The 141,710-nt window shown below is 36.4% G+C and overlaps 14 protein-coding genes and 1 long non-coding RNA gene across 24 annotated transcripts; 6 read left to right on the top strand and 9 right to left on the bottom strand.

Annotated features, from left to right (window-relative positions):
• Positions 1 to 13,496: 13,496 nt before the first annotated feature.
• LOC119067448 lies at positions 13,497 to 30,958 on the bottom strand. Of its 2 annotated transcripts, none has more exons than XR_005085942.1 (3): positions 30,948 to 30,958; positions 19,013 to 19,020; positions 13,497 to 13,568 (listed from the first exon to the last, which is right to left on the bottom strand). It is a non-coding gene; the product is annotated as an uncharacterized LOC119067448 (long non-coding RNA). The 2 variants fall into 2 exon arrangements; XR_005085943.1 differs by lacking the exons at positions 19,013 to 19,020; positions 30,948 to 30,958 and adding exons at positions 23,921 to 23,923; positions 27,719 to 27,730 and having other exon boundaries at positions 13,503 to 13,568.
• A 36,956-nt stretch (positions 30,959 to 67,914) lies between these two features.
• On the bottom strand, positions 67,915 to 70,558 carry LOC119067447 (zinc finger protein-like 1 homolog). The gene is made up of 6 exons (XM_037170428.1): positions 70,339 to 70,558; positions 70,139 to 70,250; positions 69,825 to 70,018; positions 69,589 to 69,751; positions 69,350 to 69,461; positions 67,915 to 68,138 (listed from the first exon to the last, which is right to left on the bottom strand). Exons 1-6 carry the CDS (start codon positions 70,438 to 70,440, stop codon positions 67,982 to 67,984), a joined length of 840 nt encoding a protein of 279 aa, XP_037026323.1. The 5' UTR covers positions 70,441 to 70,558; the 3' UTR covers positions 67,915 to 67,981.
• A 3,599-nt stretch (positions 70,559 to 74,157) lies between these two features.
• On the bottom strand, positions 74,158 to 76,153 carry LOC119067445 (probable DNA-directed RNA polymerase III subunit RPC6). Its single transcript, XM_037170426.1, has 4 exons — positions 75,997 to 76,153; positions 74,792 to 75,206; positions 74,478 to 74,729; positions 74,158 to 74,416 (listed from the first exon to the last, which is right to left on the bottom strand). Exons 2-4 carry the CDS (start codon positions 75,200 to 75,202, stop codon positions 74,177 to 74,179), a joined length of 903 nt encoding a protein of 300 aa, XP_037026321.1. The 5' UTR covers positions 75,203 to 75,206; positions 75,997 to 76,153; the 3' UTR covers positions 74,158 to 74,176.
• LOC119067446 lies at positions 75,876 to 77,843 on the top strand. Its single transcript, XM_037170427.1, has 2 exons — positions 75,876 to 76,060; positions 77,535 to 77,843. Exons 1-2 carry the CDS (start codon positions 75,980 to 75,982, stop codon positions 77,829 to 77,831), a joined length of 378 nt encoding a protein of 125 aa, XP_037026322.1. The 5' UTR covers positions 75,876 to 75,979; the 3' UTR covers positions 77,832 to 77,843.
• LOC119067444 (26S proteasome regulatory subunit 4) lies at positions 77,827 to 79,611 on the bottom strand. The gene is made up of 3 exons (XM_037170424.1): positions 79,467 to 79,611; positions 78,311 to 79,279; positions 77,827 to 78,244 (listed from the first exon to the last, which is right to left on the bottom strand). Exons 1-3 carry the CDS (start codon positions 79,467 to 79,469, stop codon positions 77,900 to 77,902), a joined length of 1,317 nt encoding a protein of 438 aa, XP_037026319.1. The 5' UTR covers positions 79,470 to 79,611; the 3' UTR covers positions 77,827 to 77,899.
• Positions 79,612 to 82,434: 2,823 nt separating this feature from the next.
• LOC119067443 (mitochondrial GTPase 1) lies at positions 82,435 to 83,671 on the top strand. Its single transcript, XM_037170423.1, has one exon. The coding sequence runs from the start codon at positions 82,521 to 82,523 to the stop codon at positions 83,478 to 83,480; it is 960 nt and encodes a 319-aa protein (XP_037026318.1). The 5' UTR covers positions 82,435 to 82,520; the 3' UTR covers positions 83,481 to 83,671.
• On the bottom strand, positions 83,655 to 86,741 carry LOC119067442. Of its 2 annotated transcripts, none has more exons than XM_037170421.1 (4): positions 86,593 to 86,741; positions 86,288 to 86,533; positions 84,281 to 84,433; positions 83,655 to 84,220 (listed from the first exon to the last, which is right to left on the bottom strand). In XM_037170421.1, the coding sequence occupies exons 1-4, from the start codon at positions 86,700 to 86,702 to the stop codon at positions 83,752 to 83,754; spliced, it is 978 nt and encodes a 325-aa protein (XP_037026316.1). In that variant the 5' UTR covers positions 86,703 to 86,741; the 3' UTR covers positions 83,655 to 83,751. The 2 variants fall into 2 exon arrangements, with proteins under 2 accessions (XP_037026316.1, XP_037026317.1); XM_037170422.1 differs by lacking the exons at positions 86,288 to 86,533; positions 86,593 to 86,741 and adding exons at positions 84,553 to 84,638; positions 84,673 to 84,733.
• A 2,172-nt stretch (positions 86,742 to 88,913) lies between these two features.
• LOC119067441 (armadillo segment polarity protein) lies at positions 88,914 to 104,395 on the bottom strand. 6 transcript variants are annotated; one of them, XR_005085940.1, is made up of 8 exons: positions 104,266 to 104,395; positions 101,997 to 102,031; positions 96,575 to 98,211; positions 96,303 to 96,503; positions 95,941 to 96,210; positions 94,500 to 94,590; positions 92,465 to 92,647; positions 90,282 to 90,418 (listed from the first exon to the last, which is right to left on the bottom strand). XR_005085940.1 is itself a non-coding variant. In XM_037170416.1 (7 exons), exons 2-7 carry the CDS (start codon positions 102,016 to 102,018, stop codon positions 90,237 to 90,239), a joined length of 2,403 nt encoding a protein of 800 aa, XP_037026311.1. In that variant the 5' UTR covers positions 102,019 to 102,031; positions 104,266 to 104,395; the 3' UTR covers positions 88,914 to 90,236. The 6 variants fall into 6 exon arrangements, 4 of the variants coding, with proteins under 4 accessions (XP_037026311.1, XP_037026314.1, XP_037026313.1 ...); XM_037170416.1 differs by lacking the exon at positions 92,465 to 92,647 and having other exon boundaries at positions 88,914 to 90,418; XM_037170419.1 differs by lacking the exons at positions 92,465 to 92,647; positions 104,266 to 104,395 and adding an exon at positions 103,819 to 103,837 and having other exon boundaries at positions 88,914 to 90,418.
• Positions 104,396 to 108,034: 3,639 nt separating this feature from the next.
• Positions 108,035 to 109,978, bottom strand: LOC119067440. Its single transcript, XM_037170415.1, has 4 exons — positions 109,745 to 109,978; positions 109,539 to 109,685; positions 109,216 to 109,474; positions 108,035 to 108,630 (listed from the first exon to the last, which is right to left on the bottom strand). The coding sequence occupies exons 1-4, from the start codon at positions 109,794 to 109,796 to the stop codon at positions 108,279 to 108,281; spliced, it is 810 nt and encodes a 269-aa protein (XP_037026310.1). The 5' UTR covers positions 109,797 to 109,978; the 3' UTR covers positions 108,035 to 108,278.
• Positions 109,979 to 110,505: 527 nt separating this feature from the next.
• LOC119067439 lies at positions 110,506 to 113,061 on the top strand. Its single transcript, XM_037170414.1, has 4 exons — positions 110,506 to 110,830; positions 110,912 to 111,029; positions 111,477 to 111,605; positions 111,759 to 113,061. Exons 1-4 carry the CDS (start codon positions 110,687 to 110,689, stop codon positions 112,238 to 112,240), a joined length of 873 nt encoding a protein of 290 aa, XP_037026309.1. The 5' UTR covers positions 110,506 to 110,686; the 3' UTR covers positions 112,241 to 113,061.
• A 4,835-nt stretch (positions 113,062 to 117,896) lies between these two features.
• On the top strand, positions 117,897 to 118,831 carry LOC119067436 (exosome complex component CSL4). The gene is made up of 3 exons (XM_037170410.1): positions 117,897 to 118,188; positions 118,252 to 118,500; positions 118,573 to 118,831. Exons 1-3 carry the CDS (start codon positions 118,018 to 118,020, stop codon positions 118,792 to 118,794), a joined length of 642 nt encoding a protein of 213 aa, XP_037026305.1. The 5' UTR covers positions 117,897 to 118,017; the 3' UTR covers positions 118,795 to 118,831.
• Positions 118,816 to 123,858, bottom strand: LOC119067434 (nuclear pore complex protein Nup160 homolog). 2 transcript variants are annotated; one of them, XM_037170407.1, is made up of 13 exons: positions 123,657 to 123,845; positions 123,473 to 123,575; positions 123,107 to 123,408; positions 122,852 to 123,041; positions 122,601 to 122,785; positions 122,436 to 122,527; positions 122,130 to 122,378; positions 121,568 to 122,071; positions 121,089 to 121,489; positions 120,686 to 121,017; positions 120,053 to 120,622; positions 119,781 to 119,977; positions 118,816 to 119,719 (listed from the first exon to the last, which is right to left on the bottom strand). In XM_037170407.1, exons 1-13 carry the CDS (start codon positions 123,739 to 123,741, stop codon positions 118,904 to 118,906), a joined length of 4,026 nt encoding a protein of 1,341 aa, XP_037026302.1. In that variant the 5' UTR covers positions 123,742 to 123,845; the 3' UTR covers positions 118,816 to 118,903. The 2 variants fall into 2 exon arrangements, with proteins under 2 accessions (XP_037026302.1, XP_037026301.1); XM_037170406.1 differs by having other exon boundaries at positions 122,130 to 122,527; positions 123,657 to 123,858.
• Positions 123,859 to 123,950: 92 nt separating this feature from the next.
• LOC119067438 (E3 ubiquitin-protein ligase znrf3-like) lies at positions 123,951 to 125,785 on the top strand. The gene is made up of 3 exons (XM_037170413.1): positions 123,951 to 124,155; positions 124,231 to 124,387; positions 125,137 to 125,785. Exons 1-3 carry the CDS (start codon positions 124,122 to 124,124, stop codon positions 125,276 to 125,278), a joined length of 333 nt encoding a protein of 110 aa, XP_037026308.1. The 5' UTR covers positions 123,951 to 124,121; the 3' UTR covers positions 125,279 to 125,785.
• A 3,419-nt stretch (positions 125,786 to 129,204) lies between these two features.
• LOC119067437 (histidine triad nucleotide-binding protein 1) lies at positions 129,205 to 130,075 on the bottom strand. Of its 2 annotated transcripts, none has more exons than XM_037170411.1 (5): positions 129,998 to 130,075; positions 129,745 to 129,930; positions 129,643 to 129,667; positions 129,497 to 129,583; positions 129,205 to 129,430 (listed from the first exon to the last, which is right to left on the bottom strand). In XM_037170411.1, exons 2-5 carry the CDS (start codon positions 129,853 to 129,855, stop codon positions 129,273 to 129,275), a joined length of 381 nt encoding a protein of 126 aa, XP_037026306.1. In that variant the 5' UTR covers positions 129,856 to 129,930; positions 129,998 to 130,075; the 3' UTR covers positions 129,205 to 129,272. The 2 variants fall into 2 exon arrangements, with proteins under 2 accessions (XP_037026306.1, XP_037026307.1); XM_037170412.1 differs by having other exon boundaries at positions 129,745 to 129,928; positions 129,994 to 130,072.
• Positions 130,076 to 133,768: 3,693 nt separating this feature from the next.
• LOC119067435 (vesicle-associated membrane protein/synaptobrevin-binding protein) lies at positions 133,769 to 139,555 on the top strand. The gene is made up of 7 exons (XM_037170408.1): positions 133,769 to 134,017; positions 137,205 to 137,357; positions 137,439 to 137,542; positions 137,609 to 137,699; positions 137,761 to 137,816; positions 137,896 to 137,991; positions 139,059 to 139,555. Exons 1-7 carry the CDS (start codon positions 133,960 to 133,962, stop codon positions 139,230 to 139,232), a joined length of 732 nt encoding a protein of 243 aa, XP_037026303.1. The 5' UTR covers positions 133,769 to 133,959; the 3' UTR covers positions 139,233 to 139,555.
• The last annotated feature ends 2,155 nt before the right edge of the window (positions 139,556 to 141,710 follow it).

Below are 141,710 nucleotides of genomic sequence, written 5' to 3'. Positions count from 1 at the left end.
AAATATTCGAGTAAAAATTCGTACTGTTTTGAACATGTAAAAAATCCCATTTTCACGTCTAAGCAATACCCTCTCTAGCAACCTAAATGCATTCATTAGGATAGTAAAAATGCAACGTAGCCTTTGCATTTTACATGTAAAATTAGAAAGTGGTCAACAGTGCATGCTTCTACAAACAAAGAAATAAGGTGGAATTTTGACAGCATCAAAACGAATTTGCTGGAAAGAGTATTGGTTTAAGCCGTTTTTATTGGTTTCTTTGATTTCATTAGAAATTTGAGATAGCCGTCAAAATTAGAGAAATAATAGTGTTTAAAGAGAGTAGAAATTTTGACGTATCACCTAATGAGCTCAGTTAAATTACGTCTCACCCATCGAGCTCAGTTTAATTAACTGGGTTTTCTCCTGTTTACATACAAATTTTGACGAATCGATCTTAGTTGGATTAATTGGTTTTTTTCCCTGTTTTTTTCGCTCTTTTAGCACTCTTTTATAGAAAAACGGAGAGGAACAGCACAGCCGTGTTAACCCAAAGCATCGTTTCGGTTTTGTGTCTTTGCTTTTAAAGAGCTTTCGATTGCTTTAAGCCTCTTTTGTATTTTACTTTTTCATCTTAAAGCAACGTATGGCATTGGTTTGACATTGACACGGCAGAGCAGTAACAGCTCAGATACGAATATGGTTTTTTTACGTTGGCAAAGCAGTACGTAAATCTTCATTAAATTTCTAAGAACCTAGAAATGGGTTGCTTGAGATAATGTCGGTTCATTGCTATTGGATCCAGAATAATTCTGATAAAACGCTCAGCATTTCCTCTGTGTGTACTAGCACCCGAGTTCTATATATGGCGGTGAGTTGATATGTAACTTGTTTTCTCGAAATTGAATTTAATTGAACGATGAAGATTCTCGAATATAAAGCCAAACTTGAAATAAATTTTTGGAAAATAAAACATCTCTTTGGATGGTTCGTTTGTGAGACGTTTTTCAGTAAATATTCAAAGAAATTTTGGGGTGCATATGTAATCCCAAAATTTTTATTTTTATTATTTTGTCTGTTGAACTTATGCCCTTGTGTACACATAAAATACATGTAGAATTATGTCGAATATTGGGATGAGAGATGACTAAAAGTTTATCTATCTTTTCACAAATTTTAGCAAACTTTTTGCTACGACAAATATAAATACTCCCCAGTGTTTCTTGTGGCAAACATCGCCATATATATCAACAAAGCCAATGATACATATACGCTTAATTTGTGTGTTTGCAGTAATGTTTCCTTTTGCTTAAGCTCGTTATGTGCCAGTCAGAGAAGACACAGTAGAGTTATGTATAGACTTTGCTTTACACTCAAAAACATGTGATTTTCTAGCTCATAAAAGGAATTGAAAATACAAAATTTATTTATGAATTCAAAGCATGTTTTACTGTGCATGTTAATGCAAAGTTTTCCAAAATATTATTTCGCTACTCTCTTCTCTGCCGTCTATTCTAGGAAGGACCGACTTTACACACAACAAATTAATAATAACGAGAAAAAAAACCGAAAGTTTCGTGTGTTTGCGAAGTTTATTTCGAAGAGAATACGTTACAAAATTACGTTCATTTAATATAATCTTTCATGAGATATAATTATATGGGAATGACTTTTTAGTCTGCGAATGTGTTCCTTTTTTCGGGTGAATTTTTTTCCTCATTTTTCCTTGCTCGTATTCTTCTCTTCTATGAGAAAATGTTATTCGAAAAGGAGATGAGCTATTTGGTTACATGATCTGAATGGCAATGAGAAAAAGTTTCATGTGTGTGTGTCTTTTTTTCTCGGTTTAGCTGCAGTTGATTATATTTGCCAGACAGATATTAGACATTTAAAATTTACAACTTTCTAATTCTGGTATTTCTGTAACGTAGAAGTTAGACAAATTGAATTATGTGATAGGGTCTCGACAGTGTGAGTTGTTCCTATAAGATTGAGGGACAGACATTCAAAATGCAAAGCGAAATGCCGTCTGGCAATCACCGTTGTTCCAGTCAAAGGAAACGTAAGTACCACTGTCGTACTCTTTTCACTTTATGCAGAGCCGGACTGACCATACTGTGTATTCGGGCGATTTGGATTTTGTATAAATATTTTTAACTTAAGAATTAAGAACCTTTTCAGATTAAGTTACATATAGCCACCGAAGGGCTTTTCCGAGCCAGTCCGGCACTGACTTTATGTATTTTAAAAATAATTTGTGTAAGATACTTGTCGCATATTTTGCATTTTTATTGGATTTGCCGTAGCTAAATTTTGTCTCATTCTGTCATTTACAGTCGGTGACTTTAAAATAAGTGACGCATTTTGTTCCATCTGTTTTTCAGCTGAACCACTCATACAAACAACAGTACTTATACTTGTGAACTGATAATATGTGTTTACGGGTGAAATAGTTACACGCACTCGCGTGGAGTGCTAAAACCGTTGAAGAACCCAAATATACTTCTGTCTGTCAGCTGGAAATCAGCTAAAACGAATGACCTATTTCAAAAACGTCGACTGTAAAAAAAACTGATTGATATCGTAGAGCGTTAGACTCATATACGCCACCCATGTATGACTTTTTATGATCACTAAGTTATTACGTATTCGCTATTAGACATTTAACAGTTGTCAAATTACTGATGGTAATTTACCGTTATAAAAGATGGAAATCCTTTGCTATAGAGTCTTGACGAATTTAAGTGATCTGAGTAAGTCCAGTTTAAATTTGTATTCAATTGCTCTAATTTTGGAATGTGACCTAGATTAGTCTTCGTGAACACTTAACCCAGGTGTAATACCTCAGTGTAATGGCAAATTTTTTTGAATGAAATTAAATGCTAATTCAAAGCTCGGATTGACAATCAAATTAAAATCAAAATAACTTAAATTTCATAACAAGTACTCGGTATGCAGCGGTGAAGGCCCGAATGCAGTTTACTTGGAGGATGAAAACCTCGACGATCCCAAAGAAACAATCCGCAAAATTCACGAGAAACAAAAAACGTGCCAAAAAGGCGATCGTAGTTGAAGGTGGCGCTCGAGTCAAACAAGCCAAAACAGACCTTCGCACGTCTGGAGTAGTTTGTCGTGGAACTGTAGTACCGTCGGTCAAGGCCCAAATGAATTTACTTGGAGGATAAAAACCTCGACCATCCCAAAGAAACAATCCGCAAAACAGCTGGAAGTATAGCTGGTCCAGGAAACAAAAAACGTGAATGTAGTTGAAGGTGAAGCTCGAGGCAAACTAACAAAAACAGCTCATCGCACGACTCGATCGACCGTAACGCCGCAAACATTGGATGCATTCAGTGGTAGAATGATTAAATCGACTTTATCCCACAAATCACGGGTAAGTGCGCTGAGCTTTTCGCGATTTTAAACAAAAATTCCTGAACACTCACAATTTACAGACGATTTCACTGCGAAACCGCAATCAAAAAAATTATGATAACGATGCAACGGCAGAACCAGTCACATCAACATAACATACGGTACATACTGAATCGAACACAAGAAAACGAAGCTCAACGTACTGCTAAGCGTTGTAAACGTTTATAATGAATGTTACACTTTCGCTCTTTTATGCATTGAAGTACCTACCCAAAAAAAAAAGGTTTGCCTCGAACTGTAAATTTCTAAAACCGGTTCGACACAGAATTTTTGTCACATTTAAATAAAAGAAATGAAATTTATATTTAATGCGCTTCGCCTATTTCTGAAACCAAAAATAGTAATTGATCTCGCAACAGAAAAAAGAATTTTTCATTATGAGCTTTTGCCTTGAGTGTTCCTTTGGAAATACTTCTCCAATTTCATGGATTTTATATTTCAAATTCAAAAATGGACATTAAGATTATTTTCATATGACGCTTGTCAATGCATCACAAAAGTCACTATAGTCCAGTAGCCATGGAAGTGCCCGTGTCCATGTCTTGGGTGAATTGGATAGCTCTTGGTACCCTAAAAAAGAAAAGTTCGGGTGCCAAGCTGAAATCCTGTCAGTTTTCGGGAAAAGGAGGGGGGAAGTCTGGAGTGCACTTTTTCAGTTTTCGACCATTTTCGAACACTCAGAACAAAATATTTCGTATTTTTATGGATGATATCGATAGATAATTAAATTTCCTAAACCATACAATTTTTTGTACAACATAGGGTGGTCCAAAAATGTGGTCAATGTAAATAAATATTTTGTAACACCTATTTTTCCCCGTTTTTGTCATATTTCAGATGGAACCAATGATTGTATGTTTAGCTAATGTTCTACAATATTGTTGCCCGGGCACTTCTATGGCTACTGCCCTACTAGTGAATCGGAGCCACTGTTCCATATATGATCTACGGATACATCTACTAGATTTCAAGTCAAAAATATGCGTCATCTCATTTCATTAGAATTATGAGTATGTGCAACAAAACCATTTGGAGGTCAAGATGCCAGAGGCCGAGCATATGTGCTTTTGTTTTAAGAAGGCTGTCGAGAGCTTTAAGCTTTTTTTTTCAGCGAAATAACTCACTTTTCCAATTGAATCCAAAAGAAGCTCAAAGCTTTGGAAAGTTCTCCAAAGCACACAAACAATGCGATGCGTTGGCTTTGCACAGCAGTCAACTACAGTTAATAGCTCTCAATCAGACAAGGAAATTGAATTAGAGTGTAAATAGACGAAATATGTGTGGCACAAAATGTTGAATGTAGCCCATACAATTTAGTGTATATTTGTCAGTATTTGTCTAGTTTCGATATACTTTTTACCTATACTTGCAAATTCGGAACAATTCAGAGTACAGGGTTCATGTGCCTGTATGCATATTACAAACTAAAATCTAGTTTCGAATTTGTTAGATATATTAATTCAAAGCTGTCTGTTCCAATTGAGACTGCATTTAACGGAGTATATATTATACAAGAAAACATTGATTCTAATTACTCTACACAAAGCCACTTCCAGACAGTTTTACACCAGGTAACATTTGGAGATAAAAGGCACAAAGCGGGGAAGAATATATTACATTCAACGGGCCAATTACATAGCAGCAAACTAACAGAATTATCTGACCTCTCCATTATTTAATTGAATGTAAAAAGCAGGACACCTGTGCACATATGTGTATATGGATGTTATGGCCGTGTGTGTACCAACTACACCGTCTGTATAAACATACACTTTATACACTTGAACCCCGAATGATATGAGAGTCAAGTTTTAAGTTTCTTACAAATAGAAGAAGAAGAAAAAAGGAGAAACATATTTTTCATTTTAAACTTTCATTTAGATTGCAAATAAATACAATTTATCTAGATTTGAGAAAGAGATTTGCTAAACAGTTTGTTCTTCTTACCTTTTCAGAAAGATTTTCATTTTATTTCAGTTTTTTTTTATCTTTTCCTTTTAACAACATTTCTCGTTTGCTTTTTTATTGTCGTTTATTTGTAAAGTTTCCTTTTTATAAAAGGTCAGATAAAATTGAAGTACTTTTTGGGGGTAAAGAAAATGTGTATGTTATGTTAGAGGAGAAGCAGCAGCACAAGAATAATAATATAAAAAAAAACATGACGATAGTTGTATGAAAAGCCCCCGTTTTGTAATGAAAAGATGCAATAACTCACTTTAAAATAGATAATTTGGAAAATGTTTTTCAGGGAACTCCTCGCTTTTCATATCACCCAGCTACAGCAACAGCAACAACAACATCCAGCCAAAAACCATCACTAACTATACATGCTTTGCCGAGTCGTCGACGACGACAACAACGTATCGAAAGATTTCAAGTTTTCTGAAAAAGTTTTGTTCAATACATTTTCGATGGGAAAACATACAGATCGTTCAGCTATGGTTACCAGTGTCGATATGATAAGAAAAACGACTTTTTCATTTTAGTAACAAAAATGAAAATTTCGTTCAACTTTCTGCTCGACTTGAGTATACAACATCATCATTGGGTATTTATTCACATTCTTCGGGTTGTTGTTTTTTTTTTTTGCATTGTACTGCACTGTCATTTGTTCAACGGGAAAGATTTCAGTCTATGATGCTAGTAAAACACCGTAAAATCGACGATTATTAAACTTAAAAACTTTATGATTATTTTTCACATTTTATTTTGTTGCTGTTTTGTATCTTTCCCTTATTTTTTGTGTTCTGACTGTTTAATGAACGGTAGAGCGTTCATTGGGTGCTGCATGAATAAATAAAATATCGAACTTTCCACTCTTGTCAGTATGATTAATTCTTGGACTAAGTGAGATACCAAATAGTAATTTATGCAACGAGTTGCGAAAAGTGAATGTTTCTGTGACTTTGATATGAACACATGATTTGACAAAAGCAACCACTTTCGCTACGGTGTTGAGGAATTTCGCGCCACGTCATTCACAATAACCCACAAAGTGACAATTTCTTTATACGAAATGTGTCATTTTGTCAATTATTGAGAATGACGTGGCGCGAGATTCCTAGCAGCCTTCGCTACGTGTTGCATACTTCACTTTTTCTATATCTTCTTTCTCACTTTATTTTTCCTTACAACACAATCGATGCAAACATTTTAATCGCAATCCCATGCGGAAAGTTGACAATACATGTACATGTGACCTCCATGGAAAGTGGTCATTTCCTCACGGAAATGTATATGCATTAACAGCTTTCCGCATAGGACAACAATTTAAATAGACTACGTTGGATGCTGGAAGTAATTCATTTAAAAAAAAGATCAGTAAAGTAATGAATGACTTCCGCTGCATCCAACGACTTGCCTGACTTTCCTTTCTTTAACATACATTTTAAAAAAATGGGTCGATTGCTCTTCAGATTAGCTAGAGGAATTTATTTTAAAAAACAGCCTACCGAAATCGGACCGATTTTTTAGTGAAATCAAATCATCTGTACGTGCCTAGACAGGAATTGAACCCTAGAATCTAAAAACCCTTTCAAAAATTTTTCTTCTGGCCACTATGTCGTAGTGGGACGTGACCGAAATCTTATTTTAGCAAAGCTACAGCACCCTCCAATCCAAAGTTCACCTATTTCAGTATAAAATATTCATTTTTTTAAAGTAATGTTGCTTACTGTAGATTGCCTTGAAAACCCACACAACGACACAACCCATGTTGGCCCATAACAACATGACTTCAGCTATCCAATGATACCGTGGTCGGTCATGCGTCTCGTCACCTGTAAGAGAAAAATAGGGAAGAAAATTGAAATTTTCAGATTTCGGTCACCTCCCACACAGTGGCCGGAAAAAATGTTCGAAAGTGTTTTTGGATTCTAGGGTTCAATTCCTGTCTATTCCTGCACATAAAAATGATTTCACTAAAAAATCGGTCCGATTTCGGTAGGCTGTTTATCAATAGAAACCCTCCAACTATATCCAAGTTCATCTTTCATTCTACCAGTTCGTCTTAAGACGAATAACCAACGAGTTTTACGGGCAAAATGAAAACATCTAAATCGATCCACAATTACACGTTAGCGTCGCTCACGGTGCAGAATGAATATGTAATAGCATGTAGGCTGTTTGCTTTGCAATACACAAAAAAATCATTCTAAACCCGAAAACCACAACAATTTACTGCTTCTCCACCAAGCAAATTTTGTCAATAAATCCTGGTGAAAGGTCACGTACATACACAAAGCTAATGCAATACCATAGACCAAAAATGATAGCGAAATTTCTCCACTATCGACCAAGCACAGAAACCGCTAACATCATTACTTTTCGTACGTTATACATATACATTTTATTCTCAGTTTGGAACCCGCGCGCCTCTCTGCATCTGTATGGTATGTAATACTTTGTAATACGGTCACAATCTATCCGCTGGAGAATAATCGGGAAAATAGCCTACCGTTGCAACTTTTGCACATTAATTTTCAATACAAATTAATTCTGTAAATTCGGTATTATATAACAAGCAAACAGAAACAATTGAATTGGAAAATAAACGGAGAGAAATTAAAAAAAAGGAAGAAAACAAAAACACAAAAAAATGCTTCCCCCAAACGATCTATTTAGACAGCAAATTTGGTTGTTGTTTTTTTTTTCTCGTTAGTATTAACTACCAGAGGAAATTCAATATTCCAAATGATTATTTGCGTGGAACGATTCGAATTTTCACGAATAATTTTGGGAAAAAAAACATTTCAGTTGAAACATTAATGCACAACGGAAAATGAGTCTCTTCTTCCTAATAATCTTCGAAGCAAATGTATAATTTTGGCAGAGGAAAAAACAAAAACTGCCAAAATTATACATTTGATTCCGCAGAAATGGCTGATTTGAAGAGGAACATTAAACTCATAATTATACTTAATTTTTCGAAATTGAGAGCAAATATTTTCAAAAAGACGATTTATTTCAATAGCAATACTAGTAAAAGCTCGGAAGGCACCAACTTTGAAAATCGAATTTAAGTCGGTGACGGGTATTTTCGCCCAGGGAATTATCGACCAGACCGAAAAATTTAAAATTTGGACCAGGAACCATTACCAAGACAAAATGAGGATTATCACCCAGGGAATTATAGCCCAGGGAATTATCGCCCAGGGAATTATCGCCCAGCTATCTGAGAATTATTCACCGGCAGTTCGTAGCTGAGGAATTATGGCCCAGTGAATAATATCAATGCAATTGGGAATTATCACCCAGTGAATTACTGGGCACGGAATAACAATCACATTAGACAATTGTGCATCATCTTGTAAGTATGTACAATTAGTCTAGCCAATTGTGCATCATCTTAAATGGATGCACATTTAGTCTAACTAATTGTGCATCAACTTAGAGGCATACTCAGATAGCTGGGCGATAATTCCTGGGCGATAATTCCCTGGGTGATAATTCCTGGGCGATAATTCCCCGGGTGATAATTCCAATCGAAGTGGGTGATAATTCCTTGGTGATAGTTCTCCGGGCGATAATTCCAATGTAAATTTTAAATTTTTCGGTCTGTGCGAAAATTCCCTGGGCGAAAAAACTGGTCGCCATTTAAGTCACCTTGAAATTGGGTTCATTCTGTATCTGTATCTGGAAGGCCGTTTTAAATGCCATCCACGTTAAAAATAATGTAATTTGAACGGAATATTTTGAACCGCTTTTAAATTGATTTTAAATTTAGTAATCAAGTGGCAGTTCTTTTTTGACATATCAGTTTGTGTTAAATAAAACACGAGGCTCATCTGAGGCTACGTTTGAAATTACCATAACTTGAAGATGATATGTAGCACCCAACGTAGTCAAAATCTTGTCAATTTATTTATCAAAATAATATTATATTCTTAGTTTGAAGTAGGAAGCTGTGTTGTTGCAGAAGTATGTACAATAGGCCTGTTCATTTTAGAGAAATAGTCTTAAAATCATCTAGCATGGTGTTTATCTGGTCCGGAAGGCTAAAATATTGGACCCGCACTTTTTTTAAGATTTTAAAAAATAGTTTAGATCTGGGGAGCGAAGCATTTGTTCATATGTAGGAATGCGTTGGTTAGAAGAGTAAAAAAGATATACACCATCATTCTCCTCTCTTCTAACCAACGCTTTCGTACATTTGAACAAATGCTTCGCTCCCCAGATCTAAACTATTTTTGATGCTAGATGATTTTGAGACTATTTCTCTAAAATGAACAGGCCTAATGTACAAATGCTATGAATTAATCCAAACCACCGTATCGCTTGTGTCTTTGCTTTCACAAAAACTTTCGATAGCTTTAAGTTTCTTTTCAGATGGTATCCAAAAGAAGCTCAAAGCTTCTGGAAGCTTTCCAAAGTACATAAACAATGTGACACGGTGTTTTAGCTTAATGAATGATAGAATGTATAATTCCACAGTGTATGCTGCATCTGCAGTATCATCGGCAGGCTCACGTGTTCAGAATCTGATCGATTTTTTTGATTTGAAACAAAATAAAAAGTTTCGTGGCGAGCATTCGAACATTTGTTTAAATTAACATTCGTTTGGCGCCGCGAATTTTGGTGTTTAATACGCGTAAAAGCTCAAATGTTAGGTTGTTTAAAAGCTCCATTATGAATATTATCATAGCACTTATCTAGCACGAACACCCATTTCCCAAACGTCAAAAAGCCTCGAAATTTTCAAAAATGTAACTATGTGTCTTCGATTGCATGCGTTGCGTTTTTATTCAGACCAAGAAATTTAATTTTCATTCTTATTTGAATGTGTATTTTAGTATTTGTTGAAGTAGCCTCTTAGAATTGCTATTTAGCATACTGGAGCCAAGTTGCATTGATTTGAAGTTTTATGTAAAAATTACAATGAATTACTCCTATCGAGAATCATGACTCCTATCTGACAATTTTGACTGCATAAGCCTCCGAATATTTCTTTTGATCATGCCAGAAGCAGAGCTGTAATGTTATACCATATTGATTCAAATACTCGCTAGAAAAGTTGACATCTATGTTAAAATCAATAATCAAGACCTGCATCAACGCACTTCAAGCAAAAGTGCTTCGAGTGACAACATCCAAATAGCGTACTATTTTGTATGGAAAAAGTTTCCAGATGTTTTTACAGTGTCAAAATTTGTTTGATACAGTCCACTTTCAGTACTCTATTTAGAGTACCACTCATGCTTGAAGTGCGTTGCCTACATTGAAATGAAAATCGATCAAATGCGTCATTATAATGCGACGGTATTAGTGCAATCATTTCTTTTGCTAATTTAATTACTTCCTTCCTAATGTTATTAATGCGTGATTGTGTAGAAGCCGCATGTATCTCACACATTTGGTAAAATAATAATTGTGAAGACAGGCAAGATTTATCAGTCGTCATTCTGTGCAATTGAAATGTAGTAATTTTCTCTCAAACACACAGAACTATATTAGGATGATGCCGTACTTAATCCATATAATTACATTTCCACATCTGAAAGTTTTTCATCCAAGTTCCGATGCGATACAACTCTGCGGCACAGCCATTCTCCTTATATTTATGATAACCGTAATAAAGTTTTCCATAATTTTTTCTATGCATAGCCCTGTTCTCTACTATTATTTAGGTATGTCTTTATAACATTGAAAATAAATGTGTACAACTGCCCATGGATTTAACAACTTTCTAAAAAAAAAACTTTTTTTTATCCGATGGCCACAAATTTTAACGATTATGTTCTTCCATTTTGCTTCATTAGATACCAAGCATAAGCAAAAAGTTTTTTATTTGCTCATTATTAAATTATCCAACATTATGTTTGCTTTTTAACCATTTTTTCCCCTCGTTCGCTTAATTAAATGTGAGCTTTGATTTTTGTTTGAACGAACTCCATAACGTTGTGTATTTGCCATGTTGTTACACCAAAGTGTTGAAACGAATTGACTCAAAACAAAGTAAAAACATTTCAGTGGACATTTCCGACAATTACAGTACATTGCTAATTGACGCACACACAGACAAAAAGACACAGCATTAAGACAGACTCGAATCTGGAACTAAAACTTAGAAACTGTGAGTGAACGAAAGAGACAATTCTGTCATATTTTTGATTAGTGAGTTGTTGAACCTACCAGGGTATTATAAAAAAAATATAGTGGTACCAACGCACTTCAAGCATGAGTGATCATAGTGATCAGCTCCAGAATACACTGAATATATGATACACTGTCCAGTTTCAGTACTCTATTATAGTACCACTCATGCTTGAAGTGCGTTGGTAGTACTTTAATATAAGTATGCGAATATTTCCATACCTTTTTTTATCTTAATGTCATTGCAAAGTTACCATTAAGTAAGGATCGGAACAGGTCAGGTCAACCTGGATCAGGTTCAAGTCAGGTCACGACAGGGCCGTAGCTAAAGGAAAATTTCAGGGTGGGCAATGCCCAATGAAAATTTAGCATTAGACTTAAAAATACATTATATGGGACACAAGTCAGGGGATCTTTCGTGAAATTACGATCACCTTAGGCTGTAATGCTTGTAAAATGTCAATGTCTAAAATGCCGCGCAGCGAATTTTTTTAAAATTTATAACACGTGAATGCTGAGACAACCATAAAAGTGTATAAGCGTCAGAAAATTTACCAAAAGTTCATAAACAATTGTAGCAACAGCTTTATTTTTACGGAAATTCAGCTACGAGCAACTACAGTAGTAGGGTCGATCGGTTTTTTAAAAATTTCAAGTCGTGCTTTTGGACCAAGCTGATCCAACTCAGCTTAGTCCCAAGATAATTCTAAGACCAAACTAATTTTTTTTTAAATGTCCTATGCTGCCCAAGACGATTTTTACGAAAATTTTTGAGTTTCAGAAAGTGTCGGTACTCCTGGTCAACAGATTGCGCGATTTTTTTTTTCTTTTAATAGTTACGTTAAGGTTAAAGGAATACAAGAAAAAAAAAAAACAAAAATTCGATCAAAACCAAGTTTTCCGGAGTAAAAGAAGACCGTAGAAGTTATTTTTTTTACCCTTTTTAAACTTTGATACTATTAAATTTTTGAGAAATTTGGCTCATTTTCAAGGGAAATAAATAGTGATTCTAGAACACAAAAGTTTTTCACTCTCGGTTACTTAATGTCGGTGGGACTGGTGCAAGTCTAATACACTAACATTGTGATTGAAAATAATGTTTGTCTAAAACAATAAGTAAAAGATGACTACCACATCAAAAGGCCATGCACAGTCTACAACAGTCTACATATATTGTGTTCACACATGAGTATGACCTTTCCAAAGTTTTGATGTTCTTTCTTTGTCCGAACAAACCATTCCCTTTTTTTCCTTTTGATGTGGTTGTCATCTTTTACTTATTGTTTTAGACAAACATTTTTTTCAATTCCTTTAATCTTAACTTAACTATTAAAAGAAAAAAATCACGGAATCTGTTGACTAGGAGTAACAACAGAGTACCGACATTCTGAGAGACTCAATTTTTTTTTAAATCGTCTTGGGCAAAGAATAGGACATTTAAAAAAAATTGGCTGATCTTAAAATTATATTGGGACTAAGTTGAGTTGGATCAGCTGGATCCAGAAGCACGATTTGAAATTTTTCAAAAATCGATCGACCCTACTACAGTAGTCTACTGTATTAACCTGTTGCAGACGGTAAGTATATGACCAATATTATCATCGGGTCTATTACTTCCATCGATCAAAGTATTTTTAATCTGTTGATTTCAAATCTTGTACTTCAATTTTTGTAACATGCATTTTACAAAATGAAAAACCATAAAGAAGTTTCTAGTTGATGAAATGAAGAGTTTAAATTTTTAGGTACGTACTGTCTACCTTCCTAATTCTAAATCTAAATAATTTAATTGATAAATTTTCTTCAAAAACTACGCCGTTGACAAAATCTGAAGTATAGAAAAACCTAGGTAAAAGTCAATATGTATTGGAATCGAATAGCGGCGCCAGGCGAAATTTTGTTATTTCTTTTTTTTATAGCATCTAGTAACTGGTCTGGTCACTTTTTCTATTTACTTATAAATAACCAGATATGAAAATTTGTTGATCCAGCTTTTCTCAGGGTGGTCAATCAAGATTCCAGGGTGGGCAATGCCCACCTTTGCCCGTTAGTAGCTACGGGCCCTCGTCACGACCTGATATTGACCTGAACCTGCTTGTGAGATTCAGGTCACGACCTGATATTGACCTGAACCTGACTATGAGATTCAGGTCAAGACCTGAATTGACCTGAAACCTGAAAAATGGAATCAGGTTGACCCGAAACCTGAACTGAAACCCACAGGTTTGTCAATTGTGTAGAATTTATTTTAACATGCACAACTCTTGCTAATGAAGAATTCCATTAAGAAAATAAGATTTTGATTTCAATCAATGGAGAAGTCGCTGACAAGTTATTGAAATGTTAGCGATCCTTTGAAGTCAGAGTACTTTTTCATTTCATACAGTGTCGTTATGAGTTGAGGTTTTTGATTGTTTGTAATAATATTTATCATCTTTTGATTCATAGAAAATTTTATTTAGTATACATAGAAGCGATGAAATTTTTGATTCTATGTCTTTCCAAAGCCTTTTCGCTTACATCACAAAAACTGATGCTACTGCTCATTACTTTTGAAGTATTGGGCCATAACGGCATTTCCTGAATCGTTGATTCAACTAGAATATGAACAATGGAATTTTGCTTTTTCTTTGTAGCCAAAAATTACATGTGAACCAAAATGTACACGAATTCACTTTATGCTAGTAGAAATTGTGCTCTTGATATTTACATCTTGTTTAATGGAGAAAGAACGAAAAACTCGGAAATGAAAAAACACATTGACCAAGCACTATCGACACAGGGAACTGACGTACTGGACTTTTGGAAACCTGCCCATACAATCTAGTTCTGTGGTCATTGAACAAGATTTTTCGTTTACTTGAAAAAAACTATACTGACAAAAATGTGCCTCAAATAGTGGTGTAAAACGTAATTTCACTGACAGGCCGTGTCGAAATATTGTTATTTTATTTTGTAATTACTAATGAAGAAAAGATATGGCTAATTCCACATTACTTCTCAGAATTTTACAAAATTCAATGGAGTTTTACAAAACAATAAAGAACTAAGATGAAATTCTTGTGACTTTTATTAAATTCCCAGGAGTAATGTGGATAATAATACTCTAAATTGTGCATTTCAAATGTTTCAGGTCAATCAGGTCAGGCTCGATTTTTTCAGGTCAGGTTCAGGTCGGTTCGGATTCGACCCGATTTTTTCAGGTCAGGTTCAGGTCAGCGAAAAACCAACCTGAACCTGAACTGAAAAAATCAGGTCAATGAGTTTCAGGTTCAGGTTCGACCCAAAACGACCCATTCCGAACCTTACCATTAAGGCTGCTATAGTATTATTGGTATAAAAATACTACTTTGTTTGACGTGGTAAAACATCTATTACCCTGCTATCTGCTTTGCCTATATTCTTGGCATAGTGTGTTGAATAATAATGATAAACTACTGAATTAGGGACTTGTGTCCCATTTAACGTTCGTTTATTGAATGCGAATAACTAACAATTTATCGTTCTGTATTTATAGGCCGTTTCAAAGGATTCTAGGTTATATTTTAATCAATTGGCAGTCTTGATGCAATCCTAATACATTTGATTTACAAGTGATTCCTTAACACATCTGATTTACGAGTGATTTTAGACTTCAGGAGTGATTTCTACAACATACTCCCACCTTGAATTAACAATTAATTTTAAGACATTTTCAATTCAATAAATATTGTAATCGATCTGGTACTTTCACGCGACGTCCACTTCTGGTTAACCCTGGTTCTGTCTCAACTTCATTGTTTCGTTCATCATGATTTGCATGTATTTCTTCTTCTGGAACCTGCTTTTCTTGTAAGACCTTTTGCATGCCTTGATTTGAGGCTTCCATAAAATAGGTACTGGTACGTTTAGTTGGACGAGCTGTAACTGTGACATTTTTTCCTTTGACGACTTTCAATTGTACACTTCGAATTATTCCATCGATGCCTGGAAGATCACCAGAACCAAAATTTTGTAATAAGAGAGTATTTAGCGATAAAATTAATCAACTTTCTCAATATGTATATTGACTTTCACTTTATATATTCCTACTTTCGGCCCGCTCCCACACATAACTTGCATTTTTTTACTTTCGCCCCGAAATTCTAGGGCGGAAGTGTCAACTTTCGATGTTGGAAGGGGACGGGCACCAGTATTCGGCCATGAACCAGTAATCGGTCATATATTGTTCTTTCATTCATAAAAAAAGTTTATCAATGAAAGAACAAGAGGTGGCCGATCAAAAAAAAATAATTCTTTGGGAATAAACGTAGATTTTTTTTTTGTAATTTAGACCCTCAGCACGAAAAGTTGTATACGCATCTGTTGTGGACGGTTTATTTTAGGTACTTTCCCTGGTCGCCCCCATTTCGTTCGGGCTGCAATCTGCGAAATTGTCTAAAATATACCTTCCACAACAGATACGTAAATAACTATTGATCCCGAAAACACAACAGATGTAACATTCGTAACGTTACAACAGTGTTCACTATTGGGTTAGTGACTTGTTGATATTGAATCGTTTTTCGCAGAACATGAAGACGCATAATTTGTGCAATAATTTCGTTGATTTCTTATTTTGACTATAAATTTTGCAATGACATGAAGAAAATCGTGTGTAAGCAAAAGTATCTATTGTTGTAAGAAATAAGATAAAAATTACCAAAGTTTGTGAGTAGTAATACACCAAATCTCCTACCACGTTCACGTAATGGATCATTTTCGCGGGGGGCAAATTCATATGTAATGATCAACTTTCGCATGTGGCAGGCAATAAACAACTATTACCTTCTAGAGTGAGTTAAGTGAGCTACACCGTACTTTGCTTCCAGTTTGCGGTTGGGACAAAGAAACAGAAAGTGACTAAAAATTACTCAATGTAACAGCACATTTCAAAATCGCCATTGTTTCCAGCAGCGAAAACTCTGGGAAAATCAAAGAATGGAAAACATTTTTAGTTAATTAATTTACCAAAAAATTGAATTTCCTTGTGTTAACACAAAGATGATACAGTCATCGTGGGAGCAACACAAAAAAAAACTCATCATCCCGAATTCAAACAGATTTACAAAACTCAACAGAACTCAAACAATTCCAATGTCAATATAATTTGTAATTGCCTCAAGAAAATAAAATTATCTTTCTCTCAACTAAGCACATCGAAAGTAGCACACTTTTAGGCACAGCCATACTATACTGTATTGTAGGATACACAATACACATTCATATCTCTATATACGACCATCGTGTCATCATCAACTCCTTTCGCTTTGAAACTGAACCAACAAAACTTCTGCGAATAATTTTTTTTTTATTTGGTGAAAAAAGAAAACTTTTTTCATGTGCTCCGTTCAAAAACTGAATAATTAATCCGTCGGATTAATTCAATATGAAAATTTATCTTTTTCGTAGCAGCAGAAGCATCTGAAAATAATAATACAAAGGCTCGAATCTCATAAAATCACATAAAACACACACAAAGCTCATAAAATATCTAGCAGAGTTTTGCAACTTATTCAAAAAAAAATATTTTTTTTTGCTCTCGAGTGAAATGTGTATATATGGGAAACATCCACGAAAATTGACTTTTTGTTAGTTTTTTAGGAAAATGGGAAAAGTTTTCCGTATTAAAATGATAATAGTGATGACCCCTACCAGATAATTTCTCTTTATTTTACTATTTGAAAAGTTTCAATTTCAAAAGCGTTTAATATTTACCCTTTTGTGTGTGTGTGTGTGCTTTTTTCCGGTATGGTAAATGGTCGTCTGAATTGCTCTTAATTAGAAAATGAAAATCAAACGGAGGACAGAAGGGTGGGCTGTCCGCTTTTGTGGGTGAAATTTAAAGAATTATGCAACCGAACGCTACATAAAATGTGACAACCAATCTTGCCGATTTTGCCGCTAAATCAAGCATATTTTAAGCTCCGACAGAGGCCAAAGGAATGGGAATAGGTACATTGTGCATATTTATATATATGCTGTGTGTATAGATGTGTGGGAGTGACTGTTCCACTTTATTTTAAACTCCCAAATATGTTTCCTAACAATATATCAAATTGGATTAAAACTATTGAAAATGGTATGGTTCAGCGCACAATTTATGACTAATATCAATATATTGAGCTATTGAAGCGGTGCAACATTAAAGATTTAATTATTTGTAAAATATGGCAATTTGCATAATAATTAATGTTTGGTCAGAATTTTGTTGTATGTGCATTTGTTGGCCGGTTAAATTCAATTCGATGCGCTATGCAATATTATACGCAACACATAATAGTGTATAACAATATGAATATGGATGTAAAAGCCTGCGATATATTATAATATCAAACAGGCAATCATTGTCACTTGTTACATTGAAACGTTTGCTTGTTATTAAATTGCATATACATAACCTGCCAATCTAATTAGCAAATATATTTCGCATAATTGATTGATAAACACTAACATCAAGCACTTTTTTTTGTATGTCATGTTCAACACAAATTAACACGCACGCAAAACCGCATAAAAATGGGCTATTTTGTGTGCATAAAACAAATTGGCAAACAGGGAAATATAACAATACAGCCATTACGGTGGCGATTAAATTGATTCAAAACGAGGATATCTGTTCAAAATGTGTCTAACGGACTTCCATAATCGTCACGAGGAGAGTTCTAATTTGATTATAATAAACCTTGAAATAAAAAAATTAATTTTGGAAATACAAAAAGAGAGCTGTGAGAAGTTCACAAAAAGGCAGATAGGAAAGAAGGTAACTAATTTGAAAGTGGAGATAATTAATTCCAAATTGGAGATATCTATTTTTCAAAACCGTAGAAAAGCGGAGACAATTAATTTAAAAATGGAGATAGTTAACAGTTAACTTGGGTATGTGCATACCTCGCCTTCGGCTCGGATATGCAAACTCTACCCTTGTTAAAATAACAGTTTTCAAACCTTGGCGCTTAAACACACACTTGTGAGTTCCGTTCGTATCACAAATTGATCCCTCATGTAATGAACTACATCCGCGGCGCCCAATGTAGCATACTATTAGTTGTCTCCAGAATTTTATGTTTTTACCTCCAAAACTCGGTGTTTTTATCTGTATTTTTTAAGACACAAAACTGAAGATACTAGTTTGGGTATTATAGTGGTCCTTAATGCCCGAAAAATTTTCTGATAATAAAATGAAAGCAAAATAAAATGATCGACTTTGGTTTTTGACTCCATTTTATTTTGCGTTTACCTTAATTTTTGCAAAGTTCTGAAAGTACAGGTACCACGAAGGCGGTTGACACCAAATTTTATAAACAGATAGTGGGAGAAATCAACTTAAGGAAAATATTTTTCTCGAAAATTCAGAATTTTGTTAAGTTCCATTTTACATATAAACTTCGCAGCCGTTGACGCTATTATGTGTCACCGCCTTCGTGATCAACTCAGGGTTGTCTTAACCTGTTCTTTCAGAACCTTGAATTTTTGGACCAAAATGCACTGAAAATTCTCTGATATTATTTTGGACCAAAATACACTGAAAATTAGTCGGGAAACAGCAACATTTTTGTAATTTATTTTGATTCGTTGACTTATTTTAAGATAAAAATTGTACGACGACATATGAAAAAAATGCAGTTTTTTATAATTTTTTTAATTGAAATCAAAACTCACAACATTATCTTCTTTAAAAAAACGCAAAAAACAATGTCGACTTTTTCTTCATACGGCTTTGGTTTCTCTCTATAATTATGACATTTCCCTTTGTATTTGCTTACATGCATTTGTGTTAGCAACTCACTGCCTTCCGACTGCCTCTTTGACAGCATTGACGAAAATGTCGTTTCTGACAACGCAAGTATTTCTTATTTATGGAATCAAAATAAATTATAAAAAAATCATCTGTTTCCTGACCAATATTCTGATAATAAAATGAAAGCAAAATAAAATGATTGAGTTTGGTTTTTGACAACTGAAATTCAATTGTCAAAAACCTTTTACCTTAATTTTGAACCAAAATACACTGAAAATTTTCAATGAAAAATATGGGGTCACACAGCGCCACCTGTTATCATTTCTCTGTAACCAACACATCAGTCAGATATTTTTTAAGAAACGCAGATAAAAAGCTGCAGACTTTTTTTCACTTGTCAATTTAAAAAAGAAAAACAAAAGATAAAAAAGGAGTTAAAATCAAATAAAAATGGAGTTCAAAAATTGACAAAAAAGCAGATGCGACAGGTGATTCTTAATTTAAAATTGGACATAGTCATTTTCCAAAAGGGAGATAATTAAAAGTACAAATGGAGATTAATAAATCAAAAACGGAGACGCCTATCTCCAAAATTTTATGTTTTATCTCCAACGATATGCGTTTTTATCACATCCCCCCTGAACAAAAATAAAGTTTTACCGAAAATGCACCCAAAAATTGATCGCTGTTCTGAATAGAGGGACCCTAGAGGAGTTCAAAACGATGGTCCGTTAAGCTGGACCAGATGCTTCCCCACACCCATACAACTAAGGAAAAAATTGTATGGGCTGGGGAAGCATCTGGTCCAGCTTAACGGACCATCGTTTTGAACTCCTCTAGGGTCCCTCTATTCAGAACAGCGATCAATTTTTGGGTGCATTTTCGGTAAAACTTTATTTTTGTTCAGGGCGGGTGTGTTATCTGCCTTTTTTACTTTTTTATATTCAAAATAATGCGTTTTTATCTGCGGTTTTTAATTTTATATCCGTTTTTAATCTTTTTTTCAAATTGTCACAATCATTAATAACTAATTGTACTGTTTGTTTAACTACAGTACTGAACGTAGCTCGGAGCATGTCAGGTCAAAAGTTAATTGATCTGAAATCTGATTTGACTTGAAATAAAATACCTCACAAAGCCTGACAGGTTGTCAGGTTAAATGATTTTGAAAAAAAAAATCAATTTTATCTCAGATCAGGTCATGTTCCGACACGACAGAGTTAAATAAACAGGACATTGGATGTTTTTATCGTTGCGGATTGGCAACGGACCATTAGAATATCAGATGAGTGAGTGTTATATAGAAACAAAAGAAGAAAAAATCATCTTGCCTATATTTAATAGTTCGGTATTTTTATCGTTGCGGATTGGCAACGGGCTATTCGAACATTCTCGACGTTCGAAACGGCACATTTACGAATTAATCAACACAATCGGTCAGAAACGAAGGCCTAATAGAGAGTCGACCAAACACGGACCTTAGCATGGTACACTAAAGTCAAAGAACAAATTTTATTAAAACCAAAGCAAAGTCCTCGTTTTCAATCTTTAAAAACAAAAATAAGATACTTGTCATGGTATTGTCGAATGGTGGGCAAATGCTGGCGCGTTGGGTGTGTCAGACATGTGTATGATGCTTTGCTTCGCGAAAGAACTTGTTTGTGACCTCAGTCGCCCAATCTAACCCAATTACCTCCAAATCACTACGGCACGAATAAAATAAAGAATAAAAAATAAAATTGCATCACGCTCCAAACTCCTCATGAATAAAGTTAGACTGTAGTGCACTGATGCTTTTTTTTGTCGAGTTGAATTTTTAATGGCAAAAACTTTGTCTTCATTTAAACGAACAACTTAATATGATGATGGAATATATCCATTTTATTGGTTTGTGTTTCCGTACATTTTGTCAAGTTAAATCGACAGTGCTACGGTGAGCAGCTTCAAAGCAATTAGATCCTTGACTGAAATCAAGGGTTCAACTGCTACAAGTAAGAATCCGTAACGTTTTTCAAAAAAATAAAATTAAAATGAAATGAGTGTCTGTAACTTAAATAAAATGGAATTAGGAATTACAGTAATCAAAGTTATCTAGGTCAGGACAGCAGGAACAAGTTGCTGTTAGGTTGTACGAAATTTTGTTATTGATAACAGGGTGCCGATTCTCGAACCATTCGTAACTTTAATTATATGAGAATAGTATAGTCGCCCAGATAGCGTTACTTTTGCCTGCCGCGAGCAATGTCACCTGTTATCATCTATCTGATCCAAATTGTCAAATCTAGTACTTCGAAATTTATTTGTGTGTCGAATTGTAGAAACGATTCTCTTTGATGTGCTGTTGTGTCTTCTTTGTTTGACGACTGAATTTCTGCATCAAAGCCACTAAACCACAGAGCAATGATTTATCGGTTCTAATTATCATTGAAATAATGTCTGAATTTTGCAATCGATATGGATGCTAAATAGAGTAGATAAAGATGACACGCAAAAATGAAGTCATGATTACACAGCAGCATAACATTCCTGAGCATTGCGCTAATGAGCTGTGTATAAATAGTGCTTTTCATATTATGTTTTGTTTTACGTTTTCAATAAAACATCGGGTATGTTTGCCACAAGCACACCAATGATTATTTTAATAAATACGATCAGACATTACATAAATGGTTGTTGTAAACGTTGCATGAACGTCGAGCGAGAGAGAACATTGGCGCAATTATTATTGAATTGCCCTAATATACATTCCACCCGACAATGTAGTGAAACCTAACAGGTTATAGATGATGCTGGTATTTTGAAAACAATATTGTTATCTCAGCCGATAACTCTCAATACTATGGATATTGTGTGTACATGTTACGTCATTAAATGGTTATGTAGAACATCGCCTTGACATTATCAACCTCTATTCTCAGAATTCTATAACAATAAGCATTAAATATGTACACAAAACACTGAACCCATAGCAAAATTATATAACACACAAAATATGTATCCGAATTGGGAAACCCTCCTCGCCCAGAATAAACTTTCCTCCCATTTAAGTTCACTAACTACCTTTACCGAAACTGAACGGGCCAGCATTATTTACTAACATTATCCGACATATATTAGAAGGTTTACCAGAAAACCAATATGTAAATATCGACTATTTGAATTGATTTACATATTCAACTTACCGTAGGGGGTGGGGGACCATATAAACTTGTGTCTTACAACAGAAAGAGCTTATTTGACATAATACCTCTACCGTGTATACAAAACAATATGTGTGTAATGTTTAGTATGTTTGGCTCTCTTGGTGCGGTGTCCTTCGATAATGTTTTATGTAAGATGAGCATACAACCGGAAGACATAAAACGTTGTTTGCTTTAGCACTATAAAATACCATTTTGGGTGATAACTTTCAACCATTATATTAGGCATTCTGTTATATATGTCCTTTTGTTTTAAGGACACACATGCACAGTGTGATGAATCAACGGTTTATTGAAATATTTTTCTTTTCTTTTATTTATGGTCCAACAATACATTTTAAGTAAAAGGGAATTTTACAGCCGAACCAAGAGTGGACTTAAATGGCGACGAGGGTTCGGTACGTAAGTAGCCCCTATCGTATTGTGTTGACGAAAATTAAAACACTTTTCATTCGCCCGACTAAAGCAACTGGTCATCATCCAATAACGGACTGTCTAACATCTTAAAATTCATGAAAATTCTCGACTTACAGTTATAAACTCTCTACATGACCGTTTTATTCTAAATTTCTTATTTCTCTTACTTCTCTCATTTCTCTATATTTTCGTTATGGAGAAATGAGAGAAGTTGGAGATCTAAGAGATTAAGGGTGGAATCGCACTTCACTGTTTTCCGTCTCCGTTTAGATATTGCGCATGCGCACAGAGAGAATTCTCTCTCTGCGCATGCGCATTGTCTAAACGGAGACCCAAAACGGTGAACTGCGATTGCAGCGATTAAGAAAAAGACGGTCATTTAGAGAGTTTGTCGCTGTAAGAATTTTCAAGAATTTAAATTCTTAAAATGCGTGAAAGTCATCAAAAAAATAATTCTTTAAGCGCCCATTTCACTCAACAAAAAGTACTCCGTGAGAGAGCCGTGAGAGAGCAAGCTGTCAAATAAACAAAGGAAAAACTGAAAAAATTCAATTTTGTCTCTCACACGGAGTACTTTTTTGGTAAAAGGAAACTAGGCATTAAATTTGCGAGTTTCTTAAAAACTCAAAAATTCGCGAAAGTAGGCTCTGTCAGATTGTCCACACAAGAATTCTTCGATTTCCAAATCAATGGAGATAATAACGAAACCGTGAAAGCAACACTGATAATTTCGAGAAGGCTCGTGTCATACGATTTCGTCGAGAGGATATCAAGCAAAACTTCACTTTCGTCCAACAGTTTAAAACTATTTAGTGAAATTACTGGAAAAACCAGAATTTTAATTTGCACTTAAGTGGTATAAAATACAGTGAAATTAGACATGCATTTGCTTCAGTTGTTCCACTCATACAAACAAAAATTGCTTACAGTTACACTCACGCGGTTGGTTATGGTTAGACCGTATGAAAACGTGTACGCTTGTTTGTATGCTTGGACCAGCTGAAAAACAGCTAAAGCAAACATTATGTCTAAATTTCACTGACTTTCACTGTTCGAATTGGTTCTTAATTTTAGACCGTAAATGATCAGTGATGATAACAACAACAGTGACTGGGCTGAGACAACTGTATATAATAAAAAAAAATCGGATAACTTAAGCTTCGTGTTCGATTCTCTGTGTGAGTAAATGACGGAAATTCCTTTCATAACAGAAAAGCGAACGAAACGATTACACATAAATTTCTGTTCGGAACAAATAAGCAGTCATGATTGTCAAACAACTGTATTTCTTTATTACAAACATCTGTGACTCTTTACGGCTTGAATATTCAAAATTGACATTAAAAGACAGAAACATGGTATATGAAGAAAGAAAAAAAATTGGAAATTTATTTCGTTCAGAGAAAAACAGTCATTACAACCGAGAAAAATTGGGCAAGAGAATAAATATAAAAAAAAAGTTTCTGCGAAAACCGAGCGAATAGAATATGAGAGTCTATAAATTATTTGGAAAAGTGAAATGTGAAATATATGCTTGATGTGACTTTAATTTAGGAAAAAATTTATTTTGCCATTTGACAATTTGAACATTTCTTTCCGAAGTGGAGAATTTCATTTTAAGGAATTACACTTCCTCCTCTGTATTATGTTCCACGTACAAACTGGATCACAGGGTACTACATTCACTGGTAGGTCTATCTGGTAAGTTAATTAATTCGTTTGAAAGTTTTATTAAGGGACTTGTTCTCTGTCGTTAGGTTTTTTTAGTGAAACGTTGATATTGAATTCGAAAGTCTGCAGCAGAGAATTCCTGGGGTAGCAGTACTTTTCCTGTACAATAAAAAAAAAATAGGCAAACGTTCTTTGCTCGGCACGACGCGATAATAAATCCACATCACTGGACACATTGTCGAAATCTTCGTTCCACATTTATGTTATTAGAAATAACACCTAAATGTCGATTTATGCATTTACACAACTCTTTATTGCATTTGTGTCTGTCCATTTAAAAAGCTTTCGGTAGCTTTAAGCTTCTCTTGTGTTCAACTGAAATATTCTACTTTTCCAAGAAAATCCAAAAGCTTTCGAAAGCTCTCGAAAGCTCTCCAAAGCTCTCCGTTTTGTCTTCGTTATCTCAAACAATATGCTCTATTGTATGAAATGCCAACTGTCATGTACACGGAGGCATAACGGAATGAAACGGATAACTGTGAATTCAGAAGTATGGTTTCCACTCAACAAAAAGTACTCCGCGAGAGAGCAAGCTGTCAAGTAAACAAAGCAAAAATTAAAAAAATTAAATCTTGACTCTCACACGGAGTACTTTTTTGATAAGTGGATATCAAGCCTAACTGCCAAGAACTACCAAGAAATGTCTGACTTATTGGCGGGAAAACCCTTAGTGAAAGCTTGTAAGTTTGATTTAATTTACAATTTACTAGTAAGTGACATCTGCACGTTTTTTACATCAACCTTCACTAAATGAAGAAAAAATCCGGTGCCTCAAATCTCAATCCTTAATTTTCATCGAACGTAGCATATATTCGTCGCAACCCAACAGAAGAAAAAAATAATCGTTAAGTAGCTCAATGGCTAGAACTACACCAAACGACCAACAGTGCATTCCAATAAATTTAGTTAGATCGTCTTAACGAAATGAACGGAGAACCTTTGTTGTGAGAACTTTTTCATGTGTCCGCATCAATTATACGTAATCATACTTTCCTCTTTTTTTATATAACACCCCCGGCCACCGCATCACTACCACCATTTAGATTATGCACCGAATTTCGTTTGATAACATTTACTGGGGAATTATCATAGGTTTGTTTTTTTTTTCTCGAGCTTCTTTTTCTGGTTCACTTATGTATGGATATACACTCTCTTTGTGTAATGAACATGTTATTATGGCCGCAACCGTTTCGCTATATAAGAAATGTTAATATCATACCCACAAAATTTCCTCATTTAATACGGCAATTTGTTTTATGTGTCTGAGATAACTCGTATATAATTAATCAAACTGACCAACACCAAGTGAAAATCTGCTAAGACCGTTTACAATGTTTATAAAACATTAATTTGTTTCGGGAATGATAAGATGACTAATGTTACTCGGTACATCATGTGCTAAGATCGTGAATACACTTAAATGCGGAATGGTCTAATGTGTAAATCTTAGTGTTGGCCGAGGTTTTTTTAGCAGCAGTGATTGTCGCAAAATCGATTAAAATTCCAATGTTTTTGCTACACAATAGAATTGATTCATCCGAATATGATATTGGATTGGATTTAATTGAACGGCAGATGTGTTTTTCGTCGGCCCTCTAAGCGTCGGCTGGTGTTAGCATATCTATTTTGCACTCATCCAAGAAAAGGAGGAAAGTGCCACTGAACTGAAATGAACCATTACTCACATTTTAGGTCGTACATATGAAAAAACGATTTTCAATAGGGCTCGATGGAAAATCATAAATCACAGAACTAAATTACCACCTGAATTAAAATCGCGCAATCTATCTATTTCAGTGTTCATCCTATTTTCTGGATCTAATCGAGTAACATGAAATATGATGAAAGTTGATGGAATTTAGAAGGTATGAGGAAATTTCCTAAAATGTAGACAATTCATTTTATCCAAAATGTTCCTGAAGCTCGTTGGATAGGTCTTCACGAGTTCTAGGAGATAGGAAAATTTAATTTTCTTGGTTGCAGCACTACATGAAGCGTTACAAAAAAAGGTAAATTTATCGAAACGTGATCCTATTTCAACAAATTTAGGTTCTTTAAAAGATCACATCAGTTATGGGTACATTGGAAATGTATTATGAAGATCTATTAACCTGTTGAAACAAAAAAAAAAGGAAATCAAAAAGAAATTTACCGTACAAAAACCATTTTTGACGCATTTCGGATTGAATCCGCCAAGCTATGGAATCAAATTCAAATGAAACTTCAATAATGTTGCTGGAAAATCTTTTTTTTTAATCAATAGTTTCCCGCCGCTTCCCTGTGTTAATAATAGATTACATTGGGTGCTGTGGAAATGATTCATTACAATTGAGCTATGCATTATTTCCAACGCACCCACGGTATGCTATTTCAATGCCTGTCACATACGGAAAATTGTTGTTACGAGTACACATTTGCCCCACGAGGAATTTACAGATCCAGAGGAAAGGGTTTAAAACACGAGTAAATTCGCGAAGTCTGCAAAAATTGTAAATAGCCGATTGAAGTCATTGCTAAAATAAAAATTGCCGACACATTTGATTGGTGGTTTTCAATAATTGTTTGTATCTGCCTAGAACGATAATCTCGATGTTATCCCTCTAGAGGAAATTTGTTTATCTCGATATATCTGTTCTCGGGAGATAAAATAGCGCATGCACCAATGTCCTAAATGTTTGTTTTGACGATTTGGACTATTTACTTCGCCTTCGATTCTGTACATAACTTCCAAATCGTCAAAATAAACTTGAAAATTCATGCATGAGTGGCTTGCGAAATGCACATTGTCAATTTGATGTAAAATAAATTCTTAGAATTGTTGTGTTTTGATTTGGACTCATCAAGATTTTTCGTATTTTTTGATGAAAAGTGTCAAAATAAACATTTTAGACAAAGGTGCACAATCTACTATTTGAAAATTTCATGCATTTGCTTACGTTACTAACATTCAATTCGAGTCACAAGCGTTGCAAAAATAGACGTCAACATGCAGATAACAAAAACAGTTTTCGGTTTAGTCTTACAGATTATAAACCAAAATTATTCAAATGATTGCCTGACAGGTAATGGTCAATACTTATGAGTACTGTCGAATAAATATCCCTACATGTAATGAAGAGTTTCCAATGGGGTACATCTGTACATGTAGCAACAATTTTCCGTATGGGACAGGAATTAAAATACAATTAAAATCTTTCTTTTTTTGTTTAAATTGTCTCCATGTCCTTCTCTTAATATTCAATTCAATTGTAAAATTTCCAAACGAGCTATAATGCAACGCTAGACTTAATAAAACAACACGTAAACGATTGTTATTGTTGTCTGCCAACAACAACAACGAAAACAACGCGTGTGCATAACTCTATAACCGAGTTTATTCAAATTTTTATTTCATTTTATAGATAGCACTAACATTATTTTACATAAAACTTTCTTACAAAATATGAGCATAAACAAAATCTCAAAAGGAAACATTTGTTAAAGGATCTCTTCTGCAAAGCGAGAATGTGCTGTACGTATACAAGTTCACATATTTTTCTTACTTCTGTGCGATGTTATACGGTATTATATGTGTGTATATCATTCTACTGTACAATTTAAAAACACATAAAACAATACAACAGCACAATTGTGCATTATGCATTATTATATTATTTGTGAACCAGTACGGTGGGTGTTTAAAAAAAAAAAAGTGGAACTTTGGGATCACCCAGAATTACTGGGGAAACAAACACTTTAGCCATACGAACGTATATGTAGGGATAAGACTCTAGTTGTAGCAAGTTTTGGCAAAGAAAAAAAAAACATGGATAGAAGTGGATAGAAGTGCAAAAAAATGCAACAAGAATAACGCTACAACGCTGTCTTTATTTTTCTTTTCTGAACTTCTTTTCCAAACATGAATCCGAAAGAATTCCATTTTTTCCGTTGCACATTTTTTTATTGCTTTAAAATTTACCGAATGGATATTCTGAATGCTGATTGCTTCTTACAGAAAACAATTATGCGACTTCTCTCTAATGCAATTTTTTTTAAACTAATTTATTACAGACCCGGGAAATCGGTTCGTATTATATACGGTAAATCAGGTTGCCTGTAGAGGCGCCACAATTTTGCTTAGTACTTTCATTCTTTTTTGGTGAAGTACTTTCACTCTGGTTATATCCTTAGGAGTGAAGTTGGTCCACAAAAAAATAGAGCGCGAAATGATGAAATGTACCAGAAATCTATTTACATTTGAGCTTTAGTTTCCAAACAGCATTTCCTATAGATCTTGTTCAAGGACATTTGCAATCCCAACAAAAATCTCTTCGAGAAAAGTGTGACGCAGTCTTTGAAATACAATTTCTAAAATGAATGATATCGCTAGAGTTGACGCTTTCAGCTTCGTTACGCAAAACTTAAATTTTACACCCAATTAGTTCAAACAAGCTGGCTTAGGTTTTCTCATCATCTGCCAAATAATTTTTACAAAAAAAATTTAGACTTGTAACAACTAAAATTTTACCAAAAAAATCAGCGTCGCAAAGTGGCAGATAAATTTTCTTGCTGGTCTGTTCCTGAACATCTGCCACTTTGCGACGCAGATTTTTTTGGTAAAATTTTGGTTGTTTCCAGTCTAAATTTTTTTTGTTAAAATTATTTGGCAGATGATGAGAAAACCTAAGCCAGCTTGTTTGAACTAATTGGGTGTAAAATTTAAGTTTTGCGTAACGAAGCTGAAAGCGTCAACTCTAGCGATATCATTCATTTTAGAAATTGTATTTCAAAGACTGCGTCACACTTTTCTCGAAGAGATTTTTGTTGGGATGAACTATAACCCTGATCTCACTTTTCTAGGCTCATTATTATTAGATCAACTCCAGAGCAGGGAATCCAAGCAATAAAATTCAAAAAATCAAATGGTTTTTAACTACCTCGAGCCCGACCAACATTTTATTTTTAACATTTTACCAAAATATGAAATTTAGGCATTTCTTAGAGTTTTTCAAGAATTGTAACTAATTCTAAGAATTCTTTAAAATAGGCGCTAGTCAACTCTTGATACATTAAATTGAAAGAATTCTTATTTGCGTTCAGTTCACCAAGAGCTTCACCAAGAAATATAAACAAGAACTGACCCACTAACCGCCTGTTGATTTCTCTTTTTCTTTTATCCAATCTACCAACTACAAAAGTTTTGAGATGTGCACGTAAACTGAATACTTTCATCAGTCGATGGACATCTGTCGAACAGTAAGCATGTCTGCCAACTTTGGTACAGTACAATTTTTTTATAGAGATTAAAAACTTGAAGTTTGTGAGAAAGATTTTTTCGTTGTTATGTTGGATTTTCATACAAGCCTGTGTGTCAAAGTTATCTCTACAAACATTTTTTGTATGCTTTCTACTGGGGGCTAAAGTGACAGAAATGTAAGCCCACTCCGCGAAAGCTTCGCTTCACTAATAGTTATTTACATGCTATATGCGTCGTACTTTTCATGTTTCAAATAATTCTTTCGAAGCCTCAGCATTTTAAATCCATTACATAACTTGGGATAAAAATGAAACGTCTCGTTTCCGTGTGTTTATTGACCTCGGCTTTTTATCCCTACTTAATCGTTCCGTAACTATGACTGTAGTAGACACAAATAGACAATTCTCGTGCACCTTTTTCTTTTCTTTTTTATTACCATATTCGAATGGGCGCAGTTACGGAATATTACTTTTTGTTAAGAGTGATGAACAGTTTGTCCTAACGAGGTGGAGTCTTTTATCACGAGTCACAAACGACGATTTTTGCGCTTGAAAACTGAAATAAGACGAAACCACAACCACACAAGCAAAGAAATCACTATACAGCCACTTCAACAACAAAGCAAAAAAAAATATATTAAAATCCATTTTCGGCCGGAGAGAGCGGCTGAGCAAGTTCTCTGGGAAGTAGAGAAAAATTGAACTTTTCTATCATAGTTTGCATGTCGAAATCCTTCGAATTTCAGTCTTTAAAAGGCTCGTCATTGGGAAATGACAGGACAGTTTCCCGAAAATGTTTGGAAAATTTTATCACAAAAATTCACCGAAAAAATTCAAAGAAACTCACCTCTTATGCTTTCCATTGTATTCGGGCATAGTCTCTTTAGGTCGCCAAGGCATATTTGAACACTAAACACTTTTTACTCGATGTAAAAACAAAAAGTTTTTTTTTGTTTTGTCGCGACAAAAACACAGAAAATATTTCGACACAACTGTGACACTCCGCTATTATAAGTACTAGAATGAATGTTTGCTGTGATCACTTCGGCGATAAAATACTTTCATTCAAAAAGGTGTCCGACACTTCAACGATGGTAGACATTTATTAAAATTGTAACCTTTCCCACTTCTTTAGTAAGCTAACAAGACTTCGCTAAGTGTAATTATGTCACCTCTTTGAATAAAAATATCGGCTGGGGTCGAATAATTCTCCGCTGAGCTTTAACAAACATCCGCTGAGCTCTAATAATTCTCCGCTGAGCTTTGACAAACCTCTAATGAGCTCTAATAATTCTCCGCTAGGCTTCAGTAAGAGTCCGTCAGACCGTAGCGCGTTGTAGTAAGACAATTAAGCTAAGCCAAGACTCAATAAGCATCAGCTGATACCTAATAATTGTTGCTGTGATTTAATACAGATCTCCGCTGAGTGTCCGATTCGCTCCATTAAGCCTTCCTGCAACTTGCTTAGGCCTAACGGACACTTCCTGAAGCCTAGCGGAGAACTATTAGAGCTCAGTGGAGGTTTGTTAAAGCTCAGCGAACAATTATTACAGCTCAGCGGAGAATTATTAGAACTCAGCCGATATTTTTATTCAAAGAGGTGGCATAATTAGACTTCGCGAAGTCTTTTTAGCTTACTAAAGAGGAACGAAAATTTTTTTACCCTCAGCGCAGTCTTACGAGAGGCTAAATTTTTAATAAATGCTCTCCCATCGTTGAAATAATGTCCGCTGAGCTCTCGTAAAGCTTTAAAGAAATGGTCGATGAGCATTATTAAATGTTTCATGATTTTTATAATATGTCCGACACTTTTTTGAATGAAAATATTTTACCGCCGAAGTGAACACAGCAAACATTCATTCTAGTACTTATAGTAGCGGAGTGTCATAGTTGAAATAATTTCTGTGTTTTTGTCGCGACAAAACAAAAAAAAAAAAAACTTTTTGTTTTTGCATCGAGTAAAAAGTGTTTAGTGTTCCAATATGCCTTGGCGACCTTAAGAGACTGCCCGAATACAATTGAAAGCATAAGAGGTGAGTTTCTTTGAATTTTTTCGGTGAATTTTTGTGATAAAATTTTCCAAACATTTTCGGGAAACTGTCCTGTCATTTCCCAATGACGGGCCTTAAGCGCAAAAATTTCATTTTTCCATAATCCGCTACACTCTACAAATGAATGGAATGTTGACTTAGTTGGCCAACTGTTGGTTCAATTTAATTCGAAATATTTCAGATTCTAAATCTGCTGTAAAGATGGTCCATAATTCATTGCAATAATAAATACGAACACATTTTCTAATCAGTGGCTACGATATGGCTTAAAGATAATGCGATATGTTGGCATGGGGAATTTGTACTAGCAAAAATGTTAGTTCGTCTATGTCTAGATATACACGTTTATACATCGAAATTTATCCATCATTGCAGCTGTATAATATAAATTCCGTTGAGTTAAACTGATTGAAGACGTCAGAGCATTTATGGCTACATCTTCATAGCTATACACATTTGTACACACAAAAAACCATGTACATTTTTCCTCGCTTTCAACCGTTTTTCCGACCTAACTAAATTATTGCTTTCCGTGACTATTCATCAATATGTTTTGCTGGATTTATATTTTATGATCACGTGAATGTATATAAATGTACCTACTGTGTGTTAGTCTCCCCGAGAAATGTTGTGTTTTGTTTTCTCATGATTTATGCAGAAGGAAACCAACGTCCGCTCTAATTCCGTTGCAGACTCGCGTATACGTATGTTTCAATTTCAATGCACAATTTCGCGAAAGATTAAATTAATTGAGTGAGAAACCAATCCAGTTTCGGACACTTTATAGAAATATGGAATGTTGTTGAAATAAATGCTATAACTGATGTATACCAGTATGTACACACTACATACATACAGTATATAAGCCAGAGGTTTAAACTGCCAACAGCGTCTTTAAGCGTACTTCAACAGCGAAAAAAAATGTGTTTTACCATTCATGAAATATCGTTCTCGTTGTGATTGTAAATCGAATTGGACGGCGAAACTGGGACAAGTATATATACTGAAGAAAAGCTAGCATTGTGTAGTGTAACACGGTGCTGAAACCCCAATGATAATTCTATAAATTGTTATCATGTACTTTAATGGCAGTTAGCGACTTTGGGTACAGTAGAGAGTTTCAGAGCAGTAGATCATGCCCGCACGTTAGTAAGCGGGCGTGACGCAAGTCCACTACCAATTGATAGATAGATCGGGGTACTTTATTTGTTTTGAAAAAATATTTACAATCATGTCTGGTTATTTATACAACGTTTAAATAAAGAGATTTAGACATTCAGTCTTTACAGCTTAATTCGGCACTGATTAAACACATCGAGGAGTTGTTTAATTTCTTTCAACGTTCTACGTTAACGACTTAAGAATCAATCAGTGGAAAACTTTATAAAAACCACTTGCTCTTAACTAAAAGAAAAAGAACTTGGCGAATGATGTGTGGTGATTTACGATGGCGTGTGAACTGGTGATGATGACTAGGAACTAATCGCTGTTCCATCGCAATGCATTTGATCCCTTCAGCCTGGTCGACCCAGCGAAGCTTGAGGACCTCTTTCAGTCAGTCAGTTCATTTATTAATGGGTTTGAGGAGTTTTGGCAGCTCTTCATGAATTTCGTGGATTGTTTGTCCCAAACGCCCGCCAGCGGTACCACCTTTGTGGTTTGGTGGAGTTTCCTGGTTGAATGATAGAACGGGAGGTCCATCATCATTTTCAGGATCTTGTTTTGTTGCGTTTGCAGTTTGTTCTTGTGAATGGCGGCGCAACCATGCCATACTGGTGAAGCATATCGCATTATCGATTGGAAGACGACCTTGAACAGAATAATTTTTGTTTCTTTGAACAGTTTCGACTTTCTGCATATGAACGGGTAGAAGATTTTTATGTATTTTTGCACTTTCTGTACGACACTATGGATGTGGTTGGCAAAAATCAGTTTTTTATCGAAGTAAATGCCGAGCTACTTAACTTTCGATTCCCAATCAATTTCAACATTTCCAACGCTGAGCTTTCGGTTGGGCAGGAAGGTCGATTTCCTCCGTTTAGTGAAAAAAAATCGCTTGACATTTTTCTGAGTTTATCTTCAGCCTCCAACGTGTGAAGTAGGAGTGGATTTGGTTGATAGATTTCTGTAATCGTGACTGGATTTGATTTGCCAGGATGGCAAGATCGTCTGCGAAAAATACAATTATAATATCATTGAGCTGCGGAAAGTCGGTTAAAAACAAATTATAGAGCGTTGGAGAAACTCGTGAGCCTTGCGGGACCCCAGCAGGGACACTTTTTGAGCTCGATAGCGACTGATTCACTTTAACTTTGAATTTCCTATTCAAGATAAACGACCGTATCAATTTGACCAAGTACACTGGAAAATTGAGTTTCACTAACTTATGGATCAGGCCTTCATGCCAGATCGTGTCGAACGCCTTTTCGCCATCGAAGAGAACCATACCTGTTGACATTTTCTTACCGAAACCGATTTTAATGTGACGTGCTATTCGAAAAGTTTGTTGTGTTGTCGAGTGAAAGTGCCTGAATCCGAATTGGACGTTTGGAATGATTCCGTTCACGTTGACGAATTCGTTGATCCGATTCACCATGATCTTTTCAAAGATCTTACTCAGCGAATCAAGTAATGATATAGGTCTGTACGAGATAGGCTTTGACAGGTCTTTTTCCGGCTTGGGTATGGCTGCCACCACCGCTTCTTTCCAGCATTCTGGAGAATAAGAAAGGTATAGACAAGCATTGAACACGTAAGTGATGAAAACGATTGCTTTCATCGGCAGTCTTTTCAGTAGCACATTCGGTATCCGGTCACGTCCAGGTGCCTTGTTATTTTTTAACCTTCTGATTGAAGATCTTATCTCCGTGGGGTTGGTTAAGATCGTGGGATCCATTTCGTTCGGTGGGCTGTTGTTCAGGTAATTTATGCTGTTCCGCACGTCTATTTTACGGTTTCTGAAGTTCAGCGTGATTTCGTGCGACTTTAGAAATTGGTTGGCAAGCGCTTCAGCTTTTTCGTCATCTGTAAGCAAAAATTTATCGTCGGATTTTAGCGGTGGAGTGCATTTTATTTGATTTTTTATGATTTTCGCCGTTTTCCATAACTTATTCGACCCGTTACGCATGTTGATATTCTCCAGCATCATGCCAAATCTATGATTCTTGAGCCATTTGATGTCTGAAGCGATACTCTTGTTCAAAAAGTTTAGAACTTTTCTTGTGGATGGTTGATGGCGACGATTCCAGATTCTACCAAATGTTTTTCTCAATTGAATTTTGGCCTTGAGTTCATCTGGACAGATAATCTTAGAATAATGGGGCTTGATTAATGGTACAGATAGCTTTTCCGCTTCTTTAATAACTGTCGTGAGTCTTTCAATCATATCATCGATTTGGCGAGTCGTTGTCACATCTACCAGCGAGAAACCAGAAGTTTCGATTTGTTCATTTATATATCTTTGATACAATTCCCAGTTTGCTTTTCTGTAGCACGGAATGTAGTGACTAGGCGTGTGTCTAATACTATCGCAATCCAAGAAGAATTCGATCGGCTCGTGATCGGAAGCTAGGCCAGGTGCGGAGATCGCTGGTTGGGAGATGTTATGCCTGCCGTTGGTGAGTATTATGTCAATTGTGGATGGTTGATGGCCACGCTGGTGTGGGTAATGTGTTGGTTCAGGAGGATGAGAGATGGTGAACTGGCCATTACCTAACAGTTCGTAAATAATAGCACCAGCTCGATTGTCTCGTTTGCAGTTCCAAAATCTGTGCTTCGCATTAAGGTCACCACAGATGAAATAACTGTTGTTGTATCGTGTCAGCGTCTGTATGTCACGCTTCAATTCTGTCATTGCTTGCCGGCTGGGGTCAGTGCCAGGAAAATAGACCGATATAAGACTGATGGTTCCGTTTTTTGTTTCAATATTCACACCAATGGATTCAATGATTTTCGTACCAAGACTAGGCATTAAGAAATGTCGAATAGATTTGTGAACCGCTATAGCAACACCACCACAGGTAGTGTTCAATCTATCCAGTCTGTAACACTTGTAACTGTCATGATAAAAAGAATGTTTCGGTTTAAAGTAAGTGTCCTGAATCAATGCTACATCAATGCCATTGTATACTAAGTAATCAAACGTTTCAAGAATCTGCTTTTGAACACTTTGAGCGTTCCAATATAATACTTTGATTTTCGAGGAGCTACGGGCGGCCATTTCTATTCAGATAGCTCAATACTAAATCACCAACTACTTCAATTTGTTCGAATTTCGATCGGCATCTTTGAATGCCCTGAACTAGGTCTTTGAAGAACGACATCAGTTCTTTCGCTGTGAACATATCATTAGCATTCGAATTTAAATTATTACCTCCGGTGGTCGAGTCCCTGACTTGGTCTGCCCAGGAGGGAGGATTTCTTTGCGTTTTAAGCGACGGGAAATTGTTATCGTCATTGCAGGGCGGACGTACGTCTTTCTTTTTAGCATCTTTACCTGCGTTTGGCATCTGGTTAGTAGAAATACTTCTCTTTAACTTCATGTAGTCGATTCTGCTAGGGCAATTCGAATAATTCGCCGTATGGTTTCCACCGCAATTTGCACACTTGAGTAGTTCCTTATTGTTCGCGTCGACATCGACATCACAGTCTTTCGTAAGGTGGTTGCCACTACATTTAACACATTTCGCTGACAGCCAACAGTTTCTGGAACCGTGTCCGAACAACTGACATTTCATGCACTGTGTCGTACCTGACGGCTGTCTATAAAACTCCCAACTAACAACTACACTGTTAACGTACCGAACCTTCTTGAGCTCACTCATTTTCATTGAACCCTTTTCCAGATAAACCAAGTAATTACATTGTCCGTTAAACCGCTTATACTTAAGAGTCATCGCTTTCACATCAATGCACTTTACATTAACCTCAGACAAATGCTTCTTCAACTCACTCACATCCATTTGAAATAATCCTTTCAGAACCACTTTAATCGGCTTCGTTGCCGGCAAATCGTGAGTGTAAAAGTACACTTTATTTTGTTCTAGAACTTTCATCACCTCAGCAAACTCTTTGGCGGTAGTTAGGTTCAACCTAATACCTATCGACATGAACTTTAAAGAGTATTGAACAATATTGAGTTCTTTAATAAGCTTCAACACTACATCATGGAACTTCGCACCGAACACGATCGGCGGAATCTTTTCTTTTTTCTGAACGTCTTTGTTCTCAACATCATCTATTTCTATATCACTCAATGGACCGAACCTGTTATTAATCAACAGGCGATTCAGCTCATTGTTCTCACTCTTATCACGTTTCGAAGTCTTTTTTGTTTTGCCAGCTTTCTCATTGGTCGCTTTAGGTGGCATGATTTGTTCAGCCCCGTTAGCTTTCACTCGACGTTTCTTTTTCTTAGTTTTTCCAATAAACTCCGGAATTTTCACAACAACATCACTATCAGAATAATCATCAGAAGTGTCGCTAGATTGACGATTTCTTTTACCAGAATTTTCTCCTCCTCTACTTTCCGTATTTACTATTCGATCGTATACAAGGCGTCAGAATCAGTTGACTGTACTTGACAACGTTCGTACGCAGACTGACCACTACCAATTATTATCTTCTAGAATGTAATGATGTTCTGTTGAAAAGTTGACGGTGAGAAGCAACACATTTTTTCCTCCTTGCAAGGCCTTTTCGATGGTCGATGCCGTTTTCGAAAGAATTCCTCTCGATCAAATTTTTGTTTGTTTATTTCTACATCGATGACTCAATTCCAGAAACTGAAATATGAAAATTTTCCATATTTTCTTGAAAAAATATATTTGGGAAAAATCTAGGAAAATGTTTGTCCAAAAATAGTCCCTGAATTCTCATTATGAACTGACTTAGATGGTAACTTGTTGAATTTGCAATACGGAAAAAAAACAGATGAATTGGTGACGAGCTTTGCATTTAACTTGTGTCGAGGGGTAACCGACTCGGGAAATTGACTACACACCCTCAAAGGAATTGCCGGAGTATCCGGTAAATAATTGGAATTGATGGAACTGACCGGAATTGATCTGAATTGGCAGGAATTGATCGGAATTGATAGGAATTTACTGGAAATATGTGGAATTGAAAGTAAATGAGAGTAAATGCTGATAAGTGTGATTATCTGAAAGAAGGACCAGCGAATGCAAAACCACTTTATTTCCTTTTTGTTTTAATTTTAAAAGCTCCCGCACAATAAATAACAAAATAACAGTGTTGATCAGTTCCATTTTAGAACAGGTCCAACGTCCTTTTATGTTCAAAATATGCACACTGAAGGATTCTTCTTCAGAGGATTCTTGTGAGTCAGATACGGAAGAGTTTGAGCCGCAACAAACAAGTGAATATTCGTCGGTGGAATGTTAGGCTGGGGCATTGCCGATGCGAAATGCTCCAGTTTCAAACCAAATTTACAAAAAAATGCATCACCGACAATATCATCTATTCCATCAACTTTTCAAAAGCCTAATGCTCAAAATAAACGAGACATTGAAAACGTGTTTTGGTCCTATTTTTCATGACGAAATTTTCGAAACTGTCAAATGAAGTATGTTTCATTTTCATATTGCAACCGGCTTATATAGACTTTTCTCACACACAAAACGTTCCTCAGCGCAAAAGTCCATCTGCTTCATACACAAAAAAAAACAATTCGCTCCTCCGCACAAAAGTCCATCGACTTTATACACAAAACGTTCCTCCGCACAAAAGTCCATGCTTCAAGCTTCATACATACAAAAAAGTAACATTCTCCGCACAAAAGTCCATGCTTCATACACAAAATGTTGCAAAAGCCCATCGACCATAATATATACACGGAAGAACACAACGCACAATAATTGCGTGTTCTTCCGTGTATATATTATGGTCGATGGAAATTTCAAGAGAAATGTAACATTTTATGGACGATGGGCTTTTGCAACATTTTGTGTATGAAGCATGGACTTTTGTGCGGAGAATGTTACTTTTTTGTATGTATGAAGCTTGAAGCATGGACTTTTGTGCGGAGGAACGTTTTGTGTATAAAGTCGATGGACTTTTGCGCGGAGGATCGATTAAAGAAATAAAAGGAATTAAGAGCAATTAAAAGGAATTGACAGGAAGTACCTTTAGAAATTGAAAGGGTATCGAAAGGAAATTGAAAGGGAATTGAATGGGAATTGAATGGAATTGAACGGAATTGAAAGGAAATAGAGCGAATCCGGCAATTAGACGAGTTGGTTTGGTAATTGAGGTAATTAAACGGAATTGAAAGGAATTAGAAATTGATTTGCCACCATTTTGGCCAGTCGGTTACCCCTCGACTTGTGTAGATCTCTCTTGCTGCACAATTAAAATAATTGGCGCTAATTCAGCAGATTATAATGACCTCATCATCAGCAACATAACAACCGTAGCTTAATATTGCATTAACATACTGAACGATTAAAGCCGATTAATAAATGTTATTGCTTGTGCCATACGGAAAATGGATGTTACACATACATTTTACCCCACAGAAGTCATTCATTTCGTGAAGGCTTATTTATTTGACAGTATCGTGAAGGTATTGTATTTTACATGACTAGGGAGGGATAAAAAGTAGAGGTTTCGTGTGAATAGTAAAACGAGACTTTTTTTTATCAAGACTTATGTAATAGATATTACATGTTCCATTACCTACCAAGGGAGGGAATGTTCATTATATACCAGTAGTCATCTGAAATATTGTTTTCGACAACGCAGGCGAGAAAATGGTCATTTTCTTCCCTATACAACGTAACTTTGACAGCATATGTTGTGAAAAACGTTGGGAAAAAATTGGAAAATACGTTTTCTCGAGTGTGGCCAGAGCGTAACAACACCCTCAAAATGCAATTTCCGACCTTTTCTCCCAGTGAACGAATAACTATTAAATTCTTCCACATAGAAACGTAAAACAATTTTTGTTAGTGTTGGTTGATGACCAGTCCATCTTCAATGAGACTAATCGGACCATGCATGAATTATGACGGTAAAGAAAAAGGGCGCTGAATATGCTAGGTGCTTAGTGAATGCAACCGGTAATCAAAAGCCGGTAAAAAAACGGTAATGGCTATTACCGTTTACCGGTAAATAAAATTTTGATAACCTGTTTTACCTCATGACATAATTCTTAGTTTTCTCTTACCAAAAAAGTACTCCGTTTGAGAGACAAAATATAATTTTTTAAATTTTTTCTTTGTTTATTTGACAGCTCGCTCTCTCACGGAGTACTTTTTGCTGAGTGGAATGGAAACTTAACAATAGTATCGAAAATAAGCGAATTTAAATTGCAAAATTATTCAAGATTATATTTTACTCAAATGATATAATAATGCGTGATATCGATAGTCAACATTATCGTCTTTAACTTTTATTGCAAAATATTGAGAACTAACAAAGTCTAAGAAATGGATATCTAGCCTGCTCAGGTTCACCAATGAAATGGAACACGAGAAGGCAAATTGCAACATAGAATCAAACTCAATATCAACCGTTTAAATATCGAACTGTGATTTGTCACTTGTATTTCGTATGACATTTTTGATGTGACATTACGAGTTTGTGAAGAAACTCGGAAATTGAGTCGCTCAAGTTTTCATCGTAAGAACGCATCTTAACGAGATAGACGAAGCTCAACATATAGAAATCCTTCACGGTGCTCTCTTACGGCAAACATGTTTAAATGGAAACTACTTTTAACTTCTAGATTTAAGAAAAATCTGCACCGTAAAATATAAGTAAAAAAGCTTGAGGTACATTTTAAGAACTGATGAACATTTTCAAGTAAAATTTTATGACAAAATAATTTTTTAGGTTCAAATTGAAGGTACGTTTGTCATGAAGCTGATTACACTTTAAACACAGCTAATATTTTGAGTTTTTTCATTATTGAACTTAATTCACGCTGTAGGTGCGGTCGAAATTCAAAATGCAATGTGCGGATGTCTTTCCAACGTAGCGTCATTTTCATAATAATGAAGCGTTGAAATGTAAACGTGGTTTTGTTTGAAAATTTCGGTAATACTGTTTACCGGTATTTAAAAAAGAGACAATAATTGCATTCACTACAGGTGCTGTACTTGATAACCATAAATTTTACTACGATTCTGACTTCAATTGAGTTTATACTGACGTGAGCAACTGCATTACATTTTTCATGCAGTTGCATAACTTCGGCTCGGGTATGCAAACTCTACACTTGTCAAAACAACAGTCTGCCAACCAATGTTTATTACAACACACTTGTGAGTTCGGCTGGTATCATAAATTGATCCATCATTTAATAAATTACTGAACCGCATCCAATATAATCTATATTTGTTTCGTTAAAAAAAGATCAGAAAATCATTCATTGAACTAAATTCGACGCTTTTAAAATTTATGGATTTCTTATCGAAATTGACTCTCCAGATAAATATATTTTTTAAATTGCTGCTGTTGATGTATCTAAGCCAATATAAAAGTTTCCCGAAGTTCTCCGTTTCATTTTACTATTTTTTTTGTCGTTAAAATTGAGAAAACATGGAAAAATAGTTCAATTTTCGTAAATTTTGACAAATTTTTACCATTTTTTACTCCTGCGTCCCACATAGAAAAATGTATGCATTGTTTTGGATGTATTTACGGTAGCACTACAATTTTCTTTCGTTTTCAAATTAAAATGTCTCGAAAATCGAAAGGAATCGGTTTAATCAGGTGCAAGGAAAATCCGATTGTGTATTGTCCAATATCTCGGACAAAAAACAATCATTTTCGGAACTTTTTTGGCTGTGGTTGAGATCTGTACCTGTCGAATGAGCCTACTTACACGAAATCCGGACGTAAGTCACCGGCCAAAATTGGGTTCAAAATTACGGGTTTTTGTGTAGTGTCTCCGGAAAATGGCCATATTTCCGCCATTTTGTTTTTCCAAAAAAAAGCTTCCATAAAACTTAATAATAAGTACCTTTTTAACAAAAAAAGAAATCCGAACAGAGTCACTTCTATCTTGAGTTATATATCGATTCTTAGTTTTACACTAAAACGGTAATCTTACCGGTAATACCGGTTCATCTACATCAAGAAAACAAATTTAGTTCCACAACTTTTGATTCTCTATCTGCTGTTTGATATTTTTTAACTATGAATGGCAGGCGCTTCTTCATATAGACCAATTGGACCATGGTCCAGGACGCTGGGAAAATGGTGGACTGGAATATGCGAACAGAAATTTCGTACTATATACTTTGCGTGAAGTAACATGGGATGTTGCTTCAAAGGAAAAAAAAAAATCGCTGCGCGGTCTTCCTATAATAACACTGACACCATTCATATACTGTATATGAGGAAATTACGCAGACAGCTCGAGTCTTTATTGTCAGCCCGTCGTTGATAGTTTACTTTATTGTTACAAAAGAGGAAAAGTGATGTAGAACACGGTTAGAAAAAATACACCACAGCAGAAACACTATAATGATAATAAGAATCGTCAATTCTCAAGACACTTCACTTGGTGATCTAATGATACTTTTCAGATCATATCTCTGGGCGAGGGGGGAAACTACTCGGGAAATTGATTACACACCCTCGAAGGAATTGCCGGTAATTAATAGGAATTGAAGGAAATTGAACATAAATGAAAGGAAATACAGATAAATATGATGAACGAAAGAACTAAGCAAATGCAAAAAAAAAATGATCTTCTCACAAGCTGCAGGTTTCCGGTCTTGACTATTCGGTTTGCAAAATACAGTTTCTAGTAGTTCTAGTAGTTCAATTCTTAATAATTACCGGATACCACGGCAGCTATGAAACTGCAGTAATTTGGACGGCTTTCGTTCGTTTTTTTTTAAATTTGAAGGAAATATTAGAAAATTATCGGATTAAAAAAAATTTAGATTTTTTTGTCTTAAAAGTAGACAATGAATTGGATAATAAGACAAAATATCGTCAAATTACTAGAAATTAATAGGAATTAAAGTGCAAGTACGCCAAAACGGAATAAATCCGGTAACCAAGCTTAAACTTAACCGCAGACAAATGTAAAAAGGCTAAAGGTGTCCCTTTGGATCAAAATTAGAACCATTCCATCTGCCAAAGTGACATTTTAAACGTCAAACATTAGAAACTCTGTAAAACGGTCGGTAATTTCGTTAATTCTTCCTTATTCCTTCCAGTAAATCAACGAAATTACTGACTACATAAAAGATTTGTTATGTTTGACGTTTAAAAACTCCACTTTGACAGATGGAATAGAGCTACTTTTGATCCCAACGGACTCAAGGACAGTCAGTTCTAATAGCTGCAATTCAGCGAATTAGTGAAACAAAGATGAAAATCGACGATTTGGAAAACCAGTCTTTGAACCTTAATTGGAATTCCTGTTTTTTTATATATCTCAAAAAAATGTCCGACCACGATTGTGTTAGCTTTCAAAGAAAATAGATTTGGTTGCAGCAGTTTGACTAGCTCTGAGAAAACTGAGCAGTTTATGGAAATTTCGTTAAATTGATCTGCTCACTTTTCGCTGAGCTGGTATTCAAACGAATACAACCAAAATATAAGCTAACACATTCTTGGTCGTTATTGCGGTCGTACATTTTCCAAAATAGATTCTGATGAAAAGATATTGACAAAAATTACACACGCAAATTTTGGTTACAATTTTAGCTAAGCATCAATGCCTCTTTAAGAAAGAAAACCTTTCTCGGGGTATTTGTTCAATGCTGTGCTGTTCAATCAGATATGATCAAGGGTAATGTTTGGTAAGAGCTTGCTTGGAAGTCGAAGACGCATGTCTCAATTTTTTACTCTATCTTACAAATAAATTTTCATCTATAAACATATTTAAAAAATTAAAACAATCAAAAATGAGGCGCTAGATTGAAGTGGTCCAGGGCGCTCAGTATGCTAGAGGCGCCTCTGTAATGGCAAATAATTTACACTAATATTTTTCGACTGAATGTAACAAAGTTCGTCCGACCCGATGCAATAACAATAATGTTAGCGTATGTACTATATGAGCAATGTACCGAAAAAAATAAATTATTTTTTCTATTTTTTTGTTCGTAAGTGGAAATGATTTTGGAGAATGGAAATTTAATTCAAACCGAACGATTTCACTCATAACTATCAATTTGAATTTCAATTAACAATAAATTACCTAAATTTAATATCGTATCTAGTGACGCTAATAACATCATTGAATTTAAACAATTTTCAGATTCAAACAAAAATGTGTATACGGTTTCGGATGCGGCTGGGAGGTTTTGGGGGTTTTATAGAGAGTTTTGCGTTATGTGTGACCATATGTAGATGATCAAAAGTATTACACATATATGCTGGATCTATAGATACCTTAGTACCATGTTCTATATATATATATATGTATGCATGCATATGCACCCAGGAATATAAATTGAAAGTAGTGAAAATTTATTTAAGGTTTCCAATTCAAAAGCATGCAGCGAACACAGAGAGGAGAACATGCATACATGTGTATGTATAATATAATCTGTCGGACGGGGTTTTACTAAATTTTCCCAAACCAAAGCCATATTCCGAAAATCTATTTCAATAAAATGTGGTTTGCATACAGATGCATTTAAGCTGCTACTATCTCTCAACTCAATTGGGATATCTTCTCGGCAGCTATTATACACCCCAGCCGTGCCATATCCTTCTTGTGCCACATATATATACGTATGTTTATATCGATATATATCTGCCTGAAACGGCAACATTCTCAGCTGTATATCTATAGATTTGTTCACGTTGAGAGAAAGTATACCCAAAAATTTAATTTGAAATAATACCAGTTAACCGACCAGTTTAAGATTGGAAACATGATGTAAATTTTGAAAATATTCCAACCACAAAATGTTGAATAATTGGACAGAATAGTAATAAGCTTCTTATGTCAAAAGCTGATTTGAATTTTACTCATTTTAAAATTTGCTTTCTTTTTTTTTGTTTTTTTGCACAGACGAAGAAAAGGGGTTGCTAAGGACTTTGTGTGTGTATATGGGAAAAATGACGGAAAAGTCTAGCAAGTTGGGAGATGTTAAGTTGTTAAGCTTAGTCCTATGAATATAATGGAATGGAATGAATGAGTGAACATTTTAATTGATGCTTGGAAATTTTGTTGAATTTATTATTCATTAATAAAATTCCTGGAGTGTTTGTTCAAGTTGGAGTGTTCTGGTGAAGTGAAAATTGTGCCCTGCGGGATTTTCGCTGTGAGAAAAATGAAGACAGACGAAGAAGAATATTTTATCTCTCTATTTTTTTGACATTTTAAAGGTATATTTGTTTCGTGTCTTCACCTCGCTCCTGTCGCTGTACATATACATATTTATATTGCTTTATATAGTATGGCTATGCAGCATTCTACAGTTAAGAAGAGCAGATGCAAAGTGACTTCCGGGAGACTTGCAGAATATATGTATTTTATGGTAAAAGCGAAAAAGAGAAAAGTTTTTGGACAGGTTTTTGAAACTATATTTAAACTACAAGAGCTTGGCTAAGTTAATTATTTATCAAAGTTGACGCAGCCATAAAACTATCAAGAAATTTCATACTTTCATTCAGGTTTTGGTTCGGTTAGGAATAGAAAATGGAGCAATTTAGCTTTTTTATTTTTAGCAGGGAGTCGCGGGAAATATGAATATTGTGTGAAAAAGTAAACTGTATGTAATGTTAGTATTTAAAAGTGACGATAGTGGGAAAACCACACAAGACCTTATTTGGCCCAAAAGCACATAAAATTACCTTTCTAATGACACCTTACACATGTGCGTTACGTATACATCGAGAAATTTTTGTAAGAACAGTGTAAGTCTTCGGTTGAAAGCTTAACCTGCACATATTTCAGTGTGGATGAATTTTAAAACCAATAGGTTCATTTTCGGCTCAATAGTACATGTGATTACCTTTCTAATGACACGCTACACGATCCTGTACCGCTCGTGTAACTGGAGAAATTTTTGTAAGAAAAGTGCAAGTTTTCGGTTTTTGATAACCTTTCACCAGCCACACAAACTTCGTTTTTTTTTGAAAGTGGTTTTAGCTTTTTGGGTTGAAGTCCTCTGTATGTACCTATGAAAAAGTTCACTGGAAAATGCGTAGTGCGTCCGATTTCGGTAGGCTGTTTGCCAAAGAATCCCTCCTTATAATACCGAAATTACAGATAATACAAGTAAAATCTATTTAAGCAACGCGTTGAGAAATGGGGTTGTTTCTGTCACTAAATGTGATGCCATGAACCACATCATGTAACAAAAACACTCACTTTCTCTATCTATGTGTTGCTTACAACGGTTTCTCTGTTCGCTTGTTCGCTTCACATCTAGTGTCAAAGCAGCCCGTGAATCAATTGTGAAATGTATTACAAGTTTTTGCTTTCTAATTTGTTAGGGTTTTTAAGGTAAGGTTAATGGTTTTCCTGCGTTTAGATATGTAATAATTATGAAATCTGTCAAACGTTACAGCAATTTATACGCATAATTTCATCTCACTGAATACTTAAAACATTTCTGTTAATCTTACGTTTCCCGCACCCCCAGATGTGATTTAAAATCAGTTTATGGCCACTCATTCCCTAACAATTTACCAAGATTATGATTTACGATTTGAGTAATAACTGGAAGTTGGCAAGATGTACAACTTTGATGGAGATTTTAGTACCAATATCACAGAGTCTGAGACACTTTTTTAGTTTTCAATAGGGATTGAACATTTTCCCTTATTTTCTTGGAAAAATTAAGGAAAATGTGTGAAAATTTATGAAAATGTTTTCCCACAATTTTCAACTAATTCGAAAATTCGATACACTCGCAGACAAAATGTAGAAATTTCTTTTGAATTTAATGAAAACTAACGATTGAAAATCGACTAACGAAATGCAATTTGTGTGTTTACGCTCCTCCTCGATTTCGGCAAGTACCTATATGTCATCAATCCAATCAATTCGTTTGCTAGTAACAGGTTCTGAAGTCTTCCAACTTAAGACAGCCAACATTTATTTAATTAAAATAAATTGCACTATCGAATCGAAAGCGAATCGAATAAGTTATTTAATATGTAGTTTCAGTGAAAATGAAGAAAGATCCTGGGCACATATATAACGGCGAACGATATACAACAGTTATTTATGGTATAAAAGCGACTGCTTCATTCGCTTGGTTCAAGAAACGTCTTGACTATTCATTTTCGAAATGTCTATATCTTAACGTAAATAATTTATAAATTACAATTTCAGAGTGCATCGAATATGGCTTCATCGTTCGGGGTGTGCCACCACGTATAATTATACCAGTTCATTTCGTTCAAAGTTATTTCCAGTCAACATTTCAGAAACCCTGACGAAGAACTACTATTCAATCGTTTCGATAATCAGGTTATTCAGCAACGCAAGGAATTCAATCTTAACTTTATATCACAGTATCCGTCACTGTAAAAAATGCACGCACCTCAAAACTACTTCGAGATCAGTCACTTCATTGCGAGCGACTCGCCAGAACATCAACGTTTGCCTATTGAAGCAACCTATGAGGAGGAGAATGTATGGACGGAATCCATTAAATACACTGAATTGCCGAGCAGTTGTTCGCAGGACAGATTTAAAAATTTTGCTGAGTTTTCTGGCAGAATGTGATCGGAAGTAGTGAACTGTGTGTTGTGAATGAGATGTAAGTCTAACAGTCTGACACATAGAGTTATACTCGAGAGGTGGCATGAAGGCGCTGTCGATCAAAGGAAACCAAGGAAACCAAGTAAGTTGAAATAATGACTTTGGCATCTCTTGTGTGAAACTCTATGGTCTTACTTAAACGAAGCCCTTCAACGAAGTTTGTGTTTCATCATTGATAACGAACCGATTGAATTGAGTTATAGTCAGTAACGAAGAGTCCTAAAAGCAACTGAAATTAATTGCTAACTGCAAACAACACTAGCATATTTCATGACAATTTATTTGGTCGGGTTCAAACGTCTTTAGGGAAAGTAATATGTTAGTTAGATGATGATATGGAACGAACAGACGATGATATGGAACGAACTTAATGAACAAGTACATCAAACTCGAAACCATCAATTCAGTTCTGCCTCTCGCGATTCAAATTTCCTTTCTGTTTTTCTTCATAAACTGATTGAACTCTGTGGATGAATATGTATGCTTAAAGAACTGCATAACACAGCAGTGGGGAAACAATGCAGTAAGAAACACATCAAAACAGCAGGCACACACAGGAGCGATGATGTTACCAAACCATATACTTATTTACAAACATGAAGCAAATTAGTGTGAAAAGTTTTTGAAAAGTATATGTTGTGTGATGTGTATGGAGATGTGTGTGTATATGTTGCCATGATTACCTTTTCCTTTTGCTCAAACTTCAGCGTGTATAAAGAAAAGTTTTGCACAAAAGAGAAAATGAAGTTCATGCCGAGGCATTTTACCTACTTAAAGTTTCACGTGTATTCTGTTGTTACAATTTGAGGTAGTTCTGATGTAACTAAATGCAGAACAAACACACTTTATATCTCCTTGAAGATCTGAAACTCAAACCAATTTGGGTATGTAGTTTTAGAGCACAAAACTACCACTCGTACGAAATCTTTCCGAGGTATTCAAATTAGATTAGGTTAACTTCTGTGAACCATGCCATGTGTTTGTTGGGCGTCTACTGTATGAAAAGTTTCATAAAATACTAAATGACATTCAAGAAACATCGAGAAATGGTTGAGTCTCGCGCGTTGTAAGCTTAGCGCGTCTAAACGTAGGACTAGCATGTGCGTACTCTTAGAAGAATACATCAAAACAGTAACATATACTCTAAATGCACTTTGACGACATTGAAACTGAATATTAAATTTTCCGAATATCGTAATTTGAACATCGTTCGGACTCAATAAAACTCGGAATTTTTATTATTGCCGCAGTGTTCACAGACGATCATGGAAAGTCTGTGTCAAAGATATGACATAGCACAATTTCAATATTTTCTACTTACTGCAATAATAGCCTGATGCCTCGCGGTTTAATAGCACCTGATCGAAACTTAATACCAAATTTAATTTTTTGAATGACCCGGAATACCGAATGCCACCTCGAAATAGTATATTACTATACCAGTGAAGGAACTTGATATCTCGTATCCAGATGAGTAAAAGAATCCGTGGGCCTTAGCGTGATACGAGACATCAAATTATTTCACGTTTTACTTTGCGAGCGAGGGAAAAATCTTTGTTTTACATTATGACACTTTCCGAAAATGCGTAAAAAATGGCTTGACCGAACCACTCAAAATCGTCGATTCATTTCAACACGCTACGACGTGAAACCGTAAACATAGTAACGCTGAAAAAATCCGATTTCGGTTCGCGTTGATTTTCAACCTCTTTCGCATGCATGGCATCAACCATAGCACTGTCAGTGCGTTGCATCAACCCACTTCAAGCATAAGTGGTAATCTAAATATAGTACTGAAACGAGACAGTGTATCAAACAAATTTTGACACTGTAAAAAAATTCGGAAAACTTTTTCATACTCTATTTGACAGCTGTCACTCGAAGCACTTTTGCTTGAAGTGCGTTGATGGTATGCATGTTCCCGCTGTACAAATTGGCTTTTTTAATAGTCCGATGGAACAGATTTTTTTTTATTTGATATATTTTTCTTAATCATCGACAGCTGGTAACTCTGCTGATGATGGACCATAAAAAAACCTTAAAGCTTACTGAAAATCAATTTTTCGCGAATCACTTTCCTTAACGCTTCGATCAGATCGAGTATTTTTTCGCATCACGTTATTTGACGACCGAATCAAATCGATCACCTTACGGTCTCATCATCACTCAAGACAATCGCTTCTATTCCCGATTATTCATTAAGATGACGACCATTGACTGTAGGGTACCTTCCATTGAATTAACATTTGGTACACAGGATCTGCAGTCCTCTTGGAATAAGGATAATTCTACAGAGGACTAAACAATTTTTGTACCACTATACAGAATACAACTGATTCTCCATCTCCAATCGATATATTTTTGGTCATAACTCTCGTGGAACTACTCGCAGTACCAGCCAGTGTGTACACTGTAGGTCTTTCCAAGGCAGACATTAGTACAACATTACAATAATTTAAAATAATTATTTCTTGAGTTATGCCGAAAAGATTGTTTCGGGACCCTCTGACATGCCTTCACTTTTGAACACTTTTCACAGAAAATATTTTTTTTTATATAAATATGAAAGGTATGTATTCTCTAGAATTGAAAGGCGAATCGAACGAGCTAGCACTCATTAAAATCGGATACCACTTGTTCTCCTATCACCTGAAAGTTTAGCGATATGACTCTTTAATTAAAAAAAAGTCAGGTTTTATTGTGAAAATTGTTGATTTGAGTCGAAACCGAGGTGAGTGATCACACGAGAACGTAACTTTTTATTTTCTTCCAAGTTTTATAATGGATTTTATAGCGTGCGCGCTCTGTTTTCTCTTAAATCTATTCAACTAGAACGTACGTAATCGAAAATTATTCTTCTGTGATGTGTCAAATATGTCATTCCACTATTTTGTTGTCTCGTTTTCGCTTACACAATAATATATATTACACACTTGTCACGAAGAAGTCGAGGCTTGCCGACACTGATAGTGACAAGTGTGTACTCTACTTTTCGCAATTCCGGTCCATAATCATCACCTTTCCATGCATCCATTTAATGTCGTTTTGAAGGTATTTATTTCACAGTGCGTTTTTGATTTTTTTTCGCACTTGGGCTTTTTCACCTTTTTTTCGCACGCTACAGAGCTTAGTACCTTTAAGAAAGGCTAAATTTTATAAATAAAAACCTTTGCACAAACCAGGATTTGAACACCCAACACCAAAATTCTTCCAAACACCAAGCAACGACCATAGCCATTCGGCTACAGAGACACACAATTATTCAGAACGTATTGTTGAAGCGTACATACTAAGCATTGACTACTTGATTTTATTTAGCACGTCTCTACACATCACATTGCAATGTGTATATAGTGCAGGTTGCTTGATCGTTCAAATGAATTCATGTTTGCATGTGAATGTTTGGTAGAAATTTAGGTAATATTTTGCATTGGAAAGGTGATTATGGCCCGAAATTGCGAAAAACGTTGTATCTACCACGGTAGGTATGCCGGTATTTTTTCGCACACGACGTCTTGTCGACCTCGGCTTCGCCTCGGGTCGACAATCGACATCTAGTGCGAAAAAATACCTTCATACCTACCTTGGTAGATAAATAACTATTATCACATAAGCGAAAACGAAGACAACAACATTGACCAGAAGTGTAATGTTTGAATTAAACTTCTAGTGAAGTAATTTTGACATCCGTATGTGATAATAAATATTATGTACGTATGACAAAGCGGTCGAGGCTTGCCGAGACGGCTTGTCATACGTGCATATTCTTTTTTATCGCATAAGCGAAAACGAGACAACAAGATATGCGAATGACACTTTGACAATTTACAGAAGTATAATGTTTGTTTATATATCCTAGGTGAATAATTTTTTCGGGGAATCACACCGCGTATGCGATAAAATATCTTACTGACATTTAAAGAGAAATCTCGGCAAGCCTCGATGTTCCCCAGTAATATATCCTACATTCTATATGGGCTCTTACACCAATTCTATTTTTTTTCCTCGTGATGTAATAAGCCACTTTCGACTCTAGGAAACTCAAAAGTTAAAGTTAACTTCAGTTTCAAAATTTCTTCGACAATCAGTTTTCTCTACATCCTCACCAAGACTAAATCATTGGATTGTCTGAATCCGGTTATATCTTGTCTCTGTCGACCCGATTAATGTTTCCTCAAAATCGATTTCTACGAATTTCTGTGATCAAATTGAAATTAGAGTTCAATTTTTGTTATAAAGTATCTACGAGCAGAAAAAAGTTACTTCAGATATAGGATTGTATCTCGTCATTAATTCCGATGTAATATATGGTTCTTAACGAAGTAACTCTTGTGTCCACCCCCCAATTCAATTTAACTTTGTTTTCGTTCGAAAAGGTAGTCATTTTCTATGGATCGGCTCTTGAATTCTATTACATCAAATTATAAAAATAAAAAGTATAGGAAATTAAAGGTTGCGAAAGTTTTTTTCCCCTGCCTTTCTTTCTTTACAACATTTTGCCACAACGAAAATTTCGTTCCAGTTAAAAACGAAGAAAGAGTAATTAAGGAAAAATCGTTCAACCCGTTTTAATTGAAAATTGAAATTCAAGCAGCGGAAATGTTGAGTGGTAGGTAAAACATTGGTATTTAAAAGAAGGATCGAGTAGACGAGAAAAAAAAAAGTTTTTTTGTTGTTGTTGTTGGCAAGAGCACTCTACAGCTGTTTAATTTTGATGGGCTTTATATTTTCTTTTCTTTTTTTGACCAGTGGAAATTTTTTCACTCAATAGATTCAATCAATCGAACGAAATATGCTTGGTTCTTTAGTAAAACTTTTTGTTTTACTACAGGGGTGACACACAGGGTCAAACAAGTACATTGAATTAAAGTGCAGGTCAACTTAGAATTCACGCCGTAAGTGCGGTCGAAATTCAAAATGGAAAGTGCGGAGGTCTTTCTAACGTAGCGTCATTTTCATACAATGAAGCGTTGAAATGTACTTTTCGGTTCACTTTTTCATCGAATCGTTCACTTAAAATTCAAATTTTAGGCACACTTACGGCGTGAATACCTAATTCTTTTGCTAGCAGCCCAAGGTCCAGCGCGAACTATAGAATGCCTAACATCATTTCTATTCACTTACCGCAGTTGACATTTTTAAAACCAGACGTTTTCACTGATGTTAAAATATTTGTTGAATCACGTTTGTATGAAAGAAACTCTATTATCATATCATCAGCCTAATATTTTCTACTCTACTGATAGGAGTAGTGCTATGGCTGCCCACACTCTTTGATAATGCCCATGCTCTCCACAATTTTTTTTAACGCTTGTCTGATCGCTAATTATGGAAAAGCTAAGGTCCGTAAACATAGGAATCAGGTATAGTAGGTTGTGGGCAGCCTACTTCTTTGGATGGCCGCACACCTCTACATCAGTCTGACCCTGACATCCTAGAAACGACTTGTCATCTACTATCGACAACTGTAACAAAAATAAGTGTTCCCCCTATCGTTGCTCCATATAGCTCTAACATAGTAGAATGTTTGGTTCGCTAAAAACCATTCCTACGTTGAAAACAATGAGGTGAGCAAAATTCTTTCGATAGACATGCCTAATATGAGTAAAAGAAGAAGACGAAGAAAACCTAAGAAAATTGGGCCGGCCAAATGCGACAGTGACGTCAGCGATACGGGCCAACGCAAGAAGCGAAGAACCAAATTGCAACGCTGACCCTAACAGTCTAAATGATTAGAGAATTAGGAACATTTTTGCAAACATTTTTTGCAAACACCGTTTTCGATAGGCTTTAGGTTGAATGATTTGTTTCGAATAGGAATTTTTCTGTTGATTCTAAGTTCAATCTTGATTGGTTTTCGTGGAACTTGTGAGAGAATTTTCGTCTAAAAACTGAACGGTACGTACAACATGAGTTACCATGGATGCTAATAAGACGATTAGAATTTTTTAACTCTACATTTTGGTACAGGGTGTATCTGGTAGATTTTATATACATCTAGCGGAGTAAAAGAAAGTCGTTCACTTTGTGTTTTCGGGAACGAAATGAAACTATATTTCTACGCGACCTCGTAACGAAAACCACAGAAATCACGGATAATAATTTTGATTGCAGTGGAAACTTTGTAGTTTTCATTGATAAATTGCGCAGTTCAAAATACTTCTTCTGCGGGTAATTCAGATCTACAAGATATATCGGCATTTCGAATCATTCAGGCAAATTAGAAGTTACATTGTATTCGTCTAACGCCAAAAAAAATCGTTCACAATTTGTGAATCACAAAACTTCGAAAAGTTTTTTTTTATCCCTCCCTGTAAAGCGAATTCAAAACTTTCAGATTTCTGGTTCGTTTTCCGTGTATCCCAATAAAAAATTTATTTTTTTTATTTTTCATGTTAAGGCTATTTGCCAATTTATAAATCCATAATCTATACATTTCCCATAAAAACAACTTACAGTTTATTATACACCATCCGACGATACAGCCCCGCATACAGCCAATATATATCGAACATTGCTCAAACATCAAATTTATTCGATATCACTTTCTGTTCTTGCATCGACTGTTTACTTCATCGAACATATAAATAGTTGTTGTACGAGGAAACATCATTGCCGGAACTAATGTTATTTAATATTTGAAATTTGATACACAGCCAGAGGCAGTCTTTTCATTTCAGCAACGATATAAAGAGAGTAGGAGATTTATCTGAACGTGCGGGGGATGGGAGAGACCGATGATATACTTCTTCGAATTTATATGTCCTTCGATCTATCCTATGCTGGAAATGTATCGAAAGCTGTTCGGCTGTTTATCCTTCGTGGAAGATTGGACTATTTATATTATTATTATTATTTATGCATATAAAACAACAGCAAGACATTGATTTCCGTTTTTCCCTCAGAGTTTGTGTAAAGTTTATTTAATCAAAACATTCTCCATATAGTTGCGGGACTATTTACAACTTCGCAAATGTTTTAGCGGTTTGTTGATGCCGCTTTTACAAACAGCAGATTGTTTGAATTATATTTCCTATTCACTCGTTTCGCAAAACCGGAAATTCTTTTAATTCGATTGAAACCAGTTCAACCGTTGAGGTTAAGGTGACGGAAAGAGCGGATTCGATGTGTTTGAGAGTACTTTTTTATTTGCGTTAAATCGCGATCAGTTAACAACCCGCGGGACGTGTAATTAAGTTGAAATTTTGTTTAAACAATTTACATTAATTAGATGCACACACAGAGGAATCCATTTGGATTTCAATAATTGAACATTGAAATCTTTTTATGTAACCTACGTGGTCCAGGATGAAAGGAAACGTCCAACGAAAATCGTTGTGGTAGAAACAATTAAATTTTTTTATTCTTTTAACTTGTATATAGGATTAGGATAATGATAAATTGGGCAAGGTTCTCACGGTTTTTTTGGTATCTTTACTATCTCAGTTACCTGTTAGGACGTAAGATAAGATAAGTCAACTGTATGTAGTTTTCTCACGTTTAGTAGAACGGATCAAACTTCTTCAGTCAGCTGATAATACATCCAAAAAATAGTCTGATTTTATTTCCTTATCAGAGCTTAAGCCGCCTTCTGCAATAATAAACAAGCTCTGACTGACCCAATAATATTTTCTCCGTTAAAGCCACCCGGTACTTCAAAGCAATACAATCGATGGCGTAGAGATTGGAAGAGTTCAAGAGTACTGCGATCTTGGCGTTATCTTAGATGAAAAGCTAGACTTAACCAGCCACATCGCTAGTAAAGTTTCCAAAGCCAAGTCGATGCTACGATTCCTAAAGAGGATTTACGTAGATTTTCGAAATGTTAAAACTAGCAGGGTAATAGAGGATTTTACACGTCAAATAGAGTAGTTTTTTGATACAAATAATACCATTAGCAGCCTTAATGGTAATTTTGCAATGACATTATGAAAAAAAAGGTATGGAAATATTCGCATACTTCGATTAAAGTACTACTTTATTTTTTTCTATTACCCTGCTAGGTGCTTTGGCAACGCACATGTTCGAGTATGCATCGGTGTTATCAATACTCTCTCTAGCAACCAAACTCTCAGCTCTCTGTGTCAAATTCACAGCTTATTTCTTTGTATTCTACATTTTGGATGACTACGCTGTAATCTACATGTAAATTCCAAAGGCAACTATACTCTTTCACCACATTAATAAAAGTAGTTTGGTTGCTAGAGAGAGTATTGGTGTTATGGAATCCATACTATGAGTGATAAAATTGAGTCAGTTCATTAACAATTTGTCGTATAGGCTACCACCGTATGATGTAAGATGTGATTTATTGAATCTCAAATCACTGTCAACGGGTCTACAAATGCATGCATATTTTTTGTATTCGACGTGCTTACCAAATCAATCGACTCACCGCATCTCACTGGCATCCCGTACACACGTATTGGTTCCTGGCAGTGCAGTTATTCAGGACAATCCGAGAGACAGTCGGTCACAGAACCAATTATGGATCATCGGAACCACTCAATTCAGCAGTCAAACTTTTCAACAAAGTCGTGGGAGGTGTTACCAGAAACTCGTTCCGGAAACAAGTCAAGGCCTTAAGCTCAATTTGAAGCGGTCAGTAACAACTCCCGTGTCATGTAAAGTGAATTTGCGCCTGAGTGAATTATGTCATGAATTTTCTTTACGTTTCCGTTGTAATGGGTTTCATGCAGTTTTTGTAAACTGTGATTTTGTCAGTTAATAATCAAAAAATCACTCGCTTCGCTCGAGTATTCAGAAATAGTTAATTTTTTTTTCAATAAACTACCACTGACTCGTGAAAGGTCAACGTTATCGAAAAACCAAAATTTCTTAGATTGACTGGCTCTGACCTGACAGTTTGACCAAATCTCTACGTTTCAGGTTACAGGTAATTCCACGCGATGTCAAAATTTTTCAAATCAGGTTCAGTTCAGATCAGGTTTCCAGTTTATACAGAACAAAATCAGGCTGACGTGACCTGTTCTACCATAACTTTTCATTAAATGAATTCCGAGCGACCGAATTATGGCCCATATCGTTGACGGTTAACAGTGTTGTTCTAATAGAAGGGATTCTAATACATCATATTAGATGGGACTTGGCATGTCACACAGGGCTTACCACTACAATATTATTGACTATCCAGACTCAATAAATCACTGGTTAGAGTGCATCATGCCGACATTATCACGTCGATCTTATCGAATCAATCTTCTTTAAAACATCATCAAATCAATTTTAAATTAGATTTACAACATTCAACGTTAAAAGCTTTGACAAAATAACTCTTTAACTCCACAGCACAGCAAAAAAAAATCGTCAGCCAAAAAATCAAAAGTTCATAAATCTTCTCGGGGTATCATAATGACCTGTTCCAACTTTTCATCCCATTAACCATAAAATATATCTGTTGAAATGATGTCAAATTTGTTGATGCAATTTTCAATGTTGCGAAGTAGAGCTTTGTGCAGCTTATTTATCACATACGGTTGGGTCATCAAAAGAGCAATAAAGCCATAGCATTTATTTTGCGTTTAAATTGTGTAGCTAATGCATGAATGCATGGATCGATTACATATATAACGCTGTGTGTCTATACGAAAAGGTAAAGTAAATATTTCGTTGGAGTGTATGGGATTTGGTTGGTTGTCGCTTTTTTTTCCACGTTTAGTTTTTGCTGGATATGAGGGGAGATCTGGTCAAACTATATATAAAAAGTTCAATTTGAAATTGGTTAATCGTGCAGTATACCGTGTTCATCTGAATGGGACATCGTTATCATGTCGCGTATACGTATAATATATGTGTGAAGGACAAATGAAGTCATTTCGATTTAAAATCGTTGTTTGGTAAATATAGCGCACAAGAGAACGTAGTAGAGATGAAAGAATATTAACTCTGTTGGCTGGATGGATGGAGTACAGAGTTCTCTAAGAAGATGCGGTCTGAAAAATGACTAATATGACATGCATATGTACAGAGTCTCGGATAACCACAACAATCTAAGCCATATAACTGACAAATAATCAAACGAAGTTTCAATCTATGTCAACAGCCGTTGGGCAATGTAAATCTGTTTGTAATGAGCTGTGCGCGGGATATGAGGTACTTTTCTATTCTGGAAGTACAGAGCTTTGATATGTAGGTCAACATAGACGTTGAATCATCAACGTATAGTTGGTGTGTTGATTCGAAACGTGTTTCGACAAACAAAGGACAGAAGAAATTTTTCTTTTAATTACATCGTATCGCTGTACCAAGCCTTTATACAAAATACACATCCACCGTTATGTAGATGAAAGTCTTTGAATACTAGAGCAGGTGGGTGATTATCGCATAAAAACAATTTCAGACAAGTGGCTCGGATAACCAGGAACAAACTAGAGTTAAAAGTATCCCGACTTGTCGTCATCAAATCAAATGAAAGATGAGGCTTTATACATCGCGTAAAATTTCTCATATGAATTCATGACGGTCGTGTGGGTTGCATGTAATCAGTTCGCGGATCACGGATCATTTGTTAAAGATTTCTTTTTAATGAAAATAAATGAAATGCAATGACTTCGATGTTTTGCAGTTCTGATAGTACCGCTCTCGTGATGAAATCATGAACGAAGCGACAGCGGAGTTCTTGACGCAGTTTCTCCTTCTTAAAAAAAAGAACGCGACCAGCACCAGGAACAAGACCACATGTTTTCCCTTGCCTCAAGGCTGATTTTTATTTTCGGGGTAGTAGCATAAAATTGTACACAATGTCGACTGATATCTCGGACATTTGGAAACAGTAGACTTACTGCTAACTGTAGTTAATAGCTGAGGAGTCCAGCTATGAAATACCATAAGAACGTTGTTGACCTTCACCTTCACTCGGGCAGAGTAACTCTTCCCGACTAAGACTTTTCGACAAAAAATGTTAACTTTATTTGCAAATCATGCCATAATACGTCGTGGAGGTATGTCTGAACAGGTAATCTCATAGAGAATCCATTGCAGAGAAGTTTGTTGAAAACGAGTTGAAAAAACTCACAGGAGCTCTGCTTTCGAAGCCCAAAGTTGGCAACTTTTTGTTAGAGTGAAAAATTGAAATGAACCGACATTACAGATTGTGGAAATTGTTATGGTCTGGTCACTACGCAAAAATCAGCGATGGCACTGCCTTCGAGTCGGTCTTTTGAGGTACGAAATTTAAAAATCAGAATCATTTGTTTTAGGGAAATAAAAATTTAGATCACTTTGTCCATAAAAATACTGTTCGGTGAAGTGACAGAAGGGGTCGACTTGCCGACAGCGTCAATCATTGAGAGTCCTGTAAAATAGTGCTCAAACTCGCAATCTATTATGTTGATAAGTTGGTCGTTTCCGCCTTAATACTCTATTGTATGTTACACAGACACTCGTTGCACTCTTGAATTTCATTCCGACTGGAATGGTATTTTGGTATATTGAGTGTATTACGCTGGCAATATTCCCCGATATCATAATATACTATTTTCAGTACACTTAGTGCAATAACGACAGATAATCGAATCGCATTTTCCAGTCAATGTCTACCACATAAACTGTTGTATAACCAATTGTTGCACATAAATTTCCATTGTATCCAGCAAAAACTCCGCTGCTCTCTTCTATATTTTCGTTTGATGTAGAGAATACAAAAAAAGAAAGAAAAACGGCGAATGGGTCATGTTAATGTATGTTAACACTGAACTACTCATTTCTTCCATAAAAATGCAAATAATTCATGCGATGAAAAATCTTCAAGCGAAAAGAAGATGGTACATACCTACTGGAACGATTTAATATAAAATGCCACATTAAACGGAGGACTGAGGAATTGTTAAAATGATAAAATTATGCAATGGAACTGAAATACTGCATGGAATGTCGGGTATTTTCATCTGCGATTTATCGTAGAGATTTTGAGTGAGAGCGTAACAAACCGGTGGGTTTCTTTCTGCATGTAGTACATAGTGTAATGTTATGAAAATTTAAGCAAAAGTTATGGTGAGTTGTAGCGCATTAAACTTGGTATTACTCTGTTAGATTGTGCAATGTGTAACCCCATTTTTTATTATTTGCTACATGTGTGTTTACTCACTTCGTTATTCTTTTTTTGAATATGGCAAGTCTACAATTGACTGAGTAATATGAAATATGGAGATCGTTTCATTACACATTGTTGTGGATTCTTGTAAACCAGATAATTTACCCGGAGAATGGGCGATTCTTAAACATAAGATTTCCAAATTCAAGCGAAAGGATTCATTAAAATTCAACTGAGGGGAAAAGTCGTTGTAGCTCAGTCTTTCAGTTAGATTTATTTAATCGCGGATCGCATTCTCAATGGCTAGTATAAATGATGAATTACACCAATTACGTCAAATTGATAAGTATTTTACATGTATTTTTGCAGAGGACAAACTGCTTTGTAACAGTCAACTTTCGTATGAGGCTGGCAATTAAGTAATTTATTATAAAACTATCGGCGGACAAAGCATCGACCTTAGAGATTCCGTGTGCAGCTAATGTGATTATAGTTGACTAGCACATAATATAGGAGATGCGACATTTGTACACTGCCAAGAGCATCAGGAATGATATTATCGCTTTTTGAAGGATAATATCGTTCAAAGAGCGATAATATCATTTATCTGTCTAGAATGATAATCTCGAGCTTATCCCTCTAGGGAGTTTTTGTTTATCAAATATCAATCTTGGCAACAGGTTCATAATATATATTACCTCCTATGTGCTGCGAAAATTAACTTTTCAAGGCGACGATTTTCCGCACAAATATGTAATCTACTATATCACATACGTGCGGTGTTCGGATGGTAAAATTACTAAACTAGAAGAATAATTCAAAAATTACACTTCAGTTCTATGTTGTTGTCTCGTTTTCGCTTATGTCACTATCAGTCTCGGCACTCGGCAAGCCTCGACTTCTTCGTGACAAGTGTGTAAAATATATAACAAGAATAGACCGGCTATGCAATGAAAGTAAATAGATAGGTATGGCCAAACGTTCAAATTTGTTCTAGCTGGAGCACATACGGATTTGCATGGCGCCACCTCAAACGAACTCATTTCTAGTGCAAATTTCCACTGGAAATGAGTTCGTTTGAGGTGGCGCCATGCAAATCCGTATGTGCTCCGACTTGTATGGACTGGCCATACCTACTTATCTACTTTCATTGCGGCTATGAGCCTAGTGAGGTCTTTTTTCTATCTCTCAATTATCTCACTTCTCGAGATACCAACTACCAAATACGTGAATTATAAATAGGCAAGCAGGAAAAATGTTTCTTCAGTCGATATCTAGCTGTTGAACAGTAAACATCTCCACCAACTTCCTATCAGTTTCGTAGTCAACTACTAATTTATTTTTCAACTACCAGTTTGGTAGTCAACTATCAAATTATCAAATTATAAATAGGCAAGCAGCCCAAATAATTTCATCAGTCGGTGTGCAGCTCTCAAACAGTTAACATCTCTACCACCTCTCTATCAGCAAGGTAGTCAACTATCAGTTTTAAATAGGCTAGCAGGAAGAATAATTTTGTCAGTTGGTGCGCAGCTCTCCAATAGTATACTTCTTTGCCGAAAATTACGTTTGGTAGTCAATTATAATATTGGTAGTCAGCTACCAACTACAAAATTTTCGAATTGCAGTGTCAACTCTGAGCTATCGGTTATCAGATAACAAATAATTATTATTTGCCTGGTGTTGATTTTGCTCATAGTAGCATTACAATTTTGTAGCCTGTTTTAGCCACTCCGATGTGCTTTTTGAGATACGGCGCCAGTGAAATAATGGCGATCGGCGTAAGCTTCTACAAAAGCTCGCACAGAAATTCTATTTAATTGACTTATGTAAACTTTTGCCGCTCAGTAGTTTATCCTGTCAAATTTAACTTTGAGGTTACATTCCTTACGACTGATTTTGTTTGTGAAGATTTAACTCGTCAGTTAGAAGTGACAATTAAGATGTGAATTAGTTTCGGTTTTAGTATTAATCATGTAGTTTTCATCTTGGAGTACCAAAAACGTCACATTCTCTCTCCGAATTTAGTACCAAAACAGCAACATTCTCCCACACTTTTTTCTCCCATTTTTCATTCCCGCTTATGTCATTTTCGATCTTATCTTTATTCTTTCCCAGATGTGTCAACTATAACAATAGCTATTTGTGTACCTGATTTGCACGATCATGTCCGGAGCGATAGCGGAGGACTTGACGCAGTCTAACTTCCAAAAAAAGAACAAAGAAAATTTTTTGAGACGCGGCAACTATATATAGGCGAGAATTTAAGTTTCTTTCCTTTGGCCTGTATCACCACAAATCCTATTCTATCTTATTCGCGCTTCAAATACGAGCAAAACGAGCTATCACTCGACTATGTAACTTTAAAATTGCCGGAGATACATCGTTTTGAAGTTGGTCATTTTGATAGAAAATGCACCAAATTAACGTTTTCCAAACAATCAAAATCTTTCAACTTACTCTGTATGTTTCTATCTGTCTATCTGTCTATCTGTCTATCTATCGACGGTCGATCTCGGAAACTAGTCAGCCAATCTCCATGAAATTTTGCAGGAACCTCAGGGTGGGCATAAAAATGAAAATGTGATACGCCACTACCCCAGGAAAAACCAGAATTTTGTTTTATTGGCCTCGAAGTGGTTTCTGAGTGTGGTTTTCGAGGGTCGGGAACGCGTTTTCAGCTGTAGCTCAGCTGTATTGAAACCTGCAGGGGCGTGTGACCCATCAAATGAAAGGTATTCGCCACACGAATCGAACAAAAAAATAATTAGAAAAATTGGTGCAGATTTGGTTGAGCTACAGTGGTCAGAGTGACCAAATTTTGAGCTACTCGAGCGTAGGATGAAAGGACTAATATTTTTTGGCTTATGAGAGATAGAGATTTACTTTCTTCGGCAAAGTCTCAGAGTTTTACGAGTAGAACACATTGGCATATGTGAAAAATGTCGAAAGTTGGAAATGGGTGGGTCAATTATGTTTTTAGAGGTATTCATTGAATGGTGGCAGATAGAGAGTTACTTTCTTCGGCAAAGTCTCAGAGTTTTACGAGTAGAAAAGAAGGGCATTTGCGAAAAATGTCGAAAGTTGGAAATGGGTGGGTCAATTGGGGTTTTGGAGATATTTCTTGAATGGTGGCAGATAGAGAATTACTTTCTTCGTCAAATTTTCGAATTTCGTCAAATTTTCGAATTTCGTCAAATTTTCAAATTTCGTCAAATTTTTAAATTTCGTCAAATTTTCGATTTTCGTCAAATTTTCGAATTTCGTCAAATTTTCGAATTTCGTCAAATTTTCGATTTTCGTCAAATTTTCGAATTTCGTCAAATTTCGTCAAATTTCGTCAAATTTTCGAATTTCGTCAAATTTTCGAATTTCGTCAAATTTCGTCAAATTTTAGATTTTCGTCAAATTTTCGATTTTCGTCAAATTTTCGATTTTCGTCAAATTTTCGATTTTCTTCAAATTTTCGATTTTCGTTAAATTTTAAAATTTCGTCAAATTTTCAGGGAATGGTCAACATAGCGGTCACTACACAGCTTACATTACAATTCGGAATCAATGACACCTTCTCAATGATACAAACTTAACGACAAAACGTTGGCCACGTTTGGCTAAAAATGTATATGTTCTCTTCTATGAAAGCGTTTCTACACGTTAAGTTATATAGAATTTAGGTTTTCATATTATTTGCATTTGTAATGTGTGCAACATTTACAACGATTTTAATAAAAATTTGGAATACGACTTCAAATGTTACTCTTACAATATTCATAAACATATTTCAAGGTTTCATATGAAGTAATGAATAAATTTATAGATGAAACGATATTTATTGATATCTTTTATTTTTGCATAATTAGTATAAACATTTTTATGCTCAAAATAGCGGCAGAATAAAATCATTTGCATACATAGTCCATAACTTAAAAAATTAACAGTGTCACATCTTCACAAGAAGACGTAATATTGCACCAACTTTTTTACTTCAAAGTAAAATATGGTTTCATTGAGCGGCGTCTTACAACTAATATTGGTATCCTATGGATATACATCGTAAGTGCGCTAGGTTAGAATGGTCCGGAGCACTGAGTGAGTATGAGTATACTAGATGCGGCACTGCACATTACGCATTTTATGCAAAGATTACTTTGTAGAGGTAGACTTTACTATTGCGAATTTTGACAACATGCACATACTTGAAACATTTCAAATCAAAGATGTGCAAAATTAGCGTAACAAAAAGACTTTTGAAATTTTTGCATATCCTAAAGTGTATAAAAAGAGACAAAATGTGGAGCCTTGATTATCAACACTATTTTTGTTCACAATTATGGACCATTTCATCATTGGTACGTATTAGCGTGTTACTAAAACAACTTTATGCAACTCAGCATCACAATGTTATCAGCTGAGTTTTTTCTAAGTTTGACACTAAGTCAATGTGCCGTTCTGAAATAATTTAGCCGCCGCCGATCCCTTACCAGTCGGCGCACCGCCGCCGACTATTTTAAAACCGGCACACACCTCTAATTTTCGTCAACTTCCGACTTAACTTCTAAAACGACTGATATCCCGGCAAAAACTCTTTCAGAGCAAAGTTGGACGCAGTCTACAGTCTATATGTCTAACTTCTAAAACAAGTGATATCGCTAGAGGTGACGCTGTCAGCGTCGTTACGCAAAATTGAATTTCACAGCCAATTAATTGAAATTAGCTGATCTAGTTTTCCAAACCATTCGCCAATTTTTTTTTTTCAGAAAAAATTTTAACCAACAGAATTTTGACTGAAAAATTTTCAACAAAAAATTCTGCGTCGCAAAGTGGCAGATGCTCACGGACAAACCTACGAGAACATTTAATCTGCCACATGCGACGCAGAATTTTTTGTTGAAAATTTTTCAGTCAAAATTCTGTTGGTTAAAATTTTTTCTGAAAAAAAAAATTGGCGAATGGTTTGGAAAACTAGATCAGCTAATTTCAATTAATTGGCTGTGAAATTCAATTTTGCGTAACGACGCTGACAGCGTCACCTCTAGCGATATCACTTGTTTTAGAAGTTAGACATATAGACTGTAGACTGCGTCCAACTTTGCTCTGAAAGAGTTTTTGCCGGGATTGATTTTAGGCAATTTCGCGAGTTGTAGGCCGAACGAAGTGAAACTTACAAGCGAAAGTGCATAAAATTAATCGTCCAAACCAGGTATGTACATAAGTGAGTTTTCATGCAATTGGCCGAAAACTCAAAAAAAATCAAAAATTGCCCTCATTTTCGGCCCGAAGCATGAAAAATATTATTCATCGCTCGGATCAAAAAGGTGTGCTACCGCTTTGCGTCGCTCCATCCTTAGACGTTTTCACCAACTGGGTCGATAACACACCTTTTTGATCCTAGTGATGAAAATATAGTATTTCGTTCGATAGGTCGTGCTCAAATAGTAAAATGAAATGAATTTTTGGCCCTTTGCATGAAAACTCACATGTGTACCTGCTTTGGACGATTGATTTTATGGACTTTCGCATGTCGTTTAGCCTACAACTTGCGAAATTGCCTAAAATAGATCATGCAAATCAAGTACACAAATGACTATTTTTTTGCCTGTATAGCGATAAGAGTTGACAAAATTTAGTTAGATTAACTCAGCGCGTTCACTGGACGACGAAAAAGTAGATTTTCTGGACACGCCCTTTTAATACACAGTGTTGTGATGAGAGAGAAACAATAGTTATTTATGTATCTGTTGTGGACGGTATATTTTAGGCAATTTCGCGAGTTGTAGCCCGAACGAAGTGAGGGCGACAAGCGAAAGTGCCTAAAATAAACCGTCCACAACAGATGCGTATACAACTTTTCATGCCGAGGGCCCAAATTACGAGAAAAATTCCGTAATTTTTGCCCAAGGCATGAAAAAAAATTCGGACCAGTTACCTTAATTGACATATGAAAATATAAAGTTTTCTTGGAGAGTGAAAATCAGTTAAATCTGACTGATCTGTGGGTCAGATGTCAAAACTTCATGATCATTGAGAGTAAGCACAGTTTCGTAAGACCTAATTTTGGCCAAGACATTCTTTAAACCGGCTTTTCACCGTATCGCCATGATGGCACATTTTGGTAAAATAATCAAAAATGTAGGTCATTTGGCCCGAAATGTGTCATCGTGGCTTCGATTAAAATAATGTTTTCGCCAAAATTAAGTCCCTAATATTACGATTACGTAATTCCTCTCATTTTGACGTGTGACCCATAGATTAATTAAAATAAACTGGTCAGAAATAACTCTCCGTGAACACTTTACATGGCAATATTCAATGACAAATACCTCAAGGCCAGTTATAATTAGCTGGTCTTCAGGGGCGCCGACTTCTAGGTGGCAATGGGTGCGCGAGCACCCGACAAACGAATCTGTTGGGTGCGAAGCACCCGACAAGGGAAGGCTATACTTATTTTCGATTCAAATCTTTTGCAGCTCAAATAATTAATAATTTCACTATCAAATGTTTCCATACTATCCACGCAATTAGTGCTATCTGTTTTGTCAGATTGAGCCGATTGTGCTCTTTGTCAGTTTTCTAATTTCCAATTTATTTTTTGTTGAGATTTACGAACAGATAACTAATTGCTTTGATTGGAGTTACGTTCTACGAGTCAAAAATCATTCTATTCGGTCTTAGCTTATCGATATTAACTTTTTCTGGATTATGTTTTTTTAATCGGCGAAATCGTTGTTCGATGCAACAAATTGTTTCGTTGTCTTGTGACCAGAAAACGACTCATTACCTTGTAAAAATGGAAGGAAGACAACAAAATACCGCACTGTCTTGCAGCGAAGTTTTTGTTTCGACGTGTGGGATGAATTCATCGCATTCGGCTCTAAATACAAACTTCACACACACCTCAAATGTCCCAGCGAGACAGTAATATACTATTTTCACACGAAAAAAACAAACCAAAAAACCAAATTTTATTGGACTGCGCAAATATTGGGAATGCGTAGAAATTTTCATCTCGGCAAGGCTTCAAATCTCAAAATTTTTCGCTCGCTCTGCTCGCGTAGTAAGTGTTCACTTAAGTTTTGATAAGGAGTGCCGTCAGAGGAAGTGGACGTCATTATTTATCAACCCATAGTGACTCAGTTAAAAAAAGTTAGAAAAATAAAAATTAAATACAATTTTTTACAATGGGCTCATAGCTTTAGTTTTTTTTTTTCGTAAATTCGTTTGAAGTTGGTGTTATTTGAAGGCAATAGAGTAGATCTTGTCTTGCAAAGTATGTTACGCAGAGAACCGTTTCGAAAGTTATAGACTTTCCTGAATATGTTGTCTGAAGACGTTAGAATTATTTCAAGATCGCTCAACCGATGAAGCAAAAATTGAGGACGTATTTAGTTTAAATATTATACGCCTATGAAAGGTTTCCAGGAATATGATAGATTTTACGACTTTCTCCAATTTCAAAAGTTGCCCGAAACGATAATTTTGTATCTTTGATTTCATCTTCTTCTTCTTCTTTTTCAGCCTGTTTCTATCCACTGCTGGATGTAGGCCTCTCCAACTTCTTTCCATTTCGTACGATCCATTGCCATTTGCTGCCAGTTTGTACCTGCAATATTCTTAATTCCGTTTGTCCATCTCTCTGGTGGTCTACCTATAGCTCGTCTTTTATATGGTCGCCAGTTCATGATCTTTTTGGTCCAACGTTCGTCTGTCCTTCTTGCAATATGTCCCGCCCAGCTCCATTTCAGAGATGCTATTCTTTCCATGACATCAACGACCCTGGTTTGTTGTCGAATCCATTGATTCGTCATTCTGTCTCTGAGTGTTATTCCAAGCATACTCCGTTCCATGGCTCTTTGTGTCACTCTCAATTTATCTTCGGATGCTTTTGTTAAAGTTTGATTTCATAATGATGAAATAAAAACTCTTGTGTTTAACAACTTGGGGTCTAGACTAATCAATTTCAGTAAAACTAAAACTATGATCTGAGTCAAAGGTTTGAGCACCCAACAACTCAAACGAAAGTCGGCGCCTCTGCTGGTCTTCGGTATTCTCGCTCTAATCGTAACAGTCTATTGAAGGGTGAAAATTTTCATGATCTTTTCTTATTGGTCTGCCTCTAAGATCGAATGAATGCTGATGCCCTTGTTTGTGTTATTAAATATATTTCTTGTTTGCAAAAATTCAATTGACAGTTAACGTTATCATAATAATTAACAACAGAATAGCGTTCCGATTATTATGTTCCGATTTTTTTAGTTGTTGTTGGTTTTGTGTGGGATAAAATTAAAAAATATTTTTCATGCTCCATCATGTTCCCATCACTTTTTACTGATGATTTTGAATAAATGCATCGTCCACATCGGTGCTGGAACGTCCTAATGTTGCCATCACATAAATGACCAAAACGAAAATTAAAATGCTGGCCAGTACAATGAACCAAGTTCGACGCCATGGTGGTCGGGATGACGGTGAATATAAGCGTCTGGAAATTTAACATTTTCTCTTTAGATCGACCAGAAACTTAATGCTCAGTTGATCTGAATTTGATTAGAACTGAACCTGAACTGGAAGTTTTTACCCGCCCTAAAATCTGATTACCAATAGAAATGCAGGTAGATCAGGTCAGGTTTCAGGTATATCTAAGACTTTTTCGGACTGTGTAGACTGACCTGATTTCCTTGAATTTCTTTTGATTTTAAATTTCAGGTCAATTCAGGTCAGCTAAGTTCAGAATCAACTATTTTCAGGTGGACTGGACGTTCAGTTTCAGTCTACGCGCCTTCCTTGCGAGTGAAGTTGTTTCATCCACAGTGTTTGATCTGCATGTACTGAATGAAACGCAACAATTGTCAGCCAGATTGCGGTTACCATCAATATCAAAGCATATTCGTGCGGATCGAAATAAGTCGATAAAATTTAACGAACTTTATGTCGGCCTGCGTACTGCATGGGCTGAGCGTTTTTTTTTTTTTTTTTTTTGTTCAAATCAATTCTTCCAGACATCTGAGGATAATTTTTGTACATAAGCTTCTGTTTCGTCAGAAATTCTCTTCGGAACAAGCATTGACTCGTGGAAATTTCAATCAAAATTTATATTGGTAACACATCCTGTTTTGATGTCTTACCCACTCTAATTCAAGCTCTAATTTCGAAATCACCTCCATCTCTTTTTAGAAAAAAAAAAATGTTGTGACGTTCCTCTTTGTTCCGGTCAAACAATCGTCACCATGATATTAACTAACAGTTTCAGTCAACACACAACAATGCAGAAAACTTTAAGTGCATTCTCTATGGTATGACTCGACAATTTGTTCGTTTCATTGGACAGTACAGCTGATATTGAATTTTTGAGCAGGTGCTAAACATTAGATGATTCTTTCCATCTATTTTGAGGAAAGGATTTCGAGTGTTGAAAATGTCACTTCGAAAAGGACCAATTTCAACTTCGAAAATCGATAAAGTAATCAAAGAGTCACGCCGAGCTATCGATTTATTAACGTGCCAAGGACCTATAAGTTGCACTTGTAATTCAGTGCCAATTTAAATGAACCGAAAATATTACCAAAAATCGGGACTAAGTTCGACAGATTTGATTCCTCCGGCTACTACTGCATTCAATGTCTACCTCACCCAATTTTACGACGATCTGGTGATCTTACAGCTATTGAGCTTTTGAAAAATTGTTCACCTTACCTTGACCATCTGGAGAATATTTCTGCCGGCGTCCTCTTTTTATATTTATTATCATCTCTATCAGAACCGCCAATCGGCGATTGACGCGGTAGTGCAGTTCTTCTGCTATTCGCTAAAAAGAGAGAAATTTAGAATTGAATAGAACAAGACCGCAAATGACCAAATAAATTATGGAAACGTCAATGTCACGAAAGACGTTTGACGGAAGTCAGTCGTCAGTCACACGAAATTTTTCTTACTTTGGAAATCATTTTGAGCGGAAATCGAGTCGATATTTAGCACCGAATGTTGTTTTGTCGCATTGTTCACGTTACTAGCCTTGTGTTTCGGAATCGCTTGATGATTTGAATGTTGACTGTTGAACTGTCCCGAACCGATGTTTTCAATTTTGTCATCTGAAAGCTATACACCGGACAAAATTTATCCCAACATTCGACAAAGGAGCATCCAGGTGCCGATGATCCAAATCACTTACCAACGGCAGTCCTAACTCATTTCGTCCCCAATTCACTTGACCCAGACGACTTCGTAGGTAATCAGCAACGGGCGATATCAAATTGGATGGTGGAAATATTTGGTCTAAGCATGTTGGACATAAGTGACCACTGGGAGCCGTATTCGATGGTAACGATTGTTGTCTGGCATTTAAACACTCCCAATGATAGACATCTGTAAACGTCGAAAACAATAAATTAGAACGGAATGCAGCGCACAGGACTGGTTGACAGAATGATCCGAGTGACAAGTAGTAGAGTCCTAGAGGGACAAAAGACGTTCCGGAATACTTACGGTAACAAACTAGACGAATACAATCACCAGAGCCCAATTCATCTTTACACAATTTACATCGACTGTCGTAGTCACTGTCTTTCAGCCACTGCAGATATGATTGAACCACACACTAAACGAATGGTGGAATTTCCATTAGTACACAATCGTGTGGAATCAGTCAAATAAAAAGCAGCCAAACAGACTGTTACAACACTTACCGTCGGATGACTATTCACCATGCAATGTTCGCACACATTTACCCGATGATCGAAACAGAATTGATTTGTCACTTGTCGCTTTGGACATTTGCACAGACCCATCGTAGTCCTAGCTTTCACGTAAAAATGTAAATCGAATTTCGGAATAATGAGATCAGCTTCCCGAGTAGCTCATCTGTCATAAACAATAAACTCTTTTTTTTTTTTTATTTGCAAACGTCAGACTTGTTCGGCCACGTAACATGCAGGGTTGACAAAACGACATTTTTATTTCGAACATTTTTTTGGGGTTCAACATTTTGGTAATTTTTTGGGACAGAATGTTTAGGAATTGGAGGGAGTTATCCCAATTATCCCCAGTGGTTTCTATTCATGGACCGGGCGGGTCACTTCGAAGAGTGATCGTACTAAATTTAATTAATTTCACATTAACATCACCTGGAATGTGAGCCTGCTAAGTGAATAAATTATCTAAAAATGATGTCTCTACTTCAGAAGGGCTGTCGTGGGCTTCAATTTTTCGCCGTTGTGGATTTGTTAAAAATGTGTCACGTGACCGAGTGCAATTATAACGCCTTGTCGCTTATTCGTTAGAATTGACAAGATCACGTGACAAATTTTAGTTAATCCGATTGGTTCATGTCGATTGTCAGACAAAGTGTCGTTTGAGACATGCAACAGTTCCAGTACTACCTTTTTGTTGTGAATAGTTTCACTTCTTTCGAAAATACTTAATTTTTGAAAGACATGAAATACGTATCGATGGTGTCGATGGCGACGATCAATACCCTCTCTACCGTGACCGTGACCGTGACCGTGACCGTGACATATCAAGAGCTGGTGCCTGTGCACATAACCAGTTTGAACGTTGAATCACTGACAGTGGGAGTTATCCACTTGGATCCCCCTTTTTACTCTCCGGTTCATAGTAAGCGTGCATTGTATATTAAACAAATCACGTTTACTGTGAACAGCGCTGGATCGCTACTCGAGGTATGTTGAAACTTAATCTAACAACAATCACCGTCGCTCGACAAAGTGATCGGACTATCTACACGGCAGTGGGGAGATGAACCGACCACCTGAGCTCTTTCATTGCTCGAAAAACATTGAGTTATAATACAATACAATGTGACACAATATAATGCCACAAGGAGAAATCAATTACCTGATAACGAACTAGTTGTCCGAATCTCACCTGTTATAACTTTACAATTACCTGTCTTATGGAGACTCTCACTAATCTCACCATTGTCCATTCCGTTTGTTCAGCTCAGTATTTAGATTTCCATAACAGGACCTTCAACAGTCTCAAATTCGTGCACCTCCAACGGTCAATCAATCCTCGAACGTTCTTCGCAGCAATCGAATCAGAGTTCTCCAGGAAGTCATTAGGTCAAAGTACATACGATGGAGATAGCATTAGATTAGATGCGTATATCTTCATATCTTTCTCTGAGTGAACGAAGGTTCAGAAAGCGGTTGACGAGGCAAGAGTTGAAGGGTGAAAGCGAAGACTAAGACAACGAACGTAATCCGGTGTAGAAAAGCGGACGAAAGTCGGCTACTATCGAACGGCTTTTTTTGTCCTAGGGACTTCTCCTTCTACGAAAGGTAACGCAAAGGCTTTTCTAGTCCTAGAGAACTCATCCTTATACGAAATATCAGCTTGATCCTACGGAACCTATCTTTCTACCAAAGGCTACGGAAAGGCACCTCGCTCGACCCTAGGGAATTTCTCCTTTTACAAAAAGAATCAGAAAGGCGTTTCCCGGTCCTAGCGAATTAATTACCTCACGAAACGCAACTCAAAGGCAAAAGAAACGACACAGCGAGTTCAACCAAGTGGTCGACTTAAGGTTAAGCCCGCTAAAACAACCATTAAAAAATTCGGAGCAAAATTCTTTGCTACTTGCCACTTCCAAGGCACATGTGGACTCAACAGAAGATTCACCCTTTCATGTAACACTTCCACTCTTTCGCGTCACTTCCAGTGCATCAGTCTACACATTCCACTAATCAAGGTCACACAACGAGTTAGAGACCAGCAAGTCCTTCTTCAACTTCTGTTGACTTAACAGACGTCGACAACAACTGAAATCAACAACAGACTGAAACTCGAAGCGCGCAACATTACGGAAAGAAAAAACTCTAGAGCAATCACAAACAATTGCAAACCGTGTACAGTTGCGCACGAATGTAGAGCGTAAACAAGACTAAGGCTTCTAATCGTACCGGATTATCCGTGAAGGATCTGATTGACAAAGCTGGCAAAACATCACATCAAGTCTAAAAGCGCAAATGCTCCTCATAAGAAATGACAAAGAAAAATTGTGAGAAACGACGCATTCAGAGAATGGAAATTGGGAAGCATCAACAATTCACACACCAAGTTACATCACACTTACCGAAAACGTTAACAATTACAAACCGTATCTGCTTCAACTAGAGTCAGAGTTTTCTCCGAACCGTGCTGCACTGTGTCCCGAACGTATCAGTTCAGTATCATATGCGGTACAACCCGTATTTGCAACATATTGATACTAGAATCAGAGCCTTTGTTCATCATTGAGTTTCACTGTTTGATCTGGATACAGTTCATTTCGATATCCATCCTGTTAGTTTCCACTTTAGTTTCCACATTGGCATTCGGCCCCTATTTCTTGCAATTTCCCTCAAATTCATGAATTCCATTGAACAGCTTGTTGACCAAAAAATGCTGGTTACCGTCCTGTTTCACCGCCCATGAGCCTACGTCTCCGTCCGTCGTAAATTTCATTCGGGAAAAACCACAATCGCTCGCGAAAAAAAAATCGGACAACCGTAAACAACTTTGGAATCAATCCACGAAAACCAATAAATAACTTGCAAAATTAAGACAAATTCGGCGAGCGAAAAATTTTCACGTCCAGCCATTTTCACGGCGCCTACTGCGACGATCAATACCCTCTCTAGCAACCAAACTACTTTTATTAAGGTGGTGAAAGAATCAAGTAGCCTTTGGAATTTACATGTACATTACATCGCAGTCAGTCAAAATGTGACATAGTGTTTGTAGAATACAAAGAAATAAGGTGGGAATTTGACACAGATGACAGATAGATGAGAGCTTGTTTGCTTGAGAAAGTATTGCGACGATACAATATTTACCATCTTCCCAGATGTGCTGCATCAATACTATCTAGATTTCCACCAAAATAACGTATCATAATTCTTTGCAAACTAAGAGCTTTAGAGAGCTTTCGCAAGCTTTGAGCTTCTTTTGTGTTACACTAAAAAGTGTCACTTTTCCAATAGAATCCAAAAGAAGCTTCAAAGTTCTCGAAAATTTTCAAAAGCTCACCGAAGCAAAAATACAATGCGATACGATGTCTTGGCTTAACACATGGAGGACCTCTAAAACGAGGCTCCCCATGTCCTAAAGTGGAAATAATTTTAATTGATGGAAGTGTACCGTTTGATGAAAATGGTTCTGCCAAGTTATATCTTTTCTTTTAAAGAACTTTCGAGAGCTTTGTATTCCACAGAGCTCAAAGCTTTCGAAAGTTCGTCAAGCACAGAAACAATGAAATCCGGTGTATTTGCTTAACACGACCGTTTTCGTAATTTAAACCTTATTTTCCAATTTAAGAGACCATCATCATTCCCTAGAAATTGAAGGGGCTTCACTCATCATAGAAAATTCAAATTTTTTATTGAAGGAGAGAGAAGCAAAAGTAAAAATTGCCATTCCACGTTCGAACCATTTTTACCTTCTTCAGAGAATTCAAGTGGTTCAGGATCTCCAGTCAGAGCACTTAATCAGAAATCCAACCATGATTTAAATTTACAATCTATTTTATTCAAGCCATTCAGTCATGTACTGACACGATTTTGGCGTCACTTCGCCGGTTGTGGAACAATTTTTTATGATTGGACAAATACCACAAGGCATTTGAACTAAGCCAGGTACAGTCACCAATGGACTGTCAATCGCTCTGTACAGACTTTTGCCGTCCATTTGAACGATACGTTCCGCTTTACCATCGTATACAACTGTCTTCAATATGGTTTCCAGATCGTCCTCATCCAGATTTACCTAAATCGAATAAAAATTGTTTGATGAATAGGAAGACTGACGATAGCGAAATATGAATTACCTTACTGATACCTAATTCGGATATGAATTTGTGTACGTCCTGTACGCTGCAGCAAGCGAATTTCATTGCAGCCAACGGTCCTTCTTTCAGCTCCTTTGCTGCCGTTTTGCGCATTTGTAGAAATCGTAACGATTGCTGATTCAATACGTCTACAAATTCGGCTTCAAAGTCCTGATCTTGATACCATGCTCCGCCTGTAACCGATCTATCTGGCTCTAAATTGAACAGCATGTACACTTTCTTCTTGCTAGCCTAATAATTTTTGATAGAAAGTCAGGAACATACAAAATTCGAGATCGACGAGCATAACTCACGTTAACCGATTTGACTGCCTTAATCAGTTTCTTGTTCTCCAAATTTTTCAGTATCTTATTCAACTGTGTCATTATCAGATTCGATTTCACACGAATGTCTCGAATCCAGATGCCCTTATTGCCACCCTCCTCAATGATACTGTAAACGATTTTCTCTTCATTGTCGGCCCCTTTCGGAACGACAGACTTTTTCGTCGGATCTTTTATGCGATACAGCAGACTGTTGTTTTTCTTCAGTATTTCGATTTGTCCTTGTTGAATCAATTTGTTCACCGCATTGACTCGTTGCTCTTGCGTTATGTTTGGCATCACTTCCACCAGCTCTTCGTTTGACAATCCGTTCGGTTTGTCTTGCGCATAGTTGAGAATCTCTTTACCGATCACATCGATCACATTCGGTTTAACGTCCATTTCACTAAAATGAAATTAAAATTCAGATCAAGCGGGAAAGTTGGATTTTGGAACAGAATAATCTTTTAAAAACAGTCTTCAATAGGAGAGACCCGTAGCAGTGTTCTTCTTCATCATTCTTAGGAGGGACTGATTTTCTTAGAAAATATTTTGTTAGAAGAATCTGTAAGATGGAAAGCTATAACGGAAAGAGTAGTTTCTAGAGAAGTATATTATGGGAAGAGTAGATCATAGAGAAGTCTATCACTAGAAGAATAGTTTCTAGAGAAGTATATCACGGGAAGACTAGTTATTAGTGAAGTCTATAAAAGGAAGGGAAGATCCTAGAAAAGTCTAGAACGCAAAGAGTAGTTCCGAGAGAAGTCTATAATGGGAAGAGTAGTTCCTAGAGGAGTCTTTCCTAAAAGTCTTTTCAAAACAATTTCTTTCATAAAAAAGCCCTTAAAGAACAGTTCGAATCTGAGACTGAACGATCTGACTTGTGAATTCAATACGGAAGCATGTCCAAGGTTTATAAAACAAAAACTGAAATTATCAGCCACCTTCCGACTTTTAATCGTCACTAACACAGAAACAAACTCTGTTCATACATCTGTCTCAATAAATTATCGAAAAGTGCATGCGAAACGACTTTTGACAACCCTGCGAATATCATGTATATTCGAAAATTTGACAGATCGTTCTCTGTCTCAGTTTTTTGGTTATGTCAAACGATTTCAAAATTTGTGGAAATAAAAAAAAATTGAAAAATTGAAATAAAAGTTCATTGATGCCACCATGTGCGCCGAACATACCGACAATGAGTTCAAAGATTTGAGTGCCAGAAATTATAATAAACTTTCTAAATCAACAACAAAAGTGAGTAATCCAACGAAACTCTGCACCGATTTTATAAACACAATAACTAAACAACATTCGCATTCTGGGTTGGTGTCACCACTGCGCATTCTCACATCTGTCGTAGATATTTTGTTCGAAAGATTTGTGATTTCAAATTATGAAGCGGTAGATGATTTTACCATAGTTCGGATACGATGAGATGTGGGTTTAAATAGCCCAAAACGGAATACTTAGGTGAAAACATTGCACCGCTGTGGTGAAAACGATTTGTGCACGATCTATCTAGCATCAAATAGTTATTTACATAACGAGGAATGAAAAGTTGAAAAGTAGAGTTTGTGTGTGAATTTTGTTGATCCGAGGCGTAGCCGAAAAGGAGACTTTTCATTTTTATCCCGAATTATGTAATGGATTTTACATGCTGAGGGCGTTGAAAGACGTGCTTGAAACATGATAAGATACGGTTTTACACGCATGCAGCATGTAAAAAGACTTTTACCTTTCATAAATACATCATTTCTTTACACCAACGGAACCACGAAAATCAGTGACGTCTGTGGTTCCGTTGCAGTAGCGGAAACAAAAAAAAAATCATAAAGTAATGGGAACTGGAACGGAATGCAATTATATGCTGCAGGTATCTCAGTAAGCAGGTATCACCATTTGATATGTCTCCAATCAACGCACTTCAAGCATGAGTGGTACTCTAAATAGAGTAACTGAAACGGTATAGTGTATCAATCAAATTTTGACACCGTAAAAAATCTGTAAAACGTTTTCATGCAAAATAGTACTCTATTTGGCAGCTGTCACTTAAAACACTTTTGCGTGAAGTGCGTTGCTCCAATACCTAGGAGTTGGTACAGTATCAAAGGTAAACGTGTGTGAGTAGTGTCTTCCTTCGATTTTGTAAAAAACTTTAGGTGATTTTTTGAACTCACTGCACCCTACATCCTGCTGCGCCTATAACTGTCTCGTTCCAATTACTTTTCATTTTATTTTTTGTGAAGCGACTGCAACCGTTATAAGAGACGGTACCAGACGTTATTGTTTTCTTCTTTGAATGTCCGCGCCCCAAGCTGACCTATCGGTGCTCCGTCAATGACAATTGCAGTCACTTCTCGGTATTATATACAGTGTTTAAGTAGAGCTAGATGGAAAATCAACTCGGGTCCGCTGTCAACAATAATAAAAAAGAATTTGACAGCAGTTCCCGAGATAGAACAATAGGTAGCCGTTTCGCCATCTCCCTCACTTAAATACTCTATACTCTCACAGCTTATACCGAGGTCTCTTTGAAGCGTTAACGATTAATACACGCAGTTGATCGAAGGCTCTAGAGTTAATGGTCTTGCGATATACCACGACACTTGTCTGCTTTGTGAACACTTTCTCGTATGGCGAATTAAAGTTAAATGTTTGAACGCCACGGCCACCGGCCACACAATGTAGAAATGTCGAATTGCACGATGTTAAAAATCGCCTTTTTCAGAATGGTTACAAGGATGGCATTCACGACGGCAAGGAATCCATGTTCCAAAGTGGGTTTGATGCTGGCTACAACGAAGGCTTCAAGAATGCATTCAACATTGGAAAATACCATGGTCTGACAACGGCCGCAGCAATGGACACAAAAGAAGATTTACTGCTGAAGAAACCTACTCGCGGACAGTGCCAAATATGCACCGATCCAACATTGCTGGACAAATCCATATCGGAAATCACGGCCGTACAATCGAAACATTCGCAAAATGTCAACGAGGCACTGAATAAACGATACCGGCTTTAGTCGCAAAAATTACTCCAGAGTTTTATTAGCAAAAAAAATCATCCAACGAACGAAACATCAAATCCACCTTAAAGATACAATCCTTCCGGTGTGCCTTCCTTCTTGCGATAAAGGACACTTTCCTTTGACTTCTTAAAATCTTCATTCGTGACTTTCATTCGACGTTCACGCAATGCCATCAGCCCTGCCTCGGTGCAAATTGCTTTAATATCCGCACCGGACAAATCATCTTTAGCCATAATCAGTTCGTTCAAATTCACATCCTCAGCCAGTGTCATCCGCGACGTGTGAATGGTGAAAATGCGCCGTTTCGTCTTCTCGTCGGGCAGGGGAAATTCAATTTTTCGATCGATACGACCCGGTCGAATCAATGCTGGATCTAACGTTTCGATACGATTCGTGGCCATGATAACCTGAAAAATCCGAAATATTTTGTCAAATGATTGCACAATCATTGCCGAACGATTCGTTCATCATACCTTAACGTCACCACGCGAATCAAAGCCATCCAATTGATTCAACAATTCCAACATCGTACGCTGGATTTCACGTTCACCGCCCGAATTCGAGTCATATCGTTTCGTACCAACGGCATCGATTTCATCAATGAATACGATGGAGGGAGCATGCTCTTCGGCCACTCGGAACAGTTCACGCACCAATTTCGGACCATCGCCAAGATACTTCTGAATCAATTCCGATCCGACTACGCGCAGAAATGTTGCGGATGTTTGATTGGCCACAGCTTTGGCTAGCAGCGTTTTGCCGGTTCCCGGTTGGCCATACAAAATGACTCCCTTCGGCGGTTTGATGCCCATTTCTTCGTAGTACTCGGGATGTGTTAAGGGAAGCTCCACCGATTCTTTGATCTCCTGAATTTGTGTATCCAAACCGCCGATATCTGCATACGTTTCCTGTGGAGCTTTTTCCAATTTCATTACTGTGACCATTGGATCGGTATCGTCGCTGAGTACACCGACAACGGCATGAACTTTGTGATTCAAAAGTACTGAGCAGCCGGGCTCCAATTGATCTTTGTCCACAAAGGACAAAATGCTGACGTAATGTTCACTGCCAACGGATGTCGAGACAATTGCATGATTGTCGTCGATGATTTCTTCTAAATTGCCGACTGACATCGGTGTACCACGCAAATCATCGACTTTGGATCGTTCCTCTTCATTTTTCTCGTCCTGTGGCTTCAGACGTTCCTGGTTGCGAATGAACTCCTCTTCCATCAACAAGTAATCCTTTATGCGTTCCAATTTCAGCAGCTTCAAACGGCAACGAGTATGAGGCGTTACTAGTGGGAGCTTCATCGCAGCATCTGGCCCCTTAGCCTTCCGCTTCTTTTTGCCGACACGAGTCGGAATTGGAGGTTCATATTTCTTTTTCTTATCCTTGTCATCCTTCTTGTCTCCACTACCCGCACCAGATTGATTTTGACCCTGCCAAACGAAAATGGACAAAGTCAATCATTTGCGTCAATTTATTTTGAACAAAAAAAAGTTTCCAAAACGTTTTCGACTGCCGATTTACTCTATGCTCGGAATTTATTCATTTAACTTTTTGTAATTCGTTCCATTGTCCCCGTTGAGGGTAAATGAATTTCAAATTTTTCTTTATTGTACTCACCATTGTATTCTGAGCTAAATCTCACTAATTCTTCTTCTGACAAACTTTTGTGTTTTCACGATCCACGAACGGCAAGTCACTCACTATCCACATTGAAGTTGCATACAGTTGTTGTTCTGGTGTCAAAAAACTTTGCACAATGTTTTCAGTGCTGTCGTACGATCAATTTGAAACTTTCTTTTGGTAAATGAAGGTAGCGCTGCAATTGGTTGGTTCTTATTACTTTTAAAAATAAAATTTTTCGTATAAGATTCCGATGACCGATGCTGCTAATTAGGTAAGATCATCCAGATGAGTTAATATAACTTAAATGTTGTAGCATGTTGTATGTATGCCTTCAAAACCGATGACCATTTAATTACAACTTGCCTTGGGGTCAAAGTATTTGCTTCTCTTTCAACATGTTCAACATGTGAGTGAGAAGACAGAAGACCAGTTCATTATAACTTGCGATTTTACACTGTTTTAAGAGCAGCATACGTTTAGGCTGAAAAATATTAGTCTGTTGATGATTTCTCTGAACCAAAATCTTTTTTTGAAAAAGTAAAACCATTGAAGCACGCAAAAATGTGTTACTTTTAAGAGAAATTAGTTTGTGAGTCATAGGTTTGTTCCAAGGCCATATGAATTGTCAAATTTCATCCACAGAACCATAACCTCAATAATATTTCTGTGTAAATCGCGTAGGGCGTAGGTGTGGATGAAATTGTCGTTGTTCGGGTTGTCAAAGTTCGTGTTTACAGTTACTTGGAACAAACCTATAACTTATCCCACTTGGAGAAACCTGTGCAGTCTACATAAATTTACACAATCTGCAAATGTTTCTCCAAGTGGGATAAGTTATTAGCCACAAACCAATTGTTTCTTTAAAAGTTACAAAAAATTTGCGTGCTTTTACAAAACAAGATTTTGGTTAAGAGAAATCATCAAAAAAACAAATATTTTTCCGCCTAAATGTAGGCTACAAATTTGAAAGGGTCTATTGCTCTTAAGACACTGTATTGATCAAAAATGTGGCAAAATATGCAGTTCTAGCTACCGGGAAACTCAAACAAGTTTTTTCGTATGGTATGACAAACGGCTTCAGTCAAGTTTAGAGCGGCTGACAAAATGTAGTGCATTGCGACTGACAAAATAAATTTTATAAAAAATCTCCGTATTTTAGATACCTATCGTAGAACAACTTTTTGTTTAGATTAGCGTCAGTCCTGCATTCAAAATGTTGAAATAACCAATTCTGTATGTAATGTAATGTAATGAATGGATTTTCCTGCAGAATTCTTTTAGTGAATTGCTTGGTTCTCCTTCCTATAGGCAGGCATGTTCACTAAGAAATATCATCAGTCGATTAAAAATCGATTTAATATCAATCGATTTGCATATTAATGCAAAACGTTGAAAGACGTATTTAATTTTCTCACAGATCGAAACAGTGGTCACAATGTCTTACTCGATAATCGAATTTATGGATAATCATCGATTGTCAATAATACTCGTAACCACTAACAGCTACCGTAGATTAGTTTACATTTTCTCATTATCAATAATCGACAAACACTCGATTATCATTAATAGATTTTCATTCGATTATAAAAAAACGGAATGGTTTCCAATCATCTTTGATTTGTTGAAAATATATATTGTTTGTTTCGATAATCGATTGTCGGCGAATAATCGATATTTTATCAATCAATTGATTGAGCATGTCTACTCCTTCCCGGTAGATACTTGCAAACAAATTAAATAAAATTTCGACGAATCGTTCAGCATATTCAGTAAACGGATTGAAAAATTAATAAAGATTCTTCCACAGTCTCTGTGAAATGTGCTACAGCCAGTGCCTATTTCTAGGAATTCAATTCTTACAAAATTCCTTCATTCCTTCTTTTGTAAATTCGGATCAAATCGGTCTACAGGGCCTTAACTATTGTTAAAAGATTGAAAAAGCAGGGGAAAAACCAATTAATTTAATTGATCTCGATGGGTGATATGTAAACAAACTGACAAACTGAGCTCGATACGTCAAAACTTCTACTATCTTTTAACACTATAGACTGTTATGATCAGAGTGACAAAACCAAAGACTAGTTATTATAACTTGCCTTGGGGTACTTGCCAAAGTATTTATTTCTCTTTCAACGTGGTACGTTGACGGCGAGAGGACCAAAGACCAGTTTATTATAACTTGCATTGGTTTACTTGTCAAAATATCTCTTTCTCTTTCATCATAGAGCATTCACGCCGTAAGTGCGGTCGAAATTCAAAATGAAAAGAGTGGAGGTCTTTCTAATGTAGCGTCATTTTCATACAATAGAGTGGTATGACAACGTTGACAGAGAAGCAAATTCTTCGATAAGTGCCTTGTGGTCAAGTTATAAAAACTAGTCTTCGGTTTTCTCGCTCTGATCATAATTGAAATGTATTTTTCGGTTCACTTTTTCATTTAATCGTTCACTTAAAATTAAAATTTTAGGCACACTTATGGCGTGAATTATATGATGAAGAATGAAGAAATATTTTGACAAGTACTTCAAGGCAATTTATAATTAAATGGTCTTCGGTTTTCTCGCTATGATCATGACACTATATAAACTGTTATAATCAGAGCGTGAGTTCCCAAGACCAGTTTAATAGAACTTGCCTTGCGATACTTGTGATTGCATATTTTCATATAAATTTTTGACATTTTCTCAAGGTAAGTTAAAATAACTGGTCCCAACTATGTTTCCACTCTTCTCATCATAATAAGCCTCGCACACAATATGAGCGAGAGGACAGAAGACCAGTTTATTTTAACTTGCCTTGGGATACCTGTCAAAACATCTTCTTCTCTTTCATCATAACACTCTATTAAAATTGCCAACGATTTCACAGATAATGTCAAATAAATATTGCTAAGCAGCAATATTGGCTATATTTGATGTTCGATTGTGTCGCAAAATAAATTTAAAAATAAAAAGTCTCAGTATGGCAACACTGCATGTCATTGAGAAGAACCGGGAGGAAATTTAACCGCAAATCGTGAAATTCTGTAAATATTGGAAATCGAACACTATGATACCAAGAAACTTGAGAAACAGTTTTCAAATACCGACAAAAGATGTGATTCAATGGTTTCCCGGTCACATGGGCAAAGGCTTGAAACAAATGCAACAGAAACTGAAATTAATCGACTGTATCATTGAAGTACACGACGCTAGAATACCATTATCGGGACGAAATCCGGACTTCAAGTACACCGTCAGCGGGCTGAAGCCTCACATATTGGTGCTAAATAAGAAGGACCTGACTGACAGCCGATATCACAGAAAAATAGCCGAACAGATACAACGTGACGAGGGAATCCAAGATGTTGTGTTTACAAACAGTAAAGATCCACTATGCAAGGGAATCAAAAGTCTTGTGCCACGAGCAAGGGAACTGATTTCCAATTCCAATCGCTTTCATCGCACCGAAACGGCCGATCACACGTTGATGGTGATCGGTGTACCGAATGTTGGCAAATCCTCGCTGATAAACGTTTTAAGAAATCGTCATCTTCGGGCGGAAAGTGCAACGCGTGTAGGTGCCGTGGCTGGTATAACTCGCAGTGTGTTGAATAAAATAAAGATGTCCGAAGATCCACTGATGTACCTATTGGACACGCCCGGTATTCTTACACCCAATGTGAAAGACGTCGAAACTGGAATGAAATTGGCGTTGTGCAGTTGCCTGCAAGATCACTTGGTGGGACCGCAACTGATAGCTGATTATATGCTGTACTGGTTGAACAGAAATCAAGAGTTCGAATACGTGGATCGTGTGGGCCTGTCTAATCCGACCGACAATATAGTGGAAGTGCTGGTTTCTTGTGCAAAGATGTTCAACAAATACAGAAAAGTCAAGATGTTCGAAGCAGAGACACTACTCAAACCGGACCTGGATTCGGCTGCACATCTTTTTTTGAAAATGTTTCGGCTTGGCGATCTGGGCCACTTCAACTTAGACAATCATCTGTTTCCATTTAGAGTGTAAAAGATGGATTGGAACGAACGACTTTAGACGAATAAAACTAGATTTGAGCAGCGAGAACGCTTCTTTCAACCGCAACAAAGTTGACGAGAAAACATCCGTCGAAACACTGACCTGCTCCAGTAAGGTGGGACGGATTTATACCACAAAAAGTAGCAAAAGATATTAAACTAATGCTTGTTTACGTTCACACGTCACGTTTTATTTGTACTTCCATCACACTCCCATTTCATGTAAAATTAGTTTCGCCGACGAAAATTGGCGACTAGTCCTTTCATTGCATTTCGACATCCTGTAAATCTGGCATATGACAGTTCGATGTGTCCCTCGAGCCTTGTTCGTTCGGCATTTGCGTTTCCATCAACTCTTCACCCGATAGATTCTCAATCATCGGGAGCGAATAGGACACTTGTACGGAATTCGCGTCGTCCACATTAATGGAAAACGCAGCATTGACCACATCATTGTCGGCAATCGCTGCTTTATTCGACGACGATTCCTCCAAGTATGACAGATTCTCGCTGCTTTCCAGAACCGCATCGGCGGCATCAGTCGGTGCAACATCTTTCGATTCGATAGGCTCGGATTCCGTAGTCTGGTCACGGATCGGTGCTGGATTTTCGATCAACTCTGATTCGTATCTACTCGAGAATCGTACGTTATTGTCGCATTTTTGGTTGATGGGACACCGTGACTCGTAATATTCAATGACAATGTCGGGACATTTTTCATTGACTTCGGATCTGTTTGGGAGGATTTCGATAAAATTGAGATGAAACACGAAAATTCAAAACAAAATTTACGCCTTAACGAGGTCGTATTCCAAGCAGTCGTTCCATTTTAGTAGAAACATCAACTCGTTCTTGCAATTGGTAACACCAACGATCTTCTCCAGTGTTAATCCCCGTTCAAAACCCCGTGGTTTCACTACTTCTTCCAGTTTATTCTTTTTGTTGCTGTGGGACATAAATGTTGAATTAACTGAGTTGTAAAATTAAACGATTTCTCAGGGAAAATGCAGTCTTGTTTTGGTGGATTTTCGAACTACAACTACAACCGATTCAAGCGAACTTACTTTCGTCGTTTATTCAGCATCATTTTGTTGAATTTTTTTCGTTTTTGTTTACCAAATCTTTGGTAATTTCGAAATTTATTATGTTTTTGTTTGGCTTTACCCCGGTGTTTGAGCTGTCGCACAAAATATTTTGACACTTCCTCCAAGCGGTGGTGTTTTTACTGTTTTCAGTGTTGTCGGACAGGGCTGTTAGGTTTTACATGTAACATGCAGTGGTGCCATAAAAATGCTCACAATATGGACTATTATGATGAGCAAGGCCGTTTACTTGGCGAATGCGAGAGAAGGAAATATATGTTTAAGGAGAGCGATTTCTCAATAGTTTATTACAACTGGTATCGGGGTCGCACATTGAAATGAGAGAGATCGCATACATTTTGTTTGTAAGCAGTGTTTGACACTCAATTTTATTTTTCATACATGAATTCTAGACAGCCAAGACATGATAAATTCAACTGATTTTCGCTATTCTTAAACACTCTATAGTCTGTTTAAATAGCGAAATAAAAGCATGAGTGGGGTGGTAAGCTGACCGGTTAAAACTTGCTGGAGGTGTAGCTGTCAAACTTGTTGTTGCAAACATTCCATGATTCCATTGCCGATTTCAATTTTGTTTTGTTTTATTTGACAGCTACACCTCTAGCGGAAACTGACCAGAACTGATCTGTACTCACGAAACTGGTTTCTCTCTTGATTTAAACATTTTATAGACTGTTTTGATGAGGAAGAAGGAAATATAGTTTGGACCAGTTGTTTTAACTTGTCTTGAAAGATGTGTAAAAAAACTTATATGAAAATATGAAATGACAAGTTATAAATAACTGGACTTCGAAGTCTCGCTGTGATCATAACAATATAAATGAAAATATTCAATGACGAGTCTCCCCATGCATGTTACAATTAACTGATCTTCGATATTCTCGATCTAGTAATTAAACCATTTTCCGCCAGGTCCGAAATTTTTCGTCACGACAACAAACTTATAAGTTCAAAAAGATGACTAATAGATGAGAGACCAGTTATATAATTCGGACCAGTCATTTTAACTTGCTTTACAGGATAAATCAAAACTAATATATTAAAAAATTCAACGAAAAGTCGCAAAAGGCAAGTTATAATTATCTGGTCTTCAGTCTTCTGCCTCTAATAATAACAGTTCATACCTTTTGAGCCGCGATCGAGTGACTTATTTGTTTTTGTTGTTTGTCTCATTATGACCGAGTTGGACAAGCTTACGACGCGTCCTAAAATTTCCACTTTTAACTAGTTACAAGTTAAAAAGCGGAAATTTTAGGACACGTCGTAAGCTTATCCTGCTCGGCTTCACCTCTTTAGGACATCTTTCGACAAGTTAAAAAAAATCAAGTTTTCATCACTACAAAATCGTAACTTCATACACGAGACGAGGATATCATAAAATAAATTGCATAGCAACTTGTCAAAAATAACATAGACTCGAAAAATAGATGACCTTTTGGCGCTGTGATTTTTAGTTATCTACTTATTTGTTGTAGACTGTGGATTTTGGATAATTTCCCGAGCTGTAGTGTGTAGCCCGATCGAAATGATTATTCGAAATCGACGGAAAATTCTTCACTTCTCAGTACGACAGCACTGTAGTTATTAGCGTAAGTTAGTAAATGGTATCTACAGTGATTACTCGGAAAGCATTACTATTCAATTGGCGAAGCCATTATTTCCAGTATAAAGAAAATTAAATGAACCGAACACTTACATCTGCTTCCTTAATGTTGCTCGTCCTGTGTTCTGTACTGGGGCTCGTTCTTTAAAAAGTTTATTCACATTGTTATGGTCGTTCAGTCGTACTTCACTTTCATTCTCTATTTCGGTCTTTATCCTAACTTGTAGTTCGTCGTCCTGGCATTGGTTTCTTTCAAAATATGGTATTGGATTTTCGTTTTTTCCATTAAAGTGACATGTACATATTACTGGTGTCTTCGACCTCTTTTTACCGGTAATACTGAATATATCATAACTAATTAGATTTGGGTTTTGTTATTAAATTGCTATTTATCTCACCCTGCATATCTCATCCAGATTTTTGCCTGGCAATGGTATGACGGTAACGCTCGAAATCTGCATGAATTATTTATTGAATTGTGTGTACAATCTTTGTACCAACACTCCATAATTTCACTTGTAAGCAACAATTTTTCACCAGGACAATGCTATGTAGTGACAATTCTCTAGTTCTATGAAATTGCGTTTTAATGACAATCTGTGCGTTGAAATGACAATTTTGCGTTTCGCTCGATTCGAGGCGCACTATTTTGAATAGAAATATGGTCAAGGTATATGCGCGCGATTCAAATATTTCATAGTTTCGTCAAAAAGTTTTTCTTTTACAAGAACATTTTGTTTTTTTTTTTCATGATTATAATTGCGAAAAGAATTGGAGAAAACGCCGGCAATTTCACTACATTCACATCAGCGTCAACATTAAATCAACATTAAAGTAAAGCTGGAAGACTGGAAGACCCTTTGTAGTCGAAAGTTTAACTATCTGATAATGAAATTCTAGAGCTAGCTTCACTGTTAGTATACATAATAGTAATGACACCTTACTCGACCCTGTACAGCTCGTGTAACTGGAGAAATTTCTGTAAGAAAACTGGCCGCACGAACACGATTTCATCCATAGTGATCGGTTTGATGAGGGTATGTCTCTATGGATGAAATTTGACAATTCGTATCAAGTGTTTAAGTGAGAGAGATGGCGAACCGACAACCTATTGTTCCATCTCGGGGTCTGCTGTCAGATTCTTTTGTATTATCGATGACAGCAGACCTCGAGTTAATTTTCCGTCTCGCTCTACTTAAAAACCGTATAAGAACATCGCCATGGAACAAATCTATCGTAAACGATCAAAGGGTAAGAAACTTTAACGAACCCAAGATTCTGGTGAATGATTCGTTACTTGCGTTGGTAGGACTTGTGGCCAACGTTATAAAAATTATACTAGGGTTCCGTGAGTTTTTGTGTAATGCAACCTTCAGAGTTTATATACTTTGCCTTGCCGGGCCTCATTGAAGGGAATTCAAATTTTTAAATTTTATGAGCGATTTTCGCTATATTAACTCCGGAGATCGCTTATCAATAGTTATTTACGTATCTGTTGTGGACGGTATATTTTAAGCAATTTCGTAGATTGTACCCCAACGAAGTGAGTTTTCGTGTGAATTTTGTCAATAAACACACGATAACAAGACTTTTCATTTTTATATCGAGTTATGTAATGGATTTTACATGCTGAGATCGTCGAAAGTAGTGCTAGAAGCATGAAAAGTACGGATTTCGACGCATGTGGCATGTAAAATAAATTGTTCATGCTAGCGATGCGAAAATCCTTATTTTGCCCACTTTGAAGCGTTGTGAAAAAGGCGTTTTGTTGTAATTCTGAGAGGCACCATTTTAGGAGAGGAAATGATCATATTCTCCACTAAAATGGCGGGTTCAGCAAAACGCAAGCATGAAAAACGTTGTGTTCACCTCGGGGAGAAATAGGAAATTCCACTTTGGGCGAACTTTCGCTCTTGGTTAAATTTCCTCTATTTTCTACCATTGGTTAACAAATAACTATTCTACAACTCCGCTGCGAAAGCTGAACTTTTTGATGCGTGATTTGGGTGGCGATCGACACTAGTGGTGAAAAGGATCTACATTTCGCCACTCCTTCTGAACCATTACCCTTTAATAAAAATTCTGCCCTGACCAACTTTCGAACCCCCGACCCCAAAACCCGATGCTTATCCTGCAACACCTCCGACAATTCGGCTATTGAGATAAAAAATCGTAGTGAACCAATTTTTGAAGCAGTTTACTTGATCGTTCATACAATATTTCGTTCATACAGTAGAATGTATGTGAAAGGTTGAGCTACGTTTTGCATTTCAGAAGTTAGTTTTTCGCAGCTGGTTGCAGAAAACGTTGTATGCAAAAACTACCACTACCGCAACGTGTTGCACACATCGTTTTCTGCAACTCAGCTGCGAAAAATTAACTTTTGAAATAAATTACTATTCGAGAATTCGTATGGATTTTTTTGGAATTTTAAGAGTTAATTCCATAAAGTAGGCCCGCTGGCCTGTCGAACGATTAATGCTAGAACCAATTCCTCAGTCTATAGGGAAAGTAACAGATTGATATCCGCAATTAAAACAGTGCGTAAATGATTTTTCAATACGCTTTATTTATGTCTCTTACTTAATACGTAAAATTATTAATTTTCTTTTTATTGGCAAATAACACAATAAAAAAATTTGTTTCCGTTCATGCTCGGAAATTACACATGTCATATATGTTATGATGATGGATTAAATCGAAGAAAAAAGAGATAGAATGATGTCAATTTTGTGTATATTTATCTGATTTCTTGACATCACGGTCTATTCTAATTTACTTTTTTTTATGTGGTTGTGTTTGTTTCCTCTTGTTCTCTAATTAATAACTATTTCTATACTTCTGGTTTGTTTTTTTTGTTTTCTCTCAATTATTTTATTCTCTAAGAAAGGTTTAAAATAAAAAAAAAATTCATTTTGATTTTCATTTCCCAAATAAAAAAGGACATGACGAAAAATCGCATCAACTTATTGTTTAGAGGTCCCTAAATGAACACAAGAAAAAAAAAATGGTTAAAAAAATAATCAAAATGGAGTTGATGGGATTTTTCATTTGTCGTCTTTGCCTTAATTAATAAACATAATCGATTGATTTTAAATAACTTTAAAATACGAAATATTTTTTTTTCCTTTCTTTTACTCTGTTTATCCTTACACAAAATATAGAAAATAAATCTGGAAATAAAATTTAACATAAAAAAAACTGACAAAAAATCTAATAAATTCAAATATAAAATTGGGAGCTGTATCTTAATCGAATCAATCTGTCAACAAATTGAAAGATTTTGTTGTGCAAAATGAGATTAAAAACACATCCCAGCAGAAAAAATTTGATGTAATTCTCCTGGGTCCGATTTTTAATCTGCGTTAATTTATATAGTGAGTTTTGATCCGAAAAAAATTCTTTATCCGTTTTTAAACAATAAAATATTAAAGAAGAAAAAAATGTAAAAAATAATCACAATGTAAAGCTATGTTAAATGATTGTTTTGGGTGGAAGGGGGACCAAGAAAAAAAAATCAATAAAAAAACAGGAAAATGATTTAAACACAACAGATGTGGATGTGCAAATTATCATAAATGGAATATTCAAAATTTTACTAAATTGTCTTTAAAATATAGGCCCTACCGAAGATGGACGAGATTTGATGATGATGAATCTGTCTACACGACAACAATTATAATATGGCTTAAAAAGACAATTCTACCAAACAAAAAAGTTAAGCTGTGACAGAAGAAAAAATACGTAAAAAAGTAGATGATAAATTAACGACATTATCCTTACAAATTACTTATATGTACTATTTTGTATCGTGTATATGTGTGTGTATATTGTGTGTGTATGTGAGTGTTCGCTTCCTTTTCTTGTTTTTTTTTTCTCTCTTGATTTGTTTAAGTATAATAGTATACGTAGTATATATTGTTGTATGACATATACTAAATACTAAGTCTTATTCATTTAATAAATCTATTACGACGATGATGAAAATGAAAATAAAAAAAAAAAACGACGACGACGAATGATTTTTTTCTGTTTTTTTTTTCTATAGGTCAGTGTCATACCAAGCGGCCACCTGATTATTGTCGTGTGGCGGCGATGGCATGGCTTCGAGAAGTTCGCCAGCACCAATTTCACCAACATCCATGTCCATTGCGTACGGTGACGTTGGACCACCACCTCCAATTTCTAGGCCCTGCATTGAGTCAATTGGTAGTGTGTCATAACCTGGCGTTGGAGGTAACGGGGAACGGTAAAATTTGGATTAGATTAAATATATTTTTGGCAATTTTTTTTTTTGGTTTGTTTCTATGGCTTGTTCAATGTGAAGTCAATTTTCTTTTGTTTTTTAAATTAGAAAATGATCGATGAAATGACGGGTTTTGTTGTTCGTCGTTCGTCGTGGTATGTCCGGTTTAATTCGGATTTATTTCTGCTACTTTGACGAGCCTTTCGAATATACAACTTGAGTGACAGCATTCGCCGCAGAAATTTAATGAGTGAGGAACTAAAGAACCGTAATTATTTATTAATTATTTATTATGTCAATGCTTCCATATATGAATATTTAAATACAGTAACTGGTCACATCATTTAGCTCCGCTTCTAATAGGCTTAGGCGTTTTTTTTTAAATATATCAGTAAAGCTTCTATTGACATTCTATTGCCTTATTGGAAGCGGAGCTAAATCAATGAAATTTCAGTGTTCTTATAATTCGCTAATGTGACATGTCACGTATCTACTACCTATTCATATGAAAATATATCGCGAATTTGGGTAATTCAACACTGCGGTCCCACTCTTCCCACTTTCCATTTCGTCACGGAATCGCAACTAAATCGCAACGACTTACAAATGGAATACCATTTTTTAGATCACTGAAATATTCAGCGAAATTCTATAAATCCATTTGGTTAGCGATTGACATTAGTCGGCTCAACAACACGGCGATCATTTTCAAATTTAAATCTAAAAAAATCGTTCACAAGACAAAGAAAAATTGTACAGCAAAAAAAGAAAGAAAGAAAACTGCAAATGAATTGAGCTACAAAAATACAATCTGAAAATAATAAATTTATGAAATTGAAAGCAAAATTAATGTGGCGGCAATTCGCTCTAACGCTGGACCTATTTCACTCTAATTCAACGAAAATAATAAGTCAACATTCATGCACTCAACGAAAAAAAATATGGTTTGCAAATGTGATTCCTCTTCGACAGGAGGATTTCCGTGCACCATTTAAGCACCATTATCGGAATCCATGAGAAAGTGAATCTCCTGTTTACCTGAAGTTATGAATTTTTAGCAATACATTTCAGTGAATCATTCAGTAAATCAACAAGGGGATTGCGATTTTCACTTATAGTTGACGTTAAACTCGGAATTTATTAGTAACTTCTCCATACAAAATGTACGGGGACTCAACTCCCTAATATCTGAGAAAAGCGTCATGAAAAATTTATTTCTCTTCGGTCTTCGGCTAGGTTAAAGCGGTTTGCTATCGCAATGTTAACATGTGACGTAAGACGTTTTAACCTTGCCTTAAAGATTTTCTCACTGAAAAGTGTTTGAAGCTTTCTTTCGACTCTGTAAGGACAACGAGAAAAATGTCGCAAGAAATTCTCCCAGTTATGACTTCAATAAACAGCCATCAAGTCAGTGCCTTTTTTGGAGAAATCGTGTTCCTGATGTTTCTCGAATTCGTCGAAAATTTTCTTTTATTTCTCAAAAAAAAGATATTCGAAAAAAGTTCGATAAATTTGAAGAAACCGATTACTCGAAAATAGGCCACCTGCACCAAGCGTTTATGTCGCCGTCAAGCCTCTTAGACATAAGGGTAAAAGTAAATTATCTTTTACATGTAAAATGTGCGAGTTTGTAGTGTTGCTGTTTCGCTGCTGCTTATATGATTCATTTTTAAATTTCGTTCAACTGAACAAAGACATTTCGCCGATCAAACATGTAAAACGTTAATGGAGAATCCATCAATGACATCGACTGCACAAATAAATCTCCGATTTTGAGATTACCCGATGTTCGTAGATTTAAGTGAAACATTTCAAAATATTAGGCTCTGCATCTCCTTTCACGATCGCACATCAGCACAAAGCAAACAGAAATAACGATGAAAAACTCAAGCAGGGCAATAATTTAAACGGAAAACCACCACTCATGCAAGCTTTTTCTTTAAAAAAGAAGAAGGGTAAAACAACAATAACAACCACGAACGAAAGAAAACGTGTAACACAAATTTAGTAGTAGCTTCAATCACCTATTCCTTAAAAATGAATTTTATCAATTAAATATTTGAGTTGCATTACATTACAGATGACTTTTTTTATTTATTTAATTTGTGTGGTTAAAAGGAGTTGTTCTCACATCGGCAAATGAAGAGACAACACGATTTTTACTTTTTTTTACTTTTTTAGTGATGATATATGTTAGGCTGGTTTAGCTAGAAAAAAGAATTTTTACATGTTATGTTATATTCAACCATCAACCACAAACTACAGTGCTTAAAGCTTGGGTTAAAATTATTTTCTTATATTAAAAAACAAAATGGTTAATCGACGACGTATACTACGAGCATATTTTTTATCATTTTATTGTTAGTTAAATATGGGTGGAATAAATGAAGGGGGAACCAACAAGCTTCTGAAGCTATTTTTGAGAAAACAGTTTCCAATATTTTTCTAAAATTTTCCCACGCTTTTCTTAACTTTCCCGAAAAATATTTTTGGGGAAATTTGAAAGAATGTGGGAAAATACATGAAAATTTGAGGAAAATTAAAAAAAAATGTTTTCCATATCCCTGAATTAAAGTGACGTCGAGAACTCGTCACTGAAATCGTTCGGTTATGAATTGTGAAATAACAGTCAAAATAGGAAGTGATATAAAAGGAGACATTGAAAAATAGATAGGAAAGGAAACCGAACAGATGTTGGACAACCGTACAAGGGAATATTTACAAGTTAGGACGTCAACGTCATCATGTTTAAAGAGTGATTTTACCAGAGCCAATTTTTGGAATATTGAGGAATTCCTAAGAGGCATCGGTGCTTTGATGAAAAGCAAACATCTGGGAGTTTTTTAAATACAGGATTTTAGTTAGTTTTGATGATAACTTTCCACAAGAATCTTTTTTCAAAAATATACCACGAATGTTATAGCTTTCAACAGAAAATAGATTTGCTTGCAGCAGTTTGAACAGTTCTGAGAAAACCGAGCAGTTTATGAAAATTTTTGTTAAACTGCTCACTGCTCAAGAGATATCATCAAAAATGAAATACGAGACACGCAAATGTAGGCTACAATTTTAGCTAGGTGCCAATATCTCTTAAAATAAGCCCTGATACCAATAAGTAAATTCCTGACGTCCGCCTGATGAATAGGGATAAGCAGAGTATTGAAAAATCTGTAAAAACTCGGATGTCTTTCTTGAATGCAGGGGCGAATACAGAAACTTTTCTGACATTCGGCCGGTTCTTGATAAGTTGCATTTTAAGGCACAAAAAACAACTTTTTGAACCTTTCGGCCATAAGATCGTAAGGAATGAAAAGACAAAACGAATTTCCACTCGCGACAACAAGGAGTCATTAACAGAAAATATCCGTTTTAGAAATCGAAATGTCCTTGACGTACACAGCTCAATATATCGCTTAATCCGTCAGATGTCAAGCACCAGATGTGGCACAGCTGTATGCTGTACAAGACCACAACAAAATTAATTCCCTTTTTCACATTGATAACAAAGTTCCACAAAAAGGAAATAGCAAATCAACTGAGCAAATTAGTGGTTAGTAGGGCTTATTTTTTGGTAAATTAACTTGGCAAAATTGAGCAAAAATCGTCACTCTGACAGTGCCTATAAGGAATTTAAAGAATTTCAATTCTGAAAAATTCCGAAAAAAAATCCGATTTGTTTCAAAGAATTTTTCGGAATTTAGTCCGAAATTTTTTGATTTTTGTTAACAATAAAAATCCGCCTATTTCCCGTTTCGATTGGTGTGTCCCGTGGAGTCCACAATGTATACGCTCAATTACAAAAGGAAAATCGAAAATATTCTGATTTTTGTTCCGGCCAATTATTTTGAATTAGTTACCAATTGACAAACAAAATTAGAGTATAAATGATCATGGTATGTGTATGGATGAATGGATGTGTATAAATGAATAAATGAGTGATTGACATTACACCCTCCCCCGAATAAGTAAATCCAATAAACCAGATTAACCGTTAGTCCATTAAACAAAAAAAAAAAAATAGAAAAACAAAAAATCGTATTGAAGTGAACAAATACATACCTTGTTGGAATGGTCGGCCACCATGTGAACTGACGCTAGGAGGACCTTGACCATAAAGACCTTCATATGCCTGTTCAGCGCCAAGCATGTCCTGTGAATGTGTGTGATGAAACAGAAAGAAAAATGCAAAAAAAAACCAACAAAAACAAAACGAAACTACACAAAACAGACTTGAATTTTATCCCATTCTTTTTGTCGGTTAATCAAACAAAAAAATTCAGTTTTCAATTTTGAATTTCGTTTTTTTCTTTACACAATTTAAGGTGATTATCGTGAGCAACATTTACAGTAAAAAAAAAAACAAAAATATTTTCCCCATTTTCAATTGAGATTGAGAAGCGCCCAACGAAGAATGATCAAGTGGATTAATTCCTCGTTTATTCTCCATTATGTGGAAGAAAATAGGAAACTCTTTCACACATGCCAGATGATTGAGTTCCGTTACTCAGAAATTACTGAATAAGAACTCGCATTGATGATACTGGGCGATCAGTCTATGCCCGATGCGCCTTTCACAATTTCTCGGTTGTAAACGAGCTTGAAATCTTTTGTTAAACGAGAAAATTCCACTGAAAACAGTTTTGATTGTATGCGTGGATCAGCTGGAAAACAGCTGAAGCAAATTCATGCTGAAATTTCACTGCCTCTGACTGTAACTTTCGGCAATTTTCAGTAATTACAGGCCCCGATCATAGGTCTAAAATGTAGCAAACCGTTTTTACATTTGCATGATATAAATGAGCGTAGAGTTGCTCAAATATTTATGGCCAGACTGGACTGAATGGGCTAAATGTCTTTTGCTCGATAATCACCAAAAAATTGTTCCGTTTTATGACAATCATCGGTTTCGTTATGTACGTGTGATACGGTGGAAATAAGCGAATATGGAACGAAAGCAAAAGCTATGTTGCTCTTCCTGTTGAAACAAACTACAATTTTTTTTTATTTTTTTTTGTTCTTTTGTTCATCTGCTGTGTGAACTCTAGTTTTTAGGTTTTAGTGACAAAATGTGCGAAATAACAAAAGTTCCATTTAGAACGTAGGCAATAAACCAATTGACCAGTGGCTGGTGTGTACATTTTGATAATTAACGGCAATGTTTGTGCTCTGTGTGAGTATGTGTGTGTGTGTGTTTGGATCAAAAACAAAATACAAAAAATTAACGAAAAAAAAAGAATTTTGAAGTAAAAATTTTCATTCTTCTTTCCCTTCACTCAATACAACGGGTTTCGTGTGATGGACTTTCCGTGGATTTCTTATGTACAAAAACACAACACTATGGGTGGATTGGATCGACAGATAGAGGGGTAAATCGAACACAAAAACATCACCTGTCATTTTCTCAGACTCATATCGACTCAACACGTAAAAACACGTATAAAAATCCGTATTTCGCAAGTGGAATAACTTTTTTCGGTAAAAGAAAGTGCGCTCAACAAACCTGTAGGTCCGGTCCCATTCCAAGATCTTGATTCCATATGTTGTTGTCCTCTCGTAACAACGAATTGGTAAGCTCAATTGACAGACGTTTTCGGTAGTCCTGCGGTTTATCTTCGCTCATACGGAATAATATACCGGCAGCGTACGTTGCAACGCCTTCGTTGCGTGAATGTAACAGTTCGGTCAACGGTGCCGTGGCACCTTCGCTTTCGATTATTTCGGCACTCTCCTTGTCGGCAGCTAGTTCACAAAGGACACCAGCAGCGACTCGCTGTATTGTTGAAAATGGAAAATAACGTGAAATGTCATGGTCTGTCTGAATCGACAATCAAAAATGAGAGGAAACGAATCCGGACTACCTACCTGAATATTTTCTATGTCATTAAATAGCAGTCGAACGAATATAGGAATCACACCCTGTTGACGAATCAATATTTTGTTGTTGGACTCTCTAGCCAAAAAGTGTAGTGCCCCAACGGTTCCCTCCACAATTTCTTCCATTCTTACGCCATCGGCGTAAGCACCGGGTTGTTGAGATCCAGAACTAGCAACGGAACCACGTTGCTGCAAAAAAATGGAAAACAAAAACATTCTTAGCAAACCAGTGACACCGGTGGGATCAATGCAAAACTTACTCTGGAAATATCGTGATAAGCTCGAGTCAAAAGGCTAATCAAACATCGTATGGCATTGTTCTCTCTCAGCGGGGCATGGTTGTCTTGGCACAAGGCCAAATTACGAATGAGGCCAATAACCGCCTTAATCAATGGCCAACGGGATGGTGGATTCAACAACTTAACAATCACCGGCAATCCATAATTCATTACACGCACAGCGTTCTGTGCCAATTCGGCGTCTGCATGACGTGAAGTCAGATGGCGTAAAGCACAGACGGCTGGCTCTGTGATCTCTTCGCGATCGCCCGCATTCATGATGGTTGTAATCAATGCATTGACACCGCCGTATTGGCACACAATCGACTTGTTTCGTTGATTGTTGCACGTCAAATTCGACAGTATGCCAGCCGCACATGTAACGAAATTGGCATCGGTGGATGCTAGCACTACAACCAAACTCGACAGTAAATTGTCCAGGCCATCAACTTTGGTGGCCGCATCCGACAAGTTTCTCAACGTCCACAAACAGTTTTGCACCAAACGCTGTGACGAATTTGTCAAATGCATGGCCAGTGCCTGCATGCCACCAGCATCGACAATCGATGGTTTGTTGCTGGAGCACACAGATAATACTTTTAAAACGCGGGACGTTGTCCACAATAATTTCTCGTAGTCGAACGAACGCATAATGCGAACCAATTCGTTTGGACCGCCCGACGCCAGAATAATGAGCTTACTCTCTTGATTTCCGTAAGCCAGAATCTGTAGACAATCTGTCACAATGGCCAAGAACTTCACGTTATTTCGTGCGAGCAATGTAACCATTTTCTGTAAACCACCAGCCAAACGAACTGCCATTTTAGATCCGTCTTGATGTAAAAGAAGGTTGTGTAATGTCGTGATCGCATAAAATAGCACAGATTCGACAGGTGACGATAGCAGTTTAACCAATGCTGGAATTCCTCCACTCTTGAAAATAGCTAACAAACCCTGTCGATGATGTGACAAATTATGTAGAGTACCAACAGCGCCCTTGGTAGTTTCAAGGTCATTGCTATTCGATATTGCTCTGACCAAAGCTGCAACCATTTGCGGACTGTTCATAATGGCATGACGGGATGCCTCCTTCTTCGACAGTTGGTGTACCATCATAGCTGCCTGCGATACAATCACTTGATCTTCGTCATTCAACAATTTTATCAACTCTGGAATCGCTCGAGTCGCCAGATCAGCATCGTCCTGATAATTGATCAAATTGACAACGGCATGTTTAAGCATCTGCGACGGTTCCGATAAGCGTTGCACGGCAGTCGGCTGTTGCGGATCGAATTGTGTCGAAGGAATTTCAGTCCCTTCCTCCATTGTTTCCGGGAAAATTGCGGCCCGAACACGATGCGATCGGGTTTGGCTCAATTGTTGACTCATATCGTCCACCTGCTCCTGCGTGAAATTTTGCGGAAATCCCTGGTCCAAATCGTACATCAGTGGATCGTTGTCCATTTCATCTTCGTCACGGCCGCTCAGTGACGGAACTTGAGTGACTGCGCCCGATTGTATGCCGGAATCAGATAGATAAGAATTTTGCTGCCACATCAGTGTTTGCTCCTTAGCCGATATCATTGGTAGTTCGGCAGGATTGTATTGATTGTGGGACACTGAAATAAAAAAAAATAAGAAAAAGGTCAATAAGGTGCAGCGGGTACTATAGCAGTATCAAGTTAAATTTCTTCCGAGTCAGTATGAGATTAGTACCTTCATCACGAAACTATCTCGTGAACTAGGTTCAGTGTTTTTTTAATGCATAGACAAATGAAAGGCGGTTATAGGGTATGAAATAATTGTGAAACATAAGTTCTCTCAAATAAACGCTTTTTCCGAAGTTCGACAACAGAAATTAAATTTGAGAATGTGAACCCATTCACTCGTACGAATAAGTGAATCATCGATTTGACTGAATACTTGATAGAAAAGATCACCTTTTTCAATCGACTGACAATTATCATAATCAACAAGTAGCCCGTCTAATTCGTTCAGTTCGTGTCTTTCGATACTTGACTCAATAAATACGAGTTCCTTCACGGCATCTTCAGCCCCCACTGTTCCAGAACCCTCCATAGCCATCACTAAAGGTTGATATTCGTCTGGAAGGCCAGCCAACACGAACGACGCAATGACTTCGTCGTCGAAATAAACACCCGCCATTTTTACTCTCGATGACAGCCCTAACATTTTAATCTTGTAATCCAGTAACGACGAGCAATCCGTAAGCTTCAGCTGAACCAATTGTTTCAGTAGATCGACCTTCCTGCAGAGACCACTGCACTCAAAAGCACTTCGTAATGCATCCCATGCTTCTTTAGATGTTTTAATGTCATCAATATACCAACGCACGCTCTGTTCTAATAAGAAATTCAACAGATACCGAGCCATGGAGTCCGCTTGTTTCTCTTTTTCCGTCGCTTCTGCAGATAGGCCATTTTCAATGCACGACCAATACTGTTTAGTCACTAGATACGATTCAGCTGCAATTCTCCATGTCTTGTAGTTTTCTCGACCTTTTAGCCGTTCAAATGTAGTTAGATCACTTTCCATTTTAGGCTGATCACTAGTTGACCACTTCCCAAATCAAATTTGAATGGTCGATCAACTGATCGAAATTTGGAAGATATTTAGACACTTGATTCAGCAGTTTTTCTATAGCAATTCGTGGTGATGCTAATGAAATGTACTGATTTGCACTACCGCTCTTATCGTAATATGGCCACGAAAGCTAGAAGATTTTTTATCGACACATTTTGACACAGTTGACAAATAATGCCATTTGGGGTTATCAGTACCGTATCAACAACTGACTAAGCATATAAACATTAGAACAGAGTTCGCTTTCAGCCTTCAACCGGGAAACACGTTCGGCACCTGGTAAATACTTTGGGTTCCCAGGTTCCGTGAGGAAGGCAAGGGTGTTCGTTTGAGCCAGACTGGAGCGAGCTCAAATCTGTGTTTTTGTGCCGTTGATAGAAAAACAGTATTGCCCAAAAGGGCGTGTGCAGTGGAGTTTTTTGTGAAAGTAAAACGTTACGATTTCGTAACAAAATGGTGGAAACGCCATCTTAGAAAGACAAAGATAAACGCGTGATCGACATTAGCGCGTGTGAAGATAGTTTCCGGGATTATCGAATGCAATAGAAGACATTGGCTGTACACGGGTCAGTAGATCCACGTCACTAATTATATGGGCAAAGCATATTTGGAACAACAACAACATTAGGACAGTGTCTTGATTGTTGGTTCCTTTCGTGATGAATGTGGCTTATGGGTGTTAATATTTGCATTATTAGTCCATTACACAAACTGTGTTAATCCAGGATCAACTGTGTCTAACTTCTAAGCTGTGAATTTTGAATTCTCAGACGATTGGGAATATTAATTGTCGAAATGGATAAGGAGACGATCTCTTCAGTAAGCGTAATTTTGTCCCACATTTCCGATCTGTGACGAAGTGCATGGCATATTTTCGTCGAATTGTAATATTTACCGTAACATCCAAGTTCAAGGCACACTTAAAACAAAGGAGCAACAATCTGAACTTAAGCCAGAAAAAATGTAGTAGAAACAAACAACCGAACACAAAACAACAACAAAAACAAAGCAAAAGGTATGGAAAATGGGTAGCTCGTTACATATACTTTCCACAACATGACAGTGATAAAATAAAGAACACAACAAAACAACAACAACAACCCAAGGTATTTGTCTGCACTGATGTTACATGCTGGAACATAACGAACTGCGCTTGAGACCCACACTCACGAGATTTTTGTTGTGTGTTTAAACACAGCCGTTCGTTCGTTTCGTTTTTTTATTTTTTTTTTTTTGGTTCATGTAAAAAGTTCACAAACATAACTCCATATAACACCACATAACATTAAAGAACACTGGAACCATTGATGTTTCATAAATTACAAAAATACACAAAGTGATGAAGAGAACAGCGGGAAAAAAAGAAATGGAAAATTAGTGCTGTGTACTTGCACATTCGGTTTGTACTTATAGTGTGTGCGATAGAAAGGGATGCATGAAACACAATTTCAATATCAAAAGTAGTGCATTAGAAAATAATATTTTAATAATTGAAAAAAAAAATGGAGTTGGTTGTGAATAATACAAGAATCGTTGACGTCGATGTATACATTATGTTATAATGGAACATGACTTGAGAAGTTGGAAAACGTCGGATTTTGAAATTTTAACGAAAATATTAAAAAGGAGACGAAGGCGGGGGAGAGGAAAAATGCAGAAGAAGAAAATATATCACAAAATTTGTGATTCAAGAGAAATTACACATATTTTTATGTGAAGCCGCTGGTGTGTCGCACGACTAATATAAAAAAGGGTTTTTTTTTCATTCCTTGCTTTGAGTACCTCTACACAACATATATACCGTCCCTCTGCCGTATAATATGTACTCTAAAATGAACGAAGAGGGTGGAAAATATTCAAGTAGACGAATTTGATATATCCTTTGATCTTGGTAGAAATTAATTTGGAGGAGCGGAACATTTTTTTCTTTTCATTTTTTTTTATTTTTAAATTTTCCATTGATTCAACCGATGCGAACATTTTCGCTGAATCGTTCGGTCGTTCATTAAATTTTTCATTTTATTGAATTTCACTTGTACAAATGGATGATAATAACGAAATACTTAGAGGTTATGGAAGGTAGTCGTAGGTAATCGTATTTTCGTATACAAAAAAGTGTGGCGCTGGAGATGATTTTTCTTTTCTGAAGAAAAATGGGGCGATGGAAATTTCCATTTTTATTTTGGAATTCAGTGCCGAACTGGCTACACTCAAAGGTCCTTCAGGTGATGAATGACGAAGACGAAAGTATGTATAAAGCGAAAACTTCATTCATATAAACAATCAAAAAGTCATTCGCTCATCGCTCCAATGCCCATAGAGCCAGTGCAGGCTTCAATTTTGTTACTTTATCCTGAGAAAGACAAAGATTATCACCGTTTTACTGAACGAACATAATCAATAACAGTGGGGATCTACTAGATTAGAAGGCGAAACAACGTAACTGATAGTTCCACCGTTCCACTAGAAGTTAGCGGATATTACCTGTTATGCAAAAGCTCATTACCCGAGAAAATTAGGGTGAAAAAAAAATTCCACCTGAGAACCACCGATTTTTCAAAAAGCATCTCCCACGAAAACGACAATTCCGAGAGAGGCGAGATATACCTCGGTGAACTCGTAATGAAGCATGGATTTCCTGGTACCCATGGTACTCTTCAAAAATTCGGATGGCATGGCTACCCGATTGTTTAAAGAATTCTCGATTTCAATGTTAAATTCCATTTTCTAAACACGATTTCTTGTACAATTGTACCACCATCAAAATTAAAATGCAGTAAATCAATCAATTTATACTCACTTGTCCTGTTTGTGTAGCTCATTGTAAAAATTCACCTGAAAAGAGAGGAAACATAATTCATTACACGAAATAGTAGTCAGTACGTCATTAGTTTAAAGAGAGAGCCTTCAGCATTTGAATACCTTACTTAACTGTTAAATGGGTTAACATTTTCCCTTTGGATAGATATACAAAAAGACCAAAGTCAATTGAATTTACATTCAGAAGATTCATCAATGATGTCTACTTTCTAATACGAAAGCAATACAACAGCTTAGTAAATCAATGATGATTTTCCATATGTTTACATGAAGAATGTGACGAATGTGCTCTAGCCAGAATTTGTACGAATAATCACCCATAGCATGAATGTATGATGCAAAAAAGGTGTAAATCAATTATAACTTCAACAGGTGGAGTGTTGACCACCACTATAAAAATACGTTTGCATGATACACGCAGCTCATGTTTCAAGCAATTTCTCGCCTCGGTGTCAATAAAATTCATGTTAAAGGCAAAATTTCTTTGTAACGTATTGTCACTTAGTTAGGTGAAAATGACTAAGACAAATTCCTGTTGAGATAGGAATTCGAGTGACCTATTTCCACTCAGAAATTAGTCATCTCTCACCGCTAAGAAAAAATAATTTAGAATTTCAGGAGATTTTTTTCAGCCAATTTATACAAACAGCCGGTGAAATGAACTTTTTCCGCTGGTGAAACGAAATTTTGACACAAAATGTATGGGCCATCTGTCAAAATTTTTAGCTCGAGTGACAAAATGTATCAGAATTTCATTTCACCAACTGGTTGCGTACTTGACCTTAAAGGAATGTACTTCAACCGGTCAACGGTTTCAAGAGATCGTCTTATTACTCAGTATTTAACCTTTCACAAACGGCAAGCATATCAGTAGTTTTACTATCGGATCTATTACTTCATTTGATCATTTAGAATTTTCAAGACATTTAATGCAAATCTTTTATTTAATTTTCTGAACTTGATTTTTGTTATATTAGGCCTCAATAGACAGCTCAACAAAAATCTACCGAAGGAATCTTCATCGAAACTGTGTATGACTCAAAAGGTCTGTAGCTATATATTTTGAAGATAACGAAACACTTCAAAGGTCGACCAGGAATCTTGAAAATTTGTTTTGTGAAACTGAAAAATTGGCACACTTCATTTTACACAATTTACAATAATAGAGTGACACCAATTTACACTTGAATAATCATCATTAGAACATTTTCCGATCATCACAAAAATAATGGAGAGGTTGTTTGACGATTGGTCGCTTTCTACACCGACACGAAGTAACACCAAACATTTTTTGTACCGAGCCAATTTAAAATGGTATAAACGTGAGATACAAACGCGTTTAATTAATTAAAATAATGTCAATATAGATGACTAATAATTATGATACTTAAGTCATACAAAACGCGTAGTATGTGTGTATTGCTTATCTCTTTCTCTCTCTCTCTCTCTATCTCTCTACACTGTGTACATATTTTACGTTTAACTGATTATAGAGCAATGATAGGTATTTTAAATCACCGCACTAAAACGACACAAAAATTATCTGTTTGACTTTTAAACATTCGAAATGCAACAATAAACAAAATAAAAAATGTTTTTTGCCTAAATCACCTCAAACAAAAAGTGTACACAAAAAAAAAAGACCGAAGAACTTTTGAAGTGAATCGGGAAAAATGCACCTTGCAATCAACTTGTAGCCGAGCGCAGTCAGTGCACTAAATTAAGGGATGCTGTTCTGCTTGTTTGAGTGTCACTTTTTGATTCAAGTTATAGTGTTTACAGATCGGCTAGGTTCCACATACAGGTTGCGATTACTAACTTTGTTTCCAAAATAGTGTCACTGTCACATAAAACAATACACACGGATTCTCATCATACACAATTTTCAATTGTTTTGTGTACGGATCACTTTTTTGTATAATGATATTTGAGGCTTTTAGCTGCACGATTCCTTTGTGTATTATGGACAATGTTTTCCGAATTCACAATTATGTTTTGTTGGACTTATCACTGAACACTGAGCACAGACTGTAATGGGCCGAGAAAAAAAAATCAAATAACCGAGTGTAAATAAATGGAATAAAAAAATTAGCGGCCATTTTCTCAATAATATCACACAAAAAAAAACATTTTTTTGAACCAAAAGAAAAACGACACACCCAAACAAAATTGGTATTTTTCTCAATTAAAGTCGGTGCAGGCGATAAACTTTTGTTAAACAATCATCGGTTGGCCATTGATTTACTTACCTCTGCGGCTTTTTTGTTTATTCGGATGCAATTAATAAAAATTAATCTCTTAAGCACAATACAACTCTGCAATGTACACTTTCTCTATAATTCGTACTACAAGATGGACAGGCACGAATCCGAAAAATGTAATCCGAAAAAAACAGAGAAGAGCCATCTGTTGAGTAGTTGCTTTTATTACAATATGTCATTGTTTGAGCGCCAATATTTTTCGAAAATGACTTTTTAAATGGGAACTTGAGGGAATTTTTTTCTATTGGCACTGTAGGTGCAAGGCTGTCAATTTTGGGGAGGTCACGCAGATCGCCATTTTATTAGATACGATGGAACACACCACTTCTGATGATTCTGCATATTAAAAAAAAACTACAGTCTTGATCGTCACAGCTACAAACAGCTCAAGTGTTAATTTACGAATGTTCAGTAAAAATAAGCTGACCATTTAGAAGATAACAGTAGATTTTCTCAAGGTGCCGTTTATCAGAGCTGATAGATTTAACTTGTCGATAAACTGGCAAAAACGACTGAGATAGGGGTAAACCATTATGGTTCGTAAAGTTCGTGAGTATGATGATTTCGTCGAGTTTTGACATAAAACATGGGAGAAATGACAAAAGTTCACGAAATTGCCATACTCACGTACTTTACTAACCATAAGGGTTTACAGGTTTACCCCTATTAGCTCAACTCCCGTCAGAATGTATCGATAAAGTTTCGATAAAATAAAAATAGAGTGAGAGATATCAAGTCCGTAACTATGTCGTTCAGTCGTCAGATAAATGAATCATTTCTATGGGCTGCCGCGAGTAAAAGATCATCAATCAAAGAACGTTAAAAAATGCCATCCACGTTTTTAAAAAAACATAGAAATCAATGAATGAACGAAATTGAACTATTTAACGAAACGTACAGGTAGAGACGGTCAAATTTCAGCATTAATTTGTTTCAGCTGTATTTTAGCTGATCCACACAAACAATTAAAACTCTTCACACGGTTTTACCACTACCACGCGAGTGAGTGTTCTAGCTGCAACCATATAAACTATTATAAACAGTTTTGATTGAGTGTGGATCAGCTGAAGAACAGCTGAAGCAAATTCATGCAGCAATTCCATTGCCCCTGACTGTAAGTGAGGCTACGTCTGAAAGTACCGTAACATGAACATAAAAGGACAGACCGCTTGTGGAAAACATCACTTAAAGCAGACCCATGAAATTCAAGCTTCAGAAAAAATATATAAAAAAATTGCCAAATAAACCGTAATAGCTATGAGATGTCACTGCCTTCTAAGTGAAAGCTTACCGAAAGCTAAACGTTTTACCAAGCATTTATTAAGGAATGCATTGAAACACAGTTATTGATGTATGTTACATACAGTATGTCTTACGAATTTTAAAATACAACTGACATTGAGACTGATAAGAATATATGTGTCATGTCGTACTTGCAATATAAAAAGAGTGTAACACATACGTTTTTCTGCTAGTTAGTAAAAGCTCTTTGAGGTAAGTGGACGATCGACCGACTCGTTTGATTAATATATTCTTAAAATTTATTCGACGCTAAAAATAATAAAAAAACTTTATTCTTATCCGCAACTTTCTGTTGTACTAAGGTATATGTAGTAGTGCAGCATTCACTGCATACAAGTAGTTTTTTTTAGTGATTTTTATCATCAGAATTTAAGTTAACATTTAGAATGCAATTAGAAAATTCGATTACATGTTTCACGAAGTATTTAGCTTTCCCACGCGATAACCGTGAAATCATTTTAATTTACAAATTGCATTGACCTCTCTATGATGAACAAAAGCCTATAAACTTTGAATGTTATTGTGGTTATTGTCATGTAAGGCAGGTAATATAACATGAAGTTTTAATTAATTTTTTTATCGAAATTTCCATATTTTAATGAATAATGTATTTCTGCTCGTCTCAGAAAACGGGTACTTAAGTGATAACTAATTACTTTGTGTAGCGAACGTTCTGTTTGAACAGGTGGACCAAAAATATTAATAAATTCTCTGTACGGGAGAGAGAGTTAAGCTGATATTAAGTTACAGTGAAGAGAAAGACAAAAAAATAAATTCACTTGCCACTTAAAAAAAATTGAATCGGAAAGGCTTCACGGCTCACGGGCTTGATTAATTGACATAATGTACCTTCAATGTTGATAGCCTTTTGTGAGAAAGAGTGGGTGAACCAATGAAGCGAAATAGTACAGTGGGAAGGTTTTATTTCGAGCCGAAGGCGAGGCATCAATCTCACACGCCTCAACAAAAAATTTCCCAGCAAAGCAGTATGGTTCTTTGTTGTCTTGTGACCAAAAAATGCGAAAAACCGGTTTTTAGCCAGACAGTAATGACGCAATTTCTGGCTGCAAGACAACGAAATATACTTCAACTTTAACTTTATACTCCAGGCAAGACTCTAGGCTCTAGAGTTTAAGTATAGCACTTTTTGATCAGTCGAAAATTTTGGTTTTGGAGTAACACGTCAAAATGAGAGAAATCATCATTTAAACTAAACTTACCTCTCGATTTTTTCTTTTCATTCATCCATTTTTGACACCTGACCCGAAACAATTTAAATTTGGCCGGTTTTTGCTCTATTATCTATTTGTGACCAGTTAATTTTAACTAATCTGTATCTCACACGCCAAACATGTGAGGAATTACATACAAATTCAAACTGAGCACTCTGCACTACACAGTTTTAAAAGAGTGTAAAAGAGAAATTTAAAATGGCCGGTGGCTTAACTGGAGCCCGATGGGTGAACACTCTTTTTGATATTATCTTTGATCACTATATATAGTGTATATATATAGTGTTAAAAGAGCGTAAAAACAGTGGAAAAAGCCAGTTAATTTAACTGAGCTCGATGGGTGATATGTAAAAAGGAGAAAAACCCAGTTAATTCAACTGATCTCAATGAGTTTGCAGTTGGAGCTAGGATGGGGTCACGTTATTTTTTTTTAATCAAATTTTGTACCCCTTGAGATCCTATAGTCATTAGTCGATAAGGTCATTTTTAATACAAACGTTTACGACGGTTTTCTGCTTAAATCTCTCTCAATTTACTTAAATTACTCTCTCATTTTGCTTAAATTACTCTCGCAATTTATGCTAACAAAAAAAGAGACAAATACAAGGGGCTCACCTTGTCAGAACACATTAAGAAGTAAATGGGACGAGATTTAATCAAAAGTTTCTGGTAAATGTTTGACGTTATCTACTACCTACACCAGTACGGATACATATCCTCGTGTATAAAAGATTCTCGTGTATAGAAGGATTATATCTAATGAAACGAACAAAACTAAAGTTAGTTTTTCGAAAGAGATCTCATTCACCTAAGAAATCGTTCTTTTTCAGAGAGTGAAGATGTAAAGAATTTCTTTTAGTGTGATTGTCCGTTTGTCACTGGTCAAAAAAGTGAATATCCTCTCGGTAATTTTCACGAGAACTACCTGTATAGAGTTGATACCGGTCACATGAGAGGTAGAAAATTAAATCAGCCATTTGAAGGGTTCAAATACTTGTAGAGATCTAAACTGCCCTGTTAGGTTGGAACAACGTATCGCATTTTTGATTTATCTTTGAAAACTCGTAAGCTTAAACTTTGAGTTTCTTTTGTATTTTGTATTCCCATGGAAAAGTGAAATCAATCGTTCGAAAGCTCCTCAAAGCTAACTACTGAGTGTCGTAATGTTCGGAAATTTCGAACTTTAGCTCGCTCTGTTGCGTAAAACGTTGTATGAATCTCGATGCAAAGTACTTTACTGGGAGGCTGTAAATTTATCTTTATCTAGAATATAATTTTGTGTATATTTTCTAATTTGATTGAATAAACGAATTATATAAAGAAAAGTACTTTACTGGGCTCACGACGTGTATTGTGATACTCAACCTGCGGTCTCGTATCACAATTACACATCTAGAGCCCAGTAAAGTACTTCGCACTCGATGTCATAAATAACTATTAATGTAAGAAGATAACATTAAAAAGTTCTCATGCTATTTCATGCACAATTTCTTTGGCCATTGCAATAGATTCAGCGACTGTAAGACCATGCGACTGAAAATATTGGAATAATCTCTGCTCCATTGTGGATTCGGCAAAGTTGGCAGTTTTGTATCCCCATAACTTTAAGAAAATTGCAGCCAGTCCCTGTAATATAGCAGAAAACCAATCCATCCATCCGCCCTCGAACTTCCAAGCCTTGGCGAGTAAATGCAAATTTATGGCTTGGGAAAGTTCATGAGCTGTTGTTCTATTCATAGCTTGAATAACCGGTTGCATAATTCGAGGTGCAGATGTCGGTCGTAATGCGGTTCCGGACACTACGTCATCGAAAGTCATTCTGTGTTTTGATGTGAGTTTTACAATTTTAAATCTCCATTCACTCATTATTCTATCCAATGGCAGGTCTAGTAACGATAGAATTTGTCCCAATGCTTTGAGCCTACGAGAAAATCGAAACCAGTTCAGGTTCGAGTTCAGATTCCTCGAACTGGTTACGAATTTCATATCTAGAATGAATTCAAACAACGCACTCCAAGCATAAATCGGTGTCGGGGAATCTCGCACACGCGATCATAGTATGCGTCCTTTTACGACATGTAACGAAAAGTCATGACTGTGCGAGATTCACCACTTAGAGGTGAATCTCGCACACCATGAATTTGTGTGGTGTGCGAGATTACCCTACCCCCATAAATCGTACCCTAAATAGTACCCTAAGTCGTACTGAAACGTGACAGTGTGCCATACAAATTTTTACACTGTTAAGAACGTGTCCATACAAAATAGTACTCTGTTTGGCAGCTGGTCACTATGACCACTCATGCTTGGAGTGCGTTGTTTCAAATCAAAGTCGTCAAACGTGTTTTACCGCCACTAGACGTAAGCCTTGGAGCACACTGAACCAGCAGCATGTACTATTCACCCATATTTATCGAAATGCTCCTTGTTCTCGTTCCACCATTGTCCTCGTTCGTTTTCCATTTCGCAGTGCGTAATACCGAGAACAACCGGGACCTTTTTCATGCAAATTCCCTCTATGAACAGCCTGTAATTGTTTTCCATACTCTTCTTGATTCTTCCTTTTTCAATAACGAACACCAACAGTGACACCCCTTCCTCTAAACTCTTCAGCAATCTTACCAGTTGTTTGATTGCTTGTGATTGTTTCAGTGTGCCTTCACCTAGTTTCGATAAGATTTCTAATTAGTCAAATGTGTGCAATTTTTACGAACTTTTAGAACGAACGTCCTTCCGACAGACCAACGGTGTCGTATAAATTGAAATGCGGAGTTTCATATTTCTTGAAATTGAATGTACAGCCGACCGCTTTATCAGACACTTTAGCTTCGTCCTGTCTAAGCAACAGATTCACAAGTGAACTTTTACCGCTGCCTGTAAATCAACTTCAGACTTTAGACTCAGATATTTATGGCAGAAGCGTAGAATGTTACCGGTTTCACCGAAAACTATAACGTTTTTGTTATTGCCACTGGCACTCATCATGTGGTCTGCAACACGTTACAACACAAAATGCGGTGAAATTTTATTAGTACTTAAACATTGGCCAATTGACTGAGAAAGACTATTTTAATTGCGGCTGAGATAATAACGAAGTGATAACAAAGATAAAGCTGTTGCTATCGCGTCGCTGAAAAGGTTATCTCCTCTATTATCGGTGTGAATTTTCTGTTGATTGTGTTACCCAACCCAGAATAAATCAGCAGGAATTTTTGTGTGTCAAAATGTCAAAATTTCGACTCTCTTTTAACACTGTATATGACAATATCGTTGGGTTAGTTAGACCTTACTCACTTTCTATTTTAAATTTTCGGAGTGAATATCCTCTTGTAAAGTTGATTGAAGTATAACTTACCCACACTTTATAAGTATAGGGACAGTTTCATTAGTCAAAATGCAATGATTTTTTAGACTGGCTAAAATTTTTAGACTGAGTATGGAACAGTACCGAGGTCATCCTGCATTTTTTATGAAAGTAGATTTCTTTCTTATTTCAATCTAAGCTACATCAGCGGTTTAAAGTTTTCGACCTTGAGCTGATTAGGTGAAAATACTGTCCCATAAACTACTTAAGGTTCATGTGTTGTTTATTGTTTGAGACAGGCTCGTCCTGTTAGTTTCTAATCCATAGTATTGAAATTGTTTCTTTGAATGTAAGTACTTATGCCGTCGTGTTGTATTTTCAAATTTCCAGACAAAAAATTTCTCGTTTACATCAAAGTTAGTGTACCATCCGAACGGAGTCGCTGCAATCAATATACACCACCGCGACACCACCTCTTAAACACCACCCATATACAAAAAAAAATCTATTTTGACATTCTCAGAAAGTTTTTTTTTCTTTCACTCGCGAGGTGTTTCGACCCGCAACAAAAATGTCAATAAAATTCGGTAAATTACTGATACTGATAATTGCGGTGCAAAACAGTGTGCCAGTGTTATGTCAGCCTGGCTCAAGTGATTTGCAGCAAGGATTTACCACCAGATGCGACGAATTGTGTTCGAATGAGATTCAGGAGGTAAGAGAAATGACAATAGTTCATAGAGGTGTAGTACACTGAAATGGGATGAATCGATAAAACGAAATTTTTGTGCCATAGGATTTGAGACCGGACTGTCAGCGAGGATGCCAGTACTACAATATTGAGTTTCTGGTCAGTGCTAGCAATAAGAATAAAGTCACCGACCTGGATACAACCAATAACAAGTGTCGATTGTGTGAGTAAAAATTTGTTTTCATTTTTCGTTACGTTTTCTTCCTTTCATTAATTATTTATACGACACCGGAACATTAAAATTGCTATATATACAAAATTTCCATGGATGTGCGGCGCACGTTTGTTTATTTACACAGCAAAAATTACGCAAATTGTTAATCAACCAAATTTCATTGCAAACAAAAACAAAAGTTGTGTTCACAGTCCTCGTTAAATAGGTGACTGTGCGGTGCGTAATAATTACGCTATATACAAACGTGAATACGGAACAAACATACGCCCACACACATTATACAGCTCGTACTATAACTTTTCTTAAACAGAGAGGACCTTGATAGAGAGTTTCGTTGTTTTTTTTTCTTCTAATTTTTATTGGCTCGTCTCAATTACGTTGATTATGGCCAATCATGATGTTTAATTGATGATCAAATGTGTTGTTGTTTTTCAGCTTGTCTGGAAGCGTACTCGCTGAGACTGAAATCGCAAAATGCTTGCGACATTGGATGCGGAAAAATGAATGAATTGCAGAGCACGGCACCGTACATAAATGGATGGTTGGTGTATATGGGAGCACCAGGTAATTAAAATAGGTTTTAAGGGAATTTATCTTAATTTAGTATGCGTGATCATGATCAACTATCGCCCACTATGGCCAGTACGGTCCTGCATCCACTGCGACTGAACACAAATGGTTCTTCCACTAATTTTTTTTTTCGTTTTGGTTTTATAGACCACAGCATGGTTCTGTTACAGCCGGATCTGGACATTTCATCGGACGACGACGATTGGGTGTTATTGGATTCAGTGATGCGGAACAACAACGACTACGACAAAATATTCGAGCAATACAAACTGACCGAAACGCGTATCCAAACAATACCGGCACATGACTGCAAACGGCGATTTTCGCCTGACTTTTCCTGGCTGTGGATCTTTCCCGTGCTAGCGCTGATGTTCGCTACAATTCGCCTGGTTCAGCGCTACGATGTGAACAATTGGAACGAGCAGTACGGCGACAAATTTCTAACCGACTCGGCAGGCAAACAGATCGGACCGAACGATCATTTCGTCGTCTCGAATGATGCATACTTTTATCCGTCGCCGGTGATTCCACCGCCGCAATATAATGAATCGGTTGAGGCAATGCTGTTGACCGATGATGATGATGATTGTAATGCACGGAATGAATTGAAGTGTTCGGGTCAAAAATGAGTGGATTTTGCGACGTGTAGTCGTGTGTGTGTGAGTGTGTGATGTGTTCGTTTCGGTGTGCACTGCTGGTGATTCACACTTGATATGATGTTATGCAACAAAAGAATTTTTTTTTTGTTTCTATTTGAAAATCTCTCTTGAAAATTTTAATTTAAATTTTTGTGATATCTGAAATGCATTTTTAGTTTTTAGTAATTGAATTATATTAATTGATTCGTTTATTCTAAGTACAAATTATGATTTAAGCAAATTAGATTTTATTGTTCACGATTGTGTGGGTGTTTATACTATCGATTTCCTATAAAAAGAATAATTTTTTTAAGGGGAGTTGCGGGAAATGGCTAAACAGGAAATGAAAAAAAAAATTAAATATTTTAACCAACTGTTTGTGTATCTCTCGTATGATTGTAGATACAAAATGATTACGAGTCCAATATACATTTACCAGCACCACCAACCAGTTGTAAAATGTTAATTCAGTCTAAATACAGCACAACCAAAGAACACTTTTGTAACAGAATGCTGTCAATTGTTCGGGGAAAAACTAAAAGGAAACTCAGTTGGGGACAGGGCCAATGAAATATTTGGAAACAAATTCGAATTGTTGGAATGTAGACGAACTTACGAAATTTGTGTCTGCTTATGAATCGGAGAAGGGTGAACATCTTCAACTATTGTGAAGACTAAGCCCATTTTCATTTCCCTCATAAAATACCACCGATCATGAAATCTTTACATTTTATTGATCCGCCGCTGTTTGAAGCGATTTTTTTTGTTGTTCTGGCGCTTACAGAACGCTAACGGTGTCAACTGACATCATATAGAGACCAGGTTGATGTAAAAATGAAGTTTTCGCAACAAGTGACGAAAAGTAGGACTTTCCGTTACATTTATTGCGAAAAACGTTGTATATAACTTGATGATAAATGCTTTTTCGCAATTCCGGTCCATAATCATCACTTTTCCATGCATCCATTTAATGTCGTTTTGAAGGTATTTATTTCACAGTGCGTTATTGATTATTTTTTCGCACTTGGGCTTTTTCACATTTTTTTCGCACGCTACATAGCTCAGTACCTTTAAGAAAGACTAAATTTTATAAATAAAAACTCTGCACAGACCAGGATTTGAACATCCAACACCAAAATTCTTTTAAACACCAAGCAACGACCATAGCTATTCGGCTACAGAGTCACACAATTATACAGAACGTATTGTTGAAGCGTACATACTAAGCATTGACTACTTGATTTTATTTAGCGCGTCTCTATACATCACATTGCAATGTGTATATAGAACAGGTTGCTTGATCGTTCAAATGAATTCATGTTTGCATGTGAATGTTTGGTAGAAATTTTGGTAATATTTTGCATTGGAAAGGTGATTATGGCCCGAAATTGCGAAAAACGTTGTATCTACCACGGTAGGTATGCCGGTATTTTTTCGCACACGACGTCTTGTCGACCTCGGCTTCGCCTCGGATCGACAATCGACATCTAGTGCGAAAAAATACCTTCATACCTACCTTGGTAGATAAATAACTATTTTAGGGACACGATGTGTATCTTCACATCTAGTGCCTAAAAAGGCATTTATCACTCGGTTGTATAAATAACTATTTCAGTGTCAGAAATGAAGGTCTTTCATGTCTGACGAGTTGAAATCGGAAGAGGAAGTGGATACCTTCCAATGATTTTATTCTTCGTGTGACACTAATATAACTTCAATTTCAGACTCATTAGGCTTCGAAAACGAAATAACATTTCACGTAGTAGAACAATAGGGAAAATATTTCAAACTGTGGTCCTAAGAGGAACGGATACGTGGGCTCTTGGTCTAAAGATTTGAAAGATTGTTCGAGACGTAAAAGTGTTTTTTTTTACTTTTCCCATGATTCAACAAAGATTTTCCGGAACCATTAGGCAGTCTATAACTCTCTCGAGTCACAGCTGTTTCCGGCACAGTTTCATCATTATCTTTCAAATTTTGATCAATAAACATTCAAACCAGATGTTATCCGATATTAATTAGACACGGGATGTAAATCTGACAACTCTTGTAGTTTCGAATAGATTCTCTGTGAAGCTGCTAGGTATTTTGTGCTTATTTTGTTTGCTTAAATTTCTATATTTTGTCACAATTTTGATTACATAAGAAAGAGTTTTCACAAGGCATTTTTAATTGACGTAATAGTACATTTCCTACCTAGAACTAAAAGTCTTTTTTAGCGTGTAAGAGCCGAAGGCGAGTTCTGGAATCGAACACGCTAAAAAAGACTTTTAGTCCGTGGTACGAATCATATTTTTGATATCCGGCGGAGGAAAAGTGCGACGAAAAATATTGTTTTAAGCAAAAACTTGTTCTACAGCTGATACTTGGCTTGTCTTGATTAAAAACTAAATTTTTCTGACCTGATTTTACAATTCGATTTTTAGAGACATAACCTAAAAACCATCGATTTTTATTAGAAACTTGAAAAATTTGAAATCACCCAAAATTTTGACAGTTCAGCCACCAAAATCGAATTATAAAAACAGTGGTAATCAGAAAAATTCAGTTTTAATCACTCAGCCAAGGCGGTTCGTTTACCGTAAAATTAACTTTTCAGTACGCAGGCGAGAAAATAGTCATTTTCTCCCCTCAGCTGAAACTTCTGAAGCCTTTGTTGTGAAAAATGGTGTGATGACTTCGGGAAGAAAAGTAGGAAATTTCATTTTCTTGGGTGTCTTGTGGTCCTCGCTGTGCTCCGGCCACAAAAAAACACGCACTACATGAAGTTTCCAACTTTTCTTCCCTAGGTCAATAACTAACTCTTTCGAAGTAAATTTATCAAAAAAAATTAAGTATTTCGGAGCATCTCGTGGAACAATTTTTTGTTTGGAATAGGTTTGTTCCACGAACTTTGACAACCCGAACAACGACAATTTCATCCATAGCAACGTCGCTTACGTGATATTTCATTCAAATCGAGCAACGTCGCCTATGCGATTTACACAGAGGTATTATTGAGGTTATGGTTTTATGGATGAAATTTGACAATTCATATGGCCTTGGAACAAACCTATAATGTTTACGTCGATTAATTGTTTTAAAATTTCTACTCTCATTGGAGTAAAAAAAATTGTGCTACGTCTAGCGTACTCTCATAGAATAGTGTGTGTGTATTATAATATGCATGCCCGTTATTTACATCAACATAATAATAAATTTAACTATAAAATACTGAGGTAACGTCCAAATTAAAAGTCGTTACGTAGCAATAATATTGTATTACTTGAAAATCAAACTAATAAACAGAAAAGTAAGGTAGAAAATAAGCAAGGAAGGTGAAATAAAAATAATAAACTTTAATTGTGTGCAAATCCCAACCATAATTCGTTGTCCATTTCATAAGTACGAGAGAATTTGAGTTCTTTTTCGTTGGTTTTGTTTTTAAATGTTGTTGAAATGACAGATTTAGATTAAATTTTTTTTTGGTTAATTTTTTTTTAAACTTTATTTTAACATTTTCATATAATTGTAAGTTGCAAATCTATTTTTAAATTATTTTTTGTAAGCAAAGTGTGTATGAATATATAGAAAGTCTTTTCCTAACAATGAATTGAATAATTTGAAAAGTGTTTCAATGCTCGCCGTCTTACTCTAACTTGGGTTGCTTTTGGATTTAACGGCTAAATCACATGCTGTCCAGTTTCCGGTTACGATTTTTGCTGACCTTTTGCTGAGATATGCTGAGATATGAATAAACGGCGTGGGGTAATCTGGCACACCATACAAATTGATTCTGTGCCAGATTCACCTCTAGGAGGCGAATCTGGCACAGTCATAACTTTTCGTTACATGTAGTAAAAGGACGCATACTATGATCGCGTGTGCCAGATAAACGAACGTTATTAGTTTTTGGTTAAAAATAATTCCATTTACCATTTAACGGTTGAGAGAATAAAAATATTTGTAAAAGGAAAAATTCCAGTGGCCGTCCCACAACAAATATTGGATAATTTCCACATTTTTAACCTTTAATGTAATTGAGGGGTTACATACTGAAGTGCTTGAAAAATGAATTGGCGATCTATGTTTGAAAAATTTTGACAGAAAATGTATGAGGTAGCTGTCAAATGTTTTTCATGCACGTTGTAAACCTGATATAAGTTTTTTTTTAGATTTCATCTGTTAGAGTGATCATTGCACCTGTTATAAACACAGATAAATTTCTGTTTTATTTAGGGGAAAGCTGTTGTCAGTGGAATAAACATTCCATTTTCATGTATATTTTGAGAATTTTCGAAAATGTGAATTCTTGAAATCCTTAAACGAGCGGCAAATGTTCATTGAAAAATCCTTTGTCAGTCAGTCAAAAGAAAATCCTCAAATTCATAGAAAATCCACAAAATCATAGAAAATCCTTTCAAATAAAAAAAAATCGTTTGAAAACGATGGGAAAACCTTGAAAATTCTTTTTGAAAATCCTTTGGAACGAAATTTACAAATATCTGTCCTTGAAAATCGAGGGGGCCAAAAGGGTGGCAAATCAATTTCTAATTCCTTCAATTTGCACTTTATTTCCTATAATTCCTATTCTAATAATACCACGATATTTTCTGTTACTATCTGCTACACTATTCATTGTCTCACGGCAGTGTAAAATAAGCCAGCCAGGAGCGGTTCATTTTCGAAACGTCAAATAAGGGACCTAAATCACTGTATGAAAATGAACTCAAATGAACAATGACATAAGTTGGCTACTAGATTATTCAGATCCCTAGTCAAATCAAGCGCTACTGCCTGGTCTACATACTTTACACTGATTGTCGTGATTGTCTACTTTTTAGAAACAATTTTTTAAAATTTTTCTTTATTTCGGTAATTTTTTAACATTTTCTTCAAATTTAAAGAAAACGAAAAAATAACGTCGAAATTACTGCAGTCTCGTAGTTGCCAACGTATCCGGTATATACTAGAAATTGAAAGAATTGATGGAATTACAAGGAGTTGACTGGAAATACGAGACAAATTGGAAGTAAATGAAAGGAAACAATCAGCGAATGAACTGTATTTTACAAACCGAATAGCCAAGAACAAGTGTTTTGCATTCACTTAGCTCTTTCGTTCATCATACGTATCCGTATTTCCTTTCATTTACGTCCAATTTCTCGTATTTCCAGTCAATTTCTAGTATCAGTGCCGCTCTTAGCTTTTGGGCGCCATCGGGCAATTGGAAAAATAGGCGCCAATTTAGTAAAGCTAATTTTTTTAAGGACCTCGGGCGCCATTTACTTCTGCTCCACTTCGGGCGCCACGGGCATTTGCCCATTTGGCCCATATGGAAAAGGCGGCACTGCTTCCTTCAATTACTATTACTATTCTCCGGCAACTCCTTCGAGGGTGTGTAATCAATTGCCTGAGTAGTTTCCTCCTCACTGAAAATGCTAAACATTCTAAAATCCAAGAATTGTCAAAAATTCAAGTTCTTGAAATTTGTGAAATTCTTAAAAACTTTTGAAAATGGTTGAAATTCTAGCATTCAAATTAGAAGTAACGGCCTAATTCTGTATAGCTCAAAGACCTCAAAGACCGAGCAATCTTCGGTGTGAATCGTACAAGAGCAAATTCAATAAAATCTACTACAATCCCACTCGTGCAAAAAAAAACAGCTCAAAAAGCATGACACTCCATAACCGCACAAACTTCAAAAGTTTTGTTTACATTGAAAGACTCACATCTACACAAGATTGCAACCGTGTGGTTAAAGTTTTTAGTTGAACAATTCCGGCAAAATGGAAACAGATAGTTCGCCTGTTACTGAGACCAAGCATCTGATGTGTGTCCCCGGACAAAGACTCTGCCTGTGTGAAGAAAATACAATCCCCGGTCAAGGTACATACGAACGACAGGGATACATCTACTCAATGCTGGCCGGATTGGTACAAATTCGACAGAAAGATAAGGTAAACGATTGACATGGCATCCATTCCGGATGAATTTTTCAATGGAAATCTATTCCACTTCAGATGAAAGTACTCGAAGTCAAATCGTTCGGAAATCAAACCATTGTTCCGATTGCCGGTGATATTGTAACAGCCAAAGTAACCGTTTTGAATCAGCGAATAGCCAAATGTCTGATTACTTGTGTGGGCGATGTAACGTTGAATCGGACGTACCGCGGCTTATTGCGGAAAGAAGATGTTCGAAGCACAGAAAAGGATCGTGTCGACATGTACAAATCATTCCGACCGGGCGATGTCATTCTGGCCCGTGTGGTACGTAGTCATTGGAATTTATTGGTTCATGTTTAGAGTTGTAAAGATAACACTTCCTCATTCCAATTTCAGTTACCGCACACCGAACTACATTGCTACCAGTTGAGCACTGCCGAAAACGAACTCGGAGTTGTTGTGGCAATGGCTGCTGAATCTGGTCTGCATGGTGTGCCAATGATTCCAGTAAGTTGGACAGAAATGCAATGCCCACAAAGTTTGGTTAAGGAACAGCGGAAGGTTGCAAAAATTGTGTCAGAAAGTGCCGTCAATATCAAAACCGAACCAAAACCGTAGAATAAAGGCAAACGCAAAAAATTTTGAAAATTATTTTGTTTTTATCGAGAACGGGAACCAAATGCAATTGCAACTGTTACAAGAAAAACAAGAAAACCTTAACCTTAACTCAACGCACATCGATGCTTCCCACATCCGACGCATATCGAATCTTATTGTCCGACACTGCTTTAGCCGTTGTCAAATAAAATTGAACCACTCGTCTCAATTCGTCCAAGCATTCCCGATAACATTCGTCCTGGTCGGCATTCAGCTCCAATCCGTAGATCAATAAATCGATTGTATTCACCGGCAAACACATTGGCGGCAGTGTAATGTGCATCGAATTGCTGAGTCCGAAGAATTCGCCGCCAAACCGGAGCATCGCCGAAACATAATCCACTGCCAATTCGGTGGCTTCAATTAGACGACCGTGGTTCACATACAAGTACAACAGTTCGGATGGATTCGCTTTTTTGTACGACAAATACAGCCAATGCGGCAGAAATTCGCCGAGACTCAAAATTTTGTTGGCCACCGATTTGCGCAATGTGGTAGCAGTGCCGGTTTCATAATCGTCCAGCAAAACTTCGAGTAATTTCCAGGCCATATCTACCGCCGAGTTCTTTTGCGGCAGATCGGCAATGTCATTTTCTTGCAGCCACGACCACACTTCATTCGAATTCTCTTCGGAGGCTCGGACACAGGCAGCTGCAAGGCTCTCCAGAACGGGTGCAACACTTTTTTCCAATTTAGACGTCAATTTGACAGCTGCAGTGTACAGTCCCGTGTTAGCAAGCACTGCAATCAACTGATCCGTATCAGCATTCAATATCGAGCCGATCTCCTGACGATGCTTCGACAAACACAAGATCGTGTCGGCAATGAGCAACTCCTGGCGAATGTCTTTGGACTGCAGCACGATGACATTTTGCTTTACCGGAATCTGTTGGAATTTCAATTGGTCAGTGAGAGAAACAACAACCGGTGTTCGATTGGTGACCTACCTCATTCGTTTCCATATCTTCACTGTTATGGCCATTGTCTTCGTTGATAACGGGCTTGGCAATCCAGGCGTAATTCTCATCGCATAGGTTCAGCGCGTTCAGGCAAGCCAAAAGGCACTCATAACGACACTGTACCGACTCAATGGTGTCACATTCTAAGGCGTATCGCATCGCTTGTTCGTACATAATAGATGAGGCTATCCGGACAGAGAATGGAGATAAAATGAAAATTTCGTTCATTGATCCACACAATCGCACATCACACCACAAACCTTTTCGAAAATTACCCTTCGTCACATGGAAAGCGTACAGGAATTCGTAGTAGTGATTCCGTTCGATTGCCATCGATCTGGCCCTCGATTCGACAATATCTTCCAGGTCGTCTTGAAGCCGAATGTACGGATACTTCATCAGCAAATCGGAACGATTCTGTTGAAACAAACACACAACCAACAGCCGTAGACAGTCTTTTCTGCGCGACGGTTCGCTATTATCGATCAATGCATGATATGCCTCATCATAGTGTTCCAATTGCAGATGATTGGTGAAGACAATCGATTGAAACATTGCCAGCTGAGGATCGTTTTTGTCCAAAATTCCGATGGCCGCTCGGGCAAGTGAAATGACATGATCCAGTGCCGAATGTTGTTCGAACAGTTGAATCACTTTCAGATAGTATTGAGTCAATGCCATGTTGTAGGTGATGCCCTCCGCTGATGGTGTCAGAATAATTTTCTCCAAAAATGTTTCAGTCAACACTCCGCTGGCAGCTTTCATGAACATATCGTAGGCTTTGTGTGCTTCACCATTTTCCAGCAGTGATACAGCCAAAATGAAGTGTCCTAAAAAGATCTTAGGCATCACAGATTGTCCGTCAGATGGAACGAAATGCCAGATCTACTTACGTGAACAGCTGTTCCATTCACACCATCGATTCAGCAATCGAACGTATTCTTGAATCAAAATGTGCTGGCAACTGCTGAGCAACCATTCGCCAAATATAAAATTGCCGGACACCGCCCACACCAACTGACCGATATTCTTAACCAGCGGCACCAACGTGTATTGCCACTGTTGATCGGTCAATTTTTTAAATTGTAAATTCAACGCCGACAAACCGGTGACGATTCCCTTGCCGCGTAGGAACAATTCCAGCAATGTTATCGGTTGAACGGAACGTGGAATGTGTCTCGCATCGGATAATTGAAGTGTGGCCAGACGTTGAAGACTGCTCTCCCTTGAATGTCAATGGAATTGAGTTAGTCAAATGCTAGGAAATGAATTTTCGACGAAATCGGATCCACTTACAGTGATGCTGATGATGTTCCGGATTGTGCTGGAGTTTCGCTCATCCACATCATAACGTAATAGGCCTGTACATATACCATCGTGTCCGGCATGCATTGCGAACGAATCACTTCCAACACATTGCAAGGAATGTCAAATGTGTCGAACAGTATGTGCTGCAGGATGAGCAAATTGCGGCACAATGAATACCGAATCAGAGCGATCTGACGCAGTGATTCGGACACAACTGATATTCCAATATCGCTGCCGAACAATGTGATTAAATGGCGCGTTGCGTTTAGTGGCGTTTCTTCGTCGGTATCCATACGCAGTTCGTCCAGCAATCGGATCATGGCTTGAGAAAGGTCTCCGATGGTTTTGATTTCGTAGTGCAGCTTCAGTATGAAGTCCCGTTGAGAGCTCTGCAAACAACGGGAAGGCAATGTAAAACTTGGCACAGAAAATTGCAACGAAACTCCTCAGAATCACATTATGCTTACCATGTCGCCATCGTCATCCTTCGACAGCATATCGGAAACGAATTTCTCGATCACAACATTCGGTATGTGCAAGTAGTACATTTTGTTGTCGATTTCACGTTTGATGTCCTCCAAAATCGGTTGTTCGAGCATCGCCAACACCGACACCAATTTCACAATGTCCTCGTCCAGATCAATTTCGACCGAATCGCCGGCAATCATTACATGCTCCAATGTGTCACACGGTCTCAGCAGCGAAAACGACGTCTTCTTAACAATGCAAACCGCACCCACCGATTGCATGATAACCAAACCGATCGGCTGACACGATTTCTCCTGATACTGTTCGCATCGCAAATAAAACGCTTCCCAATGCTTGGCACTCACTTCCACATATTCTTCGTCGGTCATTTCGTATTCACTGATCTCGTTTTGAACTTCTTGCTCAACGGCCTGACAGACGCGATCCTTCAGTATCGATATCGGTAGATTCGGATCGGACAGAATGTTCGATCTGCGGAACATCTACAACGAACAATTGATATGTTAAACGAAGATCGGCAAGGATTACTGATGCACTCACCATCAAAGCTTGATCGATGACGCTGCGTTGAAATTTGCCCGGATGAAATATGTACGAGCAGTAAATCTGCTTCGGATCGCATCCATTTTCGACCACAATGCATCGATCTGGTGGGGGTTCCATTGCCGCCGATACCCAACCGCTACTGGACAGGAAAGAGTAACTGCAAATGTTATACTCGCCCTGTGGATTGCACCACAGGCCCCAGATTCGATTGTCATTCACTTCGAAATCGACAAGATCGTACTGTGGCGCTTTGATCACTTTGACTCGGATCATCGAATGAGTGGCCATTCCGTCCCACTGCGTTTGAATGGTCACAAATTCCGAACCCATTGAGTAGCACAGATACGCGCAAATGGTTGTAGGCGACGAGCGACGCAATAAATTGGATTGAGCTGCAAAATATCAAACGAATTGGAACGATGTGGTAAGCGCGAAGAGTGAACTATAGCAGAAGATAAAACATACGTCCTTGCGGTCGTGCATCAATTCCTTCTTGTAGACAATTTACTGTCGATACACATTGGCCAGTGCGTGTTGACCACATTCGTATTTGCTCGTCTCGGTACAAAGCGTAGAGGAAAGTCTGATCGCCAATGGTATTGAAAACCAGCGACGAGACGTATTTACTGTCTGGCGAGTTGGTCTTACCGCTGAGATTAGGGAAACGAAATTGATTAGAAGATTCCATTGAACTGGGTCTGTCATTATCTTATTACCGCAAGGCACCCGTTATGTTCGACAATATCCTCGGGACAATATAATTTTGCTTCAATTCCATGGGCACTGTCTTTCCACTTTCACAATTCATCACAAACAGCATCAGAGTTGTGTGATATGCAGTAGCAAACACAGCTTCCTCGCCACCATTTAACAACCAACATGCTGCCGTATGTGGAATGGGATGATCTAAAATGGTTTTTATTTGTAAATTTCACTCCAATGGAACAGACCCAGTTCCACACTGCACTTACTAGTTGCCGTTAAATTACCGATGACATGAAATGTGTATTTGTCTCGGGCCGGATTTGCCGACGCTTCATGTAATATGGACATGGATTGAGTTTCAATTTTCTGCTGCAATTTCGACGGATGCGAAAACGTCAACCGATGAAGACTGCTCACTGTTACCACCAATAATATGACCGAGTCTTGTGTTTCGAATATGGACACCGTCAGAACGGGCGAATCGGCAAATTTGTATCGAACATGATTGTCGAGCAGATTCACGTCCAAACTGATCTCGGATAATTCGAGTGTGTCGTGACATGTTCGCCTGAGTATGAGAAACGTTAACCGCAAAATTCCGGCTGGTTGGTTAGTATAGTTACGGAACTTACCAATAGATGAAACGGTTCCGGTTATCGATTTGCCAAGCATTTTTGTAGCAGTAACCACCGGCTTTTTCGGCCACTTTAATGTCCTGGGTACTTTGGGTGCCGCCTGTCGCATAATGATCATGTTTTTGTTTGTTAAAAGATTGCGTTCATAACCTAAGCAGAGGATTTGTTTGCAATAGTTTACCGGTATTCAGTGAAATGTCCTTCCATAATTGTGGATTTGTCTGTCCGGGTATAACTTCACGATAACTCATTGGAAATTCATCCATTTCTTTGCGTAATTGTCGGGAGGCTTTAAGGTGTACAGATAAACGAGTGGCCGCCAAATATGATTTGTTTTTTTTGCTAGAGAACAGCGAGCGTTTGACAGTTACACTACAGAAAATGTACTAAAATGAATGGAAACGCGGAATGAGAAACATTCAAAAATTTACCGCAAGTCAAATGTACCAAAATCCAACCAAACTGTCATTATTTTACCTTTCGTTTTTTTGTTTCAGTTCAGGGATTTTTCGTGTCTGACGTTTTTGTTTTCTGAATTTATTTTTTGTTTTTGTTATTTCGTGTTGTTTACGAAATTTTATGCAAATCGAACAGTGAAAAATTTCTAACAAATTTAGAAGTATTTGCTGTAGCACAAAATTGAGCGATGACACACCCGGCCATTTATGCGATAACACTTGGTATAAGAAACCTTCACCAAAATCCAAAACGAAAGAAGTTTAATTACGCTTTCACAATCGCTTATTTGTGTCTAGGTGTAGCACTAGGAGCAGCTATTTTTGCGTATTTCGCAGCGGCAAAACATCGTCAAGAACATCCACACCATCGGTACGATACGGGAGATTGGCGATATGGACGGTCTGACTCGGAATCGTGGGGAGGCGGATCGAGATCGAAGAGCAGAACTGGCAGGTAAATGGAAGGACAAAAATTGAATTTGAAAATATTTTTTTTTTCGTTATGTCATTCCTGTTCTCTCTGTCAACCAGCATCAGACTTTCATTTTTTGAAATGGAATTCTTTGTTCAAATTAGTTCATTTTAGGACAGAACCATTTTGGGATATGAAGTTCATTTTTCGTCCTAGTTCATTCAACCTCTATTTTGTGGAACGTAATTTTTTTTGTGGGAAAATTGAACATTTTTATCTCGTAGACCATTTTACCATTTTTTTTTGTGATTGTAGCAACAGATTATCGTCCATTGTTGTCTTTGATTGCTCAAGCTTTCTTATTTGCGATACTATATAGTACGAAAATGTTCACATTTCGGTACAATCGTTTATTTTACGGTTCACGACATTTGTGTAACGGCTTATCAGTGAATTGATGAATTCAACTGCTGATCGAAATCTGTTACATTGACAACATAGTAACGAACGCAGATATGGAATTTACCTTCCAATCGAACGAATTTACCTTCAAATTGATAGAAACTGATGGAGGAGCGTAAAATATCGCCTATGTATCGCCGAAGGGTTAAAACACTTAGAACAAACACGAACGACAAGAATTGTGTGAACTTATATGCATGCTAAAACCAGACCGAGTTCTCTTTCTCTCTCGATCCCATACCAGAGCCCCCTAAATGTATCTAAAATTTACCCTTAGTTCATCCATACAAGGCGGCGCACGGCTAATTTTTCCATGTTCTAATTTTCAGAGAAATATGTTCGATATGCTTAGAAACGATTGACAAAGGCGCTGGTGATCGACTTCCCTGTGAGCACGAATTTCACGGGAAATGTCTCGTCGAGTTAAAGAAACGATACAACTTTTGTCCGAATTGTCGGCGACCATTTTAGGGAAATTCATTTTTTTCCCGCTTTTTGTTCAATTGTTTCTTTTTTGGGGTGCAGAACGAAATTGAACTGTGAAACGGAAATTGAAATTATTTTGTTGGATTTATATAAATTGCGCGTTGGCTTCCATTTATTACGAATATAGGTAATAAGAACGGGACAATCGTTGTGTGTGTTAGATTTTGTTTTTAATGTTTGTTATAATCTAATCAAATTCGTGTTGCATCACAACTCTGGATTATAATGAATTTAATTTATCAATTCGAAAATTGTCGACACATAAAAATTTACCGTGTGTATCAAGTGAATAAACCGATTCAATTTCACTGTTAGCAATGTTGAGATTAAGATGCAATCGTCTCGTTATATAACAATTTCAAAATAGGTCATCAAGAGCGCGTACAGAAATTCTTTTTTTTTATCGCTCAGTGAACGCGCTGAGTTAAACTCTAACCTCAAGAACATGATTAACTGAGCGACAAAAGTTAACGCCAGTGAAAGAAATACAATTTCTGTACGTGCCCCAACGTTCATCCATCCTCTACGGGTACTTTTACTCGGCGGTTAACTTTGTTCAACGGAAAGTGATTTTTTCCAACTTTGAACCGAATCCTAGATGCAAATGGGGACATTGACCCATTCAAAAAAAAAAATCATTTTCGTTGAATAAAGCTAGCCGCCGAATATTAGGCTCAATGGTATCGGGAACTCTGGCACACGGTGCCAAAAGAACGCACCTTTAAACTACCTAAGGGGTGAACTCGCATAGGCAAGTTTATTGCTGCAAATGCTTTTTAGCCATGTCATCGACATAATGACTACTTTTACAAAATTTTGGTATTGAAAAATTGTCTGCGAGTTCACCTTTTACCTGCCAAATTACCCCACGCCGGCTCAATGTTGGTTCAAAAGATCGAAACGATCAGAATATGTCGCGCGTGTTGAAAAAATAATAATCTCCAAGTGAAACGAGTTTTATTCGAAAAGATTTCAGTGATCGTTTCAAGTGCCGGACCTGGCCTATTTTTGTAGAATTCATTTGTTGAATTTTTCTAAAAAATTTCCAAAATAAACATTTTTCAAAAGTAGACCCTGGTAACGGACCATCGATTTTGCCTTCATACACTGGCTCAACTCAATCATAATATACCGTTACATATTCCATTCCGTTCAGCATTCAATCGATTCGTCTTGGTTCATGTGAACGTTTCGAGACTACGTGTAAGGAGTCCTAATTCAAATTTTTTATCTTTTGTTATAACTGTCAAAATTGACAGAAGAACATTAGAAAAATTGAATCGGGTCTCCTTCGCATCGCTATTTGTAGCTATAGAGTAATAACGCCTTTCCTTTGCTACCGGGTAAAATGTTCACAAATTGTTATCACGCTAAAGTAGCGCCTAGGAAACACTTTTCATATCGAAAAATTTACTTCATTTATGCAACATATCCTAATTAAATCAAGAATTTAACTATCCTTAAAATACCGTTTCATATGTGCACTTATACGTGGAACGCAAGTTAATTATCCACTCATACTAGTACTAAACTCAGAAATTCGCTTTGACACTCACTATTTTCTTCATTGCATTGCAATGATTGCAACCCGCCCCGCACTAAACAATTTTGTGGAAATAAAATGTTTGGACAAATGGCTAAGTCGTCAGGAAAACTGATGGTATAATTTCAATAGTTGTTTGTATTGAGGCTATTTAACTCCATCGCGTTTTGTAAGAAAATTGGACAAAGTTTCTTACAAGTTTCAGTAAACCAACCATTTCGCACTTGAGATTCGACATTTTTAGCACATTTAGTACCTTTGATTGTACGATGCAAAAATATGAGAAAAAGGACACTTCTTTCTTCTTTAAATACAGAATGACTGGTCCACGCTGTTCTTCTTCGCGTTTTTTTCTTAAATTTAGCATCAGCTGTAAATATCGAGTCGATTACGTGTGGTGCCTTGATTTAGTTTTAGAACAAATTTGAACAAAATAATCCTAATTGTATGAGGATTTTACCAAAATAAAAAAATCGAAGACTGAGCTATTGAAGCGTAGTTATCAAAGTTGTATACTTGGTCTGCGGAAGCCACTCTGGTTCGTCTACAACCCTAATAAATACTTTAATAGATCAGTTTTTCGACTCTTGATTAGAAATTTGACTAAGTCCTTCGAGTCGAAAGGCTAAGACCTTCCAAAGACAATGGTACTAAACTGAATCGTTTGGTGGTGAGATTCGCTTACTACCAGTGTTGTGCGATTGCTTCCAAAAATAAACGAGAAATTAGTAACCATCTAATTTAAGAAGATCAAAAAATGTGATTGTTTATTGAGCTATTTTTTTTAATTATTATTTTTTATTTATAAGTAACCATTTTAGACGTAAGTTAATTAAGTTAACTAAATTTTTTAGTTTCTATTCTCTTTTTTGTAAAAATTAATTGTAAAGCAATAACAACGAACTGACTTGTATAATATCGTTAAAATAAAAATATTTTTTTTTTGATCGATTCTATTTTGCGTATTTTTTAGACAAGCGTTGTGGGTTTCCTCTCGTCCCCTGAAATTGAAGTTGTAATGGCATACAACAAAGTGATTTTTAAGGTGATTAAATTGTTGCCTAAAACTAGAGGCGAGCGTGGCAAGGATTTTCCCAACCCGAATTACATAAGGAACTGAAACCCGAAGCGAATTACATTTTTTGAAACACGAGAACCCAAAAACCCCACAAAAAATTAATTTTGTTCCGGAATGAGTGATAGTGGAACTGACATTGTCTCTGAACAGTTTTCCTTCGTCAGAATAAGTGATCAAAATTTTATTAAAAGCCTGACCCGAGCCGACCCGAACCCGAATAAAATTTTCAACAACCGCGGTAATTGTGACAATTCAAATTCCCGTTAAACTTAAATCGGGTTGGACAAATATAGAGGGTGAATATCGCGTGCATACTAGGTCAATCTGATAATTTTGTAAAAGTTTCTGGATTTCTCATTACTATAAATATTTTGGCTATGAAAAATGTGAAATTCGAACTGAAGCTTATGATATTCGAAAGGTCTTAGCCTAGAACTACTTTTAGTGTAGTATCAAGTTATAGTGGAGTTATTGACGATAATGTAAATTTTGTTTTTCATTTATTTCTGTCTAGTGTGTTGACGTAAAAATCTGTGAAGATTCTAAAAAAATGTCTGTATGGAGGGACCTGAGATTTTTTTTCAGATTTTTTAGAAAAATTTCATATGTTGGAGGTACAGAACTACCTCGGTATTTTGACCATGGATTGGTCTTATTGACATGTATTTTACCAACGCACTTCAAGTAAAAGTGGTACTCTTAGGGTACTGAAATTTGACAGTGCTCCAGCTCCATACAAAATTTTACACTGTAAAAAGAGTGGGGATAAAATTTCATAGCGTGCTTTTTAGGGCTGATATTCTACCAAAAACACCTTTTTGTGTAGTCCAGTCAAGTTGCCGATCATAACCGATAATAATCTGAAATTATCTGGAATTAGATTTTTCGGTCATATCGCGGACGTATTTTCCACTGTTAAAAATACACCCCTAACAGTCGTTCCGAGTACTGACTTTGTCTCACTTCGAGAACCACAACTCTAGATAAACTTAACCGATTTTCACTTATTTCCCTGATTGGATAATACAATGGTACCTTCAGTGTCGATTACGTTTCGTAACTGGAATATTGTATTGATAATCACCGGTTAACCACCACACTCCGAAGAGACAATGTTTTAATTGGAAAATTGGTTTTGGAGTCAATTCATTTGTGCAATTAAAATAAGTTGAGAGATAATACGTCATCCTTACAGTGACACAGAAAGATAAGAGCATTAGAACTGTCTGGGGAACTGACTGCCCCATCATTCTTTAAATGTTTTTCCAAACAGCGGAAGAAAAACCAAAATTGTTTCGGTTCTGAGTTCATTTTATTTTTCGACAATTGATCGGTTGGAGAAAAAAAAGCCGTGGGCATTAACCAGGTGGCCATTGCATTTGTCGTTTGCCTAGGAAATGCAAATGCAAATGATAAACCGATTGGGCACCATCCAATCCGTCATTGATGACAACGCGAAATCCATTATCCAGTCCCTGTTCCTTTGCAACTTTCCGTCCCACTAGCATCAAGTGTCCTTGAAGAGAATGAAACGTGGGTCAAGCAAATATTCTCGCTTCTTATCCGATTTCTAATTTCCTACCAAGCAATTCAGCATCGTCATCGGAAGCCTTAGATAGTTGAGCGATATTCTTCCGTGGAATGACGAGAAAATGAACCGGAGCTTGTGCTTACGAATCATTTTAAATTAATCTTTGGTTAGCAAACAAAATTTTTATTTGAATTTACCGTTGATGTCATGGAAAGCTACGCACTGCAATTCGGCATTTTTGGATGTGAACAAAGTATTTTGACATAGAGAACAGTATGTGAACGGAAATGTAACCTCACCTTGTCGTCCTCGTAAATGAAATTACAGGGAATTTCTTTTCGCAAAATTTTTCCGAAAATTGTATCGGCTGTAGGATCTGCTTCCGCAGCCTTGGACACTTCATCTGACATTTTTTAGCAATTCCCTAATTGCGATGTTCAGGAAAAACGGCCCCGCCGGTTTCTGTGACAACAATTCTGCAAACTAAGTTGACAATGGAATTCTATGTATCTTTCAAGATCTTGAGGGTTCATCGGACTCATACCAACCAAATTAAAACAAATAAAAGCCGGTGTTCTCGACGATAATTTTTTTTCGTTTGGCTGATGTCTTTAGTTAAATGACATAAAATCCAAATAACAGTGCGTGAACGCCTGGCATAAATCATTATGAAAAAACGCAAACCCTTGCTTTAAAACGACGTGAACACACTTTGTGCCGAAAATCTAGTACTAGTTTTTGAGGCACTTTAAAAATCAAGCTGATCAAGCTGCCATAAGCAGCAATGAATGTACATATAGTACCAGGTAGGGCCTATTCTTCAAAATCGGTCGATTTATCTTGAACGCATTCATTTTTGAAGTCAAAATAATATGAATCCGTTTTTAAAATCGTTTTTTCCTCCGCGGTGAAATTAGACCATACCTGGTAGTTTAGATTCGTTGATAAGCAGGGAAATTTTTCAGAAGAGTTAAGCAGTTTTTGAACGCATTTTTAATGAAAATACAAGGTAAATATAGTGAGGAGGTAATGCCATATGCAACCGAATCAGATGTGCAGTGGCACGAAAGTTTGCTATAAACGCCATCTCTCCCTGTCTTTAAAATAGCAAAATTGCTTAGAAAGCTGGGCCATCTGTTTTGTGATAGGCACAACATTTTGTGAAACACAAGTAAATCTTAGTCAACCATTTTAAAAAAAGCTGTCAGTGGCAACGAACTATTGTTCTAGGCCGCGCGTCGGAATGGCATTACCTCCGACCATACCTTGGGAAAATAAACCTTTATGTTGTCACTGGTCATTACAGTCATGGTAATCAGATAATGAGCGCAAAAAAACTCTGTGTTGAATCAAATTCAAACTATTTTGTCCGTAAGTACTGGAATGTTTGAAATTCACAAGAAGTACACTTTCTTGCAAACTCAATCTCAACTAATATTTCCAATATTTCTCTTTCACCACTGTCACACATAGAAACCAGCGCCTTTCTTTACTAAAAACTGAACAAGGTGGCAGCACTTGAAAATTGAAGATAAACGGTCGAAGACATGATCTGTACATTATATAGCTCCTGATTCTTTGAACGCTATAGATTGTTCTAAATAACAATCGGGTCTTTCAATAGATTCTTAGTATTTAAAAAGAAAACCATCGTTGTCAAAAATGTTTGTGAGATTTTCGTAAAAGAAAAATATTTAGCCGGGACCTGGAATTATTGTTTTTCGACCCCATCCCATCCCACAAAGCTTATAAAATACAAGGTTCTGAAGGAACAGGATAAGACACTTCTGATTCAGAAGTTCTGAGCTGATCACGAAGACGGTGAAACACAAATTTTGACAATTTAGGCAGGTTTTGTTAAGCAGATTGTGTAATGTGTTAACTTGAAAAAAAATATTTCTAATATCTCATCTATAATGAGTATGTTTAACAAAACATGTCTAAATTGTCAAAGTTTGTGTTTCATCCGCCTTCGTAAGTGTCGTAACTTGTTCTTTTCGAACCTTGATAAAATGTGGTTTTTGCCATTCCGTCAGTGCCGCTACCAGGCTTTTGGCGCCCTTGGCGAAAAAGACTTTGCGCCCGTCTAGTTCGAGTGAAAGTCTAACGTTCAACTGGCATGTATAGTCTATATTTTTCATTACAATTTTTTTCTCGATTTTACTTGTGCAAATTCCTTCCATGACCACGGTGAGCTTGAAAAATTTTTTATTTGACCTCTCGTGGACAAGAAATGTTTTTCGTGGTTTTTGTAGAGGGCAGTACCACGAGTAAGAATAACATAACAAGAATAGTTCATTACTATACAAGTGAAGGAATTTGATTATCTCGTATCCAGATGAGTAAAAGAATCCGAGGGCGTCAGCCCGAGGTACTTTTACTCATCGTGATACGAGATATCAAATTCCTTCACGTGTATAGTATGGCGTTTTACTTTACGAGCGAGGGAAAGGGTTTTCACTAGTGAAGGAATGGCCACATTCCCTCACTAGTAAAGTAAAATATTTTGATGGGAATTTTTTTTAATTAGATCGATTTTTCGCTTTTTTGAAACCTGCGGGAAGCTTCGAAGACTGTTTGAACCCTACTGGGTCACTTGTTTGATCGCAAAAATATAGTTTCTGATTAGCCTGAGGTCTAAGCTTTACAACGATACCAATTATGACTATCAACAAACATCTTTCATAGTAAGGTTTTTGAAGCAAAAATTATTCCACTAGGTCGCCGCGAATTTTTAAGGCTTTCTATTTTCTATCAAAAAGTATTTTTTATTTATTTTGCATAATTTATGGAGTTAATAAAGACCGAAAGAAGCTTTTTGACTCGAAATAGGATTACGTATAAATCTCACACATGAACAAATTTCCCTATTTCGAGTAAAAAATTAACAAATCTAGGTTCTTTTCTTTTGTCTGTTATGAAACCAGTGGTTTCTCCCATAGCCATTATAAAAAAAACGAAAAATCAACCTAACAAAAAAATTTCCCATCGAAATATTTTCTTGTTGTGTTATTCTTACTCGTGGTACTGCCCTATACAAAAACCACTAAAAACATTACTTATCCACGAGATGTCGAATAAAGTTTTTTTCAAGCTCACCGTGTGACATCATTGATGTCAATAAATTTCGTAATGTCTTTATTTATAAAATACGTGGTCAAGTCATTTAAATGTCCTTGATGTATTTGATATCAGAGCTGACCGAATTTTCTGTAAAACTTGCGACTTGGAGAGAAACGGAATCAACGGAAGTTATTGAATGTGAATCAATGGGCAGACGTGTTAATTCGTCGGACGTGGAATCGATTGGTGGTGGATCGGTTCGACTAATAAATATGAATGTATTCAACAATTAGAAATTTAAGTTACCAAAGAAGCGAGAATTAGTACCATCTCTTAGGTCGACACTATTCACACGTACCCTCAACCACGTTTGCGGATTTTGATTCATCGCTTTGAACTTTCTTTGAAAAATGTTCGTCAATTTTTATAGTTTTTCTAATTACCTCATCTTGTGCGTCTAATTTTCGTTTTCTTTCACATCTGAACTGATATCCAGATTTTTTAACCATTTTTCTTTATTTGTCTGTCAAAAAGAGACGTGTTAAAGTGATAGTATAATTTTGACGTATACTACAATGGAATAGCTTTTTCATTGCAACCAACATCAAGAATATTTATGCCAACTAGCGTGAAGTTATTCAAACAAATTTAAATCAGGGCACGTTTTACATTAACATTTTTTCAAAATTTTGCGCCCTCAAATCGCTGCGCCCTAGGCAAATGTCCGTTTTGGCCGTGTGATGTGGCGGCACTGCATTCCGTCAGCTATTAAAGTGGTCTAAGCTTCCAAGGCTGCCAACTTTGGAAAGGTCACGCACATCAGTATGTTTATAGGTCTGTTTCAAGGCCATACGAATTGTCAAATTTCATCCATAGAGACATAACCTCATCAACTTTTGTATGAAAACCGATCTCTGTGGATGGAATCGTGTTCGTTCGGCCAGTCGAAATTCGTGTTTACAGTTACTTGGAACAAACCTATTCAAGGCTGTTTATTCCCCACATTATCACAGCGACGACAATCATCACTTGAAATGTATGATAATTTGCCATATTATCGTCAAGAAGTGTCAACTACCCAGGATTTGAAAGTTTTTCACTTTCCTAAAAAAATGTACTAAAAATTCACTTCGGTTGTGGTTCACTTTTGAAAATGGAAAAAAGTGACATTCCGGCAATGATTTCTTTTTTGTTGTGGAATTATATATGATGGCATACCAAAAAAATGTTCATGTCATAAAAATATGCAACGTCAATTGAGTGAACGTAACGTCCATTTGAGAACGCATAAAACGCATGCGTTGGATTACTTGCCAAAAAAAAATTTAATAATTTCTCGAACGAATTGGCTCGATTTGATAGAAAAACCGGGGCGTTAAATAAGAATAAATTCGTAAATTGTTGTTCAAGCATTTTGAAAGTGTCCGATAACTTAAAACAAGTCGATAGAAATGGAGAAGAAAGAACAGTTGCTGATAATTTCGCCGCAAAATGAGTTGAAATTCTGTGGTACGTAGAAAAAAAAAACTTGTACAACACAAAGATGCTATTTTTTTCTTCTCTTCATTTCACCCATTTCCATTTTGGTATCCCATTTTGTTCCTACTGACGTTGATTTTTTTTTTATGAAATTATTCGTTTCGATGTGAACGATTCTCGAAATTGGCTGACTGTGATGAGAAATGAAAGGAAAATGAGAGGTTTTTTTTCCACTTTTCGCTACATTTTCTTTTTTGTGGTGCATTAACTGCATTAACTGCACACACATTTTCTCATTGCGATTTTGTAATGTTGTTTTGTTTTGACTTCCCGATTTTCATACATTGCATTCTTTTGCTGTGTTCCCCGTTTGTAAGGTTTCGTTTTCGCATATGAAATCGTATCCAAAAAATAGATATTTTCGTTCTCATTTCTCTTCATTTGAGACGGTCTGTCAATGTTATTGCTATTTTGTCTGGCCAAAATTTGTCCATTAAAATTTCGATGAATTGAGAAAAAAAAAAAAAAAATATTTCGCAAAATAATCGATGGGAAAGTGTTTTTGTGTTGACGGACGTCACTTCAACCGCTGAAGTGGTACGAATCGTACCCAATACCAAGTGGTGGATTTTTTTTTTGCTTGTGCTGGATTCGTTCGTTCTTGCATACACAAACTATATTTGAAGCGCATTACAAAATGATTGGCTTAATACAGAACAATTCAATAGATATTCCCGAACGTAATTGTAAAAAATTTGGATTTTATTGTCTTAAAGTCAATCCAAAAAAGAACAATTTGTTCCAAGTGCCATCCGGATGAATACGAAAATTGTTCTAAAGTCCCATGAAAACCCACAATTTGAATGCAATAATTGTCAAAATTCGTCAAACTTGGTAATGATTGTGGTCAAAATTAAGTTTTCTTGGAAAATCAAAAAAAAAAAAAAAAACAAACAAGCCGATCACTTTGAACAGGGTTCGTCAAAAGTTAAAAATGACCACAACCGCTACACAATATAGAATCAGTCCGTAGTGACACCCCTGCTTGAAATTATATTTTTTTTATTTGTCTTATTGCGTTAGAATGAGCTCACCTTATTACACACATGGAAATTGTTTATTGATGATTCGATTTATTTTGACTTTCGATCCTTACCGCATACCTATACGCTAATGTTATGTCTTTTGGGAGGTTGTTGTTTTTGTTAGTTCAGTTGGCATTATTATAATGAATGAATGGAGAGTGAAATGCAAAAGTATACAATAAAAATGTTGTGCTGCAATTGTATGTATATGGTTGTGACGTCAGACGCGCAAATTAATATACAACTTTTATTGAATTACGGTACGGATGATTTTCAGATCCTATACACATCAGATGTGCGAATTCCGCTCGCGGCTCGCATTTACGGAGTTCCAAATTTTGTTCGGTCAACGTTCCTATGGATGATGATTTGCACATTATTTGTTGTCAGCGTCTGATAGGTTCCCATAATGAGTTATTACGACAGTATAGTTGTCAGTGAATCAATTTGAGTGCGATTTCATTCAATGATTCATGATAACTGATGTTACGACATTAGTCATTCAATTCAATGTTATGACCGAATGTTAACTGTCTAACTCACAGTGACAGAAGTAATAACGAAATGAGCTAATCGAGCCCAAATTGTAGGCTTAAGTCTGCGACATTCCGGTATGATGTAACATAGCCTGTCTCTTCTCAAAGTACTGTTCCTTCCCTTTCGCTTAATTTACAAAATACTTGGAGGCCTGACGATAGGACTTGTTTGGTTATTTTGGTTATTGATGACATCGAGTGCAAAATACTTTTTTATTCATTTCAAAATTTTCCTTTTCGGAAGACGTTCTCAAGAGGAAACATCATCAGCTGCTTTATTTTGTGTGAATAGGAAAAGATGCAATTCAGTGTTGTTACACTCGGTTTTTTTTTTGTTAGGAAGGTAACTAACCTCTGTCGAGAGGTGTGCTATTATTTTATTGAAAGTGGAATGGAAAGTTGCATTAGTTAAATGGGCGCTTTTGTTGGGTGATATAAAGATTATGAAAGATTATTGGGCCAGTATCAACCGCTCTATTAGTTCATTTTCACAGCTGATTCACGCAGGCACTATAATCACACATTAACTACAGACGACATTGACATGTCGGTGACGATAGAATCCACAGAATCCACAGCAACTTCATTCTTTTGTCCATTGCATTTTGTTTCATCTTTAATATGAATAATGTTGTGATAGCGAACGTAAAATATATCAATTTTGTTAGAACAAATTACATGAACTGGATGGATATTATATGAAATATTGCACTAGTCTCTAAAAGAAAAGTCATATACTAACCGCAGGATTGTCTCTATCAGAGCTTCCGATATTTAATTGCTATAAAAACCGGTGAAATTGAATTTGCTCCCAATTTGAATTTGTTACATTTTCCCAAGACATACTAATTGCAAATAAAAATCTAATGTGTGTGCAAGCGCACCGAATGGATAGTACTCGCTGATTTTAAGATTGTCGAACCGCATTGACCCACAGTGTAGGTAGAATATGAAAAATCGGAAAAAAATGCTACTCCGCCATACAAGTTGGTTCGAAAAACACTACAACAATTTGGGTCAATGTTCCGTTGTGTGTGCAAGCGCACCGAATGGATAGTACTCGCTGATTTTGAGATTGTCGAACCGCATTGACCCACACTGTAGGTAGAATATGAAAAATCGGCAAATAACGTCAATGACGACAAATTTCGATGTATCTTTTGTGGCAGTGTATTGTTTCGCCTAAATTTGAACCAATTTTGGTGGGCTATTTCAACCAGTCTTAGTAAATACAAACAGTAAACCTGTCTTACCTCATTAGTTACGGCTCTAGTTTAAACACATGAGAGATTAGTTTCGCAGGTCAATGACATCAGTTCAGTTAATAGTCCTCCACGACTGTCATCATTTTACATAGACAATGTTCTCCTGAGTATATTGAAAATAGCGAAACGTCCGAATTGATTCAATTTTGATCGACACAAACCAGGAATGAACTTCCACCGTAGAGATGTTGACATTCTGAAGTTCAGCAGTCACTATAGCAGCTAAACCAATCGACCGCCTGATATCGCATTTTTCTCTGTTTGTTTCGAACAACGAGTTTACGTAATTCAGTATATGGAATGATAAGACGATGTTTGTTCTACTTTACAGGTCCGTTCAATCAATCCATTACATCGTATATGAATTTACGAAATCCGACGGATAAAACAATATTATTCAAAATCAAAACAACGGCCCCGAAGAAATATTGTGTACGTCCCAACAGCGGCCATTTACAGCCGAAGGAGATGATGGATATAGCAAGTATGTTTTGAAATAAAAAAAAAAAAAAAATTGTCACCAAACACCGAACGTTTCTTAACAAACTTTCTGTCTGTCCAACAGTTTGCTTACAACCATTTAACTTTGATCCGAATGAAAAGAATAAGCATAAATTCATGGTACAGAGTTTAGTTGCACCAGACGGTGAGATTCAATTTGATCAATTGGTAAGTGGTTTAGAAATGTTCATTGTACCGCCCCAAAACTGCAATATTGTCTCTCCTCTTGTTTAGTGGAAAGATGTTACCCCAGACCAATTGATGGACTCGAAATTGCGATGTGTGTTTGATTTGCCGGCCGATAAAACCGCTGCGTCAATAACTGGTTCGTGGCTTTAAAGTTAGAAAATGATTGACCGAATGATAAAAAATGTTTTTTTTTGTAGAGCAAAGTGAATTCACTTCGAATGCGACAAATTCACTACCGGTTAATGATGAGAAGGTAAGTGAATGACTTCTTCGTTCTTCGCCTCTGGTATTTTTTTTTTTTGCTCATAATTCTCTCTCCCGAATTCGTTTAGATCACGGAAACAGATAGCACGTCAATGGCAGCGGCAGAAATTAATAGTTTACGCGAAAAGGAAAGTAATTTGCGTCAGGAAAATCTTCTACTTCAGGTACGTTTTTGTTGTGGGTTGTCTTTCACAGGATTCCATTTGCCGTCTCTTTGTCAAATCGTAAAGATAGCAATTTTCTGATCTCAATTTAAAAGACCGTCTTTGTTGGAACTGAGAAGCAACTCTCTCAACAAGGAGTTAATTTCGTACCCCGAGCGAACATTTCAGCAAGAAACGTTCGCGATCGGCTAGAAATACCGAATATTGTCTGTTTTCAGACTCTATGTTCTTCCTTCAAGTCCGCACTATGTGTTTCAGATTTTAATCTGAACAAAACCTCTGTAGACCCTTTCTTAGACTCACTATTAATTAGACGACAACGAAAGTAGCACAACGATTTAAGTGAGTCAATAATACACCCTCAATAGTAAACAACATACATAACTTATGCACATCACTGAAGTCCGACTGCAGGAATCATAATTTCGAAACTTCTAGTTTTGTATTAAAATCACGTGTGGAAGCAAACACTGAAGGTGATGCAAATTTTCAGTGGATCATAGAAAATCCGGAATCCAATTTTCGGGGTAATCTAAGTGCAGCGACAAGTTTGTCTTCGTGTAGCGATACACTGCTGTCACCGTCGGTGAAATTTGACAATTACATGTAACACAAAGAGATGTTACCGGCACTGAATCAAAGACGCAACCAAACAACCGATTCAATCAGATGTTATTATTGTGGACAACCTGATGAAGCGATTTGTGTTGCGGTTGAGTTTCGAACCCTCAACGTATCAGCACTTTTGTTAGTATGAGAGGACCAACTGAAAAACATCTGATGCAAATTCATGTCTAAATATCACTGACATTTCCTGTGTTAATTGTCATTTACGCAACAATGACAAAGGCTGAATAGTTATAAACTTGCTTTGTACTTGAATTCACCCGAAACTTGGATTCCGTGTGTTTTTTTGCGGATTTTCATAACCTTCAGGGTTATGTGCAGAAGAAGAGTTGCTTCGAGAAGTTTACTCAGTAAAAACTTCCGATGTTTTTTTTAGCCGAGTAAACCACTCACCAATTCCTTAAAATTAATTTTTCTTTTTCCCATTCCATCAACAACAGGAACAACTTCTACGACTTCGCATGTCTGTTGAATCAAACACCAAAGAATCAGCAGCATTTCAAAATCCGTATTCACCACCACACCATGCTCAACAAACAGCACCTATGGTTTATGTAGCTCTTGCCGTTGTTATGGCAATATTCGGTTTAATTTTGGGCAAATTTGTGCTCTGAATAATTTAAATAAGAAAAACACAAAACAAACAAAAAAAATGTTTCTGGCAAAATCACAACCTAAAAATTTATATTGAGAGAGAGAGAGAGAGAGAGGGAGAGAGGAAAATAACGAACAGTTTACGAAAAACTCGGTCAGATAAGAACAGAGTTGAATGAAGTTCAAGAAATAAAAAAAAAATTAAAAAAAGAAACAAAAACAAAAAGATAGACAGAAAAATGCTAACAAGAAAAATTCAAATGAAACTTTTTAATTCGACGGAACCGAGAATGAGACACACACACAACACAGGAATGGATTAAGGAATGATGAGAAGAAGAAAAAAAAAACTTTAAAAATTAAATAATTCAAACGAAACTTATCTATTTGTTAACATCCAATTCAATAAAAAAAAACTTTAAAAAAGAAATCTGCAAAGAGTAAACACAGCGTAGGAACAGATAAAAATTAAATCAAAGATGTCTAATGAATCGGTAAGGTTTATATTATTGTCAAAACTAATCGAACCTAAAAAGCAAACAAAAAAAAAACAAAAATTGTTATGTGGTGGGGTATAAAAACAAATGACATGGTCGGTAATATTCTCTTCATTTTATTTGTAAATCACACACACACTTCATAAACACATCCACCAACACATACACACACACACCCAACTACATGTAAATAATTGTCACCATTTAATTTAAAACAAAATTTCAAGTTTTTGTGTTTCATCCCTTTTTTTAAGTCAACTTTTTTGTTTCGTTCATTTTTTTCTAATTTTTAATTTAATTTAAATAAAAAATGCATTACCTGTAGCATTGTAAGGTGTTTTTTCGTTTATTTTCTTGTCTCGGTTTTTTTTCCTTTAATTTCTTTAATAGAACACATTAAAAAGATAAATTTTTTTGGTTTTTTTTTTCTTCACATTTTTCTTTTATGTACATTGATAACAGCATTCAGTACGCTTTTATGTATTTAATAAACAAAAGAAAAACCAAAATACTAATTAATGTCTCGTCACTGTTGCATGAAAATTATTAAAAGAACTTTGCTGATAAGGGCATTAGATACGAATAGACAGAAGAGAAACGCGCTACGAGATGCACTGTGCATCATGCACATCAAGTCGTTTTGAACCAAGTCCCAATATCGAGAAATATTTCACTAAATTTCACCGAATTTCACTAAAAAAAAAATTCACCAAATTTGTTGCATTTTTTCCATAATAATTTTGTGAAATTTAGCGAAATAATTCTCAATATTAGGTTTGGACGCATCCGCACCTATCATCTTAAAGATACGGTACTTTCAGACGTAATCTCACTTAAGTTTCGTTAAATGTTTCGTTGATTCATTTGTATGAAAACATGGATGGCATTTCAAATAGCCTACAAGACTCAGTAGCCGATAAACAAAAAATTTGATCGAAAACTTTTGCCAGAAATTTGTTGCTGAAAATTTTGAAATTATTTTTCGTTAAAATCCATTCGTCATATTAATCCCTGTTCAAAATAAACGCTGCATTCACACTTCAACTCGAGTGAGTGAGAGAAGTAAATCTACGTGTCAACAACGTTTTGAAACCTCTGGCTATGGCTGCTTCAAGGATGCATAGAGAAATGAAATTCAGAATGTTGCCAGACTAACTACTTGCTGCCGTAATGTCATAAATATAAATCAGATCACTAATTACACTGTGTGTTAGATGGGGGGAGATGAGAGGAGATAAACATTGAAAAGCCTTTTGCACTCAAAAGAATATCCTCACAAATTTGTTAGCAAAATCAAAAATAGTCCTAAAAAAAAAAATCCTTCAATTGTGTGCAAATACTTCAAGATCCGTTGAAATTGACAAAAAAAAATGCTTAAAAATATAAGAAAATGTCAGAAAATCGTTTGAGGATTTTCTTTAACGCAACTATCATCGAACCATTTCTAATACATTAGAGGGGACAATTCAAGAAACAATTTTTTTGGAAAATATTTTTTTGGGAAATTTAGAAATAGTCCCTGATTTTTAGGCAATTTAGCTAACAAGCAAGCAACGGAATTGGTCTGACAACAAACGAGATCTATTTCGACTATTACCAACAATGATAATAGAAAACGTTATTTATAAGCCGATTGCAGATGACGGTTTTTTGCTCCCTACAATGAAGAGAAATTCTAAAAAGAAAAATCATAAACAAAAATTCTGTGGAAATTTTAGAAATTGTTTTTCTAACGAAAAATATTTAAGAATTTTTTGTCTGGATTCTGGAATCATATAAGCGTTGGCACATCTGCAAGGAATTATATTATGTTTAAAGCATCTACTCGTTTTCATGTTTGTTTTAAAAACATAAAAAATTATTTAAAAAAAAAAACAATTTTAAAGAAAAACATTTGTAGTCGTTGCATTGAGTAATTCAATCGTTACAAATCACTAGACGGTGAATAAAATTTAAAATATTTCAAAAACAAAATTTTAATTGGCAAAAACCCTTATACTC

The sequence above is a fragment of the Bradysia coprophila genome (genome assembly GCF_014529535.1).
Source record: "Bradysia coprophila strain Holo2 chromosome X unlocalized genomic scaffold, BU_Bcop_v1 contig_12, whole genome shotgun sequence".
Taxonomy (NCBI): domain Eukaryota; kingdom Metazoa; phylum Arthropoda; class Insecta; order Diptera; family Sciaridae; genus Bradysia; species Bradysia coprophila.
Note: the sequence above shows the minus strand (reverse complement) of the source record. Positions and strands in the feature narration are given on the sequence as shown.

Excerpts from the sequence above, each read along its gene's own strand:
- LOC119067447 (XM_037170428.1), bottom strand. The coding sequence starts at position 70,440 with ATGGGTCTGTGCAAATGTCCAAAGCGACAAGTGACAAATCAATTCTGT. Across the intron at positions 69,462-69,588 it reads CGCTCAAAATGATTTCCAAA|CGAATAGCAGAAGAACTGCA; the intron begins GTAAGAAAAATT and ends CTCTCTTTTTAG. Across the intron at positions 68,139-69,349 it reads ATATTCTCCAGATGGTCAAG|ACGCTTATATTCACCGTCAT; the intron begins GTAAGGTGAACA and ends TTAAATTTCCAG.
- LOC119067445 (XM_037170426.1), bottom strand. The coding sequence starts at position 75,202 with ATGGACGTTAAACCGAATGTGATCGATGTGATCGGTAAAGAGATTCTC. Across the intron at positions 74,730-74,791 it reads AGGCAGTCAAATCGGTTAAC|GCTAGCAAGAAGAAAGTGTA; the intron begins GTGAGTTATGCT and ends AAAAATTATTAG. Across the intron at positions 74,417-74,477 it reads CCGAATTAGGTATCAGTAAG|GTAAATCTGGATGAGGACGA; the intron begins GTAATTCATATT and ends TATTCGATTTAG.
- LOC119067446 (XM_037170427.1), top strand. The coding sequence starts at position 75,980 with ATGTGCGCCGAACATACCGACAATGAGTTCAAAGATTTGAGTGCCAGA. Across the intron at positions 76,061-77,534 it reads TTTCTAAATCAACAACAAAA|AATGGTTACAAGGATGGCAT; the intron begins GTGAGTAATCCA and ends CGCCTTTTTCAG.
- LOC119067444 (XM_037170424.1), bottom strand. Across the intron at positions 78,245-78,310 it reads ATTCGCGTGGTGACGTTAAG|GTTATCATGGCCACGAATCG; the intron begins GTATGATGAACG and ends CGGATTTTTCAG.
- LOC119067443 (XM_037170423.1), top strand. The coding sequence starts at position 82,521 with ATGATACCAAGAAACTTGAGAAACAGTTTTCAAATACCGACAAAAGAT.
- LOC119067442 (XM_037170421.1), bottom strand. The coding sequence starts at position 86,702 with ATGGAGTGTTGGTACAAAGATTGTACACACAATTCAATAAATAATTCA. Across the intron at positions 84,434-86,287 it reads GCAACATTAAGGAAGCAGAT|CAACAAAAAGAATAAACTGG; the intron begins GTAAGTGTTCGG and ends TATGTCCCACAG. Across the intron at positions 84,221-84,280 it reads GAATACGACCTCGTTAAGGC|ATCCGAAGTCAATGAAAAAT; the intron begins GTAAATTTTGTT and ends CCTCCCAAACAG.
- LOC119067441 (XM_037170416.1), bottom strand. The coding sequence starts at position 102,018 with ATGAGCTACACAAACAGGACAA. Across the intron at positions 96,504-96,574 it reads CTTATCACGATATTTCCAGA|CAACGTGGTTCCGTTGCTAG; the intron begins GTAAGTTTTGCA and ends ATTTTTTTGCAG. Across the intron at positions 90,419-94,499 it reads TGGCCGACCATTCCAACAAG|GTTATGACACACTACCAATT; the intron begins GTATGTATTTGT and ends CTCCAACGCCAG.
- LOC119067440 (XM_037170415.1), bottom strand. The coding sequence starts at position 109,796 with ATGATGAGTGCCAGTGGCAATAACAAAAACGTTATAGTTTTCGGTGAA. Across the intron at positions 109,475-109,538 it reads CGTTGGTCTGTCGGAAGGAC|GTGAAGGCACACTGAAACAA; the intron begins GTTCGTTCTAAA and ends TATCGAAACTAG. Across the intron at positions 108,631-109,215 it reads GAGCATTTCGATAAATATGG|AATGACTTTCGATGACGTAG; the intron begins GTGAATAGTACA and ends ATCAAAACACAG.
- LOC119067439 (XM_037170414.1), top strand. The coding sequence starts at position 110,687 with ATGTCAATAAAATTCGGTAAATTACTGATACTGATAATTGCGGTGCAA. Across the intron at positions 110,831-110,911 it reads GTTCGAATGAGATTCAGGAG|GATTTGAGACCGGACTGTCA; the intron begins GTAAGAGAAATG and ends TTTGTGCCATAG. Across the intron at positions 111,606-111,758 it reads GGTGTATATGGGAGCACCAG|ACCACAGCATGGTTCTGTTA; the intron begins GTAATTAAAATA and ends TTGGTTTTATAG.
- LOC119067436 (XM_037170410.1), top strand. The coding sequence starts at position 118,018 with ATGGAAACAGATAGTTCGCCTGTTACTGAGACCAAGCATCTGATGTGT. Across the intron at positions 118,189-118,251 it reads AAATTCGACAGAAAGATAAG|ATGAAAGTACTCGAAGTCAA; the intron begins GTAAACGATTGA and ends ATTCCACTTCAG. Across the intron at positions 118,501-118,572 it reads ATGTCATTCTGGCCCGTGTG|TTACCGCACACCGAACTACA; the intron begins GTACGTAGTCAT and ends TTCCAATTTCAG.
- LOC119067434 (XM_037170406.1), bottom strand. The coding sequence starts at position 123,741 with ATGGATGAATTTCCAATGAGTTATCGTGAAGTTATACCCGGACAGACA. Across the intron at positions 122,528-122,600 it reads TGATGCACGACCGCAAGGAC|CTCAATCCAATTTATTGCGT; the intron begins GTATGTTTTATC and ends GATATTTTGCAG. Across the intron at positions 119,978-120,052 it reads GAAGGGTAATTTTCGAAAAG|CCTCATCTATTATGTACGAA; the intron begins GTTTGTGGTGTG and ends CTGTCCGGATAG.
- LOC119067438 (XM_037170413.1), top strand. The coding sequence starts at position 124,122 with ATGACACACCCGGCCATTTATGCGATAACACTTG. Across the intron at positions 124,156-124,230 it reads CATTTATGCGATAACACTTG|GTGTAGCACTAGGAGCAGCT; the intron begins GTATAAGAAACC and ends ATTTGTGTCTAG. Across the intron at positions 124,388-125,136 it reads TCGAAGAGCAGAACTGGCAG|AGAAATATGTTCGATATGCT; the intron begins GTAAATGGAAGG and ends TCTAATTTTCAG.
- LOC119067437 (XM_037170411.1), bottom strand. The coding sequence starts at position 129,855 with ATGTCAGATGAAGTGTCCAAGGCTGCGGAAGCAGATCCTACAGCCGAT. Across the intron at positions 129,668-129,744 it reads TCATTTACGAGGACGACAAG|TGCGTAGCTTTCCATGACAT; the intron begins GTGAGGTTACAT and ends GCCGAATTGCAG. Across the intron at positions 129,431-129,496 it reads TGACGATGCTGAATTGCTTG|GACACTTGATGCTAGTGGGA; the intron begins GTAGGAAATTAG and ends ATTCTCTTCAAG.
- LOC119067435 (XM_037170408.1), top strand. The coding sequence starts at position 133,960 with ATGGAGAAGAAAGAACAGTTGCTGATAATTTCGCCGCAAAATGAGTTG. Across the intron at positions 137,700-137,760 it reads AACCGCTGCGTCAATAACTG|AGCAAAGTGAATTCACTTCG; the intron begins GTTCGTGGCTTT and ends TTTTTTTTGTAG. Across the intron at positions 137,992-139,058 it reads AGGAAAATCTTCTACTTCAG|GAACAACTTCTACGACTTCG; the intron begins GTACGTTTTTGT and ends CATCAACAACAG.